This window comes from Antedon mediterranea, chromosome 8, assembly GCF_964355755.1.
Source record: "Antedon mediterranea chromosome 8, ecAntMedi1.1, whole genome shotgun sequence".
Lineage (NCBI taxonomy): Eukaryota > Metazoa > Echinodermata > Crinoidea > Comatulida > Antedonidae > Antedon > Antedon mediterranea.
Window position 1 is genome coordinate 10,056,721 of NC_092677.1, and position 103,509 is coordinate 10,160,229.

The 103,509-nt window shown below is 35.7% G+C and overlaps 11 protein-coding genes and 5 long non-coding RNA genes across 19 annotated transcripts; 9 read left to right on the forward strand and 7 right to left on the reverse strand.

Moving 5' to 3' along the window:
- Window positions 1-8,744: 8,744 nt before the first annotated feature.
- LOC140056056 (putative ribosome-binding factor A, mitochondrial) lies at window positions 8,745-11,833 on the reverse strand. The gene is made up of 5 exons (XM_072101290.1): window positions 11,696-11,833; window positions 11,339-11,387; window positions 10,858-11,016; window positions 10,209-10,321; window positions 8,745-9,761 (listed from the first exon to the last, which is right to left on the reverse strand). Exons 1-5 carry the CDS (start codon window positions 11,818-11,820, stop codon window positions 9,245-9,247), a joined length of 963 nt encoding a protein of 320 aa, XP_071957391.1. The 5' UTR covers window positions 11,821-11,833; the 3' UTR covers window positions 8,745-9,244.
- Window positions 11,834-14,550: 2,717 nt separating this feature from the next.
- On the forward strand, window positions 14,551-15,000 carry LOC140057317 (uncharacterized). The gene is made up of 3 exons (XR_011846911.1): window positions 14,551-14,610; window positions 14,694-14,866; window positions 14,976-15,000. It is a non-coding gene; the product is annotated as an uncharacterized lncRNA (long non-coding RNA).
- A 513-nt stretch (window positions 15,001-15,513) lies between these two features.
- Window positions 15,514-16,053, forward strand: LOC140057230 (uncharacterized). The gene is made up of 4 exons (XR_011846891.1): window positions 15,514-15,548; window positions 15,663-15,716; window positions 15,830-15,883; window positions 16,000-16,053. It is a non-coding gene; the product is annotated as an uncharacterized lncRNA (long non-coding RNA).
- Window positions 16,054-16,515: 462 nt separating this feature from the next.
- Window positions 16,516-17,493, forward strand: LOC140056945 (uncharacterized). Its single transcript, XR_011846847.1, has 6 exons — window positions 16,516-16,558; window positions 16,671-16,724; window positions 16,836-16,889; window positions 16,994-17,047; window positions 17,164-17,211; window positions 17,444-17,493. It is a non-coding gene; the product is annotated as an uncharacterized lncRNA (long non-coding RNA).
- Window positions 17,494-19,136: 1,643 nt separating this feature from the next.
- On the forward strand, window positions 19,137-20,414 carry LOC140057312 (uncharacterized). Its single transcript, XM_072102922.1, has 2 exons — window positions 19,137-19,383; window positions 19,579-20,414. The coding sequence occupies exons 1-2, from the start codon at window positions 19,277-19,279 to the stop codon at window positions 20,363-20,365; spliced, it is 894 nt and encodes a 297-aa protein (XP_071959023.1). The 5' UTR covers window positions 19,137-19,276; the 3' UTR covers window positions 20,366-20,414.
- A 692-nt stretch (window positions 20,415-21,106) lies between these two features.
- LOC140056846 (uncharacterized) lies at window positions 21,107-25,917 on the forward strand. Of its 2 annotated transcripts, none has more exons than XM_072102346.1 (7): window positions 21,107-21,361; window positions 21,846-21,922; window positions 22,483-22,564; window positions 22,665-23,469; window positions 23,750-23,962; window positions 24,168-24,323; window positions 24,644-25,917. In XM_072102346.1, the coding sequence occupies exons 1-7, from the start codon at window positions 21,293-21,295 to the stop codon at window positions 24,922-24,924; spliced, it is 1,683 nt and encodes a 560-aa protein (XP_071958447.1). In that variant the 5' UTR covers window positions 21,107-21,292; the 3' UTR covers window positions 24,925-25,917. The 2 variants fall into 2 exon arrangements, with proteins under 2 accessions (XP_071958447.1, XP_071958448.1); XM_072102347.1 differs by having other exon boundaries at window positions 23,750-23,956.
- On the reverse strand, window positions 25,814-26,725 carry LOC140057599 (galactosylceramide sulfotransferase-like). Its single transcript, XM_072103314.1, has one exon. It carries the CDS (start codon window positions 26,723-26,725, stop codon window positions 25,814-25,816), a length of 912 nt encoding a protein of 303 aa, XP_071959415.1.
- Window positions 26,726-29,246: 2,521 nt separating this feature from the next.
- On the reverse strand, window positions 29,247-32,779 carry LOC140056916 (uncharacterized). Its single transcript, XM_072102440.1, has 5 exons — window positions 32,733-32,779; window positions 32,101-32,227; window positions 31,813-31,884; window positions 30,907-31,002; window positions 29,247-30,305 (listed from the first exon to the last, which is right to left on the reverse strand). Exons 1-5 carry the CDS (start codon window positions 32,762-32,764, stop codon window positions 30,195-30,197), a joined length of 438 nt encoding a protein of 145 aa, XP_071958541.1. The 5' UTR covers window positions 32,765-32,779; the 3' UTR covers window positions 29,247-30,194.
- A 1,809-nt stretch (window positions 32,780-34,588) lies between these two features.
- LOC140056347 (nuclear transport factor 2-like) lies at window positions 34,589-36,787 on the reverse strand. The gene is made up of 4 exons (XM_072101693.1): window positions 36,565-36,787; window positions 35,815-35,886; window positions 35,114-35,209; window positions 34,589-34,744 (listed from the first exon to the last, which is right to left on the reverse strand). Exons 1-4 carry the CDS (start codon window positions 36,667-36,669, stop codon window positions 34,634-34,636), a joined length of 384 nt encoding a protein of 127 aa, XP_071957794.1. The 5' UTR covers window positions 36,670-36,787; the 3' UTR covers window positions 34,589-34,633.
- Window positions 36,788-36,934: 147 nt separating this feature from the next.
- LOC140056769 (trafficking protein particle complex subunit 8-like) lies at window positions 36,935-62,354 on the forward strand. Of its 2 annotated transcripts, none has more exons than XM_072102245.1 (28): window positions 36,935-37,224; window positions 37,738-37,932; window positions 38,949-39,038; window positions 40,832-41,006; window positions 42,030-42,210; window positions 42,353-42,479; window positions 42,789-43,093; window positions 43,558-43,670; window positions 44,158-44,308; window positions 46,439-46,539; window positions 46,936-47,041; window positions 47,429-47,560; window positions 47,845-47,916; window positions 48,368-48,520; window positions 49,114-49,243; window positions 49,633-49,824; window positions 50,442-50,614; window positions 50,958-51,032; window positions 51,207-51,512; window positions 51,674-52,068; window positions 52,580-52,724; window positions 52,967-53,063; window positions 53,412-53,533; window positions 57,819-57,998; window positions 58,247-58,351; window positions 58,539-58,684; window positions 59,156-59,254; window positions 59,608-62,354. In XM_072102245.1, the coding sequence occupies exons 1-28, from the start codon at window positions 37,068-37,070 to the stop codon at window positions 59,879-59,881; spliced, it is 4,497 nt and encodes a 1,498-aa protein (XP_071958346.1). In that variant the 5' UTR covers window positions 36,935-37,067; the 3' UTR covers window positions 59,882-62,354. The 2 variants fall into 2 exon arrangements, with proteins under 2 accessions (XP_071958346.1, XP_071958347.1); XM_072102246.1 differs by having other exon boundaries at window positions 50,442-50,602.
- On the forward strand, window positions 54,563-56,126 carry LOC140056774 (uncharacterized). Its single transcript, XR_011846820.1, has 2 exons — window positions 54,563-54,933; window positions 55,391-56,126. It is a non-coding gene; the product is annotated as an uncharacterized lncRNA (long non-coding RNA).
- On the reverse strand, window positions 55,795-56,733 carry LOC140056773 (uncharacterized). Its single transcript, XR_011846819.1, has 3 exons — window positions 56,600-56,733; window positions 56,123-56,251; window positions 55,795-55,932 (listed from the first exon to the last, which is right to left on the reverse strand). It is a non-coding gene; the product is annotated as an uncharacterized lncRNA (long non-coding RNA).
- Window positions 62,355-62,618: 264 nt separating the features above from the next.
- On the reverse strand, window positions 62,619-79,943 carry LOC140056772 (uncharacterized protein KIAA1143 homolog). Its single transcript, XM_072102251.1, has 3 exons — window positions 79,752-79,943; window positions 63,931-64,066; window positions 62,619-63,825 (listed from the first exon to the last, which is right to left on the reverse strand). Exons 1-3 carry the CDS (start codon window positions 79,857-79,859, stop codon window positions 63,662-63,664), a joined length of 408 nt encoding a protein of 135 aa, XP_071958352.1. The 5' UTR covers window positions 79,860-79,943; the 3' UTR covers window positions 62,619-63,661.
- Window positions 79,944-80,061: 118 nt separating this feature from the next.
- On the forward strand, window positions 80,062-82,667 carry LOC140056771 (proteasome subunit alpha type-7-like). The gene is made up of 6 exons (XM_072102250.1): window positions 80,062-80,243; window positions 80,554-80,680; window positions 80,798-80,922; window positions 81,114-81,236; window positions 81,482-81,664; window positions 82,011-82,667. The coding sequence occupies exons 1-6, from the start codon at window positions 80,142-80,144 to the stop codon at window positions 82,113-82,115; spliced, it is 765 nt and encodes a 254-aa protein (XP_071958351.1). The 5' UTR covers window positions 80,062-80,141; the 3' UTR covers window positions 82,116-82,667.
- Window positions 82,668-83,448: 781 nt separating this feature from the next.
- LOC140056770 (protein LSM14 homolog B-like) lies at window positions 83,449-89,128 on the reverse strand. Of its 2 annotated transcripts, none has more exons than XM_072102248.1 (8): window positions 88,905-89,128; window positions 88,201-88,376; window positions 87,893-88,061; window positions 87,293-87,646; window positions 86,651-86,845; window positions 86,022-86,157; window positions 85,456-85,681; window positions 83,449-84,855 (listed from the first exon to the last, which is right to left on the reverse strand). In XM_072102248.1, the coding sequence occupies exons 1-8, from the start codon at window positions 89,023-89,025 to the stop codon at window positions 84,826-84,828; spliced, it is 1,407 nt and encodes a 468-aa protein (XP_071958349.1). In that variant the 5' UTR covers window positions 89,026-89,128; the 3' UTR covers window positions 83,449-84,825. The 2 variants fall into 2 exon arrangements, with proteins under 2 accessions (XP_071958349.1, XP_071958350.1); XM_072102249.1 differs by having other exon boundaries at window positions 83,450-84,859.
- A 492-nt stretch (window positions 89,129-89,620) lies between these two features.
- LOC140056588 (transcription initiation factor TFIID subunit 4-like) lies at window positions 89,621-101,793 on the forward strand. Its single transcript, XM_072102012.1, has 11 exons — window positions 89,621-90,887; window positions 91,416-91,790; window positions 92,720-92,809; window positions 93,079-93,324; window positions 93,962-94,164; window positions 94,540-94,709; window positions 95,553-95,683; window positions 96,319-96,444; window positions 96,693-96,866; window positions 96,969-97,025; window positions 97,763-101,793. Exons 1-11 carry the CDS (start codon window positions 89,826-89,828, stop codon window positions 97,865-97,867), a joined length of 2,739 nt encoding a protein of 912 aa, XP_071958113.1. The 5' UTR covers window positions 89,621-89,825; the 3' UTR covers window positions 97,868-101,793.
- Window positions 101,794-103,509: the final 1,716 nt, after the last annotated feature.

Sequence of the window (103,509 nt, forward strand, 5' to 3'; positions counted from 1 at the left end):
AAAATAGCGAAGTACGAGTAAAATACTACATGGCCGGACCGCAAGTAAAATACGATATATATATGATGACGTACTAGATATCTACACATGCGTAGAAGAACTCCTGGATTGGAGTAGGGAGATTTAGATCCTTCCCACGATGTTGGAATGTCCATGCAGCATGTTTGTTATTGCGCGATATTTTCATCTATACACATGCGCAGTTTGTTTGTTTGTTCGTAATTACAATTACTGCGCATGTCTATTCATAAAATAAATTCTCCTCAGTCCGGCGCGTGTACATTTACAGATAACGCGATTTACAACTACTCGCCTGTACAATTTAATAAGCCTCCTAACGAAAAACTCGTTTTAATTTATTCGAGTGACGCGAAAAAACATCGCTGATGGCAAGTACTGTAACGCTACATCGCTGTCATTTATTATAGGCTGGCGAAGACGGCGGCGAAGCCGTTGTGATTACGTCCGTCCGATATTGATTAGGCCTACACTTTAATAATTGTATAAACAAACAACCACATTTCATACATTTCTAGCCTTCTTTGAACTTTAAAGTAAGTTGTGTTATTAGCCGATTTTGGAGGTCGACTTATATTCAGGTCATACCAAAATCAACGATATTCGGCGCTAGTTCCGTTTCGCACCTGTCGTTTATTTCGACTCAAAATTGGTTAAGTAACTTTATCGTGAGTACCACACCTTAGAATTAGGCCTCAAAAATATTTTTACAAAGGAGATCACACAAAAAGTAAAAAATAAATCCTTTAAATTGATGAATTTACAGACGTGTTTCTCGCACATCGGTTCGTGAATTTCGCATACTCAATGTTCAATGTTGTTGTTTCTATGGAGCGCCAAAAGAGCAATCATAATAGAGGGCTAAAAACTCAATAAATTGCGTATATTTAATGCATTTATTGGTGAAAATTACGTTCAATTTTATCATATTCTGTCAATGTCAATGCAACAAAAATATTACTGTTGATACTGTACATGGTTTTTGCAGGAACTTTTAGGAATGAAAATCGACAAATTCATCATCATATTACATGTACTGTAGGGGTATACCTGATCTAAATAATATTCCTCTTAGTCTTACTATAGTCTTAGGTCTAGGGTTGGTTGCTATTTGAAAACAGCAAATTATTAGCAGTAAAATGTTACAGCATTTTTATTGACAAAATATATTAAAATTAAACGTGTATTTCAATAATAAATGCATTAAAAGAAGACGCATTCCACTGAGTTTTTAACCATCTATTGTTGTTTGCTCTTTTGGCGCTCCATAGAAACGAAAATATTGAACTTCGAGTATGCTAAATTCGCGAACGGTATGCGAGAAACATGTCTGTAAAATCATCAATATAAGGATTTATTAGTTAGTTTTTATGTGATTCTTCTTCATAAAAGTACTTATGAGGCCCAATTTTAAGGTGTGGTATTCACAATAAGTTGCTTAACAATTTGGAGTCAAAAGGAAGTCGAAATAAAAACAGGTGCGAAACGGAACTAGCGCCCGATATTCTAGGTCAAAGTTGGGGGTCGACTTATACTTGGGGTCGACCTATACTCCGGAAAATACGGTAAGCATTTTAGTCCATATAGTCCAGTCCCTAAGGGGAGAAAAAGGGGTGGGATGTTACCAGACTGGATACAAATTTTTCAATATAGCAGTTTGGTAGAGTATAGTGTGGAGATGCCAAAACAAAGTTACTGGAAATCTGATTTGACCTCTGTGACCTCTGACCTCAATTTTTATATTTTTCTATTATATAACTAAAAATCGCCATACCTTGACAACGCATGGACATTTTACATTAATTTTTTTTTCAAAATGCTTGGAAGATATATATTTATATTCGCTATAATGAAAAAAATTGTACAAAAATGGCCGCAAAGGCTTTATTTTTCAGTTTGACCTTTGACCTTGATTGCCTAATATCTCAATAACACGCAATTTCAGAGATTTGAGAATGGGCCCAAAATGTTAAGAAAATAAATCTAATATTTAGTCTAATAGAAACTTTTTTCAAAAAATTACCATAAATTAAGCTTTCTTGACCCTTGACCTAAAATGTTTGAATATGTCAATATCTCGGTAACTATTTTTCCTAAAAAGTTCAGTTTGGTGTCAAATTGTTTAGAATATACACATTTATATTTGCTCTAACAAAATATTTTGTCAGAATTCAATTGGAAATGTCATTTTGAGCTATGACCCATCCGTTTTGCATATATTTAGCAATTAATAATCTATAAAAAGAGATCGAGAGAGGGGAGGGGGTTGGGGTGGATGGAGAGACACATTTTTTTTACATGTTACACAAATGTTAAACTCTGTCTGCACTATAACATTTTTATGCGACACAAAAATGTGATGTGCCCATATATGGACACGATGAATGACATATCACTACCATATTTGGGCACATCACACCTTTTTTGTTAAACTAGTTTATAGTGTAGACAAACATGTAAAAAATATGTGTCTCTCCATCATCCCAACCACCTCCCCCTCTCTCGCTTTTCCAATGCTACTGCATGCATCTATACACATCAAAATGGCCGGAATTGTACTGGAAAGTTTTTAGCTACATTTGAAAATAAGTCCCAGAGGATGGGTGTATTGTAATGTTATCAGAATTATGGCAATTGTTTGTAATGGGAAAGTTTTAAAACTACATTTGAAATATTTGCTTATAATATCACATGCTATTAAAGATATACTTATTTTCCCCCTGACAAAAGCATTTGACAAATATTTTTGTTGAATATGCAATTTTAATGTCACACATAATAGTTTCACCAAAAATTGGATTGAAAAAAATGATATAGTGCATACCCAAAAAAACTGTAATTCAAAGCAAAAAATAGGCTGGAAGTCAATGTGATTTTGGTTAAATTAACTGTTTATTGTGTCTTTAAAGTGATATTTACTCTATTTTTTAGATTAGCTCTTTGATTAAACACCTCTTCCAATGCAGTGAAGATCTTAAGTGTCGCCTTGTCTTACTAATCTTCCTTAACTTCTCTTTGAACGATCGTAATCAATATTTGTTGAGGTATAATATTTCCCTCAAATGCTTTCTGATAATCTCTAAATCAAAGATTTGGTGATATTCATTTTCTTTTTATTTTAGTTGATTGACAAACTGTATAAGATGGTCCTACAAAGCCATATATATTGGTTTATTTACTTCTAGTTGGTCTCTGATTTTGTTTTTTGATTACTTTTGTAAATTATTTGTGTACATGTGATAATGTTCGTTTGGTCGGTAATGGTTGATGTCAGTTTTGTCATGTTTTTGTTGATTAAAGTATAATTATCATTGCTTCTCTTCATTTCTTCTGGTTTCAAAGATGTTGTTGTATAGTGTTATGAGCTGGATGTGTTATTGCCTGATCAAGCCAAGATGGTAATTTTGACTGCTCACTGGTTTGATTTCCTTTTATATTCCACTAAAGTATGTTCTTGAAAAGAAATCAGCTTTGTAATTAATTTGTCTTTGATCCTTTTCAGATTTCTAATATTTTAAACATATGTTTTTCTTTTCTTCGCTTTTTCCTCACTGTTTCAAACATTTTATTTTTTCAGCATACTTCACGCAATGAATTGATAATTAGGTCATATGTTTTATGAGTATCAAATCGCATTGGTTAATTCTTCTTTTCTTTCTTTAAGATCTTGATTTTCTTTTTTTTTTTAATGTTATTTAACTTTAAGTTTATCTAATTTTTTGTTGATATTAAGTGTTGCTCTTACGGTGTAGGCCTACCATGCGATGGAATTTTATATATTGAAATTAAATTAAACATAAAGTTTTAAGAAAATTGTAAAAGGCTAAATAGGATATTGAAGGTAGTTCTGGTCCATTAAATCTATATTTTAGGTATATTATTATAAGTATGACACACGCACGCTTTACAGTATATCCTGGTTATACCTCAAACTGGCATTTCCAGTAAAAATATGATAACATCTTCTATTAGAGCTAATATAAATTCTGAACATTTTGACACCAAGTTGAACTTTTTATGACATTTGGTTACAGAGATACAGACATATTTAAACATTAAAGGTCAAAGGTCAGTAAATGACATTTCCTGTGAATTAGGAAGAACATGTTTAATTAGAGTATATATAAATATGTATGCTCTTAACAATTTGAAACAAATTTCAAGAAATTTTGACCAGTAGTTATTGAGATATAGTAAGCCGAGGTCAAAGGTCAAAACATTGAGAAATTACATTTCCGGTTGTTTTTTTTGAAAAAAGTTCTATTAGAGCGAATATAAATATGTACCCTCTGATCTATTTGACACCAATATTATTTCAATTGTCAAACCCGTTGCGGAGATATAGATGTTTAAGATAGAAATATAAAAATTGAGGTCAGAGGTCACAGAGGTCAAATCAGATTTCCAGTAACTTTGTTTTGGTATCTCCATATCATGTTCTATCAACATGCCAAAGGGCACACGTGTATCCACTATGGTAACATCATTTCCCCTTAGGGACCGGACTAATATGTTGTTCAATCTACTAAACGAGCTTGTGTTTTAACTGACAGTAAACCGTGCGTGCAGGCTTTTGGAAAGCTTTGTCGGGGTGAATTTTCCGTGAGCCCCAGAGTATCAACTTTCCTGTCCTCTGCTAGCCGATACCAGGTTTCCGTTCGACACCTAGCTGGTTCCGCGAATGTTCCCTCAGACTTTGCAAGCCGCAATGCTCCTGAATGCATTGATGCCAATTGCCAGGTATGTTCCTTTGTTCAGCGCTCTGAGGAATCAGTTGTACTCAGAATCGCTTCACACGATTTCATCACAGGTCAATCCAAGTTGCCCTTCACAAGTAGTATAGGTCCGCATGGCTTTCACTACAATCTGAATGCCCTGATTTACGTAGGGTACACGCCCACTTAATCCAAGGTACGCGTCCTTCTAAAAAGGTTACCGATAAGAGAGATGTCAAACGCTACCTCGCTGTCGCATCACTTAGCAAAGACAACCTTCTCGTGTCTCTCGTTCATGAGCCACTTGCTCCTCCACGAGAAAGAATTATTGTTCCACGCCCGTTTTTGCATGGCCTGCTTACTGCCATACACATCCGATTAGACCACCCGACTTGTCACCAACTCAAACAAATGGCACATCGATATTTTTATGCCCTCGACATGGATAAATCGATCGAAGTCACCACCTCATCTTGCCACCAATGCGCCACCCTTCGCCGAATTCCTAAGGCCTCTATCGATCAGTCGGCTGGCGACCCACCGGAAACTGTGGGTGTTACGTTCGCTGCAGATGTCATGAAGCGCAATCGTCAATTCATTCTGATTGTGAGAGAAGCGGTAACGTCATTCACAGTCGCTTGTTTTCTTGACAACGAACAGCGTAACTCACTTCGTGACGCTCTTATCCGAATGTGCGTTGAGCTCCGTCCCCTTGATGGTCCCCACGCCATTATCCGTGCCGACGGGGCACCCGGATTCCAAGCACTTGTTAATGACTCATTACTCAAGCAGGAACGCATCTGTATTGAAATAGGCCGACTTAAAAATGTTAATAAAAATCCAATTGCCGAGAAGGCTATTCAAGAACTGGAAGATGAACTACTTCGTTTGGATCCTGACGCTGGTTTTATCTCGCCTATTGCACTCGCTCGTGCAACCGCACAACTCAACTCACGCATTCGCTCCCGTGGTTTATCCGCTCGTGAGATGTGGACCAAGCGTGACCAGTTTTTCCACGAACAGATCCCACTCTCTGACCTCAAGCTTATCCGCGAACAGCACTCATCACGCACCTCTAATCACAAATACAGTCGAATTTCAAAAGCTCCCACTCGTGAACTTGCTCCTGCAACTCTTGTGGAGGTGGGTGATCTCGTATACCTGTATGCAGATCTTAACAGTCTAACGCTCGTAAGAGATACCTTGTCGTATCTGTTGATGGTACATGGTGTTGCGTTCGCAAGTTCAGTGGAACCCAGTTACGAAACACATCGTACCGTGTTAAGCGATCCGAATGCTTTAAAGTTCCTAGCTCTATACTTGCTCCTAGTACACTTACCTCACGAAAGTACCAGAGTGAGGGATCGGACAATGAGGATAATACATTTGGACCTACCGTGGTTGCCCCAGTTCAGCCTGTCATTCCTGTTGAGATATCTTCTCCGCTTGTCGACGGTGCCACAAACACCGTCCTTGAAGATGTTCATGATAATGATCCGCCCTACAACCAGATTCGCGATGAACCAACTTCCCAGTCTTGTTCAAGACCTCAACGCTCTCACCACCTACCAAACCGATTTGCTGAATTTATTATGGACTAGTGGTTTTACGATCTTGCACGTTATTTTATTTTTTAACAAGTTTCACTCTGAATAACATTTTATTTTTTGCTTTGATTTTGTGATGCCGGTTACCATATGTTTTGCTTTTCTCCTGTATTGCTTTAAAGGATATTGTTTTAGATTAAAACTGATTAAGAAAGAAGAAGAAAGAAAAGTAGTCACGCCAGTGCGCCCTCATGGGCTGGAGTTGTTCGTGCGTTGTTGCTTTGATTTCCATGTTGTTGTATTGAGTTATTGACTGTTATTAAAATACATTATTCGCAATACATCGGTCTATGTGTGATCTGTAGAGTTGTGGCATATAAACATCAACCTTATTGGCGCAGAATATAGTTATTTGTTTATCCACCTCAACCCCCTCCCCTACCATGAATGACCTCCCCTACCATGAATGAATAATCCAATTAGAAATGTAATTCAATTAATGTTCAACGATAACTAGACTCAATACTGTAATTTTTGTTTTGAATTTTAATCATTTTTAACCGTTAAACAATAAGAATATACAGACATGTTTAGCATTATTATAAGAGTCAAAAGTGTATCATAAATAGAGTAAAAAAAAATCATTATATATATTTTGAAATATTCTGAAAAATATTAATATTGCCTTCATTTTTCCTGTATAAATACTTATAAGTAGAAATAATATAGGTTTGATGTTACTCATAATTGTGTACAATCACCCATCCTGTATTTTATGAGGCTTCTAATTCATGTTGTACAGACATGTTTAGCATTATTATAAGAGTCAAAAGTGTATCATAAATAGAGTAAAAAAAATCATTATATATATTTTGAAATATTCTGAAAAATATTAATATTGCCTTCATTTTTCCTGTATAAATACTTATAAGTAGAAATAATATAGGTTTGATGTTACTCATAATTGTGTACAATCACCCATCCTGTATTTTATGAGGCTTCTAATTCATGTATTGTAATTCAGGTAGTCCGGGACCAGCAACACAAAATTCAAATAATGGAAATGAACGAAGTGAAATGTCTGGGCCACTTGCAATAGGTACCAATCCTGAAGGTAAGTCTGACCGTCAAAACACATGATTGTCTTTTCAGAATTGCTTCTTCTTTTTTACAAATTGTTTAAAGGTTTGCGAAATCACTATGTTGATATCAAGTTTTCGTTATAAAATCATTATATATATTTTGAAATTTTCTGAAAAATATTAATATTGTCTTCATTTTCCTATATACCGGTAAATGTTGTATGTGTATAAATATGCGAAATCACTATATGTTGATATCAAGTTTTCGTTATAAAATCATTATATATATTTTGAACTATTCTGAAAAATATTAATATTGTCTTCATTTTCCTATATAAATGTTGTATGTGTATAAATAGCAATACAGTCTCAACGTTTGGTATTTCTAGTTACAGTAGGCCTACTCATAATTGTATACAAATAATATAACTCATTCTGTACTTTATGAGGTTTAACATAGAAACTGTATTATAATTCAGAGGCAGGAGGTATGACTATCTCAGAACGGGAAGCAGATGCCAGCGCTAATTCAGAAAGTATGTCTGAAGCTGTTCCTATTGTAAATACTTTGGAAATGGAAAACATTTGAATAATATTATTTTTAGTACTGTATATTCTTTATTATTAGTTACTATAATCCGGGAGACTGTGGAATTGGTCTCAACCCTGCAATAGCAAACATATTAGTATTAACATGTAATCTTGCCATAATATATTGCTATATATTATTATATATGTTCTTAAAGCTTTGTTCCCACCAGAGTCTCAGAGACGCAACACAAGGACGTAAGCACAGCATGAGTGATGTGACCAATCACAAGCGATGGATTATGCGAACTGTTGGTCAATTCACTCGCGTTGCCTTGCGTCTCTGGTGGGAGCTTAAAGCTCAGTAAGCATGAACTTTATATATAATATTTCTAAAGTAATCACAAAAAACATGTATTAGTTTGATTACTGATGTTACTATATATGGTGAATCCCTAGAAAATTTAAAAAAAAATGTGGTGGATAATTTTTGATACAGTGTTAGTTTTGTTAAAAATTCCCCTCTATTTACAACATTTGTGTACAAAAGAATAGGAATTTTACTGTGTCATTTGAATACAGATAAGAAAGTGCTTAATCAAAAAAAAAAGATTACGATTGATAATTTAATTGAAATGTATGATCAATATGATAATTTATGTACACTCTCCTATCAACACTTTTTTTGCTTTTGACGGCCATTTAAAGCCTTTAATATTTTTGCTAATGCTATCATGATACTTGAACATTTGATATGGAATTTGTATGTAATTTCTGCCTTTAAAATATATACTGTATACATGCATTTGTTGTATTGGAAAGCTTAGAATAATGTTTATCAAATTAATAATTGATGGTTTTTGGAGTTTATAAATTTAACTATTTAATTTAATACTTAAATACTTTGTACTCTTTGCTCTCTTTTATGCCATTATTATCAAAATAAATGTTGAAGAATCAGAAACGTTTTTTTTTTTTATTTAAATAAATTCTAATAATGGAAGGAGACAAGCAGAAAAGGTTAGTTGCCCGAAAGCTCTGCCAATTTTTCTGGCTGTTCTACTCTTTTTGATTGAGGCAGGTTTTGCTTATTTATTTGTATCTCCATTGATTGAGATCCAGCCACTGATATCCACAGCATTGTCATTTTTTCATTAATTTGCCTTTGATATATTACTAGAAACGTAGATTAAAACATTCACAGTAAAATTCTTGTCATTTTGATACCCCATACGTATGGACGCATGCATTAACAAATACATCTTTTTGATAGTGTAGACAGAGCTTTAACCGTAAATCCCTTCTTTATATTGATGTAACAGAGTTTTTAGGAAAATGCCACTAAGTGGTTCAGTCACTTATTGAAGTGGTCTTCTGGGGGATTATACCAATCAACATCCTCATTATCATCAGTGACATCATCAACGTCATGAAATGCTATACTATCTTCAAAATCCTCCTCCGCTTCATTATAACTAGCTGAAATTGGATTCGTTTTCCTATCTTTATGTTTTTTCTTTTTCCTTTGAAGAACTTTAAATTGTTCAAAACTTTTATTGATATCCGTGCATGCTTGTGATTCACTTACATCTGTAATATTACTCGATTTCTTTTTATATTTTTCTATTTCTTGATTTATCTTCCCCAAGTCCATATTTAGAAAATTAAGAGACTGTTGCGAGTGAACCTGAATCGGAGGCATGTCTTCAACAGCTGGTAGCTGATGGTAGTCAATGTCTTCAGAATCTGCTGGTCCCATGTCGGCTTTATCAAGCAGTCTTTCTACCTCTGCTATATTGGCACTGGCCTTATCACGTGTAAATACCATAATTGGGGTTCTGTTTAATATTCTTAGCGTCGCCAGCATGTGTCTATGTAGAAAATAATGAATTTTAAACAATATATAAAGAAGTTTATTTTACAATATTTCATTTACCTGTTGATATCATACTTATCATATAATATAATAATATCCTATCTAATGTATTATATTAAATAGGATATAATGCCATTTTTGACAGATACGGTTATTGGCAATAGCAACTGTGGATGTAATTTATCTTTCTGTAGACAAGGGGGACCATGCGTGTGCCGATAAGTTAATAGTTAGTGTGGTGCTATCGGCACAGTCAATCATGCATCAAATTCACTATTTTCTATCAGTATGGCCAAATCGTGACAGTAAGCCGAAAATAGATAGAAATAAGATAGAAAATAGTAAATGACATGCATGGTTGACTGTACAGTGCTGATAGCCACTTCTATTCTTGGCTAGTACAATATTTTTATCTCTGGTAGAGTTCACTGTACAAACGTACCTAATGGTAAACGCATATTTATCCAGTACTTCTTGCACCTTATCATCACTTTCAACATTACCTGATGCTTGCCAGTAAACATGACAAGTTCGCAAATCTCCAGCCAACCTAACCTGTTCACAAAAAAAAATTAAACATCGAAACAGAATGAACTACAGTTCTGTCTTATACAGTATTTTCTGATTTTTCTGGTGAGGTAATTGAAAATAGAAGGTGAAAATGAAAATTTGGCTATATTTTTAATATAATACATTTCGGTTGATATTTTTTCGCAAAAAACGGCATGTAGTTTTAGCTTGGTTGCCATGTACTTGCTTGGATGTAGTGTTAAGTTGATAAAACACTATTGCTATTAAAATCTGATGGGTGCTGCTGACAAGAAAACTAACCAATGGAATCCCCAGCCTTTAAGGTTGATGTCAGATTTAAATATGTATTAAAAAATACAAATTCAACAAATTCAGTAGTGTATTAAAAAAATAATTAAAAAAATTCAGTAGGCCATTTTAATGTTACATCATTTTTACAAAAGTGAATAACGTTATTAAAACTACAAAATGGCCTATTCAAAGTTTGATTTTATTCATATTTTTGTTCAAGTTTTGGGAAACAATACAAGATTTTGTATTGCTAAAATAAAAATATTTACTCCAAGTATCTGGACATTTAACCTCCCTAATTCTTCACTGATCATATCAGAATTGATGAAATCACTGACGTGCTGAAACAAGTTGTCATTCAAGCACCGAAGTCTGATGTTATCTTCGGGTTGTATCTGGCCGGACTTCCTAGATGTTGTCTTGTTAGTCTAATGGGCGCCAAAAGCACAAATAATTATTAATTTTAAGTATAATTCCTTTTAAATATTTATTATTGATTGAGGCCGGATATTTTTAAAATCAAAAATGGCAAAAGGTTTATCAGACATCGTTTCATACTATGCTATTTATATAATGGATAAAGGCATTGTACAGTAGTAGGTATAGTAGTAAGTAGCATTTACATGACCATACTGTTCTGTACTTTCGGCCAGAAAAAAGTTAAATAATCCCATGTTTTTATAGAAATTAACCTAAAATACAGATCAATAGACTTATAGTTAACAACAACAACACGTCAGACCGACATACCGATTTAGTAAACTGTGTAGGATTGTTCACATCAAAATAAAATTGTTTCCTAAAAAGATAAGATCAACAATTATGCTACAATCATTTTTACTGTATATGTTTTTTTAATAATCAAAACATTGCACACACATCATGACCTGTAATGTATGCAGCTAGACTCCTTTCTTATCGTCACCTCAAATGAATTAAGGATGTCCAGCAGACAAGAGGCAGATCCCGACACAGCAGGCGAAGAGAAACTGACACTGGTCAGGACAGCCTACTAGTAGGCCTAGCTAGGGCCTAGCTAGTTAGGCCATTTTGGCCTGGCCTAACTAGCTAGAGAAATTAAGTTGCAATCCATTATGATAGGCCTACCTTTTCTTTACAAGAAGCCTGGTCATTTTTTCGAATTGTGATCTCTTCATTAGCAATGGATAAATTGAAAAACATCTTGGTATTTGTTGGGTAAATAATAATGTATTCGATTGTAAAAGTCTCATTACATGATGAACCATGGGCGCAGCCATTTTGAAATATAATCGAGTTCAAAAGTTCAGGAATCGTCTACTTATTTTATAACGAATATTACCTTTAAAAATGTCCTCAATTTAAGTATTATTATTGTCAAATAAATTCAAATAACAAAGTTGATAACGAAATAATACACTATATATTATAAAAGAGAAATATTAAAATATCTTATATTCATTATCATAAATATTCTTTTTGTTATGATAGTTTTATCATTTATAAATGGTATATGCCGAAAATAAGAGCGAAGTCGATGTTTCAAAGAATCATAGTTGCCATTTCTGGCATTATTATGCTTTCTGGCATTTTTTGGAGGCTCACGGCATCTGGCATAATGCCGCGGCATTATTTAGCCGTTTTTAGCATAATCTGGCATAATTTCGTGTTTTTAAACAAACAAAAAATAATATATCACAGAACAATCTGGGATTAGTCTTGGATCTCGTACATATCATCTCGTACATTATCATCTCGTACATATCATCTCGTACATATCATCTCGTACATATCATCTCGTACATATCATCTCGTACATATCATCTCGTACAATATACAACAGTGCACTGTCACTACTACTACCGAGTGTGCGATAAGCAGCTCAAGAAACCAAGGTCTAGGATTGACCAATTAGGTTGCTCCATTTGAGAGATCATGCTGCTTATTGGATCCCCAGATGATGTAATCAATTGGACGAAAACATTGTGAACAAAGGTTTTTTTTTTCAATTACACAATTGCAGTAAGTATCCATCATTATCACTTGGAACCATTTAATGAACTGAATTTGGGTTGGGTCAATCGGCTCAATTACAGTGATTTAGTTTACTTGTTTATGTTATGTAAATATTTAAAAGGAACGAATAAAAAATAAAATCGAATAGTCCACTACAAAGTAAAACTGTTTCGTTCGCTCTTTTCAGCCGAAAATAAGTAGTTAACAGTAGAAATTTAATTTTTTTTTTTTACATGGATATACCCAGTGGATCGTACACTACATGATTCAATCACTTTTATGTTGGTTCGGTGGGGTTTGCTATGTTTTTTTTTAGGTTTGCAAGGGTTTGCTGGGGTTTAGCAATAACCTGTTTTTTCCGCCAAATTGGACGCCATATTGGATTCTGGCATGATGATGTCATTGTTATCGACTCGATTTATCAACTACTATGAGAAGTAGTTATTAAAGTAAGCCTCAGCAAATTTTAATCATCATAACACAACTCCAAGTAAAAAAAACGTGAATTTGTTTTCCCTATCCCCTGGTTGGAGAGACACACCTTACCGGTGACAGCGTTTTGTTTAATGCTTTTGTCTTTCCTCGGCCTCGTGTCTTGTTTTTCATATATATATATATATATATATATGTCTACGAAACAAATTTGTAGTGATTAAAACAATGAAGTAACCAAGTTTTCTGCTGTTATTTTATTTATTTATGCTCTACCTTGGTATTGAGCACTCTATCCAAACGGTCTGAAAATTTCAACCTGAGTATATATATTTCTATGTTTTTTTTTGTATTGCCGAAATGAATAAAATAAAATAAAAAAATATATATAGGTATTTGTGTGTGTTAATAGGCATATTGTGTGTGTTATATAGGCCAAAATTTGAAAGTGCCGTAAAAATTTTTCCCCAAGACCCTGGGATGGGGATTTTTTTCTGACATTCTATATGGTATACTCTATCAGAAAAAAAAGAAAACAATTTTCCTATACTTTTTCCCCGCAAAATTTGTACTGCACCAAGGCTAGAGAACTGTCAAAACACTACTTTCTAGGTGTTTTATGTGGTTTTCTTTTCAGCTGGAAATTCTTTAAAGTCATTGATTGATAACATTTATTTTTAAATATGCAATAGGACTGTAAAGTGTGTCAGGTACTATGAATACTAACACTTTAGTGGTCCCAATGCACCATATGTACCAACTCCCAACATCCCTCCCTCTATGGCTTAATTTTTAACATTTTGTGCTGAAGTAGGCTTTTTTTGTATAACTGTATACACGTGCTTGTGATGAAACAAGATGTCTCAGTCCAATCTTTTTACGTTTGGCTTTAAAACCAGTGACGGTAACGTTGACTGCCTATTAATTAGGTTATGTCTTCTAATTGGCATTATGTCTAGATAGAGCCATAAAAATGTGTAGGCATATATTTCACAATGAAGTAGTCACAGGATAGGGACGGCTAGGTTATATTAGGTAGACACGGTAACAAGGCCTCGTCATTAGGACAGGGTGGGCTCATGGACACAAAATAATCAACAGAAATTTACAACAGTAGGCCTATCTAAAGCAAAACTAATTTACTATGTGCTGTCCCACATTCCAACTTAATTTGGTTATCACACCATTTATTAAGGATTAACAAAACTGTGAAGTAAATTCTAAATTTTAGAAAATGTGCGAGCAGATCATACGACTAAGGCTGAAAGTTCTAAAAAAAAGAAAACCAAAAAAACATCTGTGGCATCAGGAGTACGAAGCCCAGGACCCAGTGAGTTTTGTTTTAATATTTACCCTTGTATAAGTATATATAAATATATATTGAACATTAAGCTAATATATAGTCCTGATCACGCAATTCGGTGTCGCTTCGACTATAACAGAGTTCTCAATACAGTATTTGTTTATTACATAAGAGTGTTTTGTCTGTCTGTCTTACTCTTATATGCCTAACAAGATTCACATTTGTTAAACAGGTCGGACAATTGGATCTACAAAAAAACAGAAGTGGTGGCGGAAATATGGAAGAAAAACGAGTACGTATGGTCTTGTATGGTTTTCAAATACTGTTTTTAAAAATTACGTCATTTTCATTGGTTTGTTAAAATTTGTTTGCCAGTTGTAGCAAAAACAATACATGAATGTTTGGACTTGGTTACATGCAGAATATCTCACAATCCACCCGGAGATGGAAGTTGTCAGTTTCATGCGATTATATCACAATTAGATCAGGAGTGGCCAGGAACACATTTACAGTTGAGAAGATCTGCTGTGCAGTACATAAAAAAACAGGTTAGTAATATAGAACATCACTTTCTTTATTATTGGTTTTGTTAAATAAATTAAACTTATTTTCTGTAACTAGACATTGCTAACATGATTGGTTACTTTATTTGGTTAGTGCTTTAAAGATAGTGCCTACAAGACAAAATTACTAATGGTCCATAATTCGAAGTCTATACCTGATTTCGCAAGAAAGATGTCCAAAGTAGGGACATATGGTGACGAGTTTACCCTGTCTGCTTGTGCAAAAGTGTTGAATACAGATATAATCTGTTTAAAATATGACGATGTTAATCGAAAAGGATTTTCTGTGAGATATTATCAGGAAGGACATAAGACACACGAAGACCCAATCATGCTTGCTTTACATAGAAAGCATTACTATGTCATAGGTACGTTTTAAACAATTAGTCAAAATAGTTTTCTATAGCTAAGTTTGAACGTAATGAACGAAATTAATATAACAGGTGAGTGCATTGCCCATGAACACAATTCTCATTTTCTGTTTGAATTTTAGAATAATTGGACCTTGCTTCCAATCCCTACTGTGCTTTCTCAAAAAAAAAAGAGAAACTATTTGCGTTCTTAGAAGTATCATTATAAAATAATCTTCTAACTGCTGCACATTTTTCCCTCTTTTTAGAACCAACAGATGATACAACTTCAAGTACTATCCTAATTGACGAGCCAGGTAGGCCATACTTGTGTAATATGGAAATACTGTAGTATGTGTTGGTAAACACATTATATTATTATATTAAACAATTTATCTAGCCACGTTGTATATATTATATTTATTTTCCAGAGCCAGATAATGATCATGGGAGTGATGAAGACAACATCCTTATTGATGATCAAGGTAGGCATAATTCGTTTTAATAAAAGTATGTGATGTATAAAATCATATTTCATAGTTAATGTAACAAACCATTTGCACTAGCCATGTTGTCTACATTGAATTTTATTTTCCAGAGCCAGATAATGATCATGAAAGTGATGAAGAAAACATCCTTATTGATGATCAAGGTAAACATAATTCATTGTAATTAAAGTAGGCCTATGTGTTGTATAAAATCATATTTCGTAGTATGTAACAAACCATTTTAATAGCCATGTTGTATGCATTGAATTTTATTTTCCAGGGCCAGATTATGATCATGAAGGGGATGAAGACAACATCCTTATTGATGATCAAGGTAGGCATAATTCGTTTTAATAAAAGTATGTGATGTATAAAATCATATTTCATAGTTAATGTAACAAACCATTTGCACTAGCCATGTTGTCTACATTGAATTTTATTTTCCAGAGCCAGATAATGATCATGAAAGTGATGAAGAAAACATCCTTATTGATGATCAAGGTAAACATAATTCATTGTAATTAAAGTAGGCCTATGTGTTGTATAAAATCATATTTCGTAGTATGTAACAAACCATTTTAATAGCCATGTTGTATGCATTGGATTTTATTTTCCAGGGCCAGATTATGATCATGAAGGGGATGAAGACAACATCCTTATTGATGATCAAGGTAGGCATAATTCGTTTTAATAAAAGTATGTGATGTATAAAATCACATTTCATAGTTAATGTAACCAACCATTTGAATATAGCCATGTTGTATGCATTGAAGTTTATTTTCCAGAGCCAGATTATGATCATGAAGGGGATGAAGAAAATATAATTATTGGAGATCAAGGTAAGCATAATTTGTTTTAATTAAAGTATCCAATGTATAAAATCATATTTCATAGTTAATGTAACCAACCATTTGAATAGCCATGTTGTCTACATTGAATTTTATTTTCCAGAGCCAGATTATGATCATGAAAGTGATGAAGACAAAATCCTTACTGATGATCAAGGTAAACATAATTCGTTTTAATTAAAGTATGCAATGTAAAAATCATATTTCATAGTTAATGTAACCAACCATTTGAATAGCCATGTTGTCTACATTGAATTTTATTTTCCAGAGCCAGATTATGATCATGAAAGTGATGAAGACAACATTCTTATTGATGATCAAGGTAAACATAATTCGTTTTAATTAACGTATGTGTTGTATAAAATCATAGTATATAACAAACCATTTGCACTAGCCATGTTGTATACATTATATTTTGTTTTCCAGAGCCAGATATTGATCATGAAAATGATGAAGAAAACATCCTTATTGATGATCAAGGTAAACATTATTTACTTGATGTTTGATTAAAAACATAATTTTTGTTTGTAAACAAATTATATGCTTGTATTAAACAATTTAAACAACCATGTTGTATATATTATGCTTTATTCCAGAGCCAGACAATAATCATGAAAGTGATGAAGACAACATCCTAATTGATGGTAGGCATACATTTTTTAAAATTAATTAATTTTAGCAACTTTTATTTTAACTACAACAAGCATTTCCTTTCTTGGTGACGCCACTATTTTTTGGGAAATAAATGTTATTTTGATTGATTGATTGAACAATAATAATAATTTCAATGTTATATAGAGCTAAGGTGTTTATTAAAATATAAAATGTGTATAATAGTTTTTCCATAATTGGCAAACGCCTATTTTTAATCAACAGATCATAGAGAAACAGATAATGAAGATGAAGAAACCATTCAACAATCTAGTAAGCATATCCAGCCAGTTGTTTTGATTTATTCATTATCATCATGTATTTTCCGAATTTATGGTTGTAGGCCCCATTTTTTTAGATTTTTTTAAAAAACATTATTAGCTATGTGCTATTGCTTTTGTGCATTTTATATACCGTAATAAATATCATTTTATTGTGAAGACGTTCACTATCATGTCTTATTTTATAATTCAGTCTTACATTTTAAACAATCTAAATTTTCCGTATCTTGCTTGATCACGCTGTGATGTTTAGACGCATAATGATTAAACATTGCAATAGTCTGGCAACTTAATGGCCGTTTTAGTTTTAACAATATCACAACAATCTATCTATATTAGCATCAATATTTTACAGTGACCTCTTAAGCCTAAACAAATGAACGAAGACAACATTTGTAAGAAAAACTTTTTCTTTCATTAGGAAAAGAGTATAACCAAAGCTATCGACTTGATTGGGAACGTAAGAGGTGGGCCATAGGATGGTTGACGAAAGGTTCAGAAAATAACACTGCCTTCTGCAAATGGTGTAGAAAAACGTTTCGGTCAAAGCTCTCGATTATAAGGCAGCATTCAAAATCCAGAGTGCATTCTACTGCAGCAAAGGCAACAAGAAGTATTCCGAAGCAAGGCATCGCACACTTTTACGGCAAAGCTGTTGTTGTTGAAGCGGAACTTAACTTAGTTGCTTTAATAGCAAGGAGGAATATTCCTTTTTTATTTTTAGACCATTTAATTCCAACACTACAAGAAATTATCAAGGACTCAAAAGTAATTACGAATATTAAATGTGGCCGTACAAAAGGAACATATCTTTTAACCGAATGTCTAGCGCCATATGCACATAAACAGCTTGTTGGAAAGTTGAAAAAATCAAAAGGTAATGTACCGCAACATTTAATCATCTCAACATTGTATTGTAAACTATTATTGAACTATTATTATTTGGGGTATGATCCTCACTATTTAATATGCTCTATTATGTTTAAGGTTTCTCTATCCTGTGCGACAAAGCCACCGATATGACAACAGAACAGACGTTTTGCGTCAGTGTTAGATTCTTTGACGAGGAAGACAAAAGAGTGGTAACTGCATTCTATCGTCTCCTAAAGGTTGGGGTAAGTGATGGAAATGCTGCTGGGTTGTTTGCTCTACTTCAAAAGACGTTGGAAGAAGATGGCTTAACATGGAAGTCGGTGATTGGGTATGCCTCAGATGGAGAAAATCTAATGCAAGGCGACCTCAACTCTGTACTAACCAGAGTCAAAGAGGCATCACCCACAATATTTGTCCTTAAATGTTTCTGCCATTCCTTTCATTTGGTGACAAGTCACGCATGTGAACATCTTTCAAAAAGTGCGGAGCAACTTGTGCACGATGTCTACAATTATTTCAAAAACTCTTCAAAGAGGTACGTCTACTAACACAATGTAGTTTATGTGTAGTTTATGTGTAGTCCTTGATTTATCTTGAGTGAAAGTGTATACTAATGTGAATTTGAAGATACATTGCACCTTCTAAATATTACAATTTGCTTCAAACCAGTAATATGAATTCTATTTATATGTTTTTAAGGAAACTGAGATTTGAAGAGTTGCAGCGAGAGTTTAGTGTTCAACCTCATAAACTTCTAAAGCCTTGTCAAACGAGATGGCTTTCACTTGCAACTTGTGTACAAAGAGTCCTTGAGCAGTGGAAAGTTTTGTATGAATTTTTTGATGCAGAAGCCCATCAACCAATATCGAAGCGCAACCCAAGTGCAGTGAAAATCTACCAAGTGATGAAAGAAAAACATGTGAAAGCTACCTTAGAGTTTCTACACTATGTTCTTCCTGACTTCACCATATTAAATAAAATGTTACAATCGGATGAATTTAAACTGCACAAGTAAGTCTTGGTAATTTGCCGATTAACCCTTTTTTATTTGCTTAATTGTTTGTTTACAGTATAAACTATATATTATGGAGGCTGAACTTATGCATATAAAATGTCACGCCTGTTTTTCTAATAATGTCCAAGATATATTTAAGCGACGTATGTTCGTAAAACAGTTGTGAAATCAGTTCATTTTTCATTTTACAGACTACTTCCTGAAGCAAGGAGAATTGTACAGTCTCTATGTGCAAATTTTATGCAAGAAGAATATATTGACGACACAATTAACAAACTTCCCGATATCACCAATGAAGCCAAGTGGAAGATTGTAAGTGAAGTATATGCTGGGGAGGAAGCTGCCGTCATCTCCAGGTCTATGGTACCGCATGAAAGGGAGTCTTTCCTCAAACGATGTCGGCAGTGGTACATAGAAGCTGTAAATCAGATAGGGAAAAGAATAAATTTCGATGACCAGATTCTACGTAACCTGGTTTCCCTTGACCCTCGGAAGTTAAAGAACAACCAGTCTACTATTTCTGCTGGCAATGCACTGGCCCACAGATTCAGCCACATGGTAACCAGCAAAAGCATGATAGATAGGCAGTGGCGTTCTTTGTACTTTAACAGAGAATTCCTGAAAAAGGCTCCACAGGGAATTACAGCCTTTTGGTTACATGTTTCTGAGGAAGACAGTTACAAGAGCTTGGGGGAATTTGCATGTCAGTTACTAGCACTACCCCATAGTACAGCAACTGTAGAACGAGTTTTTTCAAAGGTTAGCCTTAACAAGACAAAATGTCGGAACCGACTTGGTCTTGTAACCCTTGAAGCAGTCCTGACAACATCCCAATGTTTCAAAGGCAATTTCGTATCTGACCCTACACTATTTGAATTGTACAGCAAAGCATTTTATTCGTACAAGGCAAGGTTTTCTGATTGTGACCGGGAACGATATGAAAACGAAGACCAAGAACAACCACTTTTAGATGTGTAGGCTAAAGTAATATGTAAATGTTGGTACAGTATATTGCTCTGTACCATTAACCGACTGCGACATTAATAATCACTTGGAAACAGAAAGGTAGAAAATTGGAATAAAAACAATACTAGGTCCTATCCTTAATAGGTAACGCTTTTTTGTAAATAAAAGCTTTGGAGAGGTTTTGATGGGGCGGCATTGAATTTATTATGTATTATAAGTGTGTTATTGTTTTATAGGATATAAATCCAGAATAAATACGAATGCGTTTCCATCGTCCAACTCCCTTTCTACACACGCGTATAAGCTGACGCTACCCTTTCCACCACAAGAGTACTGCGATTTTTATGTTCATCGCCTACTGTCTGCTGCTGAGCATGAGTGCTCATTTACTGAGCTCTGATTGGTTGTGAAGTTTTTGCTTTGAAAAAAAGTAGAAAAAATTCAATTCGCCATTGATCACTATGATTGAATGATTTTGCATCCATTTTTTTTGTATATGGACACTTATTTAAAGAAAAAAAATAAACGCACATTTAATAACAAAAATATAAATGTAAATTTTTAACATTGCGAATCTAATTTTAGGCCTTTTTTGTGTCAATTGGCGTTTTACAGACTTTTTAGGCATGTAGCCGTTGGTGGCGCTATTTAGTTCTACATTTTTTGGAATCTGGCATTATTTTTCCCAATCTGGCATTATTTGAGACAGGCTACGGCATAATTTAAATTTTATCGCTGGCAACGCTGCAAAGAATGACAAAGGATTCGTAAATCAAGCGAGAGGTCGTTGTTGACTGTTTATTGTGTGAAAAAAAGAAGGAAAACCATTTAGATTCTCAGTATTAACTGGTACACGTGGTTAAGTGTTATTTTAGGCACAAGTTCTGTTTAGATTGAGACTAGAATACGGTATATTTTAGCCTGTATAACTCTGCGAAAATGTCGGTTGCCTTCGTCCCTCAACGGCAGAGGGGAAGAGCCATGCCTGACCAGGCAACCATACAAAAGGTAGGCTAAAGGAAGGAAACACTTGAACTATACTAGGCCTAGGCCTACATTGTAAATAAAAAAATGGGCCTTTTTTATTTTTTGAAAAAATGCTATTCAGAAAGTTCTTTCTCTGACTGCCTCATTAATATAATAAATAATTTAATAGTTATATGCATCCTAAAATTATTTTATTTAGCCTACCTAATATTAATAATAATAATAGTTGTGCAGTTGTGCTATAAGCCAAAAGTAAGTAATAATAATATAATAATAATAATAACAGGATTTTTATAGCGCACATACCACTCAAGAGTGCTCAAGGCGCATTAAAATTATTAAAAAAAATAAAAACAAATCATACAAATGCCTGACAAATAAAATGCAATTTCTTTGGAGGGTCCCCATCCGTTCTCATTCTGTCGCGGTTCCGGACCCCTATGTAGGTAACCATGGATGGCATAATAGAATAGTATAATTTATCTCATTTTAAATTTATTCACAGATGCTTGATGAGAACAATCAACTGATACAGACAATAGTGGATTTTCAAAATAAAGGAAAAGGTGGAGAGGTTGCTCAGTAAGTAACATCTCTAAACAAGAAAGTATTGTAGATTTTCCATTGTGCTCTGAAGCAGAAGAATGACTGGTGGACCAGCTACAAGCGGTCATGGTGTACAAAAGCAATCTTTTCACCCTGCTTACTCTTACGACGGCATACCTAAGAACATAATATGTTGATATTTCCTGTTTTCCATGAACAAGCAGAGTGTAACTAATAAGATAAGATAAGATAACTTTTATTGATCCTCAAAAAGGAAATTCATTGCTCGTCATAATAACAAAGAAAACACAATAAAAACAATATAGCATAAAACCATTCATATAAAAACATCTAAAAAATTACAAGATAAAATTATCTTCTTGACTTCCTGTTGTACTGGATGATACCGGAGGGAATAAAGGATTTAGCAAATCGATTTGTTTTCACACTGAGGAGCCTCAATCTACCACTTGGATTAATAATATTCTCTATGTTGTTTTGTAGACTTCCTTGAGGCATGACCTATTTAGATAGTTCCTCAATCAGTTTAAAACATAAATTAAAATATATCGTATTATATTTGTTATTTCCCTCAGATACCAACAGCTTCTACACAGAAACCTGGTGTACCTAGCAACACTAGCAGATTCAAACCAAAATATGCCATCAATTATGGGAGTAAGCTTTCATCTGTTATTTAAATAGGTTAATAGTTTTGTTAAACACCTAATTATTTTATAGCTTACATGTAATTTAATTCTTGTTATCATTTTATTAGAATCCTCAAGGAAATCAACCAACGCAGTCACAAGGAATGCTTGGGCCACATCAACAGGGAATGATGGGATCACATCCACAGGGCTTGCCAGGTTCCCACCCACAACCCATGCAGGTTAACCATCAACAAAACATGTCAGGACATCACCAACAAGGAATGGCAGGTTCTATGTCACAAGGCATGCAAGGATCACATCAACAAGGAATGCAGGGACCACATTCGCAAGGTATGCCTGGTCACCACCAGCCAGGAATGTCCGTTCCACATTCATCCAATTTGTCAGGACCACATTCACAAAATATGCCAGGCCCACATTCACAAAATATGCCAGGCCCACATTCACAAAATATGCCAGGCCCACATCCGCAAAGTATGGCAGGTCATCAACCGAACATGTCAAGTAATCAACAAGGGATGCCTGGACCCCATCCTCAAAGCATGCCAGGACAACACCCACAAGGTATGACCAACCCTCATCCGCAAAGTATGCCTGGCCCTCATCCACAGTCAATGTCGGGCCATCTTCCTCAACAGAGTATTGCTGGTCCACAACATCCTCAACAAAGTATGTCTGGAAACTCTGTTTCAAATATGTTGGCACCAACATCTTCAGGAGGAATACAGAGTGGTCCTGGGCAACAAAGCCAACAACAGGCATCAACAAACCAAGGACAACAGAGCATGCCTCCTCCAAGCTACACCCCAAGCTCAACTCCAAACAGTGTTAGTGATTCAGGCTCTGGATCGATGCCACCGCCTGCTGCCCCTCCAACATCATCAGGAATGCCCATGCAACAGCTTCAAGGTAAGAAGAGGTGGGGTATTTCCCTGAGTAGGGGTTGGACGTATTGTTAAAACATATATTGTTCATTTCATAGAAAAGTGTCAAATTAATAGGGGTGTCCTCTGAATATAGGTGTCCCAAAGGAGGAATTCTACTTTACCCACACCCAATAAGTTCCAGGCATTTGTATTATATCTATTAACACATCTATTGGCACAGTTTTATTTTATAAGAAAAGTTTTTTTAAATAGTAATATAATGTATATACTGAGGAATGAGTTTTTTAAATCGCCTAATCCAGGACCATCTCAACAAATGCAGCAACAAATGCAACAGCTTCAACAGCAACCACCACAGCAGCAGTCAATGCCACCATCACAGGCACAGCAGCAACCTCAGCATTCTGCTGCAGGATCACAGTCAATGAACACACCTAGTAGGTTCTCTGATAGCATGGGCGGTGGTGCGCCAGCACCGGGCAATTACGGGTCCATGGGACCACCGCAAGGTAAAGGTAACTAGGCTGGAATTTATCATTTTGATTGAAACATAGTTAAGCAGTGCTTTTTTTATCAAACCATTTTTTTTAGGCAAGTTTGATAAATCTATTCTGTATTATCAAATCCTAATTAATGCTTGTTAATGACAATCCGACTGTCAATTAAATTGTTTGTCAATTTTGGCTTTGATATTTAAATTATTTGTGTATTTGATTACAGGAGGAATGATGGGTATGCAGCAACAGATGCAGCAGCAGCAACAACAACAACAATCCCAGTACCCAATGCAGCCCAGGTATCCATCTCAAGGTGGAAATCAAATGATGCCACAAGAACAACAACAACAAATGGGATTCAGAGGGCAACAGCAATCAGGTATGCTTAACCTTACTTGTATTCAATATAAATCTAGTTTATTCCGGTTTTATACAATAAATCCAGTTTATTCTGATTTTCTACAATAAATCAAATTTATTCCGGTTTATTGCAATAAATCTGGTTTATTGCAAAACAATCCAGTTTATTCCGGTTTATTGCAATCCAGTTTAGTTTGGTTAATTGCAATCTAGTTTATTCTGATTTATTGTAATAGATCCAGTCCAGTCAAATTTACTGGTTAATTTCAGTTTATTTTGGTTAGTTACATTCCAGTTTATTTTGTTTTTTTTTAGTTATATTATACAATTTTTCTTCAGGTCAAACCTCATACAACCAGTCACAGAATTTCTTACCACAATATCCTGGACAACAAAGCTATCCATCCCAGATGCAGCGACAGAACTACCCACAGGGCCCCAACATGCCATCCGGTAACCAATACTCTGGTAGCCAACCTGGTGGTTATGGCAACTACCAACAAAGCCAAGGAGGTCCACCAGGATATGCATACAGACAACCACAGCCAGGTCAGCAGCAGCAGCAACAACCTGGTTATGGGGGTTTCCCACAGGGTCAGTACCCAGGTGGTTACCAATGAAGGGTTTGGAATTGTCCTGGACACTTAAAAACAACTTGTTACGCTGGAATCATAGCTGATTTTTTGTACTGTATCTATATAAAGTATAATAGGCATATTGCGTAATATAGGAAAGTCTCCTGTGATACCTGTATCATAAACTGCAAGCCTAAGCTAACATAATACAGGCACCACATGTGATACACATGTGACACTGTATTATAGACCATTTCTGCTTTTCGGATTAATTACTACAATCTTTCGGTCATGATTGCAATGGCCAGCCATATGATTTTGGCGAAAAACACTAACAACAACCAAATTGGATTCCGATACTACAGCTGGGGTGATATGAAACATTGCTTATAGCTTTACTTGATAAATTAAAATAATTTCCAAAATGTTCTAAAGTTTTTACAAAGGTTAAAGGGGAGCTCCGGGTTTAAAATTTTGCTTGTTATAAAATATAGAAAATAAACTTTTACAAAAACATTGGAACCCCTAATTATTTTTCGACAGCACTGAAGAGGCAAAATGAATGTTGTGAAATAAGCTGCGTTTTTTTTAACAAATACTGTAATGCAACTTTTTCGTAATGATACAAATTTTAATGATTTTTAATGTCATACAATCATTATTTGGATAAAATTTGTGTATTTGCTCTCTTTTAACACAAGAATAGTTCATGAGGCTTATTTCATAAGTGAGGTTAACATCAATGTATATTTATAATATAAACAACAGAAATCCTGGAACCACCCTTTAAAAGTAATAGTAAAAAGAAAATGTCATAATACTTAAATACTACAATAAAAATGAAACAATAAGGTTATGTATACATAGTCATTGTATTACGCTTTACATGCTAATATTTATTAAACTGATGAAGTTATTTGAAAGTGATTTTTATTTATTTAAAGAGAGGGTGAAGATATTTGGAAAAATACTTATTTCTTTGTCGGGCTATTACAATGTGCAACACTTCATTATTTCGTTTGAGAAGTTTACATCGTGAAGGTTCGTTGGCTCCTAAATTGTTCCCGCCAGATCGTTCAGTAGCACATTCACTATTCATCTGAACCAGCATTGTCCGAAACAAATTAAGATCTCTTTGAAAGTGAGGACCATAGTGAGCAACCTTATTCCATAGAGTTTGATTAAAGTGTGTGTAAAGTAACATATCAACTGAATTCCAATGTTGGATTGATTCTGTAAGATTCTGCGTCAATGGTGTTCTAGCTAGTCGTGCGTTCTGTTTTATGTACAAAATGTCCTCCCATGACCAGCAAAGCAGTTGTCGAAGAATCACCAATGATTCGTCCAAGTGCTCTAAAATAACAACCATTTCAAATTCCTTATCAAGCCGTTGAATATATCTGTCTACTACTTCTAAATCGCCGTGATACTCGTGGTCTAACCCAAGATCAAAGATCTGGCTGTTCTTTGCGTGAAACCACGGAACACCTTTCATTCCGTACCAAGTAACATATTTTAACTTTTTCCGGTAAGAATCGGGTTTGCGAAAGAATTCTTCAAGACGCTGTTGTCCGGTTAATTCTTTACTAATACCCATGTATTTTGATAGTTCGAAAAATGAGAAGGCAGATTCGAACTGAGTGGTCGGTTCCCGGATTATTGTAATATACACGGTGCCTGGTTTCATGAATGCGTCCATGACTGGTCTGGAGTAACGTATATGTATCCCCAATAGGTTGTATTTATAATTTTTGTAATCTTTAATGCTAACACCCAAAGGTGGTAAAAAACTATACTTAGCCATGTCGCTGGAAAGTCCTTTTAAAATTCCGACGTGACCATTCATTGTACTATTTTTACTGAAAACAAATGAGAGGTTGTTACGGTATCCAAAAATATCTATTATACTAGCTAAGGTGGTGCTACCAGTTTTATGTGTTTTTATATATGCAATGTTTGTATGCATTGAGCAAGTTTTGGTCATGTGCTGTCCCTCGTCACTCCAACTCGATAGGAAATCCTCAAAACCATTCGAAGTAAGCCTACTGCCATTTTGTCTGTAAATAATAAATATTCGTTAGTACATTGACGGACATCGATTGAATTATAGATTATTAATATTATAGTTATACGATAACTGTGTTAAATATTGAAGTTTAGCTCCAGTTTTAGAATGTCTATTGTTTTGAGGTCATGGGCTTATGCTATTACAAAACTCGTTCTGCATCTGCATCACTGTCAAATGTTGTTGCAATATGTTTGATGTGCCCATGTTGTAGATGTTATATCACTACCATATCACTACCATATTTGGGCACATTAAACTTTTTTGTCGAACTAGTTTGATAGTGTAGACAGAGCTTGAATGCATTATCGATTCTATAGGCAGCACAAGAAGCATGGCATATTGATCGATCAAAGGAATTAATCAATTCAATTGGTCCTTCATGCGGAGATTATCGATTGAGTATGCTTTTCAACTTACTTATTTGGGCTTCCATAATTTCTGTCCGGTAGAATCAATTGTGACTTCTCTTGATTATAATAAGAATAAGTTATTAAGACTAACAAAGTCATCATTACGAAAGCATATAGTAATCTCTGTAAACACAAGTTGAAATTGTAAGTTAAAAATGTATATATAATAATAAATTTCACTACAAGTTATAGATGATCTTCATTGCCGATGTTCTTGTTGAGTTATTGGTGTATAACAATAAATAAAATGTGTTAACAATATATCATTATTTTGCTTATCATCATGTTCAAAATATACAGTGTCTTAAAATAAGTATTATTAAGCAGATGGCACTCTATAAAGCTTGGTTCCCACTAGAACGTGAGAGCAACGCAAGCGAATTGTTGACCAATGAAGCGCGTCAAGTTCGGATAATCCGTCGCGTGATTGGTCGACTTACTTATTGCGCGCGCTGACTTAAGCTTGATTCCCTCGTTTACTTAAATGTAATTAAAAACTTCCGTATATATTGAGCATAAATTAGGCGTACTGATGAATCAATGAATCAATTAATACGTACTTTAAGACAGTATAAGTTCCTCCTTTGCTTGACAGGCCTATATAGTCCGGTCCTCATGCTAACAGGATGAAACTGGGTTAGGTATGGACTTAGCCTATTCGTATGGGATCGACTGCTGGATTCTGTTACCTCCATGACAAATTCTACATTGACACATTTAATGAAAGCAAGAATGAATGAACCATGTATTAATCAAGTAATTAAAACAATATACTTTAAAAATCAATACAGTTAACACTTTGATTGAGACCTACACTTACCATTTAAAAAAAATGAATTAGACCTATCGATCGTATGGAACTGAGCCTAAACTTGTGGCGTCGAAATCGAATAGGCTGAGAGTACTCTGTGCCTGTATATTATAATGTATTTTATCTTGTATACTTGCCTAAAAGATAAACACCAGGGGCAGAATTAAGACTAAAGCTCTGTCTACACTATCAAACTTTATTTAAAAAAAAAATGTGATGTGCTCATGTGGACATGATGATGTCATAGCACTACAATATTTAAGCATATCACTTTCATATTTGGGCGCATCGCACTTTTTAAAAGTAGCTTGATAGTGTATGTAGACACACAGCTTAAGATGTTTGAAGGAATGTTTCTATGCCCTCCAAGTATTTGTTCCCTTGGCAGATAGCCGGCCTATAGGCGGAACTCTTTTGCCTCAGTTTATAACCTATTCGGTTTTCAGAAAATCCAAATTTCAACTGGAGGTCACAACACATGTACATTATAACAGTGAGTTATACATAGTAACTAGTCTAGGCCATAGACCTACTATCCATTCATATCTATCTGCTATTAGAAAGTATACAACACGCTACAATTAGCAAATGAACGTGATGATTCTGTAACTGTAGCGTGGATGATTGTTCAATCACTATAATTTAACTGTTCCATGACTAATGAAATGTATAGCCTACCTTTAAATGTCAGCTAGCATGCACACATCAGTATGAATGGGACACGTCCACCCGAACAAAATGCATGATATCTCCATTAATCAATAATGAATCATTAAATCAAAATTAATATAATCGACATGTTAGGCTAATGTCATGTGTCAGGATTTTTCTTCATATCATTAACAATGTTATTTTGTGCTAAATTTTATTATTAAGTTTATCCAAGTTTTGGCATTTTTATAAATTGTCACGATTGTTGTAATTCAGTTTTTTTAAACTATAAAATACAAGAACACTAATTGAAATAAATAAACCTTGATTATTATAACATTACTACTTCACTCCCAAATACGTAATAAGACTTTGAGAGTCTTGTGTAGGCCTATATGTTCTGTCGTGTGAACAGCATTGCCACCTTCAAGAAAGATAGTCAAGCATTTTTGCTAATGGCAATTTGCAAAAATTTAATTATTTTTATAAAATTAATAAGTATGTACAATTCACTAATTTACTACTGTAGTAAATACACTTTTACTGCCACCACGTAGGCCCTATAATTTTATTTTTTCCTCTTTCAAAATTTTTTAAATATTTTTTGTAATGTAGTTTAGTTAAGTAAGTTAACAGTGCGTATGAGTACCCCAAAAGCTTTCCATAGGCCTAATACTAAAGCCTATTTTCCACTAGGCGAATCACGAACGCATCAGCTTATACGCATGCGTATTCATGTTTCCATCTTCCAATCCCTCTCTACTACGCATGCGTATAAGCTGATTCGATTCGCGCGAACAAATTCACCTATAAAAATAGGCTTGCGTGAATTGTGGACGCTAAATCTAGTTACCATTATAATAATTTTGACGTGGTCTCTCGTCTCACCTAAAAATGATTATCATCAATTGAGAGAACCGTAAGCCTATATCGGAGGACACAATGTATTAATAAAAACAATAAACAAATATATTTTTTCAAACATTTTTGTTAAATTAATTCTATATTTAACATAGGCCTATAATACTTAGTGCCTACCACTATTATTTCAATTATTATCAATATAATGACTGTTATAATATTAATAAACTAGCTATCAAACTACAACGATGAACCTTAATATGCATTTTAATTATCAGTGAGGCCATGAATATTATTAGTAGGCCTAGTATTTATTGATATTCATAACAGAGGACCATTGCTGCTAAAGCCAATTACTACAATATATAATATTACTGTTAAATTGTATATTTCTATAAATTATTAATCCATTCTTGTATCCCTTTAGGCCTATAAACCGTGTTTATGTATCCAGAACCCAAGGAAAACGCCCATGAGCGGCCTCGACAGTGCTGTATAGGATGTGAAATTATAATCAGTTGTGATGTAGCGACAATCGGAAAACTAAATTCAAAACGACCCAGGAATTCTTCTCTTGTTTCAAATAAAACGATTCAGTAAAATAATGTGGAGAATCATTATCAAACTGAAAAATATAATAATGTAGAATTCTTAAATATATATATTCAGCCTGTTACGTTAAATCTATTGCATCATCGTAAAGCTACTTTTCACACGACGACGCCGCTCAGTTCTGTATTCAAATTCCACAAGTGTGAATGCAGCTCTATAGGCCTACTCTACATTTACCGCCTTCACTGGCAAAGCTTAGGTCGAGTTTACACACGTACGTAACATGTGTTTTACCTTGATTTACCTTGACCTTTAGACTATAAACCTGTTAAGGTTTGTGAGTCCCTCTTTGAACATCTTGGTTATATGGCTCAAACTTTAGGTTGTGGGTTTTCCAGTGTGTTTCAAGATGGGTTTTAAAATTATTTATAGAGGATGCATTTACTATATGATATGGCAAACTATTCCAATCATTTACTGCAGATATTGAAAAGAATTTCTGTCTGTGTTTCGATTTACTATGAACTTTTTTAATTTTAAAATTGTGGCCTCTAGTTACAGTTGTTTTGAATGGTGTCTGTATTGTGTGCTGTGTACGTGTGTGTATTTAAAGTTTTCTAGGCGATATAACTATTATTATAATATGGTTAACATTGAAAACCAAATTTAATTACCTTAAGTTGTCCGTTAACTTGTACGAATACGCCATTGTCAACAGTAAGTTGCGAATCAATATTTGATGTAACGTGCATGGTATTACTTGGTAAACTCTAAAAAAATAATTGTTTTAAGAAAAAAACATAGAAATTCTGTTTGCTCTGTTGGCGGAGAACAATATCCAACGGATACAGCACGAACTCAAAACAAAAACATTACAAAAAATGTCTACATGATGTTTAAGGCTCTAATAGCTCCTGGAAAGAAACTATTTGTAAATCGTGGCTTATTGGCCTTAATAGAACGAAATCGCCGACCGCTGCGCATCAACTGGAACATACTAGAGGCCGGATGAAATTGATCATCTTTGATAGCCACTGCCTTTTTCAGAAGACAATCCGAAAAATTGTTCTCCAAATGCAGATCCAATTATACACGATGCGGTCTTGACTATTTTATTTAGGTCACGCTTTTCATTTTCGGTAGCGCCTACCGAACCATCCGTTAAAGATACGTTATGCCACTCTCTATAACTGACCTATAGAAAGACGACATAATTGCAGAGTTTATACCATGACCTAAGTCTACGTAGGAAGTAGATTCTTCTTTGGGCATTTCTAATAATGTTGCTGACTCCTGACTCAAGTAGTGATGACTACGAGGAGAGCATGATCCGTAATGTTTTTCAATTTATAACACAATGTGTACATTATTAATTTTTACAAATGAAATAAGGAGCCAAAGAGGTTACTCGGCGTATAGGCTGCCTCTTCTCATAGATTTTATTGTGAAGATGTGTTATTAAAAATGTTGAGTGATGATGATGTTAAAATAGTCTCGAATTATAGTAGGTTTGTCTTGATAATGCCTTTGATTTGTTTACGTCGGTTGGTTAAAAAAAACCCGTATTCTTTGTACTGTACCTTCAACTTATCTATTATGTTTTTTTTCCCAATAAGCCTTTCACCTTCAAAAGTCATTGTCGAAACATCAACCTGTGACATAAAAATAATATGTTATTGTGCTGTCATTGTCTGAAAGGGCATTTTCTTACGTTGCGTAGATTGCGTTATACGTTGGGTCGCTAGTGGGAACAAGCTTTATGACGTCTTTGTTACGTCTTTAGCGCGCAAGAATTTCTCAAATTTGTTATAAGTACAAACAGTGAAGTACGAATAGTGAAGTACGAATAGGCCTAGTGTTTTACTCACAAATAAACTTTCCAACTTTGAACGGTCCTTGTCATATGTTTCATAATAATATGTTGCGAACTGCACACCGACTGAATCTGCATTAATAGACATCTTGAAAACTGTTATCAACCAGCAATACCAACGCCTGTAAATGAAAACGAATTAGTGGGCATAAACGACCGATTCAATTGTAAAAGCATACCGACCAATCAACGCTTAACAAGCATTTTTACGATATAATTATTAATACAAATTAACCTAATTTCATGAGTGGTTCAGGGTTGTTATTTGCACAATCCATCGCTTCTTTTGATCAATTCTTTTTGTAATGTTGATCCGCAGTATATCAAATAGTTAGGTTCTAAGAGGATTTTGTGTAGAAAATCTAATTCCCACGAGATATACGCATTGATACCATTGTTTAATTTTAAATTGATGGTCACTTCTTGATTTTAAAATTCATTCAGGCCAAGAGTTAAGTCTGGTCTCTTGTTATATTCAAGATCTTGATCCAGTCTTTTTTTGTGACGTTAAGTCTACACACATGCAATTATTCTTCCTTCAAAAGTCACAAAAAAAAAAAAAAAATCACAATCCGGTCAAACTATAGCCTACCTGCATAAAATGACAGAAAACTTAACTTCAATTACCTTGACTTGAGGCCTTCTATACTGTAGTCCATTCAATGGTTAAAAAGCCCCTTTTAATGTATCCAACAGAGTTGTATCCAAGGATTGGGAGAACTCCACAGTTTGAATGAATGTTTAAAGTACGAAATAAAGCGCGCTTATTTTGTCACGCCGATTTTGTCACGTGGATTGAGGAATGGATGTTTACACATACCCTGTATTCAGCTAGGTTGGAAAGAAAGGTTGCACTAGCAAGAAAAACAAACGTACAACACCCCTTTTTCAAATTTCTACTTTCCACGGGAAAATATTTTATCTCCGTGGACGGTTTCCGCTCAGGATAGATACAGATTCTACATGTATATCAGGGCTTATTTTACAACTCCCTAATGGGACACGGTTTTCCGCTTCGTACCGTTTACCACTCGTCTGTGTAAATTGGTCTTAAGTCTCGATTTAATATCCCGTCAGCCAGTTAGTTCATCAGAGTCTTGATTTCTTCACCCCGTATCAGCCAATAAAAGCTTGCCTGTGATATCACGTGCTATTACCTTGCCAACAAAAAGACATTTACAAAAACCCTACAATCAGTTTAGAAAACACATACTTTATTAATGTAAGTGAAACATGCGTACGGTTCAATGTGTATTATTATTAGGGCCTAAATAAAACGAAATCTGTACCAACAATCAATCAAAACAGAGTTCATTATTTTGTTGCGCTACAGTGGATATTTTTTTATTAAGCATGCCAAAATACTTTCCAATTAATTAGCTTTAGAATTTTAATATGGTCTAATTTTGTTAATATTATTGTGATTTACTGTATATACTGTAGTTTTTTCCAATTTTCAGAGCTACATATTTCGATTTTTTGAAAAAAAGAAAACCAGACCCTTGCGGGGAACTGTAGTTTATGTCTGTCATGGAAACTGTTTCATCGAATTTACATTTTTTTGGATGAAATTATACACGCATAAAGTAAAATGATTTGAATTATATTCTATAAAAATTTATGCACTAACTATCAACCATCTTAAAATTAAAACACATTGCAATCTGCATATTTTAAATAATTTCACAATAAAAGCATCATACAAAATAATGGAGTAATGCACTGTGTTATGAAAAGTGATAATTTTAAAAGTTAATATAATTTTTCCAAAGCTACTTTATTTATAATTTCCTGAATATTATTATCAATATAACGAAGTAAAGAATATTTATGAAAACATCACTGTTTATTTGTACATATTTGTGTAAACATTAAATATATTATTATTACCAAGTGCTGAAAAAAACCCCAAAAAAGTGGTTTCAATAAAATCGCTAAACACTCTTGTTAAACAATGTGACAGCTTAAAACTCCATCCCGTTTTTTTGTGATGGAACAATAGTGTACGCCACAGCGAATGCTCTGGTAAGTATCAAATACAAATCTCGCTTTTCGCAATACATACACCTTCACCCGATTTAAAGTTGAATTACCATTGCATTGTGGATGATTTTAAGTGCATTGTGGATGGTTTACATACATTGCACAAACATGGTAATCAAATCATTTTGTTTTACTGAAAGTTTACTTATCTTAAGTAGAATATTAGTTTTTTCAAAAAGGCAAAATATCTACTGTACTAATAATTCAATTTGAGTTCCCACAGTAAGAATTGATGGCACGGCATGACATGTTGACTTAAATATCTACTAATTCAATTTTAGTTCCCACAGTAAGAATTGATGACACGCCATAGCATGTTGACTTAACATGAAAAAACGGACGTTCTTGGTGTAAGGTATACAAAACATAAGAGATTTAATACGTGGTAATGAATTTATCCCAACCAGAATTTTACACCCATCTGTTAATAGGTCATTAGAAAAAAAAAAGATGGGGCACGTGCATTTGAGAAAATGTTTATATTCTTAGACATTATGCAGGATCAACCTAAAAAATGAATTCATTATAGAGATTTGTCCATTGACATTCTTTAACAGAAAAGTTTCTGCAAACCCATGTGGATGATCATCGTCACTCTGAAAAAAAAATTAGTTTCACATCAATCAATTCATGCATTGTGTAATTAAATAAGTGAAATGAGTTGAAACCGCATATTTCACCTTTTGCTTACATATGTATTGATTTAATATGAAAACAACAAACTATAAAAAATTATACTATATATAGTATAGTTAATATAATATCGTTTTTTTTATAGCACTCTCTGTGGTTTGATGTTTTATAGCACCCTCTATAGTTTCATAAAACAAAAGTTTGTCTGTATTTATTACCATAATAATATAGTAATAAGCAGTATTTATTTACGTAGTTACAAACATTCATTAAAAAGATCAAAACAATCAGACAAAATGATCAGACATGATAATTATAGTATTATTATTTACCTTGACTTGTCCTACAATAAAGACAATAAAGAATGTGTTATCTAAAGCCTGGCAATCTGCTGTTGAGAGTATACGTTGCATATTCATTGGTAAACTCTAAAAAATTAGGATAAAGGAAATTTAAAGTTATCAATTTGCATATACTAAGAAATAGTAACAGTTTGAGTGAGGTGTACTCTCTTATTTGGCTGTTGTCAAACCAGACAGAATTCGAATAGATGTAATATATTATTTTTGAATAATGAATGGAATTGGAAATAGAATACTATTTTAAAAGATGGTTTAACTTTGAGACAGAAAACGAGCATAGAGAGATGTTGGAATGGACAACTGACTGGTGCAACCTTTTGCAGTCTGAATGCAATGTACAGGTTCTGATTCTATTTCAATTTAGCTCAATAGTCATTCTAGTGCCTAGATGTTGTATTGTTGATCCTGGAACAAAGCAGGGAAGATTGGCAAGCTGCATTTTACATGGTGTCACTAAACTTTCGATGCCTGCGAGTCAGGGGAGGACCCAGGAGTGCCAACATATATTAATAATAGTCTCGCTGTGTTCATTATTGGGTTTGCTGTGGTTCTTGGGATAATTCGTCGGAGCCTTGTTCATTGGAGTTCGCTGTGATTCATTATTTGATTTTGCTGTGGTTCATTATTTGGTTTTGCTGTGGTTCATTGGGGGACCAAAATTGTCTACACACCATTAATTTGGCCATTATTTGTTCTCTTCCTTTAAAACAAGCACCTTCAAAGGTCATGGTTGAGGTTTCCTCCTGAAAGACAAAAGATGAGATCATATATAAGTAAATGAAGGCCTCTAACTAGACAGGTACATTGAAGCTAGCAGTTGTCTTATTATTCTTATTCGTTATTATATTCTTAAAATAACTGTAATTGTAAACATATATATTTTACTTCGTATTTTATTATTAGTGGAAGTTACTTGACTTTATTATGAATAAAATAATGAATACATTTTGTGAAAAAAATGTTTTCACAAAAAAAAACTATAAATTTGGTAAGAAGAGTAAAGACACAAATGCCAGCTCTGTGTCTAATCGAGCAGGGGCCAAATAAATAAAGATTTTTACTTTTTATTTCTTTACTCTAGGCCTGCTGGGCTAGAGGCTAGGCCTATATTAAATTTATTATTTTCTGTGCCTTTTTTCACTTACATTAATTACAAATTTATCGTAACTTGAACTAGGCCTAGCCTAGGCTTAACTGACAATTTACAAAGTTCAAATGATACAAAACTGTCATTTATTTAGGCCCTAACAATAAACATAGGCCTACCCAGGTAAACGAATCCTTCCATTTCATCAACAGACACACGCACAAATAAGGCCATCCCTGGTTGGTTGTCACACATTTCAGTCCCACTAGGCTACCTAGCTAGGCCTACTAGCTAGGCCTATTCTATGCCCTTATGCAGCCTAACTACTACTCACAAAGAGAGGGGCTAATTGTTCACGATTAGACTGAAATTTCTCATAGAAATATCCTGTAAACTGTTGAGCTAACAGTTGGCTAGGATCTGGATTAGCGGCTGTCATTGTGGAGCACGCTAACTACATAAAAAAGAGATAAAAAGTCGATCGACCACACGAAATCGCGACGACGTAGAGCGTGCATACCCCGCGTAAACTTTTTTTCGTTATCAAAATCAAGCAGGCACTAATGGTAGGCGTGTAATTCTTGTTAACATGTTGAGTCGTGTGAAACCGCAAATGTTATTCTTTTTGAAAATTTATTTTCTAGTTCCCGAAAAACGACTGTGTTCAAAAGTCTAATAAATGGTGTGAGTGGGCAGGTCCGAACGTTGATGGCTGAGGTACTGTAAAAAGAATACGTTTCTGGATGTTTGGTGCGGTATAGTCGGAAGTTTTTAATAATGAAAATACACTTTTAATTTGTTTTATTTCTAAAATATTGTCTTAACTTTATATTTACAATGGCCCAATGCGCACAGAGTGCGCGGGAATTCATTCAGAATTCATTTGGGCCTATGGTGGCTGTTTTATGTAGCCACGACGCTGAGGTCATTGCACAGAAGAACAACCTGACATTTGTGGAAATGGCACGGCCCTTCTGTAGGCTCACGACCGAAGGTAAATGGATGGAGTACTGTACCTTAAATTATGTTTTGTTAATTATTTTGTCTACCATCATTAATAGGTGTTTGCATCATGATCCATTTTGACTATTATTAGACATGATGTGTAGGGCCTGGTAGGCCTAGCTAGCTAGCTAGGCTAGTTATCCTACTAGAATAAAAAGATTAGGAAAAAAAAGAGTATTTTGCACACCACAGTGTCATATAAATATATGTGCCAGTACAGTAGACCTGGATAATGAAAAACAATAAATTAATTACAATTTTCCCTATGAACACATAGGCAAGGAGAATCGGTACTAATATAGGCCTAGGCCTAGTTTCCGTTACAAATGCACAATCTGTCTTACTCTTAAGTAGTATACTAGCTAGTAGAGTAGTAGAAGTACAGTACATTATATGTTTCTGTTGTTTTCCAAAACAACTTCACAGTAATGTGACATACTGTAAAAATTAGATTAGAATCATGTGTTATTATTATTTTAATATAACTGCCTCCCATTTTCAGCTCATATTCGAGATCCACAAGGGCAGGTGAACTCGATTCGCAACATGCGTATCATTCTAAATGATATGAACAGTCAGCCTCCATCTTCTGCTATTGTCAGAAAAATGCTCAATGATGTAGTCGGAAGTATACACCCAAACGCTGAAGCCTCCAAAAGCATCATCACAGCTGGAAATTACAATCTACAGCTTAGTAGTAAGTTTTAAAAAAGACTCTTAGTGAAAAAAGGGTTGTATAATACTAAATAGTGAAAAGGGGCTGTATAAGATTGAAAAAAAGGTTGTACAAGAGTGAAAAAAAGGTTTTATAAGAGTGAAAAAAAAGTTTGTACAAGAGTGAAAAAAGGATTGTATAAGAGTGAAAAAAGGTATAAAAAAGGTTTGTATAAGAGTGAAAAAAGGATTGTATAAGAGTGAAAAAAGGTATAAAAAAGGTTTGTATAAGAGTGAAAAAAAGGATAAAAAAGGTTTGTATAAGAGTGAAAAAAGGTATAAAAAAGGTTTGTATAAGAGTGAAAAAAGGATAAAAAAGGTTGTACAAGAGTGAAAAAAGGATTGTATAAGAGTGAAAAAGGGTATAAAAAAGGTTTGTATAAGAGTGAAAAAAGGTATAAAAAAGGATTGTTTAAGAGTGAAAAAAGGTATAAAAAAGGTTTGTATAAGAGTGAAAAAAAGTGTTTTATAAGAATGAAAAAGAGGTTGTATTTAAGAGTGGAACAAATTGTATCTATAAGTAAGATTGAAAAAAGGTTGTATAAGAGTGAAAACATATTTTTATAAAAAGGATTGTTTAAGAGTGAAGAAAGGTGTCATGTAAGAGTGAAAAAAAATTGTATATAAGAGTGAAGGGTTGTATTAGAGTAAGTTGTGGTTTGACACAGTCCTGTTATATAGTTATACAATGGGTAGAATTAATAAAAACTATTTCTTTTAAACAATGAAGTCTAATTACAAAACAATTTGTTTAGTGCATTTTGCTGTATGCTATTTATATTTAATCCCTCTAAAGAGCAGCTCTTGGCAATTAATTAATATAATTATTTTTAGGCCTGGCACAGAAAAATAAGGTGAATATACTGTGTCATTGTTTCATAGTTACCTTCTTTAGGACATTCCTTGAATAATTAATAACATGTTTACTTGATTTAGTTTTGGTTTTACTTTCCAAAACGATAATGTTTCAATGGTCAAATTCAATTGTTTTTCTTTCAGGTTCAACTCCATGGTTTGAAGCATACAGAGAGCACTTCCTGCAAGTTACACTTCCATCTGAACATGAATTTATTCGTCACTTCATTGCTTGTATCCTTCAGAAATCAAAACATACTTCACTAATACATGTCCTCTTTATATGTTGTCCCTGAATAGGGTTGGCCATAGTGTTGAAACATATACTGCCACTTAGTCATTAACAAGAAAATGTCCCTGAATAGAGGTGTCCCCTGAGTAGAGGTTGGCCGTAGTGTTGAAACAAATATTGCCACTCGGTCGTTTAACCCGGGGAAAATATCCCCTTAATAGTGTGTCCCTGAATATGAGTGTCACCTAAATACGAGTGTCCCCTAAATAAAAGAGTAAAATCTGTACAGATTCTTTCATGTACTATATTATGTACATATCCTTCAGATTTAAGGACCTCATTATAAATTTATCCTAGCCCATTGTTTTTCTGTATACATAAATAGTAAAGTATCATGGCAAATTCTGTGATACAGTATCACATATGTAAAGTTGTTTGAAAGTGAATGTAAAGTTGTTTTGTACGCTGACGATTGTGCAATTTTTTACTCCCATAAAGATCCAATCGCAATCCAATCTAAACTCCAAAACAATCTCGTATCATGCAATAATTGGCTGATCGACAATCAACTTTCGCTTCATATGGGTAAGACCGAATGCATCCTGTTTGGTTCTAAACGTAGATTAAGCAAAGTAAACGAATTCTATATTGATTGCTTTGGAACGACTATAAATGGATCAAAATCTATCAAATATCTAGGTATTGAGATTGACCAAAATGTATCAGGTGACGTCATTGCCCGCTCTGTTATAAACAAAGCAAACGGCAGACTGAAATTTCTGTACCGACAATCATCATTTCTTAATTCGCATTGTCGCAAAATTCTTAGTTTTGCTTTAATCCAACCGATGTTCGATTATTCGGTTTGCTCATGGTCTTCTACGGTAAATAAAAATTTAAAATCAAAATTACAAACGACTCAAAACAAAATGGTTCGTTTTATAAAAAAGTTAGGTCCCCGATCTCATGTTGGTCAATCTCAGCTAAACAACGTTGGTATGTTAAAAGTCCAAGACCGTGTCGAATTTCTTAGAGTCTGTCATGTTTTTAAAATATATAATCATTGTTGTCCACCTTATTTATGCAATCGTTTTATTAGAATTTCAGACAGTCATAACTACAATACTAGGGGATGCAATTTTAATTTTAGAATCCCAACTATCAAGCCAATGGCACATGTGACCTTTTTTTACAATGCTATTAAAGAATGGAATAATTTACCAATTAACATTAAGGAATCACAAACTGTTTGTTGTTTTAAAAGTAAAGTTAAAAAGTATCTACAGGAACGTTCACTAGCTCTAGAAACTAATTAATTAGCGCTTCTTCTTTTTTCGATTGTCCTTTTTGCTGTTTTTTGTCATTTTTATTATGTTGCTTTGTTTGTCTTTTTTGATGTTCTTTCAAAGGACCTCATTGGAAACAAGTCCGTAGAGGACTTTTATGAGTTATCCTTGGCATCCTTGTTTTATATTGGTATTTTTATATTTGTCAATTTTAATTGTATGTCTGTGATATTTTATGTACTGATGCCGAAATAAATCAAATCAAATCAAATCATCATAGGCCATAAGCCTAACTTAAAAATAACACAGGTTATACGTACATATGTAACACTGGGAATCCGTAACACTGTATCACAGAATTTGCCTAATGAGACTGGTTATATGTGAAGATATGGTACAGAAAATCAAGTGTTTATTCTGTGCCAATAATTATGTGACCAAGGATGTACTAATCATAAACATAAACATTTCTTGTTTCTTTGTATATTTACCCTTAACTGCCCCGTCAGGTATGCTTGTTGTATCCTCCAACCATGCAGACCCTATTGATCAGTTTTCTAAGTTAAACCAGCAACAGCATCAGCTGCAGCATAGTAGTGGGATCAACAACCCTAAGTGGCTTTGTCCAAACATCTTCAAGTACTACATCTTGTTACATGATAACACAGAAGGAGAAGAGGAAAAGTAAGAGTACCCTAAAGGCCCATTTACACTAGGACGATAACGATGGACGATAAATATATAAACATGCATTTTTTTTACATAAAACAAAATAAATTAGAAAGGTTTTCGTTCTAGAACTATAGGATAATCATTTATGCTGTCTTTGATAAAAATGTTTTTAAAATTCCAATCAAATGACGTCATGATAAATAAAAACAATAAAATAGTTGTATTGTCACGATATTATTGCTCTTACTAATCATGACGTCATTTGATTGGACATGTGAAAATATCATTTTCATCAAAGAAAGCATAGAAGGTTATTCTATAGTTCTAGAATGAAAAGTTTTTATATTTCTTTTGTTTTATGTATGAAAAATGCACATTTGTCTATTTATCGTCGATCGTTATCGTCCTAGTGTGAATGGGCCTTTATGCTATGTATTTGATTTTTTTATAGTCTGCTGCTATAAATTTCATTGAACTGTGTTCAAGATAAAAATTCAGCTTACAGTACAATATATTTCAGTTACAGTTATAACCCCTATTAAGGGGACTCGTTGGTACACCCAATATTGGTGTGTGCCAAAGAAAGGGTCTAGTTTAATTGACTATTTTATATTGATTACATAGAATTATTATACATATCCTTTCGTCCTACCCCTCCTGTCATATATGGTAATGCAGTGTGTATTTAAAAACACACCAGATTATCTACTTAAAGTACTGTAAATTACACATTAAGTGTCATTTGGAATTAGCCCTAGCTTACGGAAAATAATATACTTTTTTTTTTAAAGTAGGTGTGTTATAAAACAAATAATGAATGTTTTGTATTCGTTGAATGGAGAGAATATTTCATGAGTTTAAAAATTGACTGCTCTATTTTCAACTTGGCTCGTGCCTCGTTATATAGAGCAGTCAATTTTTCAACTCATAAAATATTCTTGCCATCCAACTCATTCATTATTTGTTATACTAACCAACACAAGGTCTTGGGATCTAATCTTGATAAACATTCTTTTTTATAAATATTTCTAACAGAGCTGAAGCTGTCTATCAAAGCATGAAGTCCACGTATGGCTCTCACGCCTGCCATTTGCTAAGAATAAACTCAAGATCCTTACAAGCGGCTGAGGTTGCTTCCATCGGGAATGAGTACACAGCGAATATGCCGGATCCATGGAGCCAATTTATGACTAATAATTCAGTAGATACTGGTCCTGTAAGTATTCCTTGTTGAGAATAACAATATTTAATGTTTTTTTTCATTGATTGCATAGAGATTTACTCCCCCTCCCCAATCAACTAAATAAGATTTAATTATAATAAAGAATAACTTTTAGATTGGTTCTTGTAATTCATAGGATCAGGTAGAGATGGATATATCTCCAAACGTTGATAGCGGCGGCTTTCCAGACAAAGTGACAGAAGCTGATCCGGAACACATGAATGATCCCACTCAGCCTGGGGAACCATTTCCAGAAGATGATGGTAAGCATGTGACAAGAAACTTGTTTTCTTCTTTTACAGGATCCTCAATAATGTCTTTAATTATATGATCTATATATTATTGTTTTTTTGCCATTATTGCCAATTCACAACCAACAGATAAAAATACCTCCATTAGAGGAAAACAAACCACATACAAGATACAAATATGATACAAATATGTTCATATATTTAATGATCATTGACATTTAATTTATTAAAATTAACAGCTAATCTTACTAAAATAATTGAATTTACTATGATTATATAATACTGTATGTATAGTATCATGATTAAAAATCAAATTTTCAGATAGTCCAAATGGACCAATGCCCGACACAAATCCTTCGCATCCACTTTCCCAGCCAAACGATGTCGTCTCGCACCCGTTAGCTGTCGGCCACGAAGCAAACGAATCGCAAACAATTATCACCGAAGACAACATGGATGCGACAGATGGAAACAATAAGGACATTGTTTTAAATAAACTTGTTGGTGTTCACGGCGCCTGTCTTACGTTGAGTGATCACGATCGATTACGAATATTCATCCATGAGTTTGTTGTGCGCGGATTGTTGCCGTATATTGAGAAGATGATTCGCACATTGAGTGAGCAGGTATGTCTGCAAGTTATTGCAAAATCAACTCAATTATTTTATTCCGTCAAAAACTTTGGCTCGAAAATTGTCTTGCTTGTACAAACAAAATACTAACAAAATCTTCTTCTCAGTACCATGCATAAATGTAAATGGGGGAATTTTCTGCAACTTGCAGCCTACTGGGTTAAATTGCACACAGTTGTGGATGACACATACCACAACTTTCTTCTCCCCTAAGGGTCCCTTCGTGTTGAGTGCTGCCACCAAATGGTACCTGTACACAAAGTGTTAGTGTTATTAATATACCAGACCTATATAAATTCCTGTATACTATGGATGGTGCAAGTTTACCATATCTTTCTATAGCACCCATTGGCATGATTCCACGATTTGTTAACGATTTTACAATGCCAAGTAATAAAATATACACTTTTCTTTATAGAGTACGGTTAGTTATAAGTATTTTTTGGGATTTTTTTCAGTTGGCCTCCAGGAAAGGAATTTCGAGGAGTTTTATTAGCGCAACTAAGAATTGGTTTGGTGGCAAAAGAAATTCAGATAAGGCTAACAAAACACAAGTTGACATGGGCGGAAAGTATGTACACAGTAAAATCATGGAACTCTCTCCATAGCATTGGGAGGGTTAACTTTAATAGTATTATTGCTGCTAAAGTATATATTATCACAAATTTGATTTTAATATTGTACATAGTTTTTGTAATTCTTTATTTTATTTTTATTTATTTATTCAAATATCCACTAATTACAGAAAAAAACTGAATTGCTTGGGATTTACAAAAAATATAGTAATATAAAAAAAAAACTTCATGCTTGTATTGTTTGTCTGGAGTTGGAGAGACTCGTCCTTTTGGCAATAGTTGTCTTGTTGATTGATCTCTTCTCCTCAGTGTTCCCTTTTTATGCTTCACTGAATGGAATAAATAAAATAAAATTATAAATGTGTTTCAAAATCATTATCCCAATACAATACTCATAATTAAAGCAATTCCATTATTTCTACACAATATCTTCTTTATTTACTTTGTTTACATTTATTTTAATCATTGTACCATTTTTTCTAGGTACTTACGTGAATCTCCAGAATTACAAATGCGTCGTCTTGGAGATCTGGCGTTTCTAGTTCAAATGTACGAGCTAGCGTATACATCATTCCATACAGCAAAACGGGACTTCAATAATGATCATGCGTACATGCATTGTGCTGGAGCTCTAGTGAGTTTTGTTATTTTTTACAAATATTTTTTTATTACCATATGATGCCTTGGTATGATATTTGAGGTTGGGATTATACTTGGATTGCATTGTGAATATGTTGTGCAGGGCCATAGCCAGGATCTGTCAAGGGGGGGTTCGCACATTAAGTATTTGGGTCACCCCACCCCCATACCTACCCCCCCCCCCCTGGGGTGGGCCTGAGGCGAAGCAAATTTTGTTATATGACACCCCTAGATGGCCGGAAAAGACACTCTCATGCAGCATTCTACCAATGAGCAAAACGATCGTACTTGGACTCGTGGACTATTTAAACGATAACATTTGTTGCCGTATGTTAGATGCGCGTGCTCTGTGCGGAACCGCCGATTGTTTGATCATTTACTCGATATTTTGTTTTGCGTTCAAGTTCAATGCGAACGTACGTCTACGAGAAGCCCCGAAAAAAGCACACTGGGTGAAGGCAAATGCAATTCTTATTATAGCTCTATCTATAATATTTATTTACAGCAATTTGTTGAGGAAATTAAATATGCCAATGTAAATAGGTGATATTGATACATTTGAGTACGTATCGGCGAAGCAAATTTTGTTAAATGACACCCTTAGATGGCCGGAAAAGACACTCTCATGCAGCATGCTACCAATGAGCAAAACGATCGTACTTGGACTCGTGGACTATTTAAACGATAACATTTGTTGCCGTATGTTAGATGCGCGTGCTCTGTGCGGAACCGCCGATTGTTAGATCATTTACTCGATATTTTGTTTTGCGTTCAAGTTCAATGCGAACGTACGTCTACGAGAAGCCCCGAAAAAAGCACACTGGGTGAAGGCAAATGCAATTCTTATTATAGCTCTATCTATAATATTTATTTACAGCAATTTGTTGAGGAAATTAAATATGCCAATGTAAATAGGTGATATTGATACATTTGAGTACGTATCGGCGAAGCAAATTTTGTTAAATGACACCCTTAGATGGCCGGAAAAGACACTCTCATGCAGCATGCTACCAATGACCAAAACGATCGTACTTGGACTCGTGGACTATTTAAACGATAACATTTGTTGCCGTATGTTAGATGCGCGTGCTCTGTGCGGAACCGCCGATAGTTAGATCATTTTACTCGATATTTTGTTTTGCGTTCAAGTTCAATGCGAACGTACGTCTAGGAGAAGCCCCGAAAAAAGCACACTGGGTGAAGGAAAATGCAATTCTTATTATAGCTCTATCTATAATATTTATTTACAGCAATTTGTTGAGGAAATTAAATATGCCAATATAAATAGGTGATATTGATACATTTGAGTACGTATCGGCTGGTGGTCTAGAAAAAAATAATTGGATGCCATAATGTGAACTACAGTACATGATACCATAGATATTATAGTGTAAAATATTAATATTCACTATAATCCTCTATGATACATTATACTTCATAGCCACACATAAATACTGATGTATGTCGGAAGGCTATATACTTTATGCATGCTGCCTGACTGCCAGTGATCTAAACAATTGGTACGCAGTTGTCTGGCGGTGTCCTTTGTACGAATCGTTCGTCCCCCAGCTCGCTGTGAGACGCGTCAATATCATGGTGAATGCAGGGACCAAACATTTATTTTTCAGGTTAAAATCGGCAATTCATTTGCAACTCTTAGAAATTTACAGACTATATCGCTCGAAGTACGCTCATACAGGGAAGAAGGTACTGTATGAGTTATTCCGAACAAGTTTACGAATTTTTTAATTTACGAACAACTTTTTGTACTGTGGGGCACGTATTTGGACGATTTTCGGAGATGAGGGTGAGGTATTGGGCATGTCGGGGATGGGGGTTCGCAGTCAGTTAAGGGGGGTTCGCTGTAAAGGGGGGGGGGGGGGTTCGCCCGAACCATAAAAACCCCCCCTGGCTACGGGCCTGTTGTGTCTAAATTTACCAAAAATTAGGGGATGGGATTATAATCAAACATGCCTAGATAATTGTGTAAGAAAGGCTGATAATAATCCTTACGTTAAGCTCGGTTTACACTATCAAACTAGATATGACATCACATTTCTTGTCACATAAAGTTTGATGGTGTAGGTAGACAGAGGTTTATCAATTTAAAAATTATTTTTCCTAGGAAATGGCAGCTACATCTGCATTTATGGTTGGTAGTTTTAACAAGGTATATCCATCGCATTACATGGATAGTGCTGTATCAATGTATGCCCATACGTGCAAGTAAGTGAAAATATTTACTCGATTCTCAGGGCTGTATCTCCACATACTATAATATTTGCCCAGTATCGTATGAATATTTGGTAATACAGCATCTCATTTGTATCACATGTGGTGCCTGTATCATGTAAGATTAGGTTATCTATGATAATAGGCAAAACATGTGAAAGACATATGATGCTGGGTTCTCAATTATGGAATGGAAGTTCTATTATAGCAGTTGCATCCAGTCCAGGGGGATTTTTAAATTTGTATATTTATATTCAATCGTCTAAATTTTCAGGCAATGCTTATTACACAAGTTCTTTATATCTTTGTCATGCTATTGTATTACACCTCCCATTCACCTACAGACCCTAACTATGATAATAACGATGTTTTTTACCTTTGTAATTTTAGGAAACCTAGCTTTGCGACACGGGCAATTCTCTTAAGTACAGAAACACTAAAGGCAAGGGGCATGTATGGAGAAGCTGCTATGGAATTTATAAGAATGACTGGAGAGGTAATTCAAAAAAATATGACTATAATTATTATAATATAATTATCGTAGTAGTGATTATTTACTGATGTTTTTGGTCAGCATAAAAGCCAATTTACACAGACGAGAGGTAACGGTAAGCAAAAAACCCCGTAGTTCTTCACTAGCTTATTACCGTTACCACTCGTCTGTGTAAATTGGCCTTTAGAATATCTAGTTTTAGGAAAGCTGATTGTTATCATTTTATATGTGTTCAAATTCTTAAGCTCTGTCTACACTATCAAACCAAATATGGTAGTGGTATGAAATCATCATGTCCATATATGGGCAAATTACATAAAGTTTGATAGTGTAGACAGAGCTACGTTTACGTACGCATACCTAAATTGAAATTCTTGCTTTATATTGTAGGATTCAGATTTGCGAAGTGCATTATTTTTAGAACAGGGTGCACATTGCTTTATCAACATGAAGACGCCGATGGCTCGTAAATACGCTTTCCACATGATACTGGCAGGTCATAGGTATAGCAAGGCAGGACAGGTACGCAAGCATCATTTGTAATTTTATTTCTTAACCATAATTCAATGGGATGAATAATTGTTTGCTACGAAGTCAGTCATTTGGCATACTTTGTCATAGTTTAAATTTATTTACATATTAAGTAATTCTTAGGTGGGTCTCGAACTCATGACCTCCAACCCTTGACCTGAGAACATTTTAAAAGCTTTTATAACTGACTGAGCATAACGTTCTGCCATTTACGACAATCTTAAATAATCCAAAAAATGTATTTACAGTAAATAAACTGCTTTTTTTTTAAATAGAGAAAACATGCTTTAAGATGTTATTGTCAAGCGCTTCAAGTTTATAAAGGAAAAGGATGGATCTTATCAGAGGTAAAATATATTATAAATGTACATTGTACCTATAAACAAAAATATACATACATATATATGCATTTTAAATCTAAGAAGCCAGTTTATATAGTAATATGATACAATCATCCATGTTCATAAACCGCTTTTGTAATCTTTCTTTTGGGCCAAAGTTTTATTTTTTTAATGCAAAAGTCTACATTTTAACAATATGCTTATTACAATATTTTTATCACCTTGTATCCTTGGGTATAATCCTAGTATTGACTTTTGGTATGGATGTGGGCCTCTCTCTAGCCAGTTTAGATGAGTTTTTACAAGAAATGCTTACCAATCATTTTTTTCCTGAACTAGGGTTTCTCCGGGGTATATTTGCACCATACAAAGTCGGCCCAATTTCGTGTTCTAGGGAGGTGGGATTATACCAGAAGATATATCGTACATTATTTTGATGTTTTCTTTACAATAATAGGATCACATCAACTTTACCATTGGTCGACAGTCGTTCAATTTAAAACAGTTAGAGAATGCAAGTGCGGCATTCAAACATCTATTGACATACGACAGTCGACAACCAGCTGTCCAACAGGCTGCATTTCTGAGAGAATACCTCTTCGTTTTTCAGGTAATAAATGTATTATTGAGTGTGTTACAGCACAATTTTTAGTAGAGTAAAACATTGTGGATTTTTAATGTACACAGTAATTGGTGACCAATAAAACCCCAGAGTATAACTAAAACCATACTACTAATAAAAAGTCATAACTGCATACATCTATTCTCACTGTGACATACTAAATGTATATACAATATGCCTAGCTCTGTCTACACTATCCAACTTTATGTGATGTGCTCGTGTGCACTTTAAAGAACCTAGTACATCTTTCGAGACGAGTAGGGGGTTACCCCGGTGTACTAGTTCACACACACACTGTCGTGGACAGACTTAATGGTGTGAAATAGCGCTATATAAATGTCGCATTACATTATATGGACATAATGATATCATATCATTATTTATATTTGGGCATATCACTACCATATTTTGGCAGATCACACTTTTTTTGTTAAACTTTGATAGTTTGACTTTATTGATTGATTGATAGTTTGACGGACCTTAACACATGTTCAAAACATGTATAACATTATTAAATTCATTACTATTGTAAATTATTGTATTATAGTTTATTAACCTAGCTTGAATGTTTTTTAATCTAGCAACAAATGACAATAGCAGCACAGGAAGGTAAACCTTTAGAGCCAAATTTACCTCAGCTACCACTACCAATCATAAACAAAGTGGCTACCAAAGTGCTTCTGGCCAATGCTGAACAACCTACATTACCAGGTAAACACGTTTTCTATTAAGTGTGATGTGCCTAAATGTGGTAATAATATGCCCAAATATGGTAGTGATATGACATCATCATGTCCATATATGGGCACATCACATTTTTTTGTCACATACAGTTTGATAGTGTAGACAGAGTGTTAGTAATGCATGGTGACTGCACTGGCATATTTGAATAGATGATTTACACCACTATTCAGAAGACACCTATTAAAAGGAGACACATTCCTATGACACAAACAAGGGGTAATAATAATACATCTTTCAATATACGTCCTCATATTAAGAAGACACCCATATTCTTGTTTGTGTCCCGAAGGTTTCTCCTTAATTGAGCTTTTACTTTATTTCTTTTACCAACTAATCTTTAATGTTGTTTTTTATAGACAACAAAATAGCAGCCACTTCTGTATCCTTTGATCAGTTGTACGACTCGGCTGAGAACGACAAATGGTTTGAGTTAGAGGAAATGGTTGTGAAAGTTGCCAACAAATCAGCACTGTCTACATTAAGACCGTCACAGAAGCTGTTGCATTCTAGAACAAATAACAGCCAACGTCCAGTTGCTGTGATTAGAGGTGAGACTGGTAAATTGATAATTGTGTGTTGAACCGTGAGTGAGGGGCCGAGCGGTTAAGGCAGTGGAACCGTAATTATGTAGTCATAACATTAGCAAGGGTGCAAAGCTCAATCGCTTCATGGTTCTGGTGGTAGAATGAGCCTTCTCGGATGACTATGAAACCATAAGTCCAGTGTACACTAGCTCATGTGCACTTTAAAGAACCTACAGTAGTATCTTTGAAGACGCGTAGGGGGTTACCCCAGTATACTAGTACACATACAGCCACTGTCAAACAGCCACTTTGCAATTGGACTCAACCATTTTACCACCTGTTGATCCCATCCTTCACTATTGTTATTATGTCTATCTCTTTGGAAGTACATCTTAGTGAGAAGTTGAATTAAAAAGAATTGTTCAAACTCTCTCTGATGTCAAAAAAACAACGGTGAATCCATGTGAACATTGTGTGTTTTACCTTGTCCTATAAATAGACTATTAAAACCACTGAATGTGTACATTATCAATAAGTAGTACTTATTTATTTTATGTTATAATCTGTTATTAATGTTTTGATGCATTCTAAATTTCTGCATTTATTATCATATTTTAATATTAACATTTGTTTTTCTTTAGAACCCATCACTGTTGAGTTAGTTCTGACAAATCCGTTGAAGGTGCCTCTGATGTTGTGTGATCTGTCTCTTCTTTGGAGGTTCACGCCATTGGACTATGAAAAGGTTAACAACGAAACTCCAGAGAAACCACCGACAGTGATTTCAAACGAAAATATATGCGTAAGTCCAAAGGTAATTCATTTTCCATAATACATGCTTGTTTTTTTTTTTCCATTGTACTAGGTTCCTATAAATATTTGATGGTAACAGTCCAGTTTACACTGATAAGCAGTAATGGTAAGCAGTAAACGGTAATGTTATTTCTTATGACCATTTACACAAAATGTGGAGTGGATGGGTGGTTGAGCGAAAAGCCGATCAGGACAGATACAGATTATATGCGGGACAAGCACATGGTTTTCCGTCTACCGTTACCACTGGTCTGTGCAAATTTGTCTTTATGCATTTCATGTGAGTGCATGTCCTACAATATAAAACAAATTCTCAATAGTTAATACATTATTATTTTCCACAGATGAATATCGCAAACGAAATGATTCGTTCCCAAATAATTCCAGAATTTGAACTAAAAGCAAATGAAATTAAAGCAGTGAGTATTTGAATTTGTTTTAGAATAACGGTTTTTAATTTGTTAAAGTATAACCTGACCACCTCCAACCCTGCCAAATTCTGGTAATTCATTTAATTACCCCTTGTGTAGGGATGAAACTAATACTAATAGTAAAAAAAATAGGTGCTTAAAAATAAATTTTTTTTTCTGTAGGTGCAATTATCTTTAACACCCGAGAGCACGGGTGAACTAAGCATTATGGGAATTGTGTACAGTCTCAGCGCTCCCTTGCAATCGAGTAGCACAGTGCCGCCCTCAACGAACATGGAAATTACAGATAGTCCGTCTCTGAAGCATTCCAAGAAAACTGGATCGTCCACCGTGTCAGTTCGTGGCAGGCAAGACGTGGATGTACAAGGTCCGCGACTTAATGGCACGTTAATGGAGAAGAGGATTATGACTTACGGTCCTGATCGAAGGTTGGATCCGATAATAGCGCCCCCAATGCCACTATTAGAGGTGATCACAAATATGTTTCTGTTAAATTAAGTAACACAAAATGGATTGGGATCTAATTTTGCACATGTGTATACAATTTTTTAAGATGTGTTCCAGACTGCATAAGCAGCTGGAACTTTGGTGTTCATTTCATTATTGACATTTGACACATTTACTTTCAGGCATGTTTTGCAGATTTTCCATATTCTTTATTATGTGGAGAGATTGGACAGACAATTTTAGAAGTATCAAACAAAGGAGATTACTCCTTACACAAACTTTACATAGCATCAAAACAACCCCAGTGTTTTGCATTCAGATCTCCCAACAACACTGATATCCAATCAGGACCATTATACAGGACTATTCCATTAGGAGATAGGGAGGATGTTGATGAGCATGTTGTTAATGTTCAAAATTTATCATGTGTTGTGGAAGTGCCTCTTCCCAATGGACTCCTAAAGCCTGGATGTTCGGCTTCAATTCCAATGTGGATCCGCGGACCGGAAAAAGCTGGAATACATGATGTGGATATTTTGTTTTATTATGAATCAACTGAAGAGAATTTTAAGTTAAGGTAAGTAGAATTACTGTAAAAATGTGAGATTAATCGTCTTCAGCAAATAGATAATTTCCTACTCTTTTCAAAGAGGTTAGCAAGTTTGCACATGTGCATTATATGTACATGAACACAACAGCTTTGCATCTTATCTGACTGACTGTGGTGGGGTATGAGGTAATGAAGGTAAAGCCTCTGTCTACACTATCAAACTTTATGTGATGTGGCCATATATGGACATGTTGATGTAATATCACTACCATATGTGGGCATATCACTACCATATTTGGGCACATCACATTTTGTCAAACTAGTTTGATACTGTAGACAGAGCTTAAAATATCTTGCCTAAAGGATACAAGCAATTTGGCCCAAGCACCTGAAATCCTAGTTGGCCTTTCATTATATTCCTCCCAATACACTTGCTTTGCCATTTGCTATCTATAAACTTGTATGAAACATACAGTCTACCGTTTTTTCTGTTTCAAAGTAAAATTATTATTCATCTATTGTCTTGTTTGTCACCTAGGCATCGGGTATTGCGACATTCAGCCGTGATAAACACAACGCACTCTTTGTGTTTGAAGGCTACAGCCACTAGAGGGCATATACCAGAACACAACCAGGGCAATCAAAGTCTTGTAGTCAGTCTGCAAGGTGAAAACATGAACCAGGTAATAATAATAATAATTAAGTCTGAATTTATAATTCAGCAGTCTATGAAAAAATACAGTTATACAGTAGCATTTGTAGGTGACTCTCGCTGGTAATACATGCGTAATACAGGTGTCTCAATGGTAATACAGGTGTCTCCAGACTTTTTAAAAAAAACTTAAGAAAGGAAATAGAGTCCACTGTTTTCCAAGTTTTAAAATAAACTAGTAATTTCTAGTGTGTATTTTTTTTTCAATTTCAGGTGCATGATAGAAATATCACAGAATTTAGTTTAGAACAAGTTACTTGTGTGAGTAAAACATGGGCACTGGAGCATATAGCTACCAAAGATAAACAAGGTAATTGAAATATTAAATGGTTTTCAGGGGTGGATCTAGGGGTAGTGCTTGGAGCACTTGATCGTACTTTTTGACAGCTAAAAAGAAATTAATAATTTTTGATATCTATTTTGACAGACTATTACTATTATATGTTAGCGTTCCCCCCCCCCCCCCCTTTGAAAAATCTTTAATTCTCCCCTGGTATATAGACCAACTTGCTGAGTATAAACAAACGATAGAGAATCTATGCAGTTGATATGCAATGTTGACCCACCACTAGATTTTGCCCAATATTTTTTAAAGGATGGTGAATATAATAATCAATAAGCTTCACTTACTAATTAAATCATTTTATGTTATTCTTAGAATTTAAAATCAGTGGTGGTGAGTCTGTGATCTGTTGCCTCAAAGCCCAGCATTGTAAGCAAATCTGTACATCAGATAGCAATCAGGTGGTGTTCACTGATGGAGTACTAGGCAAAGAAAAAGTAAGCACTTGCAATAAGAAGCCACAGGGTAGGCTCCCTCACTCATTGACGGCCAACCCCTAAGAAGGGGTTTGTTACAAGCAGACAGTAGACTGTCTTTATACTGTTTTTTCAGTTCTTTCTTGAATGAGCAGTTTTTATTGTAATAGTTTTTATGTTTCCTGTCTATAACTGTGTGTTTCACATGTAAATAGTAGTAAGCTAACCCTTCACCTAACCTTACATGAGTTGATACAGGCACCATTTGTGATATAAATGAGATGCTGTATTACCAAATATTTCTATGATGCAATACCAAAAATCGGCTGGCATCTATATATAAATTTACGTAAGGGCAAAATTCGGTAAATCGCGCCTTACTTCTAGAATTTTTACTCGATGGTATATAAAGTTGGTTCGTACTTTCGGTACTGATTTTAACCACCTGATGTAACCCTGTTTACTAATTAAATTGAGTTAGATAATTAGTTATTGACGATTAAAACGAATTTAGGTTCAACGATTTGCCCCAAATAGGGGTGTTTTATGATCGTGGTATACACTGTCTAATGGATGTCCATCTTGAAAAATACCCGCCACAAAAATGCGAGGAGGCTTCGCATTTTCCTATCCCCTCCTACGATAATTGTTTTTAATAGCTGAAAACCGGTTGAACAGCTAGAGTACAGCATCATAATGTTGAAGACAGGCCGATTTTCTTTAAAAAATACTATGTTGATAGATTTAATATATGATTATACAAATGTATTGATTTGCGATGAATGGAACATACCAATCTCTCAGTCTGCCAGAGTTTGGTTTAACACAAGTAGGTAAATTTATGAGCCCTTGGTTTAACACATACGGTAGGTAAATAGATGGGCCCTTTGAGAATAAACTTCTTTGCAATACTTTGACAATACTGTAAATACACATTATTATACAAATAAACTTTATACTGACAGTTCTTTCTCAACGTTTGTATTAATTAAAGATGTATTGTCCCCCTGAAAAAAAATTTTTTTTCAATATTTTTGTTGAATAGGCCATTTTAATTGCACATAAAAGTTATTCACTTTGACCTCAATTTGGATTGAAAAAAATAATTTTTTACACGAGAAAATCGCAATTTAATGCAAAAATTAACCAACCGGAAGCTATTTGTCTGGAAGACAAATGTGTTCCGGTTTAATTTCACCCTTGACCTGAGTTAGCTCATAAATATTCATATTGTATGGATACATCGTGTGGATGATGATGCTTTCCAAATCAACAGCCAACAACGATAGCATGCAATGCATGCGTGAGAGATCGAGTAGTGATGCGAGACGAATCTTGAAGAAAACACGAAAACTATAGCTAGCAGAATGCTAAGTTAGAATTACAGTTGGCAACTTTGATGTTGAATCTTATTCATTTAGGTGAGTTTTTGTTTCGCTAACAGGAGAGGCCTAGCTAGGCCTAGGCCCGAATTTGCTGCTACTGTACTACTAGTCTACTACTAGGCCTACTAGTAACTACTACTACTACTAGCACTGACAGTCTCGAGTAGCCTAACTGCTGCCTACTTCTGTCTCTAGAAGTAGAGAGTGTAGTAGGCCTAGGCAGTACACTGCTAGCTAGGGCTACAGTAGAACACCACCAGAAGGGATGTATTTTTGTTTTAATCATGATGAATTGGTTTAATTTTTAAAGATTTCAACTATCTATTTGGCAGTGAAAATTAAAAAAAAAAAAAATCTAAATATTGTTTTGGATGTTTTACTGATGCAATATTTTAAAAATATTTTCTGTATCAAATGCAATAGGTTCAAATTAACATTCCGCAAATAAACATTTTATGCAGATATTTTGACACAAATTTCTTTTTTTTTTTAGGTTGATTGATTGAACAATAAGAGCAAGTAGTGAGAAACATAAAATGTATCGTACAGTGGCAACATTCACAATTTATTGAAACGTTTCTTACTATTAAAATGACACTTTGTAATGGATGTGAGCGATCTTAGAAGACTATAGCTGTCGTAATTACTGCCACAATCAACACATTGATAATTAGTAGACAAATTGACACAAAAAACAATACAGGAATTCAATCAGATATACTGTATATATATATTTTATTAACTCCTTTTGCACTGTAATATTATGAAGTGTAAGTAAATTTGAAGAATTTATCCTGTGTACTGTTGTAGTAGTTTTTTTTTAATTTATTGAATGTTATGTTTACAAAATAATATACTGTACATATAATACAAAAAAAATGATACAATATTTTACAAGCTGGACAAGAACATATTGGCCGAATGCAGCAGGAGAGTCAGAAATATTTTTCCTGCAATATCCAATCATATTCCAATACCGAGTCTATCATTGTTGTCTTTGGGTGACCTCTGTTCCAGTCTTCATCAGCTCAACGTCTTTAAAAAAAGTAAAAGCAAAGTATGAAAATCTGGAAAAAATAGATCATGCATATTTAGTGCAAAATTGGGCTAGTGAAATTGCTTACTTTGACATAGTCAAATAAGTATACTACCTTTCTATGGTAATTAAAACACATTACTTATAATGTTATAACTTATAAAAAGAGAAAATAAATATTTGACTTACTACAGTACAGAGAACATTTGTTTGTGTTGTAAAATGGCTAAGCTGACTTTTCCCCTCTGTCTACTTGTTTGTACAGTGCTGCTGGAAGGTTCTCAATTTCAGGCTTGTATTGTATTGCAACCATTTTCCCTGAAAAATGTTTGTTTTATTTTTATCATAAAAATTAGTTAAACAAGCTTCAACTGGCTGGCTGTATTTTCGGAATGTAGCTAAGATTGATGGCATATAGCCTAGGCCAGTCTATGAAGAGTACAATGTTATGTATAGATAGGGCCTAGCTGGGCATCTTCTGCAGGGACCCGATTGTCACAGTCTGCTTGCTACTAGCCTACTAGTAATATGCAGCAGCATGTATTAATTATTCTAGGCCTAGCCCTGAACTGAAAAAATCCCAGGTTAAGTTAATTAATTTACCTTCCTGTTATTATTGCGTTATATATATTATTATTTTTAAAATAACCGTCTAGGCCTACTTACCGACAAATTAACAGCTCAGCTTTACATATTTATACGATCAGGCCAGGGAAACCCACAGTCGAATCGCGTCGATCTCTGGTGGTGTTGTTGTACATACAACGTGCATCGTCCATTGTTAGATCAGATCTCTGCTGTGTGGATGCTCATTAACATATCATGCATATGTATGAGTTAGCTCTACCGGCCTAATTTCTGAGCCGATGAGTTCGAAAAAATGGTAAACTTATTTTGATTTTTTTATAAGCGAAATCAATATTTTTTTCGGATTTTTTTTCGGTGGAAGTGAATAACTTTATGTTAACTACAAAACGGTCTATTCAAAATTTGATTTTTTTCATCTTTATTTTTCATTTTTTGGGGGACAATACATCTTTAATAATTACCAAAAATATAAACGTCGTAGTGGTGTATCGTGACATGTACTTTAATATTTCAATCGATTATGACAGTGACAGTTTTAACAAAGTATTAAATCGCAAATGTTTTACTGTATTTAGAGGTATATTAAGTATAGGCTTATAAAACATGAACAAAATATTTCGTTACTGAGTGGATAAAGAATATATTTAAATTGTTCCTCTTTGTACCTATCCGCTTTCCCATCCCTCAACCCTAATGTTACATACAAAACACAAATTAGGTTTCTTTAAATGAGTCCAAATCAAAAATTTGGACTCATTTTGTGATAAGTTTCTCTTTCGGAAGTAATTCCCAGGGTGCTAATTTTAGTTGACTACATAAATCATCGTGTCTATTTATTCGTTTCTGTAAACGACAATGTACAGTATTATAGTCCTGCGGTACGTACATTTGAAATCGCCAGTTTTGTTACGCTGAAATTACTATATATTCGAGAACCATCTGTGGGCACGACCTAGATGGTACGCGAGCGAAGCGAGCGTACCATCTAGTTACTTTAATTCATGTTAGAGAAAGGAAACATAAAAACCATTACATATTAACTGCTCATTCAAGAAAAAACTGAAAAATCATTTTTTGATTGATAGTATATTGAGATACAGCACTGGGAATCAGGTGGTAATACCAATTGATAACTTGTCTATTCAATCAGATTGGTTTTGCTTAGCTGCTAAATGTACAACATGGATTTTACTCATAAATATTAATTAGTATTAGGCTTGAAATATACATATTCATGAGCTGTACAAATAAATAGTTTGTTGTTGTTTGTAAATTATATTTTCTGTTGTGATTTCAGATTGTTAGTTATGAGAGTCCATGCTCAGACTTTTTCTTCCGTTCGAAATTTAAATTAAAAGAAATTGAACCCCCTCCCCAAGAATTTTCTCGGACGTCAAATAATACAAAAAGTATGTCCGTAAAGCAGTCACTAGAGGGTGCTCTAGAGGTAGATTTGACCTTATTGGTGCTATGGAAGGTATGTTGGTGCTTTGTTTTAATTGATAGAATGAATTTTGTCCAACTAAACTCTAATTTAATTTAAGTCTACACTATCAAACTTTATGTGACAAAAAAAGTGATGTGCCCATATATGGACATGATGATGTCATATCACTACCATTATATGGGCTCATCACACTTTTTGTCAAACTAGTTTGATAGTGTAGACAGCTTTAGAAATGTATTTAAACCAACATTGTTTATTTGACTGTATTTCATTCACAGGCGTTTGTTGTTGACGAAACTGGTGTGAGTCATAAGTATGTTGGGCAACATCATGTTACTATGACGATGCTCGATCAGCAAATATCAACAATTCCAACCGCACAGGTGCATATTCTTTAAAATTCGTATTTATATTTAAAATTTAATTTGTAAAGCTCTGACTTACTATCAAACTAGAGTGTCATCTTAATACTGTTTTGAAAAAAAAAATTATTTTATTCTTTTAACATGGGCCGTCCTCTGTGGCAATATTTGGCCAAGTACTTCATTTTTTGTTTGTTACTTCATTCAGAGAATGGTTGAACAAAAAGCTGTGCGGTTTTTGAAAGATATTGATGTAAATAAAAGTGACGAACCAAGTTCAACAGTCATGATTCAGCTCATTAAATGTAGCCTACAACATCCAGACCATAAAGATCATGATTTCACCAAAAAACGGTTAGTAAAGAATTATTGGTGTTTATGTTAGTAGAAAAATATAAAACTTGTTTGCATTTGATTTTGTATTCAATTGGTTCTGATAGGGACATAATAGGGACTTTTCTCACTTAAACGTTAACTCCCAATATGTTCCGTCCACTTTGTAAACAACTTGATCTGCGTGTGCTCATGCATTACAAAATACTTTAAGAACCTGAATAATAACGTCAATTGAATATATTAAAGGATATCAAAACATAGAAGGATCATTAAAATTGCGTTATGTGTAAACATAGATTCTATTTTTGCGTTTTCCACTTACCTTTACCGCTTACTGTTACCGCTCGTCTGTGTAAACTGACCTTTATGGTTTGGTACAAGTCATACCCAACACCAAATTAGGTGTGTCAAAGATTCTTAAACTAAACTCAATTTAGATGTTGGGCTCCCAGAGTGAACTAAGATTAAATTTCTTTCATTTATCTTTAGACTATGTACAGTTCCAGCTACACTGCATCTATGCAACTGTACTGACAAGACACTGGCAATACAAGTTGATACGGACACAGCTCCGGACAACACTCCTTCGTAAGTATTCATCAGTTTTGCTGCTTTCCTTATGTTAAATAAGATTTAGTGTACAAATAATGAATTTGCCATGAGTTAATGAGATAATATCCTGATGAGTAGGAAGTTGACTTTCAACAACTTAAAATATTTTCTATATTCTAAATAAACTTTTTAAAATTAATCTGCCACCCTTTTTAATTGAATGTCAAAGATTAGGCCATTAAAAAGGTGGCTCTAGGATTGATGCCACCATGTGGAGCAGTTACTGTATAGACCGCTACCATGCAATAGTGCCCTATAATTGAAATGGGAGAAATAATTGCACTTTGGTGTGTTATAATAGTTAATACAAATGTTACTCATTTTTTTAGAATGGATACTTCCAGTGGCTACTACGTCACCCCCAAGCCCCCAAACTCGTCAGATTTTGTATGGGTGAGACAAGTATCTCAGCAGTTGGAGCTATCTGGTAACAGTAGCCACCAAATACATCTCCTAGCCTGCTTTTCCAAGGCTGGCGTGTTTAACTTAAGTAATATCAATGTAAATGTCACACGGAAGTCTCTTGGCCTAGAAGGAGAACCTGTTGAACAGAAGAAATTACTGCCTAGTGTTATCACTGTTAGCCAAACCACAAACAATTGAATGAATATATACAAAGGTGAAAATAATTTTATTTTAAATATGAGAGCGAAAATGTGATTAAGTAAAGTATAAAATGTAGATATATTAGTAGTTGTATCCATGGAAATAATAGTTACCATTCATATAATAAACATTCTTATTATGTAATATATATTAAATGTTAGATCATTTTTGTTGTAATTGACAAAAAATAAATATATATATCCGAAATATCTTTTTTTTTGTTCAGACATCCAATTTGATGTAAATACACTTTTCTTTAAATTTAGCATTCTATTTGTTTGGTTTTTTTGTCATATTTTTATCTGGTAAACTACTGAAATCTTGATGGTTTATAAATAAATATAACTGTAGATATTTTCATATAAGGAAAACCATGATTTTACCTAACAATAGGATCCTGTTCTGTGCTTGTGTTGTGGCCCACACATAGCACAATAGAACCCCTGTTTGAGGGGACACTTTTGGACCCAAACAAAGTGTCTACTTTATATATAGGGGTGTCCCTTTGATAGGGGTTAGTGCTAAAACATATAGTGCTCCTCATTTATTTCATGAGAAAGTGTCACCTTTAGGAGTGTCCCAAAGGAGGGGCTATACGGTAGATCAAGCCATTTAGAGTAATTCTCTCATTTTGGAATTATATGCAACGTTACTCACCTTTTAAAGTAGAAATTAACAACGAAGTGGAAAGTACTAGTCAATGTTATGGAATACATTATAACATCTATTAAGGGGACACTTTGGGACCCAAAAAGGTTCCCCCTCATTAGGGATATCAGATATTGCCTCTTGTTCATTTCACATCAAAATGTCCTCTCAATAGGAGTGTCCCTTGAATAGGGGTTGGCTGTAGTGTTAAAAGATATTGCCTCTTGTTCATTTCACATCAAAATGTCCTCTCAATAGGAGTGTCCCTTGAATAGGGGTTGGCTGTAGTGTTAAAAGATATTGCCTCTTGTTCATTTCACAGGAAAGTGTCCCCATAATAGGGGTGTCCCCTGAACAGAGGTGTCCTGCTGTAGTTCCCCTTTAATTTTATTATAACTGCACAATGATATATAATATGAAAAATAGAGTTATAGAATTATGTTTTCATATACAATTTTTAGATGATTTTTAAATTGGTATAATATATTGATATGTATTGATTTGATATGTAATTTCATTCAACCTTTATATATTATATTTACATATATCCTTGCTTTCCTAGGGGCTTTTCTGCTTCTTTTGTATTGATTGTGGCTTGCATTGGTCGTGTGAAAAAAGTTGATTTTTAATATTGGCCATAAGAGAATGATGTTGAAATTTATTATACATTATTATAGTTTTGCATAGGCTACTAATACAAATATTATTTGCCTTTTGGATTTCTATTTTCAATAACTCTTCATTTTTTATTTTGTATCTCCATCAACTAATTTTAAAGATGTATTGTCCCCCAAAAACTTGAAAATGAAAATTAATTAAATCAGACTTTGAATAGGTCATTTTGTAGTTTTAATCAAGTTAATCACTTCTGTAGAAAAAATAACATGATAAATGGTTAAATTCAACCAAAAATCCATTGGCTTGCAGCCAATTTGACAATTTTTTTGCTTTAAATTACAGTTTTTCAGGTAAATAAATTTTGTTTCGATCTAATTTTTGGTCAAAGTGGATAACTATTATGTGAAAATAAAATTGCATATTTAACAACAAAAAATGTAAAAATTATTTTTCAGGGGACAATACATCTTTAATAGGTGAAATAGGGCTATAATAACAGACTGATAACAATGTGCAATTAAAGGTGAATTATAAATTAAAGGTGCAAAAACATGGTTAATAATTTGAAACATTCTATCCCAACTTACTAAGGTTTTTTTTTTTTAAATATTAGTTTTGTTACCGTCTCTTTAATACTGGATTTTTAATAGCTACCTGTACAGTATATGTGTCTTTATGTTTGAAATCTGTTTATATTAAATTCATAATCTAATATGTATCTTGTTATAAAATATACCCCTAGTATATTATAATTATAATTGATTGCAGTTGTTCAATTGCTTTTAATCACTGTACACAATGGCTTTCAAAATATATATGATTTTTGTTTCTACGTTTATCATCATCTGGAGGAGTACGGCTTTGATTAGTTCAATATTTTATTGGTATACAGTAAACCCCTATCAAGGGTACACACCTTTGAGACCCAACAAAGTGTCCCTTTTAACTGGGTCCTCCCCAGAATACCGATGATTTAACCATTCTGTTAAATTCCCTGGAATAGGAGTTCTACTGTATAGCAATGATTAAAAATTTTTTTTTTAAACTGTATAAAAATAACAATTTTTTTTTCTCAATACAGTACAGTTTTTTGTAGATCTAATTTTTAAATCATGGGTTTATTATTTTTTAGTAAAAGGAGGGAGCAATTGCCACTTCCTGGTAAAACTCTACATTTTACATTTTATCAAGCATGATTGAACAGGGTGGGGGGGGGGGGGGGAGTTCTCCAAACTGGAATACCCAATTAAATTGGCTCTGTGGCAACCATTATTTTTTTAAGGTATTCAATTTCAGACTTATTTTATCATGTGTATTCTGAAAACTGCCCATGATGATTTCTATAAATTGTACCTAATATGGTAAATACTATGAATATATTACATTACATAATTTGCATATAATGTAAAAATTATAGGAAATAAATAACGAACAAAAGTATTACAAAGAATTGTTTATATTTGACACATTATGAGTATACATTATTTCATTGATAAGCTCTGACTACACTAACTAGTTTGACAAACAAAGTGTGATGTGCCAAAATATGGTAGTGATAATATGACATCAGACATCATGTCCATATTTGGGCACATCACATTTTTTAGTCACATAAAGTTTGAAAGTGTAGACAGAGCTTTAAAAAGTATTTTACTAATAAGCTCTGTCAGACTTTATGAGACAAAACAAATGTGATGCCCATGTACAGTATGGAAACGATGATGTCATATTTCTACCATATTTGGGCACATCATATTTTGTTGTCCTATACAGTTTGATAGTGTAGATAGTAGTCAAACAATGCAATATTATATATGATATATAGCAATTTGTATAATCATTGCATCACAATACTTTTCAGCGGATGATTTACAGTGGAATCTACTTTCCTTACTATCTTCACACCCCCAATCCCAGGCCTTCACACCCCAAATCCATTCGCACACAATTTCCTGTATTAACTTGACCCATACTGAAATCAACACTCAACACCTTTGTCATATGTGTGATGTCTAAGTTGTCAATATCAATCAATTAAATATCCAGGCTGAATTATTTATTATGAATAATTCATGAGATTAATTATGAAATAAATTAGGACATTATAGGGGGTGCTAAATAAGCATGGACAGAGATCAAATATGTGTCTGAAGCTCATCATCGCATTGCATCGCACTTTTTTTGGTCAAACTAGTTTGATAGTGCTTTACGCTTTGTCTACACAATAAAAAAAATGTGATGTGCCCATATATGGACACGATGATGTCATATTACTACCATATTTGGGCACATCACATTTTTTGTTGTCAAACTTTTTTGATAGAGTGTAGACAGAGATTTAGTTTAGGACAGTTTTACAGTCACTATTATAGGTACTGGGCAGGAAATATTTTACTCAATTCACATGAGGTCTTTGCTTGCATATGTCCAGAGTGTATTGTACATTAATAATTAATATAAATAGTGTCTATACTATGATTGACACAGAAAGGATACCAAGCCTCATCAGTATCAACTTTCCTCATCTTCGTCTTCTCCAAATGAGAGGAGTGAATTGTTTTTTACTTTCTTTATCTTGCTTTTATCTTTGTCTTTTTTCTTCTTTGTTGTGCTGTTCATTTCGGACTCGTCATTCTTTCGTTTTGTTGGCTTCTTGAATACTATTTTTCCATCACCTAAAAAAGATTTAAAAATGTATTAATTTGTTTTGATAGAAATAATGAAAATTAGTCCCATAATATTTAAATAATATACAAACTTATACCACTCATTGCTTATACCTCTTTCTTTTTCTTTGATAAAATCATCTACTTCTTCTTGACTAATTTTACTATTTTCAGGCATCACGATCACTGGTTTTTCATCTTGTTCTTCTGGTCTGTCGTCAAAGTCCTCTAAACCTTCCAATAAAGCCTTCTAAAAAAACAAGTTAATTGAGCGCCGTGAAGTTGGTTACTTATTCCTTATTCGACATTCGTCAATGGAAGTTGGTTCCTTATTCGACGTTCGACATTCGCTAGGCTAGGCCAAAATTTCAAAAATGATAATTTCCCAGCGGTAAATATGCCGTGCGCCACCAACCAATCTCCTGCTGTTACTTATTCCCTATTCGACATTCATTCGTGAAGTTGGTTCCTTATTCGACGTTCGCTAGGCCGCGGCCGACCGGCTGGCCCAAATTCGTACCAAAGTAGACCTAGTGTAGATGTACCTATTTTATCACAGATTTACATTTTTTAGTTCCGATATTACGACCATACCAACGCCTCGGGCCGGGTTCACAATAGTATAGATTGACGTAGTATGGTCCTGGAATTCCAGAAATGTGCCACTTGCCCCGACCCAGATCGGGCAAGTACGGATTTTAAAGCAATTTAAAATGCGTATTTTTAGCATTAATTTAGTAAACACCACTTTTTAAAGTGGCCATATGACCACACACCGACGCCTCGCGTCGGGTACACAATAGTATAGACTGACGTAGTATGGTCCTGGCATTCCAGAAATGTGCCACCTGCCCCGGCCCAGTGCGGGCAAGTACGTGTTTTAAAGCAATTTCAAATGCGTATTTTTAGCAATAATTTACTAAGAATTAATAGCACCACTTTTAAAGTGGCCACATGACCACACCCCGACGCCTCGGACCGGGTTCACGATAGTATAGATTGACGTAGAATAAATGGTCCTGGCATTCCAGAAATGTGCCACTTGCCCCGGCCCAGTGCGGGCAAGTACGTGTTTTAAAGCAATTTAAAATGCGTATTTTTAGCATTAATTTAGTAAACACAACTTTTTTAAAGTGGCCATATGACCACACCCCGACGCATCGGGCCGGGTACACAAATAGTATAGATTGACGTAGTATGGTCCTGGCATTCCAGAAATGTGCCACCTGCCCCGGCCGGCCCAGTGCGTGCAAGTACGTGTTTTAAAGCAATTTCAAATGCGTATTTTTAGCAAAAATTTACTAAGAATTAATAGCACAACTTTTAAAGTGGCCATATGACCACACCCCGACGCCTCGGGTCGGGTTCACAATAGTATAGATTGATGTAGAATGGTCCTGGCATTCCTTAAATGGGCCACTTGCCTCGGCCAAGTGCGGGCAAGTAAGTGTTTAAAAGCAATTTCAAATGCGTATTTTTAGCATTAATTTACTAAGAATTAATAGCACCACATTTAAAGTGGCCATATGACCACACCCCGACGCCTCGGGCCGGGAACACAATAGTATAGATTGACATAGTATGGTCCTGGCATTCCAGAAATATGCCACTTGCCCCGGCCCAGTGCGGGCAAGTACGGATTTTAAAGCAATTTAAAATGCGTATTTTTAGCATTAATTTAGTAAACACCACTTTTAAAGTGGCCATATGACCACACCCCGACGCCTCGGGCCGGGTACACAATAGTATAGATTGACGTAGTATGGTCCTGACTTTCCAGAAATGTGTCACTTGCCCCGGCCCAGTGCGGGCAAGTACGTGTTTAAAAGCAATTTCAAATGCGTATTTTTAGCATTAATTTACTAAGAATTAATAGCACCACTTTTAAAGTGGCCATATGACCACACCCCAACGCCTCGGGCCGGGAACACAATAGTATAGATTGACGTAGAATGGTCCTGGCATTCCAGAAATGTGCCACTTGCCCCGGCCCAGTGCGGGCAAGTACGGATTTTAAAGCAATTTAAAATGCGTATTTTTAGCATTAATTTAGTAAACACCACTTTTAAAGTGGCCATATGACCACACCCCGACGCCTCGGGCCGGGTACACAATAGTATAGATTGACGTAGTATGGTCCTGGCTTTCCAGAAATGTGCCACTTGCCCCGGCCCAGTGCGGGCAAGTACGTGTTTAAAAGCAATTTCAAATGCGTATTTTTAGCATTAATTTACTAAGAATTAATAGCACCACATTTAAAGTGGCCATATGACCACACCCCGACGCCTCGGGCCGGGAACACAATAGTATAGATTAACGTAGTATGGTCCTGGCATTCCAGAAATATGCCACTTGCCCCGGCCCAGTGCGGGCAAGTACGGATTTTAAAGCAATTTAAAATGCGTATTTTTAGCATTAATTTAGTAAACACCACTTTTAAAGTGGCCATATGACCACACCCCGACGCCTCGGGCCGGGTACACAATAGTATAGATTGACGTAGTATGGTCCTGGCTTTCCAGAAATGTGCCACTTGCCCCGGCCCAGTGCGGGCAAGTACGGATTTTAAAGCAATTTAAAATGCGTGTTTTTAGTGTTATTTTACTAAGTATTAATAGCACCACTTTTAAAGTGGCAATATGACCACACTCCGACGCCTCGGGCCGGATTCACAATAGTATGGATTGACGTAGAATGGTCCGGATATTCCAGAAATGTGCCACTTGCCCCGGCCCAGTGCGGGCAAGTACGTGTTTTAAAGCAATTTAAAATGCGAATTTTTAGTGTTATTTTACTAAGTATTAATAGCACCACTTTTAAAGTGGCCATATGACCACACCCCGACACCTTGGGCCGGGTACACAATAATATAGATTGACGTAGTATGGTCCTGGCATTCCAGAAATGTGCCACTTGCCCCGGCCCAGTGCGGGCAAGTACGGGTTTTAAAGCAATTTAAAATGCGTATTTTTAGTGTTATTTTACTAAGTATTAATAGCACCCCACTTTTAAAGTGGCAATATGACCACACCCCGACGCCTCGGGCCGGGTACACAATAGTATAGATTGACGTAGTATGGTCCTGACTTTCCAGAAATGTGCCACTTGCCCCGGCCCAGTGCGGTCAAGTACGTGTTTAAAAGCAATTTCAAATGCGTATTTTTAGCATTAATTTACTAAGAATTAATAGCACCACATTTAAAGTGGCCATATGACCACACCCCAACGCCTCGGGCCGGGAACACAATAGTATAGATTGACGTAGAATGGTCCTGGCATTCCAGAAATGTGCCACTTGCCCCGGCCCAGTGCGGGCAAGTACGGATTTTAAAGCAATTTAAAATGCGTATTTTTAGCATTAATTTAGTAAACACCACTTTTAAAGTGGCCATATGACCACACCCCGACGCCTCGGGCCGGGTACACAATAGTATAGATTGACGTAGTATGGTCCTGGCTTTCCAGAAATGTGCCACTTGCCCCGGCCCAGTGCGGGCAAGTACGGATTTTAAAGCAATTTAAAATGCGTGTTTTTAGTGTTATTTTACTAAGTATTAATAGCACCACTTTTAAAGTGGCAATATGACCACACTCCGACGCCTCGAGCCGGATTCACAATAGTATGGATTGACGTAGTATGGTCCTGGCTTTCCAGAAATGTGCCACTTGCCCCGGCCCAGTGTGGGCAAGTACGGATTTTAAAGCAATTTAAAATGCGTATTTTTGGTGTTATTTTACTAAGTATTAATAGCACCACTTTTAAAGTGGCCATGACCACACCCCGACGCCTCGGGCCGGGTACACAATAATATAGATTGACGTAGTATGGTCCTGGCATTCCAGAAATGTGACACTTGCCCCGGCCCAGTGCGGGCAAGTACGGGTTTTAAAGCAATTTAAAATGCGTATTTTTAGTGTTATTTTACTAAGTATTAATAGCACCACTTTTAAAGTGGCAATATGACCACACCCCGACGCCTCGGGCCGGTACACAATAGTATAGATTGACGTAGTATGGTCCTGGCTTTCCAGAAATGTGCCACTTGCCCCGGCCCAGTGCGGGCGAGTACGGATTTTAAAGCAATTTAAAATGCGTATTTTTGGGATTAATTTAGTAAACACCACTTTTAAAGTGGCCATATGACCACACCCCGACGCATCGGGCCGGGTACACAATGGTATAGATTGACGTAGTATGGTCCTGGCTTTCCAGAAATGTGCCACTTGCCCCGGCCCAGTGCGGGCAAGTACGGATTTTAAAGCAATTTAAAATGCGTGTTTTTAGTGTTATTTTACTAAGTATTAATAGCACCACTTTTAAAGTGGCAATATGACCACACTCCGACGCCTCGAGCCGGATTCACAATAGTATGGATTGACGTAGTATGGTCCTGGCTTTCCAGAAATGTGCCACTTGCCCCGGCCCAGTGTGGGCAAGTACGGATTTTAAAGCAATTTAAAATGCGTATTTTTGGTGTTATTTTACTAAGTATTAATAGCACCACTTTTAAAGTGGCCATGACCACACCCCGACGCCTCGGGCCGGGTACACAATAATATAGATTGACGTAGTATGGTCCTGGCATTCCAGAAATGTGACACTTGCCCCGGCCCAGTGCGGGCAAGTACGGGTTTTAAAGCAATTTAAAATGCGTATTTTTAGTGTTATTTTACTAAGTATTAATAGCACCACTTTTAAAGTGGCAATATGACCACACCCCGACGCCTCGGGCCGGTACACAATAGTATAGATTGACGTAGTATGGTCCTGGCTTTCCAGAAATGTGCCACTTGCCCCGGCCCAGTGCGGGCGAGTACGGATTTTAAAGCAATTTAAAATGCGTATTTTTGGGATTAATTTAGTAAACACCACTTTTAAAGTGGCCATATGACCACACCCCGACGCATCGGGCCGGGTACACAATGGTATAGATTGACGTAGTATGGTCCTGGCATTCCAGAAATGTGCCACCTGCCCTGGCCCAGTGCGTGCAAGTACGTGTTTTAAAGCAATTTCAAATGCGTATTTTTAGCAAAAATTTACTAAGAATTAATAGCACCACTTTTAAAGTGGCCATATGACCACACCCCGACGCCTCGGGTCGGGTTCACAATAGTATAGATTGATGTAGAATGGTCCTGGCATTCCATAAATGTGCCACTTGCCCCGGCCCAGTGCGGGCAAGTAAGTGTTTAAAAGCAATTTCAAATGCGTATTTTTAGCATTAATTTACTAAGAATTAATAGCACCACATTTAAAGTGGCCATATGACCACACCCCGACGCCTCGGGCCGGGAACACAATAGTATAGATTGACGTAGTATGGTCCTGGCATTCCAGAAATATGCCACTTGCCCCGGCCCAGTGCGGGCAAGTACGAATTTTAAAGCAATTTAAAATGCGTATTTTTAGCATTAATTTAGTAAAAACCACTTTTAAAGTGGCCATATGACCACACCCCGACGCCTCGGGCCGGGTACACAATAGTATAGATTGACGTAGTATGGTCCTGACTTTCCAGAAATGTGCCACTTGCCCCGGCCCAGTGCGGGCAAGTACGTGTTTAAAAGCAATTTCAAATACGTATTTTTAGCATTAATTTACTAAGAATTAATAGCACCACTTTTAAAGTGGCCATATGACCACACCCCAACGCCTCAGGCCGGGAACACAATAGTATAGATTGACGTAGAATGGTCCTGGCATTCCAGAAATGTGCCAGTTGCCCCGGCCCAGTGCGGGCAAGTACGGATTTTAAAGCAATTTAAAATGCGTATTTTTAGCATTAATTTAGTAAACACCACTTTAAAGTGGCCATATGACCACACCCCGACGCCTCGGGCCGGGTACACAATAGTATAGATTGACGTAGTATGGCCCTGGCTTTCCAGAAATGTGCCATTTGCCCCGGCCCAGTGCGGGCAAGTACGTGTTTTAAAGCATTTTAAAATGCGTATTTTTAGTGTTATTTTACTAAGTATTAATAGCACCACTTTTAAAGTGGCCATATGACCACACCCCGACGCCTCGGGCCGGGTACACAATAATATAGATTGACGTAGTATGGTCCTGGCATTCCAGAAATGTGCCACTTGTCCCGGCCCAGTGCGGGCAAGTACGGGTTTTAAAGCAATTTAAAATGCGTATTTTTAGTGTTATTTTACTAAGTATTAAAAGCACCACTTTTAAAGTGGCAATATGACCACACCCCGACGCCTCGGGCCGGGTACACAATAGTATAGATTGACGTAGTATGGTCCTGGCTTTCCAGAAATGTGCCACTTGCCCCGGCCCAGTGCGGGCAAGTACGGATTTTAAAGCAATTTAAAATGCGTATTTTTAGCATTAATTTAGTAAACACCACTTTTAAAGTGGCCATAATTATGACCACACCCCGACGCCTCGGGTCGGGTTCACAATAGTATAGATTGATGTAGAATGGTCCTGGCATTCCATAAACGTGCCACTTGCCCCGGCCCAGTGCGGGCAAGTACGTGTTTAAAAGCAATTTCAAATGCGTATTTTTAGCATTAATTTACTAAGAATTAATAGCACCACTTTTAAAGTGGCCATATGACCACACCCCAACGCCTCGGGCCGAGAACACAATAGTATAGATTGACGTAGAATGGTCCTGGCATTCCAGAAATGTGCCACTTGCCCCGGCCCAGTGCGGGCAAGTACGGATTTTAAAGCAATTTAAAATGCGTATTTTTAGCATTAATTTAGTAAACACCACTTTTAAAGTGGCCATATGACCACACCCCGACGCCTCGGGCCGGGTACACAATAGTATAGATTGACGTAGTATGGTCCTGGCTTTCCAGAAATGTGCCACTTGCCCCGGCCCAGTGCGGGCAAGTACGTGTTTAAAAGCAATTTCAAATGCGTATTTTTAGCATTAATTTACTAAGAATTAATAGCACCACATTTAAAGTGGCCATATGACCACACCCCGACGCCTCGGGCCGGGAACACAATAGTATAGATTAACGTAGTATGGTCCTGGCATTCCAGAAATATGCCACTTGCCCCGGCCCAGTGCGGGCAAGTACGGATTTTAAAGCAATTTAAAATGCGTATTTTTAGCATTAATTTAGTAAACACCACTTTTAAAGTGGCCATATGACCACACCCCGACGCCTCGGGCCGGGTACACAATAGTATAGATTGACGTAGTATGGTCCTGGCTTTCCAGAAATGTGCCACTTGCCCCGGCCCAGTGCGGGCAAGTACGGATTTTAAAGCAATTTAAAATGCGTGTTTTTAGTGTTATTTTACTAAGTATTAATAGCACCACTTTTAAAGTGGCAATATGACCACACTCCGACGCCTCGGGCCGGATTCACAATAGTATGGATTGACGTAGAATGGTCCGGACATTCCAGAAATGTGCCACTTGCCCCGGCCCAGTGCGGGCAAGTACGTGTTTTAAAGCAATTTAAAATGCGAATTTTTAGTGTTATTTTACTAAGTATTAATAGCACCACTTTTAAAGTGGCCATATGACCACACCCCGACGCCTTGGGCCGGGTACACAATAATATAGATTGACGTAGTATGGTCCTGGCATTCCAGAAATGTGCCACTTGCCCCGGCCCAGTGCGGGCAAGTACGGGTTTTAAAGCAATTTAAAATGCGTATTTTTAGTGTTATTTTACTAAGTATTAATAGCACCCCACTTTTAAAGTGGCAATATGACCACACCCCGACGCCTCGGGCCGGGTACACAATAGTATAGATTGACGTAGTATGGTCCTGACTTTCCAGAAATGTGCCACTTGCCCCGGCCCAGTGCGGTCAAGTACGTGTTTAAAAGCAATTTCAAATGCGTATTTTTAGCATTAATTTACTAAGAATTAATAGCACCACATTTAAAGTGGCCATATGACCACACCCCAACGCCTCGGGCCGGGAACACAATAGTATAGATTGACGTAGAATGGTCCTGGCATTCCAGAAATGTGCCACTTGCCCCGGCCCAGTGCGGGCAAGTACGGATTTTAAAGCAATTTAAAATGCGTATTTTTAGCATTAATTTAGTAAACACCACTTTTAAAGTGGCCATATGACCACACCCCGACGCCTCGGGCCGGGTACACAATAGTATAGATTGACGTAGTATGGTCCTGGCTTTCCAGAAATGTGCCACTTGCCCCGGCCCAGTGCGGGCAAGTACGGATTTTAAAGCAATTTAAAATGCGTGTTTTTAGTGTTATTTTACTAAGTATTAATAGCACCACTTTTAAAGTGGCCATTTGACCACACCCCGACGCCTCAGGCCGGATACACAATAGTATAGATTGACGTAGTATGGTCCTGGCTTTCCAGAAATGTGCCACTTGCAACGGCCCAGTGCGGGCAAGTACGGATTTTAAAGCAATTTAAAATGCGTATTTTTAGCATTAATTTAGTAAACACCAGTTTTAAAGTGGCCATGACCACACCCCGACGCCTCGGGTCGGGTTCACAATAGTATAGATTGATGTAGAATGGTCCTAGCATTCCATAAATGTGCCACTTGCCCCGGTGCGGGAAAGTACGTGTTTAAAAGCAATTTCAAATGCGTATTTTTAGCATTAATTTACTAAGAATTAAAAGCACCACATTTAAAGTGGCCATAATGACCACACCCCGACGCCTCGGGCCGGGTACACAATAGTATAGATTGACGTAGTATGGTCCTGGCATTGCAGAAATGTGCCACTTGCCCCGGCCCAGTGCGGGTAAAATGCGTATTTTTAGCATTAATTAACTAACATTAATTAACAGGACCATACTACGTCAATCTATACTATCGTGAACCCGACCCGAGGCGTCGGTGTGTGGTCATAATGGCCACTTTAAAAGTGGTGTTTACTAAATTAATGCTAAAAATACGCATTTTAAATTGCTTTAAAACACGTACTTGCCCGCACTGGGCCGGGGCACATTTCTGGAATTCCAGGACCATAGTACGTCAATCTATACTATTATATACCCGGCCCGAGGCGTCGGGGTGTGGTCATATGGCCACTTTAAATGTGGTGCTATTAATTCTTAGTAAATTAATGATAAAAATACGCATTTTAAATTGCTTTAAAACACGTACTTGCCAACACTGGGCCGGGGCAAGTGGCACATTTATGGAATGCCAGGACCATTCTACATCAATCTATACTATTGTGAACCCGACCCGGGGCGTCGGGGTGTGGTCATATGGCCACTTTAAAAGTGGTGTTTACTAAATTAATGCTAAAAATACGCATTTTAAATTGCTTTAAAATCCGTACTTGCCCGAACTGGGCCGGGGCAAGTGGCACTTTTCTGGAAAGCCAGGACCATACTACGTCAATCTATACTATTGTGTACCCGACCTGAGGCGTCGGGGTGTGGTCATATGGCCACTTTTAAAGTGGTGCTATTATAATACTTAGTAAAATAACACTAAAAAGACGCATTTTAAATTGCTTTAAAACCCGTACTTGCCCACACTGGGCTGGGGCAAGTAGCACATTTCTGGAATGCCAGGACCATACTACGTCAATCTATACTATTGTGTACCCGGTCCGGGGCGTCTGGGTGTGGTCATATGGCCACTTTAAAAGTGGTGTTTACTAAATTAATGCTAAAAATACGCATTTTAAATTGCTTTAAAATCCGTACTTGCCGGCACTGGGCCGGGGCAAGTGGTATATTTCTGGAATGCCAGGACCATACTACGTCAATCTATACTATTGTGTACCCGGCCCGAGGGGCCGGGGTGTGGTCATATTATGGCCACTTTAAATGTGGTGCTATTAATTCTTAGTAAATTAATGCTAAAAATACGCATTTGAAATTGCTTTTAAACACGTACTTGCCCGCACTGGGCCGGGGCAAGTGGCACATTTATGGAATGCCAGGACCATTCTACATCAATCTATACTATTGTGAACCCGACCCGAGGCGTCGGGGTGTGGTCATATGGCCACTTTAAATGTGGTGCTATTAATTCTTAGTAAATTAATGCTAAAAATACACATTTGAAATTGCTTTTAAACACGTACTTGCCCGCACTGGGCCGGGGCAAGTGGCACATTTATGGAATGCCAGGACCATTCTACATCAATCTATACTATTGTGAACCCGACCCGAGGCGTCGGGGGTGTGGTCATATGGCCACTTTAAAAGTGGTGTTTACTAAATTAATGCTAAAAATACGCATTTTAAATTGCTTTAAAATCCGTACTTGCCCGCACTGAGCCGGGGCAAGTGGCATATTTCTGGAATTCCAGGACCATACTACGTCAATCTATACTATTGTGTTCCCGGCCCGAGGCGTCGGGGTGTGGTCATATGGCCACTTTAAATGTGGTGCTATTAATTCTTAGTAAATTAATGCTAAAAATACGCATTTGAAATTGCTTTTAAACACGTACTTGCCCGCACTGGGCCGGGGCAAGTGGCACATTTCTGGAAAGCCAGGACCATACTACGTCAATCTATACTATTGTGTACCCGGCCCGAGGCGTCGGGGTGTGGTCATATTGCCACTTTAAAAGTGGGGTGCTATTAATACTTAGTAAAATAACACTAAAAATACGCATTTTAAATTGCTTTAAAACCCGTACTTGCCCGCACTGGGCCGGGACAAGTGGCACATTTCTGGAATGCCAGGACCATACTACGTCAATATATATTATTGTGTACCCGGCCCGAGGCGTCGGGGTGTGGTCATATGGCCACTTTAAAAGTGGTGCTATTAATACTTAGTAAAATAACACTAAAAATTCGCATTTTAAATTGCTTTAAAACACGTACTTGCCCGCACTGGGCCGGGGCAAGTGGCACATTTCTGGAATGTCCGGACCATTCTACGTCAATCCATACTATTGTGAATCCGGCCCGAGGCGTCGGAGTGTGGTCATATGGCCACTTTAAAGAGTTGTGTTTACTAAATTAATGCTAAAAATACGCATTTGAAATTGCTTTTAAACACGTACTTGCCCGCACTGGGCCGGGGCAAGCGGCACATTTCTGGAATGCCAGGACCATACTACGTCAATCTATACTATTATTAACCCGGCCCGAGGCGTCGGGGTGTGGTCATATGGCCACTTTAAATGTGGTGCTATTAATTCTTAGTAAATTAATGCTAAAAATACGCATTTTAAATTGCTTTAAAACACGTACTTGCCAACACTGGGCCGGGGCAAGTGGCACATTTATGGAATGCCAGGACCATTCTACATCAATCTATACTATTGTGAACCCGACCCGGGGCGTCGGGGTGTGGTCATATGGCCACTTTAAAAGTGGTGTTTACTAAATTAATGCTAAAAATACGCATTTTAAATTGCTTTAAAATCCGTACTTGCCCGCACTGGGCCGGGGCAAGTGGCACATTTCTGGAAAGCCAGGACCATACTACGTCAATCTATACTATTGTGTACCCGACCTGAGGCGTTGGATTGTGGTCATATGGCCACTTTAAAAGTGGTGCTATTATAATACTTAGTAAAATAACACTAAAAAGACGCATTTTAAATTGCTTTAAAACCCGTACTTGCCCACACTGGGCCGGGGCAAGATGCACATTTCTGGAATGCCAGGACCATACTACGTCAATCTATACTATTGTGTACTCGGTCCGAGGCGTCGGGGTGTGGTCATATGGCCACTTTAAAAGTGGTTTTTACTAAAAATGCTAAAAATACGCATTTTATATTGCTTTAAAATCCGTACTTGCCCGCACTGGGCCGGGGCAAGTGGCATATTTCTGGAATGCCAGGACCATACTACGTCAATCTATACTATTGTGTTCCCGGCCCGAGGCGTCGGGGTGTGGTCATATGGCCACTTTAAATGTGGTGCTATTAATTCTTAGTAAATTAATGCTAAAAATACGCATTTGAAATTGCTTTTAAACACGTACTTGCCCGCACTGGGCCGGGGCAAGTGGCACATTTCTGGAAAGCCAGGACCATACTACGTCAATCTATACTATTGTGTACCCGGCCCGAGGCGTCGGGGTGTGGTCATATGGCCACTTTAAAAGTGGTGTTTACTAAATTAATGCTAAAAATACGCATTTTAAATTGCTTTAAAATCCGTACTTGCCCGCACTGGGCCGGGGCAAGTGGCATATTTCTGGAATGCCAGGACCATACTACGTTAATCTATACTATTGTGTTCCCGGCCCGAGGCGTCGGGGTGTGGTCATATGGCCACTTTAAATGTGGTGCTATTAATTCTTAGTAAATTAATGCTAAAAATACGCATTTGAAATTGCTTTTAAACACGTACTTGCCCGCACTGGGCCGGGGCAAGTGGCACATTTCTGGAAAGTCAGGACCATACTTCGTCAATCTATACTATTGTGTACCCGGCCCGAGGCGTCGGGGTGTGGTCATATGGCCACTTTAAAAGTGGTGTTTACTAAATTAATGCTAAAAATACGGATTTTAAATTGCTTTAAAATCCGTACTTGCCCGCACTGGGCCGGGGCAAGTGGCACATTTCTGGAATGCCAGGACCATTCTACGTCAATCTATACTATTGTGTTTCCGGCCCGAGGCGTTGGGGTGTGGTCATATGGCCACTTTAAAAGTGGTGCTATTAATTCTTAGTAAATTAATGCTAAAAATACGCATTTGAAATTGCTTTTAAACACGTACTTGCCCGCACTGGGCCGGGGCAAGTGGCACATTTCTGGAAAGTCAGGACCATACTACGTCAATCTATACTATTGTGTACCCGGCCCGAGGCGTCGGGGTGTGGTCATATGGCCACTTTAAAAGTGGTGTTTACTAAATTATTGCTAAAAATACGAATTTTAAATTGCTTTAAAATCCGTACTTGCCCGCACTGGGCCGGGGCAAGTGGCATATTTCTGGAATGCCAGGACCATACTACGTCAATCTATACTATTGTGTTCCCGGTCCGAGGCGTCGGGGTGTGGTCATATGGCCACTTTAAATGTGGTGCTATTAATTCTTAGTAAATTAATGCTAAAAATACGCATTTTAAATTGCTTTAAAATACGTACTTGCTCACACTGGGCCGGGGCAAGTGGCACATTTCTGGAATGCCAGGACCATACTACGTCAATCTATACTATTGTGTACTCGGTCCGAGGCGTCAGGGCGTGGTCATATGGCCACTTTAAAAGTGGTGTTTACTAAAAATGCTAAAAATACGCATTTTAAATTGCTTTAAAATCCGTACTTGCCCGCACTGGGCCGGGGCAAGTGGCATATTTCTGGAATGCCAGGACCATACTACGTCAATCTATACTATTGTATTCCCGGCCCGAGGCATCGGGGTGTGGTCATATGGCCACTTTAAATGTGGTGCTATTAATTCTTAGTAAATTAATGTTAAAAATACGCATTTGAAATTGCTTTTAAACACGTACTTGCCCGCACTGGGCCGGGGCAAGTGGCACATTTCTGGAAAGCCAGGACCATACTACGTCAATCTATACTATTGTGTACCCGGCCCGAGGCGTCGGGGTGTGGTCATATGGCCACTTTAAAAGTGGTGTTTACTAAATTAATGCTAAAAATACGCATTTTAAATTGCTTTAAAATCCGTACTTGCCCGCACTGGGCCGGGGCAAGTGGCACATTTCTGGAATGCCAGGACCATTCTACGTCAATCTATACTATTGTGTTCCCGGCCCGAGGCGTTGGGGTGTGGTCATATGGCCACTTTAAAAGTGGTGCTATTAATTCTTAGTAAATTAATGCTAAAAATACGCATTTGAAATTGCTTTTAAACACGTACTTGCCCGCACTGGGCCGGGGCAATTGGCACATTTCTGGAAAGTCAGGACCATACTACGTCAATCTATACTATTGTGTACCCGGCCCGAGGCGTCGGGGTGTGGTCATATGGCCACTTTAAAAGTGGTGTTTACTAAATTAAAGCTAAAAATACGCATTTTAAATTGCTTTAAAATCCGTACTTGCCCGCACTGGGCCGGGGCAAGTGGCATATTTCTGGAATGCCAGGACCATACTACGTCAATCTATACTATTGTGTTCCCGGCCCGAGGCGTCGGGGTGTGGTCATATGGCCACTTTAAATGTGGTGCTATTAATTCTTAGTAAATTAATGCTAAAAATACGCATTTGAAATTGCTTTTAAACACTTACTTGCCCGCACTGGGCCGGGGCAAGTGGCACATTTAAGGAATGCCAGGACCATTCTACATCAATCTATACTATTTTGAACCCGACCCGAGGCGTCGGGGTGTGGTCATATGGCCACTTTAAAAGTGGTGCTATTAATTCTTAGTAAATTTTTGCTAAAAATACGCATTTGAAATTGCTTTAAAACACGTACTTGCACGCACTGGGCGGCCGGGGCAGGTGGCACATTTCTGGAATACCAGGACCATACTACGTTAATCTATACTATTGTGTACCCGGCCCGAGGCGTCGGGGTGTGGTCATATTGCCACTTTAAAAGTGGTGCTATTAATACTTAGTAAAATAACACTAAAAATACGCATTTTAAATTGGTTTAAAACCCGTACTTGCCCCCACTGGGCCGGGGAAAGTGGCACATTTCTGGAATGCCACGACCATACTACGTCAATCTATATTATTGTGTACCCGGCCCGAGGCGTCGGGGTGTGGTCATATGGCCACTTTAAAAGTGGTGCTATTAATTCTTAGTAAATTATTGCTAAAAATACGCATTTGAAATTGCTTTAAAACACGTACTTGCCCGCACTGGGCCGGAGCAGGTGGCACATTTCTGGAATGCCAGGACCATACTACGTCAATCTATACTATTTGTGTACCCGGCCCGATGCGTCGGGGTGTGGTCATATGGCCACTTTAAAAAAGTGGTGTTTACTAAATTAATGCTAAAAATACGCATTTTAAATTGCTTTAAAACACGTACTTGCCCGCACTGGGCCGGGGCAAGTGGCACATTTCTGGAATGCCAGGACCATTTATTCTACGTCAATCTATACTATCGTGAACCCGGCCCGAGGCGTCGGGGTGTGGTCATATGGCCACTTTAAAAGTGGTGCTATTAATTCTTAGTAAATTATTGCTAAAAATACGCATTTGAAATTGCTTTAAAACACGTACTTGCCCGCACTGGGCCGGGGCAGGTGGCACATTTCTGGAATGCCAGGACCATACTACGTCAGTCTATACTATTGTGTACCCGACGCGAGGCGTCGGTGTGTGGTCATATGGCCACTTTAAAAAGTGGTGTTTACTAAATTAATGCTAAAAATACGCATTTTAAATTGCTTTAAAATCCGTACTTGCCCGATCTGGGTCGGGGCAAGTGGCACATTTCTGGAATTCCAGGACCATACTACGTCAATCTATACTATTGTGAACCCGGCCCGAGGCGTTGGTATGGTCGTAATATCGGAACTAAAAAATGTAAATCTGTGATAAAATAGGTACATCTACACTAGGTCTACTTTGGTACGAATTTGGGCCAGCCGGTCGGCCGCGGCCTAGCGAACGTCGAATAAGGAACCAACTTCACGAATGAATGTCGAATAGGGAATAAGTAACAGCAGGAGATTGGTTGGTGGCGCACGGCATATTTACCGCTGGGAAATTATCATTTTCGAAATTTTGGCCTAGCCTAGCGAATGTCGAACGTCGAATAAGGAACCAACTTCCATTAACGAATGTCGAATAAGGAATAAGTAACCAACTTCACGGCGCTAGTTAATTGTTACATTTTTTTAGTTCATGATTGAATCAAAACATCATGTTTGTGTATTTTATTTTAGTGCAGATAGTATGAAATAGTTTCACTGCTTCTTGACCAATAATATAGTCACCCATACATGTTACAACAGGAGTACAAATGGGTACCTCTGCCACCACTCACTCCACCAATGATACTCAACTCAGTCAGCACTGAGCCTGGATAGTAGTACTAGGCCTAGCCTAGGCCTAGTACCATCTGAAAAAAATGAACCCACCTTTGTTTCTAATGTAGGCCCTTCTTTAAAACCTATTTCTTTCTTGAATTTCTTAAGAAAGCTCGGTTCTGACGGCTTAATAAAGTTGACTGACTTTTTGCCTGCCATTGTATCTACTTTTGACACAAAAACATGAATTTCATTAAAACATATTGAATGAAGAGTTGTTTTTAAAAATGATTAATTTTGTGTTTTGAAATAGCGCCCTCTTTTACAGAAAGGCGAATTTTCTATGATTAGCCTCTACAACAGATTGCCTGAATTTTAAAAGTAGGCTAATTAAAAATCCAATTGAAGTATGACAACTGAGGGCGTTTTCCTAAACGTGAGGTGGTGGTGAGTTAACAAAATCCAAAAAGTTAAACTAAAACCGGTCGAATTTACTTCAGAATGACATCCCAATATGACCGTGCAATCACAGTCTTTTCACCTGATGGCCATCTTTTTCAAGTAGAATATGCTCAAGAAGCAGTCAAAAAAGGTTCCACAGCTGTGAGTATAGTTTTATGTTGATAATATGTATTGAAGCTAGGCCTGGTTTTTCCATCCAGGCAGAAGCGGTCGGTCGCAGTCAATGTACCCACACATGTTGGGTACGCGCGCGGGTACGGCTTCATATTATTTTGTGGGCATAGGCCTAGGCCTAGCCTGTACAACCATGTATTGGAGCAAGCAAATTAGTTACTTGGTGTTGTGCTTGAAAATGGCTGTAATATTGGTACCCAACATGTTTATACGTTGTAGAAATATATTTTTAAAGACTTTTTTCATGTAATTTGTTGCCTTTGTTTTTACTCTGCAGGTCGGTGTTCGTGGGAAGGACATTGTTGTGCTTGGAGTTGAAAAGAAGTCTGTAGCAAAACTTCAAGAAGAAAGAACTGTTAGAAAAATATGTGTATTAGATGACCATGTATGCATGGCATTTGCAGGTAAATTATATCTTCATTATTTATCATTCATTAATGAGACACCTTTTAGGAGGAGTGTGCTGTAATGTATGTATATATATATATGTATAGTGTATTTCTATTCTATATTTTTACTAGGCTTGACAGCTGATGCTCGCATATTAATTAACCGTGCCCGAGTAGAATGTCAAAGTCATCGTTTGAATGTTGAAGACCCAGTAACAGTTGAATATATTACACGCTACATTGCACAAACAAAACAGGTAATCTACATAAAAGTGTAACTGAAATATTGAAATTTATGGTCAAACAGCAGTAATTTAACACCCCTCTAAAAATAAATTTAAGACCCCTCTTTAAAAATAAATTTAAGACCCCTCTTTAAAAATAAATTTAACACCCCTTTTTGCATCAAATATTTTGATGGTATATAATATTAAAATTTTTCTTGCAGCGTTATACACAGAGCAACGGAAGACGTCCATTTGGACTTTCAGCTTTGATTGTTGGTTTTGATTATGATGGCACACCAAGACTTTACCAAACAGACCCTGCAGGAATCTATCATGCATGGAAGGTGAGTGTTAAGATCTGTCTACACTATAAAACTATAAAAAAAACTGTATGCGCCCAAATTTGGTAGTGATATGCCCAAATATGGTAGTGATATGACATCGTCTTGTCCATATATGGGCACATCACATAAAGTTTGATAGTGTACACAGAGCTTTAGAGCTTAAAGCTCAATTACTGTTTGCAAATTGTTTTCGAACGTTAAATTGTTTTTCAGGAATGACAACATTCTATTTTTGTCTTTCACAGGCTAATGCTGTTGGAAGGAGTGCTAAAACTGTACGTGAATTTCTTGAGAAGCATTATTCTGAGGAACTGGTAGCTGATGAAAGTGCCACCATCAAACTAGCAGTCAGAGCTCTTCTGGAGGTCGTTCAATCTGGGGCTAAGAACATTGAGTTGGCCGTCATGAGGAGAGATAAAGCTATGGAAGTAAGTCCCCAGATTAGATTACAACTAAAGAGGCAGGAGATGATGTCTCTCTAGACAAAGACTACTTCTCTTTCAGTGATTTTTTTCACAGCATTTTCTTTCTATCCACAACTCTCAGACTCTCTTCACTGGGTTATCCTCTTTTCTTTTTGTTCCACGTATCTCAATCTCCACATTTATGACCTCAATTGTGACCTCTTTGTTTTTGACATTTCTCATTACTTTCATACAGTGCTCTTGTGTTCTTCTAGTGACTTCTCTTCTGTTTTAAAATTCCATCATGGATATGCTATTATGGGAATAATAACTAGTATAGTCAGGTATATTAATATATCTTTTTTTACAGATACTAGAGACATCGGAAGTTGAAAAATATGTGACAGAAATTGAGAAAGAAAAAGAAGAGGAAGCAGAGAAGAAAAAGCAAAAGAAAGGACCAAGTCAATCTTAGCTGTAGCTTTCTTAATTTGTTCAATTTGTATTGTAAGAGAATACTCATTTTCATACTTGAAATTGTGTCCATTAAGACCTGTTCACACAATGAGTTTGTTGTCATTGTTCTGTCCACGCTATGATTGGATGGGTTTTGGTGTATTGTAAAATACTGTAATCTGAATTGATTACATAATTTCAATTACTTTATTATAGTAATAGTAAGTTAAAACCTAAAGTAAAAATTAAACTGGAAAGATTTTGAAACCATTTATAAATTTTCAAAACGGGGACAAAAATATGTACATTAGTGTTGTTTATACAGGCTGATTTTGAAGATCTTTTTGCAGCTATTTTTGTTACAGGTTCATTACATAGGATCAAGTATGAAACAGACCTTATTTGTAATCAATGTTCAAATGTTGCAATGATTTATTTCAAATAAATGTATCATACATTACAACAGTATGATTCTTTTGTATATGCTCATAATTAAAATACTCTACCAATAAAGGCTTACACTGTACATTTGACTTTCACATCAACATTTATTGGATCAGGTTTATTAATAAACAGTTGTTTATCCAATCAAAAATAGTGTAGTATATTTGAGCCAATCAATAACGTCACAAATGTTGTCCAGAAATTCAGAAGATTCAACCAATCAGACAACAGAGATTTTCTAAAAACTGCAGACGATTTTAAGTAGGCCTAGCTACATGTGTGGTACATTGTTACTGGCGGTATGGCTAGGCCTGAATAATCTAATCATTATTATTTGAAGAAAATCATTATTAGAATAATGTGAAGTGACCAGACTACAAAATTAACTGACAAAAGGCAATTACCAGGTAGCGAATTACCGTCAAAATGAGAGTAGAAGGTACGTTAAAAGCTACTATTAGGCCTTTGTTTTACTGTTGGGAGGCCAGATCAATATAGATAAGGGACTTGGGGGCCATTGTCCGGTGGACAGTGGTGGCGCATTTTATGATCGATGCCTCTGCTCTATCAAATGTATTCCTACCATTATTTAATATAAAGCCAACCAATGAAATATTGCTAGCAATAGTGGGCCATTTATTATTTGGCATTCTTTTATATGAACCTGAAAATGTCAGTGTAAATCTCCTAGGTCTAGATACTAGTAGTAGTAGTACTAATAATGTTATATAGGGGTAGTCAGGCCTAGAGAAGAGAAGTAGTTGCAGTAATAATGCAGTAACGCCGGTACGTATGGTACCATATCAATTGAAAGGATACACACGTTTGCTTGATTGGTAAACAATGAATTGTCCCAAAATGAGGAAAGTCACTTGTCTTTAAACAAGGAATATTCAATTCATTCTTGGTTTCTTTCATCCAATGTTTCACATTTAACATTACTACAGTATTAGATGATCCTTATCTAGGTTCTATACAGCAAATAGGATTAATATTTGTAAAAAGAAAATATTTAGGCACTTAGCGATCATTAAATCACCATACAAAAATCAAAATGCCCAACAAATAGTAACATAGTACAGTATAAATTTAGTACTGTTAATACTATTCAAATCTCACTTTAGGGGTGGATCCAGGATTGTTTTAAAATAAAAATATATTGTCCCCCTGAAAAAATAATTAGTACAATTTTTATTTTTGGTTGAATTTATTTATTTCTTTTTTTTTCTACCTATTCAAAGTCTGATTTAATTAATCTTCATATTTCATGTTTTTGGGGACCGTCGTAATAGACCGTCAAAAATCGATATCAAAAGAGGGAGTGCTCCCTTAGTGCTACCCTCTGTGCATATCAGGCACAAGCTAAAAAACGACAGTAGGCTTTATTGGGCATCTTTTTGTTAAACTTTTATTTTCTACAACAATGAAAATTACAACAAGCTGAACCACTTGTTGCCTGCTGCTCGTGTGTTTATCTTCTTTCAGACTCAACAATTTTAAATAGTTTTTAAAAAGTAGGCTACAAATAATATACACACATTACTGTCTTTTTCAATTCCTTACTTTATACCTCGGCATTAATACTTAACAAAACATTTCGGTTACCAAACTTTTTTCTTTAAATTTCTTTTTAGGATACTAATTGTAGCACATTTTTTAAAATGAAGATGGTATCAGAACTCTGTACCTCTTACTTTTTTAACTATTTTCTCATTTATATAAAACCTTACGTTAAGACCGTTCTTAAATAAATTATACTTCTGCATATTAAATATGTTTACTTCTTTTCTAGCATGTACGAAAATTATTCAATCACTTCAACAATTTTCTATTAAAAATAGTTGTATGTTCCGAAATCTGATGTGCACTTATTAATGTTTTTAAATAATATTTCTTAACTTAAAGCTTTTTTTTTAATTATTAAAACCTAGATATATTTTTTCACACATTATCTAATGGAATTTTAAACATGGAAAAAATATGAGAAAAACCCTTTATCACAATGACTGTAATAGTTGGTTATGGCGACTGTTCAATAGTGCATGTTAATGTTACTAATGCACTACATGATCATTATTGCCTTGACGTTTTGTCATTTGCTATTTTCTCCAGGCTAAACAAAAACACAAATATGCCTTTAAATAAAAAAACTCTCCCATATGCAAAATATTGCCTAGCAAAGGCTAGTATAATTTTATCACTTATACTCATAAATTAAATTGTTATAGAACAGACATGGTTCTTTGATCTTCATGCAGTTTTCTGCAATCATGTCATCAAATGTGTTATTTCTTTCTTTCAAAACTATGCTTGAGCTGGCTGAAAAATAACAAAAAATGTATACAAATATTAAAAATGATCAATTATCACAAAATTGAGCAACAATAACATTTTCCATTTTTCTAATTGACTTTTAGCAATAAAAAAAATAGTGGTTTTGTTTATAAACTACCAGTGAATACGAGTTAGCTGTGGATGTGTAAATGACATTTAAGTCGAAACAAGTTTGTGATAAAATCTTCAAATTGTGGTAAATTATTGCGAAACCTACTTTTTTTTTTGCAATTTTAATGTGTGTACTTTCAGTCAAAGTTTCAAGCCATTCATGAGTTTGACAATAAAGTATTGAATTGAAGATAACACTTTTCAGTTATTCATTCAGGAGATTTTGTTTTCCTTAAGTTTAAGTCAAAGTTATGTTTGATAAAGTTACAAAGTTTGTAACAAATTCTTTGTAATCTATCATTATCAAACTTTATGTGAAAAAAATAATTGATGTGCCCTTATATGGACATAATGATGTCATATCACAATTTAAGCAATCACTACCATATTTGGGCACATCACTTTTTTTTGTCAAACTAGATCGATAGTGTAGACAGAGCTTTACAACTTTATTACAGTTATTCACTCACCACTGGTGCTTGCTGTTCATTGTTATCTGCCCTTTCATTTCTATAACCACCACGTCCACCGCGATAGCCACCTCTGTAACTGCCTCTGTACCCACCACGTCCACGAGGGCGATAACCACCACGATAACCTCCCCTGTACCCACGACGTCCACGGGAACGGTAGTTAGCACTTACTCCAAAAGTTTCAGCATTTAACTTGCGCTCTTCTTTCCAATTTGATCGTGGACTGAAAAGCAAATATATTATTCATCAATCATTACAGTACAAAACAGTCTTTATGTCTTAATGTGCCTGGTTTTGTGGAAAGTTTAGTATTCAGAGTGTGTTTTAATGGTAAAAATGAATTTTGGACCTTCATGAAAAGCCTGTTTCTAGTTTTCAAAGTAATCTTTCTTTCCATAAATTTAGAAATTTTACATTATTACTATACTATATGGAAAATGATGATTTACATGTAGTCAAAGTGAAAAACTACGACATTAAAATGGCCTATTCTTTTATATCATTTTTAAACATAAATTGGTTTAAGATCCCAGAAGGTTTCGGTTTTCAATGTGCCAGCTTACCCTCTGTTAGATGCTTCACATGTAATAGAATCAAAAAATGATTTCTTGGAATCGTAAAACAATTCTTCCTCTTCGTCTTGTGCTGCATCACTTGGTTGAGTCTCATTACCTGAATCCTCTTTACATTCACCATTACCTGAAATTGTGACAAAAAATACATATATTGTATAGTATATTAAAATTGACATGCCTACAACAATTTGATTAGCAAATTTAGTTAATACAAATACGTACACTACAAACACTGCTCACAGATGTTTTAACAATTGCTTGTTATGTTATTAAATACAGATATCTCCTTATCTAAAGCTCTGTCTATACTATGAAAATGTGACATACCCATACTTGAACACGATGTTATATCACATCACTACCATATTTGGGCACATCAAACTTTTTTTATTGAACTAGTTTGATAGTGTAGACAGCATTGTGATGTCGTAAAGGCTTTTTAAATAACCATACAATTTACACTATCATGTTTTTGAAATTGTTTCATTCAAATTAATGCACATCAGGTTGTATTCAAAATAAATTGCGGTCAAATGGAATAAGACTGTCTGTACCCATCCAAATATCATGTGATACTAGTAGCTTTGCTAATGGCAAAAAAAAAACCAAACACAAACCTAGTTTCAATTTTGTCTGGAATTGTTCTTCTAATTCGGACTTATCAAACTTGGAATTTGCTTCAGCAAAGTCAAAATCAGTACCAACTTTAATTGCTTCTTTCTTTTGTTGTCGGTTTGGTGCACCACCACCAACCACAGTATTGCCACCGGCTCCACCTCCACCACGTCCCCTTCCTCTTCTTTGTGGTTGACCTAACAGTAATTTAAATAATACAGTTAATAACCGACTTCTTTGAGCTGTCCTAATAATATCTGGTTTTCCATAAAATCTGGTATTCGAAATGAATTTGGGACTTTTTGGGCCTCAGAAAAAGTCTGGTTTTGGGAGTTTTCAGAGTATCATATCATTTATTTCAATAAATTTTAAATACAGTACAAAGACATAAAAACAGTACAAAAGTAAACCAATAACAGCATTGGGAGAGTTGACTGTTGTTTGACATTTTAATTGTAATAATTCAACATCAAATTTATACTTGTTTACTGTATGAAGTATACCATTTTCGCGAAAGGAAAATAAACCCATTGCTTAATATGAAAATATAATAGAGAGTAGAGAAAAAGTATATTTCCACAGTATGTATTCAATTTTGTGTCAGAAAAATACCAAAAAAATCATAAATTAAATTTAAAATTTACCATCCCTACGATCTCTCCAGCCTCTATTGTCACGATTGTCCCGCCATTCACGGTTATCACGCCATTCACGGTTATCGCGCCACTCACGATTGTCCCGCGTATCCCGTCTTTCTTTACTATCACGCCATTCCCTCGAATCAATATATTGATTCCCTTTTTTGGTGTCTGTGGTTTGCTGGCTTGATTTTTTATCTTCTTTGGAGCTTTGTCTACGTACTTGTTTACCCCCTTCGTTCTTTCTTTCGTGACCATCATCTTTCTTCTTTTGTGGGGAATCTGGTCCAGATGCTTGGACACCTTGTTCCATTGTAGGAGATTTACGTACTGGTATGTTTAAAGGCGGAGTTTGCCTATCTGTGAAAATCAAGCAATAAAGTTTTAATAATTTAATTTAAATAATGTTCAATGTCTCTTTTAATGTTATATACACTGTTATTGAGATACATACATAGTTATACTATAGGTGAATGACCACAACATGAGGTGAATAAACAATTACTAGGTGAGACTAGTGACTGCACCCAATATTATCACCATCCATATACATGATTACAGAAAATACTAAAAAAAAATATTCAGTTTAATACCATTCAGTCTTACCATGGGTATGGGACATCCCGGGTACACCCATTTGTCCGGTCATCATACCACCGTACGCCGAGTTGTAAGGCAGACCTCCGAAGGGACCGTAGCTTGGAGTGGACTGCTGAGGGAAGGATCCTGGTGGCGCTGTGTATCCATGACCAGCTGGTGTACTACCATGGGAATGCTAGGAGAAAAAACAAAGTTACATGGAAAAAAATAATACTTGAAAAGGAGGAGGAGAAGGGTGTATGCAGTAGCGTACTACATTGAAATAATGTTTAGATGCGTGGATGAATTAGGTAGTATAGGTGACAACTACATACTTGCACAATTGCGGGGTCTCTAGCCAACTCTGAACTTGAAGACTGCGCACATTTTGGTGGCTCACACACATGAATATCTTTGATATCGTTCCCACGAAATACGATGTAGTCGTACACCTGCGATTGTGGCGCTATCGGTCGCTCTACGGGTCGGTCTTCAGTTCCAAATGAACGAACTAGTAAAAAAAAAATATATAAGACGTGTTGTTAAAGATTTCAGTAATATTAATAATATATCTGAATATTTTGTTGGCGACTGCTGCAAGGGGGTTATAAACTTATACTAGGCCTAGGCCTAAATGTTATTTAAAAAGATTGTTTGTTTTAAAGTAATTGTATGATGAATGATATTAAATTATAAAACTTGTGTTATCTCTAAAAGGTTTAATTACTAATGGCTCGTTTTCTTGACTTTTCCACGACCTAACATCATCAAGCAAGGAGAGAAGGATTGAAATGAAAGGTCGAGGAAGATTTTTCAGCAAAACAAAATAGAAGGAAGAAAAAAGGAATGCAATATTTTGTTTGTAATATTGATGACTTTAGTAACAATGACCATGTCTAAATCTTTCACATATCGACACAATTTACTATGCCATCAAGCACTGCTTAACTACAGAATGCCAGTTAACAAAGACCTCTCGTTGTTCTAATGGTAGGTAAATATAAGCGGAATGACGCTTAAAGAAAAAAACTGGACTAACCCGAAGCTAAAGTAACAGTAGATTCTGCAGCATTTATCGTATATAATTGCCCTTCATACCGAATTTCAGCTCTTGATATTAGGCTAATTTTACTACCAATGTATGGCGCTCCAACACTCATCTTTAAAGGTTGAAGATATCTTACAACCTTAGAGGATGGGAAATGATTGAATTGACCAACTCTCTTTCAGCCTCTTCTGTTTGCAGATCAAAATCACAAATAAAATGGCGGAGAATCAGTAAATTATAGAGGGCGACATTACAAAACTTTGCTGCTGCTTCCCCACCACCACCAGGATCCATTATAATTAATATGCAGAATTTTTAAAACAATTATTGTCATTAAAGGCAATAGGCCTATATGTTTTAATTATCGACCCTCATTTTAAAAGAATGCAATATTTTTTATTGATTTTTTTTTTTTTAATGAAACATAGTTTTGTCACCTTTTATTCATTTCATTTATTGTTTTACTATAATTTATTTAAAACATAATTGAATTGATTGTAAGTATATCATTATGAATATGATAATGACAATTTTTAAAACTAGTTGTAAACTGTGGATAATGAGCAGACTTTTTAGTTAGATGATGATACATCATTCATATCCACCGCCTTAAAAAAAGTTTTATGCACACAAGTGAAGGAATTGTTTTGTTTGTATTTCTACGCCAACAGATAAACTTTAAACAACTAAAACTTTACATTGAGACAATAACAATAATAAAATATTTGAAGATTGAAAAGAAAAATATACAGATTGATATTGATATTTATAAAAAAAAAGTTTGTATTAAAAATTTGTAAAAGTTACACATCGCCCTCTATATTCTCGCTTGCGGTAATCAAACAATCCCATAATAACATTCACGTTGAGCATGCGCTTTGTCATTTTAAATTCAGACTCCATGAAGGAAAGATGGCGGGCACGACGTCCTTGGAACTGGAAGACATCCTTTCGTCTGAGGTAGATGAAAGTGCCGTGAGATCACTTGTTGGTTCTTTGGAGTCCCAATTAGCTTCATCAAGCACCATTCCTTCTGGTACTGTGGCTACGGAGACTGCAGGACGCAACAATCATGCTAATATTACGTTGAGCACTTCGGCAAACAACATGCAGCCCGTCCAGCCCGCCACAACTACAATTCAAAACTCGCACTCAACCGGGGCTAAAGAGGTCGTATCTGGACATGTATTTCCAAACAAAACGGTCGTGTCTATAGCTCCAATTCAAGTTTCTAGTCCGCAGGTTTCAACCCCTGGTGTTGTAGTGAGTACAGAAAATAAACCAGTACAAAAAACCACTGTTCCAACAACTTGTGTAAGAATTATAACACTTCCCACAAGTGGTGGAGGAACTGTTTTGGCTTCTGAAAACAGCATTGCTACAGTCAACCTTTCAGACTCTGCTAAAAATATTATGAGGCCAAGTAGGACTACACAAGCAATAACACAACAGAGTATAAATCCACAAATAGTAACTGGAAACGGAAAGAATGTCATTGTCAGTAGTAACGTGGTTGTTACTTCAGAAAGTAAGCCTACAATAACGTTAACGTCGGGTAAACAACCGGTTACGTTGACGCAGTTAACTACGGTTCAACCAAATACTGATCCCTCACAACTTGTAACAAACACACAGCCACAATTTGTGCAAACTATTCGCCCAAGAGGGGCAGTTGATCAAACCGTGACAGTCGGAGTAACAAATACAAGTACGATAGCTACACGGGCGTTAACGCCGAATCCGCAACAAGTTGTAATGCAACCTGGAGGTCAGATATTGACGCAGCCTGTTAGAATTGCGCCTGGTCAACAGGTCATTGCACCAAGGCCGCAGAACGTTCAAATACGATTACCCGATGGAACAACATTACCCCCAGGAGTTGTTCTCATTAAGGACGGCATGGTAGTTGGAAGTACTGCTTCGTTAGGTCAACATGTTACTAGTTCGCAAGGAACAATTTATAGAACTGTTCAGGTATAAAATCTGAAATTTGAAATATTTCTAGACCATTTTGTTAGCTTTAAATTGAAGCGGTATAAACAATTTGGCCTTTATTTAAAATTTTGTAAAGTTGGAAAATTCATTTACACTATCATCAACTTCTCACAGTACTAATACTACAGTAGTATATAACCTGTTCATATTTGAATCATAACTTAAGATCCAATGGAAATAAAGAATATTAATCATGTGATGAAAACAAATGTTGACCTACTTTTACTTGACCTTGAATGTTATTGTTTTATTTACCCTTTACAACTCTCTTTTTGTATTCCCATAACATCAACACTAAAGAACACTTCAGAGTCAGCTTTATTTATTTGTGAAATTTTAAATTAATATCTTGATTTTTAAATTTATTTTTTTTGTAGGCAAATTAATGTGTAACTTAATTGCACTGCTTTATCAGTCATTTGACTGACTACTGCAGTTTGATTTGAAATAACTTGCAATATTCATTTTTCTGATAATTATTGTATTTGTTTTTATTTTTGTTAATAGAGTCCACAAGTTATAACACAGTCTGCAATACGTCCTGCCAATACAATGAGGTTGACTTCACCGGCTCCTATACAACTTCGAAATATACAAGGACATGGAAACGCAGCCGGTTTACCCGTACGGCCGGCAATGACGGTGCTAACAGCTCCTGGCAAAGGAAACCCAACACTTATCAGTGGCTTACCCACTTCTGGGGCTGTTGGTTCAAATACTATAGTAGGTCAGCCGTCTGCTGGCGTGACCTTGACCTCTGCGAACTTGGACAGTGTAAAAAAATGTAAAAACTTTTTAACGACTTTGATCAAATTGGCGGCGAATGCAAATCAGCCACCGAATACAGTTCAGAATGTGAAGGATTTAGTTCAAAATTTAGTGGTAAGTTTAAATGGTGCTTTTACAGTACCCTCTGGAGCTCTGTCTACCCTATCAACCTTTATGTGAAAATGAGATGTGCCCATATATGGACATGATGATGTCATATCGCTACCATATTTGGGCATATCCTCACCATATTTGGGCACATCAACCTTTTTTGTCACATTAGTTTTATGGTGTAGACAGAGCTTTAAGCATATAGGACCAAAGGGTTTATGGATCATCATCATATCTACTATATACAGGTATTAATTATATACCATACAATTAATTTAGGACCAAGTATAGTTCCTGGAGGGCTGGATACACAATTTATAGAAAATTAGGGGTTAGGACTATATCCGGATATTGAAAGACAACTTAGCATCTGAAAGCAAATGTAAATTTTTGGGTGGGATTATAATTGAGCATTGGATTACTTTGTACTGTACATTGAATGAAAACTATGAGATGTATCATACACACAATACTACAAGAACGGTGCATACAGTAATCGCAAAATGAAAGTGCTGTTTTGTCTAAATGTGCATACTGTATTTCATGATCTATAAAATCTATGCACATGGATTAGAGGTCCTATTTTATAGTATGCTAGTACTAATAGTTATAATATGCAAGAATTGATATTACAAAATGTCATTAACCAGTAAAAAGGGTTAATACACAAATTATGTGTTTGCACTTAAGCTCTGTCTACAAAAAAAGTGTGATGGGCCAATATATGGTAGTGATGTGCTTAAATATGGTAGTGATACATCATCAGGTCCATATATGGCCACATCACATTTTTTATCACATAAAGTTTGATAGTGTAGACAGAGCCTTATACTATAAAGACTAAATACTAATATTGGCAGGCCAATCTAATCCAATTTGTTATTATACTATTTTATTAAAACTTCACTGATTATTTAACTGTTTTGTTGCAGGATGGAAAGATTGAACCTGAGGAATTTACATTGAAATTACAGAAGGAGTTAAAGTCTTCACCTCAACCCTACTTAGTGCCTTTTCTTAAGGTAAGTATCGTAAAACACAACCCATGTCTTAGTGTTGTATCATAGAGGGAATCAAACTTAAAATGTCTTAAACTCAACAATTTTAAACATAGAAAACACTCAGTAAAACCTTGTTATTTTCTTCAGATTTGTGTAACTTTGGCTTTGTCCTGATTATTGTAAGGTGGCCATTATACCACAAACACACTATAAATAACATACACTTGTAATTTGGCCATAAAAAATTTTGTTAATATTTAAAAATTATTAATATACTTTTTTTATTACAGAAAAGTTTACCTCTTCTGAGACAGACGTTAAAGGGGCCTTTATTAGCTCCACAGGCGCCAGGAACCTCTATCATGACCCCAGGAGTCGGTGTTGCACAACCTAACCTCATGTCTTCTGTTGCAACCACCAACCAGAAAACTGTTACTGGACACAAAACCATTAACCTGAATCTCAACCATGTGCAACTGTTACCACAGGGTGCAGCTAAGAGCCAGTTTATAACACCAGCACCACCTAGGTTACAAGTAAGGCATTACTTGCTACATCAAGATTGTGCTTAATTATTTTGTTTCGAAATATGGAACTCTTAAAGATCTGTCTACACTATCAAACTAGTTAGACAAAAAAAGTGTCCCAAATATGGTAGTGATATGACATCATCGTGTCCATATATGGGTACATCACATTTGATAGTGTAGATAGAGCTTTAGGTATAATTGTGTGTAAGTATGAATTATTGCTGTAAGCTCAATTATACATAATGGTCATTACATAATGACAAATAAAAATGACAATGCATTTAGAATCATCTACGTCTAATATATAGTATAAACAACAGTCTCTGCAAGGATATTGTGTTCAGTAAACATAGCAAACTGAGCTATTGTGTGTAGCTAGCTGTATAGAGCTATGTTCACAACAAGATTTGATCCAGTCGGGTTGCTGGAGAAGAAGAGATTGTGAATAGGTGTGCTCATATATAGACATGATGATGATGATGACTACCATATTTGTGCATATTACTTTGGTCCTAAAGGGGGTCTCCTTACTAACTGTATTATAACAGCAAAGATTAAAACAAAAGAGCACTAAGATATTTTCAAGAATTGATCATAACCCTGCCATTCTTTAAAAATTAATAAATCAAATGCTTCCATTTAGGCTCCAACGCCACGAAGTATAGCGGGTCAGAATTTGATTCATGCCAACACGCTGGTCAATCACATTCGGGCTGCCGTAAACCCAGGCACTGTGATACTCAACCAGGCAAGGATACAAGCAGCACATCGAATGTCAGCTGTTGCCGCTAAAGCTGGTGCTGCAGCTACACCACCGAGGGATAAAGGAAATAAACATACCTTCAGGTAAATTAGAATAGTGTTATTAAAGGCAAACAGTTAATAAAGGGGACATTTTTGAATTCCAAATGTGTCCCTTAAATTATACATTGCTACCATTGAACAAGAGGAAATATATGTTTTAACACTACAGAAAACAGTTATTAAAGGGACACTTTTGGGTCCCGAATGTGTCCTCTTAATAGAGCTTCTACTGTGTACCATTAAACAAGGAGAAATGTATTTGTTAACGCTATGACAAACTGCTATTAAAGGGAAACTGTATTTAAATTATAACACCATTAATACTACTACTATCAATCATTTTATTATCATAGTTATTATTATTAGTAGTATTGTTATACTAAATTACAAACTGAAATGATGTTTTTTTCCTAATAGGGATGATGATGACATTAATGATGTGGCATCAATGGCAGGAGTGAATCTAATGGAAGAGAATGCTCGTATCTTAGCAACAAATTCCGAACTGATTGGTACCCAAATTCGTTCCTGTAAAGATGAAGCATTTTTAGGATCAAAACCTTTACATACCAAGATCAATATGTTGTGTGAGTGTTATTATTAATAATTACCCTAGGTTAAACAAAATGTTACTATGGTGGTGATATGTCCAAATATGGTAGTGATAGGACATCATCACATTGTTAAAGTAATGTTAGATAGTGTAGAAAGAGCTTAAGCCAAGGCCATATGCCTATTATAAATCTCTGTCTAAACTATCAAACTAGTTTGACAAAAGAAGTTGATGAAGATGTGCCCAAATATGGTAGTGTTATGACATCATCACATTGTTAAAGTAATGTTAGATAGTGTAGAAAGAGCTTAAGCCGAGGCCATATGCCTATTATAAATCTCTGTCTAAACTATCAAACTAGTTTGACAAAAAAAGTTGATGAAGATGTGCCCAAATATGGTAGTGTTATGACATCATCATGTCCATATAGGGGCAAATCACATTTTTTTGTCACATAAAGTTTTGTAAAGTGAAGACAGAGCTTAAGAACTAGATGTCCAGCCAAATCACATTAAATAATATTTTTGTTACGTACTGTGCTTTGTTTGAATCACTTTACTGTTTGACTCTATGGTTCTTATAGTGTATGTCTGTGACCTAAACATATTCTGTATATAACAAAATATCATTACAATGTAAAGCTCTGTCTACACTATCAAACTAGTTTAGTGGTATGTGGTATGTCCAAATAGGGTAGTGATATGACATCAGACATCATGTTCATATATGGGCACATTTTTTTTTTGTCGCATAAAGTTTGATAGTGTAGACAAGACTTTAACAATCGGGATTTGAACCTATAACTCATTAGTAATTGTTGTACCCACCTTGCTTACTTTAATAAATATGTTTACCATTTTGTATTTTCTTCATGCAGGTGCTAAGCATGGTCTTGGGGACACAACAGCAGACGTTGTTAATCTTATATCACACGCAACGCAGCAGAGACTGAAAGATTTAGTAGAGAAATTAGATGTAGTGTCACTTCATAGGACTGAAATTTATAAGGTATACCAAAAGTGTAATGCATCAGAGCCCCTCCTTTGGGACACCCCTGTTCAGGGGACATCATTAAAGAACACTTTGTTGGTTCCTAAATGTGTCCCATCGGTTATAATGTATAGTAATTTAGTTACAGACTTCAAACAAGCCCAAAATGGTATCTAAATCAAGTTTGATCTGAAATACAATAATTTAATTTGATGATGTTTTACACTTTATACAATATAAATATACCTCTATTAAGAAGACACTTTTTTGGGTCTTGAACATGTCCACTTAATAGGAATTCTACTGTGCTTGGTTATAGTTGAAACTGGTTCATTACAATCTAGTATTGCAATGTGTCTAATGTGCATTCTTTCTGGCTTGTGTAGCATAAATCTCTGTCTAAACTATCAAACTAGTTTGACACAAAGTGTGTTATGGTCAAATATATCATCCTATCCATATAATATGGGCACATCACAGTTTTTTGTCACATACAGTTTGATAGTGTAGACAGAGCTTATGATTCCATTAATCCACATTGTCTTATAAGCTTAGGATATCACACACCTGTACAAAGAGTTATTTGAGGGGAGTATTTTTGTTGTTGAGTCTTCACTAAATATATTTTTATTTTGTTAATATTTGTTTGATAGACTGACTCTCGGTACGAAGAAGCCAGTGATGTACGTAGTCAAATGAAATTCTTCGAGCAGCTTGATTCATTAGAAAGAAAACGTAGAGATGAACAAGAGAGGGAATTGTTATTACGAGCTGCTAAGGTTTGCTTTTTTTTTCAAATCAAATCTTGGAATAGTAACTTATGGATTGAATGAATCATGGATTGAATAATCTACTATTTTATTGATTGAAAAACTTAAATATTTACTCTTTTAGAGTTGTTCCAAACAAGAAAATCCAAAGCAGCTTTAATAGAAATCAAATGTTTTATTAATTGAGATTAATGGAGTGGATTAATTGATTTAAATGATTCATGGATTGATTAATCCACTCATATTTACTCCTTTAGAGTCGTTCCAAACAAGAAGATCCAGAGCAGCTTCGATTAAAACAAAAGGCAAAAGAGATGCAACAAAAAGAGATGGACCAAGCGAGGATGTACAATGCTAACATGGTTGCATTGGATGCTATTGGACCGCGGAAACGCAAACGAGACTCATTTGCAGCTGGAGGCCTATCATCGGTATGTTTTCACAACATCCAACAATTATTATTTCCAAATTTTTTTCTTTTCTGTGCTACAAGGAACTATACAATATATGATATATTCTTTCCTTTCTTACAGGGTGGAATAGGGTCATCTGCGCTTTCTGGTAGCTCACCATCCGTTGCTAGAACTCAAGTAAGTGCCAAATCACACTGTTTAGGGTCGGTTTCCACCAAATGCAGAAAAGTGAATTTCACATCAATTAAACAACATGCGATAGAATGAAAGCTTAGCAACAATACTTCCAATGTGAACATGGTTATTAAAAATTAACTCCAAAAGACATTTCTTCCTTTGACATGTGTAGGTGTAGGCAGTGTCGAGTTGCTCATCCACTTCTGGCGAGAAAACAATTTTACCTTATCGAAACCATATCTTAAATATTCAAATGCAGTAGAACACCTCCTCTGGGACACTTTCCTATCAAATGAACAAGGGGAAATATGTTATCTACAGCCATTTGAACACCTGTTACGAGGAGGACACTTTGTTGAATCCAAATGGTGTCCTATTAATTAAGAATAATATTGCATAACATCTGGTCAGACTAATTGCCCTATCAAGTTATAATAAATAACAATTTCAGATAGTTGAAAAAGGCCAAATAGATACCAACATTATTGATTTAGGGAAGAACTTACAATTATTATATTAACAGAAAATAACATTTTTAATATAAAATTTCAACATACCTTGAATTATTGACCACGTTTCACATGTCTTTATCAGAAGAATCCTATGAGTGTTTGTTTAAAAAAACATTTTTTCTTTTTAACACCACGTATAAACTTTCATTCGAACATTTTTAATAATATTGAATACACTACAAATCTGCAATCTTATGTTTACTTTATGAGAATTTTGTTTAACAGATTCGCCGTGTGAAGAGAGTGACGCTTCGAGATCTATTATTTGTACTTGAACAAGAACGAGAGACAAGGAAATCGGACATCCTTTACCGTGGCTACCTCAAGTAGTGGAAGAGTAAGGTAATAGGAAGCCAAATAAGGCAACTAATTTATCAAAGTGTAATAAATATTCTGGGTTTAACATCATCTCCGACTCTGAGAAACAATTGGTTTCTACAGTAAGCAACCTGGAATAATGTGTAATACTGAGGAAATTGGGTCACAACTTCTTCAGGCCAGTGGAATGGTGCTGACCTCAGCAATAAGCCAAAGTAAGTATGAGGAATGTGTGCTTGACGATAAGCCAGGAACAGTGATGGACGACGTAGAAGAAGATGGAATCCTGTATGTAGTAGTCTTCCTGTAAGTTGTAAGGACAGAGGGCGTGATACCAAAGCTATTACTAAGGAGCAGATTCGAATCGAGTTTGCTAATTATCAGACAGAGAAAGTACGGGAATGACTAAAAGAAACACACACATATGAAGCAGAACGCCAGGGGTGTGTAATGAATGCCCAACTACCGATATATATCCGTATTTGATCATAACACAGCAGCAGCACCGTTTACAATATAGTATATTTAGAAGTACATACAACAAACTACATCTACTACAGCACCTAACTAATTTGACTAGTATGAATGGCTTTTGTAACCAAGCTAGTGGTAATTTTGTCCCATACAACTGGAGGGAGTTGGTAGTTACAAACGTGTGGAACAAGTAAGCCTAAATTAACAGGCCTAGGTACAGCAAGTAAAGCAAGAATGAACCAATGTTGCTGCATCATATAAGGGAGTTTTGGTCTACGCAACAACTAGGCTTAGCGATTCACACTGGCTGCATTGACTATCATGTGTAAGGTATGACTGAGTGTTTACGGACTCTGACCCAACTTGGCTGGCACTAGAAATATTGAGATAAGCTCTCGCTCTTATCTAGCAGAAAAAGATTCTACAGCTGAATTTCAAATGTGTGAAGAACTCGCCTTGCTTGGAGTAGCAGTGGAAACTCAACCAGCCATCAACCTACTACAATATATAAATAATACGGGAGCCATACCAATAACATGTACACTAGATATAATACCGTTTAAGATAGATTTCACAGCAGATAAAAACAAAGCAGCATCCGCACAAACTAATTGTTAATACTATCCTAATAAATATGACGACGCATGTGCATGAAAATAGAATTCATGATACATTTAAATCGGCAATATAGGTCGACGACGCCGCAAACACTATTGACAAATAAGTAAGAAACAAAAAGCTGAAATGGTGTATACTGTTAGATATTCAGGGATTTTATTTTTGTTTGCATCGTTTTGATTAAGACGTTACATAGATGTAGTTGAAAATAGTGTTTGAAATCATGTTTAAAGTTAAATTACTATGTATTTTGCCTAATCTCAAGACTGAGTGTCTATTTAGTAGGATAACACTAGTTACAAACTAATCACAAAATGTGTTTGTACTTGGATTAGCACCAAATGTTAAATGCGTGAAATGCAGTACAACCACTCATTTGGGACACCTCTATTAAGGGGACACTTCACGAACGAAGGGCGGTAATGGTATATCTTTTAATACTACGGTCAACCCCTATTTAGGGGACATTATTGGTTCCTAAATATGTTCCATGGGTTATACTGTATAGTAATGTAGTTACAGGCCTCAAACAAGACCCAAAATGGTATCTAAATCAAGTTTGATCTGAAATACAATCATTTACTTTGATGATGTGTTTACACATCTTTATAAAATATAAATATATTTTATTTTGTTACCTGTTTATAAAATGTATAGCAATTTGATTGGTGTCAGATGTTATCTCGCATCATTAACTTCATATAACCTAAAAGAGAAATATCTTTCAGTATTTTTTCCATCAAATCTTTATAATGTAATATTCTGTACATACTGTAGATCAGTCAAAAGGGTTTTCCATATCACATTATTAATGATAGTATCAGAATCATGAAGAAAAAGATGTATATTAATAACTTTTTATAGTGTAACATTTTAAGGGATTTTCTATTTATTATGGGTAAATAGGGAGGACAATGTTTTTTTGTGGGAGTGAGACTGAGATGGTGAGTGTTGGCCTAAAGCTCTGTCTACACTATCAAAGAAGGTGTGATGTGCCCAAATATGGTAATGATATGATGTCATCGTGTCCATATATGGGCACATCACATTTTTTTTGTAACATAAAGTTTGTGCATATTCAATTCAAACAACATAATATTATTAATCATCTATCTTTTTCGACTGCACTACTCCCCCCCCCCCCTCCCTTGGCCCCTTTTCATCCATCCAAACACTTCAATTCTTCTGTACATCTCAACTATTTTCGGCAAACATTTGTTCTCTTATTTGCACTGGATTCTGTACTTCAAATATGGATGTCCAATATAGGCAAATTCTGTAGTACAGTGTCATATATGTATCATATGTGGCGCCTGTATTAAATTAGGCTTATAACCTATGAAACAGGTGACACATGTGATACATATGAGACCCTGTATCAAGTAATTTGTCTATGATACTGGAAAATCAGCCTGTGGACAATATTATATACAGTACTGAGAATCAGCTACATTTAACCATGGAGTAACTTGACAACGTGACATTGCAAATGAAGCTCTTTTTTGTATTTATCTATTGTTAAATGAAAGTCAGTGGGTAAATTCTTCCTAAAAGGTATCAAAAAAATATTGTGGCTTATAACATAATGTTGTGTTATATTTTCCTTTTTATAAATCGAACCATATATGTACTCAAGAACCTAGGACGTTTAATGATTTTATTTTGTTGTAATTTGAATGATTAACATTCTGTTTTTGATTATATAAAAGTTTCACTTGGTGTGATGGCGGTATTGGAGTCTCATTATTCTCACTACTTCAACAGAGTACCCTTTAAAACCACCTTTCTTTTGTTAGATATTACTAGACCTTTGTCTCTTTGCCTGCTTCTTCCCTGTTTACAGAGATTTCCATGGATATTTCCCTCCCCCTTTCCCCCACACTAGAACAAAAGAAGTAATACACTTGACTTGACCACCACCAAACTAACCGTGTACCTTAACTTCAACTCTAAGTGTGCAGATCTATTAACAAAATATTACTAAATCTTCGCTCAACTACTTTGATACTTTCCATTGTACAGAGATGTCGACCTCTCCACGTCGGATTTTTCCAAACCCCGGTGTAGAAAATATGTTTTTAATACACCTGAACCCTACAGGTAAACGCATGAATAAGTTAATTCTATAATCCACCCACCCGCGACCATCTCTCTCCCTTCCCGCCACTCCTAATCGCTACCGACCTTTCCAAACACACACACACACCTTCCCCTCCCACTACACCCCCTAGACCTACCTTGTTCTACAGCAGTGTTGACATTTCCGTTTGTAATGTTTTTTATATATTTACATTGTATTTTTCACTTGTACAAAACACAGTACAGTATATCAATGAATATCAAGATGATTTCACATAGTGAAATTTATTTTCAGCAGATTTGCAAATCATATAATAATTTATTTTAGTGTTTAAAACATAAGTAACATCACAACAGATTTGCAAATCATTTAATAATTTATTTTAATTAGTTTATTGAATATGGAAAAAATGTTGTACAAATTAAACATATATGATTAAAATTATGGCAGTTTTATGTTGTCGATAAAAACATAAATTATTCGTTTTTACTGTAAGCGCTAAACCCTTCATCATATTGCACCATACACTGGTGTGTGACGTGATTGCCGCCAGCCATATATCGCCCACCACGAAGACGCTTGAGGCGCCTCATACTTATAAATATCTCCTTCATTTTATCTGCTTCTATTTTCGTATGTTAATATATGGTGGGTTATTTAACTACTGTACCAAATGATTACAATACATGGGATTACTTATAAACGAAGTATTAATTTGTTTAAGGGTATTAAGACAATTTTAATCAAATCAAGTTTTACAACGTAAATAATATACTTTCAATATTCAAATGAAATGTGTTATATTATTATATTTATTTGTTTTGACATTTAAACACGAACGCACTATTTTAATCGGGACTCCGGAATGTGATTTTATTAACTGCCAGAACTGCTAGTTTTGTCGGGCCGCTGAAACAAATATAAAGCAAGAAATATTTCTTACAAAAAACGCTGCTCGCTTATTGACGTAACAGTTTTAAAGATATATTGTCCCTCTGAAAAAATATTTTTTTTGTTTTTGCAAGTGTCATTTTATTGTCACATAATAGTTATTCACGTTAACCAAACAATTATTTACCTGAAAAAAAATGTAATTTAAAGCAAAAAATACTTAAATCGTCTGCCAGTTTTGGGTTATAATTAAACGTTTCTTTTCTCTTTTTATACGTAAATAAATATTATTTTTTTTGTTACAGAAGTGAATAACTTGTATTTGAAGTAAAATACAACAAGAATTCCTACTTTGATATGAAACAGACTCAATTTCTGTCACTTTATTTTATTATTATTATATTATTATTATATATATATTATTATTTAAGGTCAAATCTGGGGGGCACTTCATCAAGCCTAGATACTTCAAGTGTGAAGTATCTATTAATGGACTGTTTTGATAATAATTCAATGATTATCTGACAGCTTTGCTTTGGGATTTGTAATTTTAGCATGACATGTCCTAGTTTACAAAAAACAAAAATGTCGGCCTCTAGTACTATAACTGCTGCTTGCTTTCAGCTTCTGAATGAGTAGTCCTCTTAGAACGTAGCTGGCTAAAGCAGCAGCTTGACAATATTGTCAACTAGGAAATCTTTATGTTAAACTCTGTCTACACTATCAAACTAGTTTTGACAACAAAGTGTGATATGCCCAAATATGGTAGTAATATGACGTCAAAGTGTCCATAGGCACATCCCATTTTGTTGTCACATAAAGTTTGATAGTGTAGACAGCTTTATAGATGGAAATCTATACAAAAATAACATTATGCTCAACACTGGTCTTTTGGGCAAGTCAATAATGTATGTTGCGCCCTCATCGATTACAATACCACACTTACTTCCCTAAGTGTCTTAATATAAATTCCCAAAATGAAAATATAAGAAAATATATGGTAGAGAAATCGTCTGAATATTGAAAGCAGTGTAGGCCTAAGTACGTTAAATACGGCTGTAAGCATTAATGTATTGTAGCCAAACGTGTTTACACCGCAGTAACTGCAGTAACTGTAGCATTTGGCTTAAGTAGTAGGTCAGCTTATAACATTTTTTGTACTACAGTAACTGCAATTTCCACATTACCTGATTTCCAATGTTTCTCGTTTTACTCGTACTTTGTCTTCGTATTTATCACTGTGTAAATATTGTACAACACATGTATGACGATGAAACACTATTTGTAAAGGAGAAGATAGATTATGTAATAATAAGAGTGGTCCGTTTTCAAAGGCTGTAAACTAAATGTTAAGTTGTTTTACTTGTCGTTGTTTGCCTATTCATTATCAGAACTCGATCAAAGTCGGCCCCAACCCATTTCGGCGGCAACTCACCCTTTTTTGCGTTCCATAATTTATCGGGATGCAGTTGCCGATTTAGATTGTGGCCGATGTGAGTTGGGCCCAGGATTGTTTAGGGCCGACAGGCTTTCTTTTATCTTACCTTTACAAATGTGAATAGTTAGTAGGGCCTATGACAACAACAAAAAA

Excerpts from the sequence above, each read along its gene's own strand:
- LOC140056056 (XM_072101290.1), bottom strand. The coding sequence starts at position 11,820 with ATGAGACTTTTACAATCGAATACATTATTATTTACCCAACAAATACCA. Across the intron at positions 11,017-11,338 it reads CTACACAGTTTACTAAATCG|ACTAACAAGACAACATCTAG; the intron begins GTATGTCGGTCT and ends GGCGCCCATTAG. Across the intron at positions 9,762-10,208 it reads AAATATGCGTTTACCATTAG|ACACATGCTGGCGACGCTAA; the intron begins GTACGTTTGTAC and ends TTTTCTACATAG.
- LOC140057312 (XM_072102922.1), top strand. The coding sequence starts at position 19,277 with ATGAAAGAAAAACATGTGAAAGCTACCTTAGAGTTTCTACACTATGTT. Across the intron at positions 19,384-19,578 it reads GATGAATTTAAACTGCACAA|ACTACTTCCTGAAGCAAGGA; the intron begins GTAAGTCTTGGT and ends TTCATTTTACAG.
- LOC140056846 (XM_072102346.1), top strand. The coding sequence starts at position 21,293 with ATGTCGGTTGCCTTCGTCCCTCAACGGCAGAGGGGAAGAGCCATGCCT. Across the intron at positions 22,565-22,664 it reads ATATGCCATCAATTATGGGA|AATCCTCAAGGAAATCAACC; the intron begins GTAAGCTTTCAT and ends TCATTTTATTAG. Across the intron at positions 23,963-24,167 it reads GGGACCACCGCAAGGTAAAG|GAGGAATGATGGGTATGCAG; the intron begins GTAACTAGGCTG and ends ATTTGATTACAG.
- LOC140057599 (XM_072103314.1), bottom strand. The coding sequence starts at position 26,725 with ATGAATGGTCACGTCGGAATTTTAAAAGGACTTTCCAGCGACATGGCT.
- LOC140056916 (XM_072102440.1), bottom strand. The coding sequence starts at position 32,764 with ATGGACTACAGTATAGAAGGCCTCAAGTCAAG. Across the intron at positions 32,228-32,732 it reads ATAGAAGGCCTCAAGTCAAG|GCGTTGGTATTGCTGGTTGA; the intron begins GTAATTGAAGTT and ends TTTCATTTACAG. Across the intron at positions 30,306-30,906 it reads AAGTTAACGGACAACTTAAG|TTTGATAATGATTCTCCACA; the intron begins GTAATTAAATTT and ends TATATTTTTCAG.
- LOC140056347 (XM_072101693.1), bottom strand. The coding sequence starts at position 36,669 with ATGACAGCCGCTAATCCAGATCCTAGCCAACTGTTAGCTCAACAGTTT. Across the intron at positions 35,887-36,564 it reads AACAATTAGCCCCTCTCTTT|GAGGAAACCTCAACCATGAC; the intron begins GTGAGTAGTAGT and ends TTTGTCTTTCAG. Across the intron at positions 34,745-35,113 it reads TTATTGTAGGACAAGTCAAG|AGTGACGATGATCATCCACA; the intron begins GTAAATAATAAT and ends TTTTTTTTTCAG.
- LOC140056769 (XM_072102245.1), top strand. The coding sequence starts at position 37,068 with ATGGCCCAATGCGCACAGAGTGCGCGGGAATTCATTCAGAATTCATTT. Across the intron at positions 37,225-37,737 it reads CTGTAGGCTCACGACCGAAG|CTCATATTCGAGATCCACAA; the intron begins GTAAATGGATGG and ends TCCCATTTTCAG. Across the intron at positions 44,309-46,438 it reads TGCATTGTGCTGGAGCTCTA|GAAATGGCAGCTACATCTGC; the intron begins GTGAGTTTTGTT and ends TATTTTTCCTAG.
- LOC140056772 (XM_072102251.1), bottom strand. The coding sequence starts at position 79,859 with ATGGCAGGCAAAAAGTCAGTCAACTTTATTAAGCCGTCAGAACCGAGC. Across the intron at positions 64,067-79,751 it reads GGCCTACATTAGAAACAAAG|AAGGCTTTATTGGAAGGTTT; the intron begins GTGGGTTCATTT and ends TTGTTTTTTTAG. Across the intron at positions 63,826-63,930 it reads TATCAAAGAAAAAGAAAGAG|GTGATGGAAAAATAGTATTC; the intron begins GTATAAGCAATG and ends AATCTTTTTTAG.
- LOC140056771 (XM_072102250.1), top strand. The coding sequence starts at position 80,142 with ATGACATCCCAATATGACCGTGCAATCACAGTCTTTTCACCTGATGGC. Across the intron at positions 80,244-80,553 it reads TCAAAAAAGGTTCCACAGCT|GTCGGTGTTCGTGGGAAGGA; the intron begins GTGAGTATAGTT and ends TTTACTCTGCAG. Across the intron at positions 80,681-80,797 it reads TGTATGCATGGCATTTGCAG|GCTTGACAGCTGATGCTCGC; the intron begins GTAAATTATATC and ends TATTTTTACTAG.
- LOC140056770 (XM_072102248.1), bottom strand. The coding sequence starts at position 89,025 with ATGAGTGTTGGAGCGCCATACATTGGTAGTAAAATTAGCCTAATATCA. Across the intron at positions 88,062-88,200 it reads GAGACCCCGCAATTGTGCAA|CATTCCCATGGTAGTACACC; the intron begins GTATGTAGTTGT and ends TTTTTCTCCTAG. Across the intron at positions 84,856-85,455 it reads ATGAACAGCAAGCACCAGTG|CTCAAGCATAGTTTTGAAAG; the intron begins GTGAGTGAATAA and ends TTTTTCAGCCAG.
- LOC140056588 (XM_072102012.1), top strand. The coding sequence starts at position 89,826 with ATGGCGGGCACGACGTCCTTGGAACTGGAAGACATCCTTTCGTCTGAG. Across the intron at positions 92,810-93,078 it reads ACTTAGTGCCTTTTCTTAAG|AAAAGTTTACCTCTTCTGAG; the intron begins GTAAGTATCGTA and ends TTTTTATTACAG. Across the intron at positions 95,684-96,318 it reads ATAGGACTGAAATTTATAAG|ACTGACTCTCGGTACGAAGA; the intron begins GTATACCAAAAG and ends TTTGTTTGATAG.